Below are 131,310 nucleotides of genomic sequence, written 5' to 3'. Positions count from 1 at the left end.
TAAGAACTCTTTATGAGCAACTATACATCAGCAAATCTGGAAGAAATGGATGCATTCCTAGAGACATATAAATTACCAAAATTGAACCAGGAAGAAATAGAAAACTTAAACAGACCCATAACCAGTAAGGAGATTGAAGCAGTCATCAAAACTCTCCCAACAAACAAGAGCCCAGGGCCAGATGGCTTCCCAGGGGAATTGTACCAAAAATTTAAAGAAGAATTAATACCTATTCTTCTGAAACTCTTCTAAAAGATGGAAGTGGAAGGAAACTTCCAAACTCATTTTATGAGGCCAGAATTACCTTGATCCTATCACCAGACAAAGATCCCATCAAAAAGGAGAATTACAGACCAATATCCCTAATGAACATGGATGCAAAAATTCTCACCAAAATACTAGCCAATAGGATCCAACACTACGTTAAAAGGATTATTCACCATGACCAAGTGGGACTTATTCCTGAGCTGCAAGGTTGGTTCAACATCCACAAATCAATCATGTGATACAATACATTCATAAAAGAAAGAACAAGAACCATATGCTGAAAAAGCATTTGACAAAGTACAGCATCCTTTCTTGATCAAAACTCTTCATAGTGTAGGGATAGAGGGCACATACCTCAATATCATCAAAGCCATCTATGAAAAACCCACAGCAAATATCATTCTTAATGGGGAAAAACTGAGAGCTTTTCCCCCAAGGTCAGGAACATGGCAGGTATGTCCACTATCACCATTGCTATTCAACATAGTACTAGAAGTCCTAGCCTCAGCAATCAGACAACAAAAAGAAATTAAAGGCATCCAAATTGTTAAAGAAGTCAAACTCTCACTCTTTGCAGATAATATGATACTATATGTGGAAAACCTAAAACACTCCACTCCAAATCTGTTAGAACTTGTACAGGAATTCAGGAAAGCATCAGGATATAAAATCAATACACAAAATCAGTTGCATTTCTATACATCAACAGCAAGACAGAAGAAAGAGGAATTGAGGAGTTGATCCCATTTACAATTGTACCCCAAACCATAAGAAACCTAGGAATAAACCTAACTAAAGAGGAAAGATCTGTACTCAGAAAACTATAGAATACTCATGAAAGAAATTGAGGAAGACACAAAGAAATGGAAAATAGTTCCATGCTTATGGATTGGAAGAACAAATATTGTGAAAATGTCTAAGCTCCTTAAAGCAATCTACACATTTAACCCAATCCGTATCAAAATACCATCCATTTTTTTTTCAAAGAAATGAAACAAACAATCCTAAAATTTATATGGAACCAGAAAAGACCCCGAATCGCCTGAAGAATGTTGAGAAGAAAAAAAAATTGGTGGCATAACAGTTCCAGATTTCAGGCTCTATTACAAAGCTCTAATCATCAAAATAGTATGGTATTGGCACAAAATCAGACACATAGATCAATGGAACAGAACAGAGAGAAATGGAACCTCAACTCTGTTGTCAACTTATCTTTTACAAAGCAAGAAAGAATGTCCAAGGGTTTTAAAAAAGACAGTGTCTTCACTTCAAATGGTGCTGGGAAAATTAGACAGCCACATGCAGAAGAATGAAAATGGACCATTTCCTCACACCACACACAAAAATAGATTTAAAATGGACAAAAGACCTCAATGTGAGACAGAAATCCATTAAAATCCTACAGGAAAAGAACCTCTTTAACCTCTGCCACAAGAACTTCTTCCTAGAAACATCACCAAAGGCAAGGAAAGCAAGAGCAAAAATGAACTATGGGGACTTCCTCAAGATCAAAAGCTTTTGCACAGCAAAGGAAACAGTCAACAAAAACAAAAGACAATCAACATAACAGAAGATATTTGCAAATGACATATTAGTTAAAGGGCTAGTATCCAAAATCTATAAAGAATCTAAAAAGAATTCATCGAACTCAACACCCAAAGAACAAATGATCCAATCAAGAAATGGACAGAAGACATGAACAGACATTTCTACAAAGAACACACCCAAATGATGAACAGACACATGAAAAAGTGTTCAACCTCACTTGGCATCAGGAACTACAAATCAAAATCACAATGAGATACCACTTCACACCAGTTAGAATGGCTAAAATTAACAAGTCAGGAAATGACAGATGTTGACAAGGATGTGGGGAAAGGGGAACCTTCCTACATTGTTGGTGGGAATGCAAGCTGGTGCAGCTGCTCTGGGAAACAGTATGGGAGTTCCTCAAACAGTTCAAAATAGAGCTACCCTATGACCCAGAAATTGCACTACTGGGTATTTATCCCAAAGATACAAATGTAATGATCCAAAGGGACATGTGCCCCTGAACATTTATAGCAGCAATGTCCACAATAGCCAAACTATGGAAAGAGCCTAGATGTCCATCAACAGATGAATGAATAAAGAAGATGTGAGTAGATAGATAGATAGATAGATAGATAATGGAAAACTATGCAGCCATCAAAACCCCCAAAATCTTGACATTTGCAATGACATGGGTGAAACTAGAGGGTATTTTGCTTAAGCAAAATACATCAATCAGAGAAAGACAGTTATCATATGATCTCACTGATCTGAGGAATTTGAGAAACAAGACAGAGGGAGGGAAAAGTGAAAAAAGATGAGACCAGAGAGGGAGACAAACCGTAAGAAACTCTTAATCTCAAGAAAAGAATTGAGGGTTGCTGTAGGGGAGGGGGATGGGAGGGTTGGGGTGGCTGGGTGATGGATATTAGAGAGGGTATGTGCTATGGTGAGTACTGTGAGTTGTTTAGCACTGATGAATCACAGGTCTGTACCCGTGGAACAAATAACACATTATATGTTAATTTAAAAAAAGAAGAAGAAGAAGAAGAAAGAAAGAAAGTAGAAGCCTTGCTGCCCAACCCCAAGGTGAGAATAGGGTTGAAGCTGTGCTGTCTTTTCTGCATGCATATCCATCGAAGTTTCTCAGCAGCCAGAGATGCCCCATTGTTTTTTTAATCTGCTTCACTGAGTGCAAGTTTGGTTTGGAGATAGACCAAGGCTAACTGGCAAGTGACAGGGGCTTCAGTTTTCCTTTCTTCCCAGCAAAACAAAATCCACCACCTGGGTTCTGCCTATCCATGTGGAATTTCCAGTAACAAAGGCACTTTGTTACTTCAAAAGTTCGCTCCAAAAGCATGAGCTTATGCTGACTCTACAGATTCTAAAATTGGGAGGTAGAAGGAATCTCTGCACTTATCCCATAAGTAAATGTGCTTTTATCTCAGAAATGGACAAGGAACATAACTTCCCTTACTCATCCAAGGAGCTCATCTGGGCTCTGCCACTCACTGCTGGTTGTCAGTCCTACGTCCCGCCTTACAGTGAAGAGGTTGGACCTGCAGTCTACCACCTCAGAAGCCCCAAAGTCAGGCAGTCTGTTTGTAATAAAAGAAACACATGCAGATACCTATTTGAGGAGAGTTCAACATGCAGAAAATCAAATTTGGATCCTGCCGTTACCTTCCTTCGTGTCTTGGGCATTCACTGAGCTTCTGCTCTGCACTGGACACAGGCATTGTGTCTTGATACACCCTGCCAAGGTCAGGATGTCCACAATAGTGTTCCTATTTAACAGAGGAGGAAATTGCATCTCAAAGACAATAAGGACCTTTCTTAGTAATACACTTATTAGTCCCACAAACAGTGCATGTCAGCAGTAGGGTTTGAACTGAGGCCAGCTCCGAAATCCATACTCTTTAAGCAATAGATCCTGGAGGTCTTTGCTTAGTCAGGAACAGTAGAGAAACTGTCTATGCTTTTCCTGGCAGCGTGCGGCTGTGGTGTCTACACACGGTGCCCCTGCTGGATGTGCGCACTTCCCAGCACGCCAGCTTCTTTCTCATTGTCCCTGCTTTGAAAACTTAACTGGGGAAATGGGAGATTGAGGAGTGTCTGAGCGGCAGATGGAGGGCGAGAAAATGCTGTTTTGTTTACTTTGTTTTATGTTCTCCGAAAAAAGAAGGGAACCAACTTGAATTGCCCTGGAACAAACACTTCCTTGGCAGGGAGAGTTCCCAACTAGACATTGGTGTGATGTTTCCAAGCTTCCATGAACTAAACGCCAGGCGGTCTAAAAATGTGCAAGGAATCCAAGGCAATGTGATTCATCATTTTTGAAAGACTCGTCTTGAGGAAAATTGGACCTTTTCATAGAGCAGCACAAGTATTTTCTCACTGATTCTAAGGAACTAGTTTATAGAATGCCTACATGGTCTGTTCCCAAATGTTACGAAGCCATAAGCCATAAGAGGTCCCCAGTGGTAGGTCCAGCATAATATAAAATGAGATTCTCTTCCTATCAATGGGGAAGAAGTACAAGCGGAAAGAAAGGAAAGAATGTATAGAAGTCTAAGTGGAAAGTGAATCTGAAGTTGGGGAAAGCAAATGTATCCGTCTTACAGGACACCTCCAAGTCTAGTCAAAAGTGATCTCCACGTTATGATAAAACCAGAAATGAGAAAAATAAAATGCAGTAGCTGCCTCCACCTGCTTGCCCCCACCCCCCACCTGCCCTGTCTGACCCACAAAAGAGTTGCAGAGCGTGGCAGGAGAGGCAGACACCGCAGAGGCCTTGGGCCAAATGTCTCCCCGGGACAGCACTAAGCCATTGGCTTACAGGGCGGTGCTAGACCAAAATCCCGGCGTTCCAGCAGGGATTCTGGAACAAGGCTGAGTTTCATTAGCTGCTTTTCTGAAGGCAGAAGTGTCTCCATGAGGTGACAGGAGAGCCAGGTGGCTCTGTCAGCCTTAGCGCTTGTGTCTAACTGGACTCCGGCCAACACAGTGCCAGCAGGGCCTGAAGAGCAGCGAAGGCCTCCAGCTGCCAGACTGAGACCTGGCGAGGGCTGCCAGGCCATGCGGGAGACACGCCGAGCTGCTCTGCAGCCGTGCCCCTGTGTTTGTGAGTGAAGAAACGTGTCTGCGCTCAGAGGAGGGATAGAACTTGCAAGTTTTTGCACCCACCTGGGCTCCATGATTTGAATCTTCATTCTGTCCGCCGCGCCTGCACAAGCCTCTGTCCTTCCACTCCTCTTTCCAGTCTTTCTTTCCTTTAAAAAACACCTTCTCGGGGCACCTGGGTGGCTCAGTGGGTTAAAGCCTCTGCCTTCAGCTCAGGTCATGATTCCAGGGTGCTGAGATCGAGCCCCGCATCAGGCTCTCTGCTCAATGGGGAGCCTGTTTACCCCTCTCTCTCTCCTCCTGCCTCTCTTTCTGTCAAATAAATAAATAAAATGTGATCTCTGTCTGTCAAATAAATAAATAAAATCTAAAAAAATAAAATAAAATAAAAAACACCTCTGGTGATAGAAGAGGAACATGGCTATAGACATGTCTGGGCTAGAATCCCGACCCAACCGCTCGGTGGCCCTGGGATGGCGGTCAATTACTTTGACCACGCTCCGCCTCACTCTGTCCTTCAGTGGAAGACAATAACGTCCCGGAGGCATGTGACAGAACTGTGGGCTATTCTGGGAGAAGGCGGCCTACTGCAGGAGTGGAAGTCCAGACCCGTGCCTCCCACCCCATCACTGATGGGACAGTCGCCAGGTGTCTTTCTGAAGAACGGCAGCCCGCTGTGCCCCCACTCGTCTTCCTGGGACCTGCCCTTGAGCACGTGGAGAGCCCAGCGCCTTGGCAGCAGGTTGCCCAATTCAGAGACATACGGGCTTGTTGCCTCTGCTCAGCCTCTGCTCATGCACCCATAAAAGCAAAGGGTTTTCCACCTCATGACTCAGCCCGTCATGCTTCCTGTCACCATGCACGGAACCGGCCCGGTGCCAGCCAGCTCTGCAGGCACCGCGTCCTTGCCAAGGCTCATCTCGGGAGCTGCTGCAAATGCAAGCTTTCACCAGTGCTGTTTCGGTTCTTATTCATGGGAGGAAAGATCGTACAAACAGGGTTGAGACTCCATGCATTCTACTCTAAGTGAGGAGCACGGGTCCATGCCTCACAGGATGGCCGAGACGTCGCTCGAAATCATGTATGTGAAGAGCCCCGTGCAGGACCTCATGCTAGTAAGTGCCAGGAGATGTCACTTTCCCTTTCCTATTTCATCATTACTTCTTTATGCTTGTCCGTGTTCAGATGTCAGTGGAGAATAAATAATGAAGAGAAATAAAAAGATGAAGGAGCACAAAATGCATTAACCAAAAGCTTCCCTCTTTTGCAACTGCAACTCCGTGAAGACAGGGACGGTTTCATTTGGTTTAGCAAGTACATTAGGAATGCCAGGTCCAAGGCCAGTATCAGGGAGAGTTTAGAAACAGCATCTCTGCAAAGGAAACCCTTCTAGGTACGCAACCTGATCTTTTGTTGAGCTAGCAATCCGTGAACACAAACTTTTCAGGGGTACACGGGCTGAAATTCTGGAATATTATTAATATTGATGAATCTCCTGACATGAAGAGACTGCATGACAGACTGATTCTACTCTAGGCAATGAGTGAATGAAGCAGAAGTTTGAAAAATGCTGTTACAAACACAGATCCCATGTCTGGGCTCTGAGGGGGGCTCTAACCTGAGCTGTTTTTCTTTTTCATCAGAAGGACACATACATGTTTTCTAAAAATCAAATAGTGTAGAGACACTGAGAAGGAAAAGCAATTGTCTCCTGCCTGCCCCCCACCTTCCAGCCTGCTCTCCAGAAGCAATCACATTTCATAATTTCTGATCTAGATTTCCTGTGCCTCCCTCTGAAGTTCTCAATAACAAGATCATGGAGCTTTTTCTGGATTTATCAGCTTTACATATTATCTTTAAACTTTCTGTTATGCCGAGTGTTGGTTTCGTTTGCTTACACCTCCAATATCTTCCTCTATAACACACTCACTATATACATGTATATGTACATGAAGTATATGTTTATGATACTTTTACAATTGATCTATTTTTTATCTCTATAACTTTGAATTATATCCTTACCTATTTCTTTCTCCATTAATATTGACGGGATGTAGTTCCCTCTTTTAAAAATATTATCACCAATGTTCATTTGTTAATCAAAATCAAATGGGAAATAAAAATAAATATCAAACTACTGGACAAATCCCTTTCCTGCTGTGACTTGTAATTTAGGATTCCTAGCTGTTGGAGATCGTAAGCAGTCAGCTGACCATCAAGTCTACCAAAAAATGTAGATTATCTCAGCGGTGTGAGCTCTGATGATCCATATACACAGATTATCCTTTATGGCTGAGCTCCTTGATGGGATCTTTTGGGCATCTTCCAAATATCCAAGGCCTGCAGTCCTGGAGCCCTGCTCATCCCATATCAGTGAGAACATGCTGCTCTCTCAGACTGGGAATCATTGCTTTCCGTCAACCTTCTTCAGAGCTCTCTTGAATGGGACTATTTCCAGGATCCCACAGCTTTTTCTTTTTTATTTGATCCTAATTTTTGCTAGAGTACAGTTTCCCAGGACAGACACAGAGACATTAAGTTCAGATTTACAGTGATGTTAGTGAAGCATAAAAGCTTTAACGCCCCTGCCCCCTCCCCCTCCTACCCTCCCCCAGCCCCACCCCGAGCAACTAGCATAAGCTTCTTCTAAGGCCCTGGGTAGGAAGGGTCTTTGCTTTAGGATCATGATTGTGTGCTTTTATAAAATCTGGGGTGGGGGGCGGGGGAAGATAGCTTAACAGCTATTGTCTAAGACAACATCTCTCTCCTGCTTCCCCTCTGTCACACACATCTTGATGTTGCAGGAGCCCAGAAGCATGTTGAAATTTAGCAAAGGGGAAGCTGAGTCAAGGAGACACTGAGTTTGCGTATAATAGTCATGGTACCTCTATGTATAGTTGAGTACTTGCCAAATCAGAGAAATACTGGCTTTCAGAAAATTCTTCTCTCTGTGTCTCCTTCCTCCCTGTCAGGCTCCCCAGCAAGGGCCCGAGGTCATATTCCAATATGAATGCATTAATTTCCTGGACTACCAATAAGAAATAATAAATCTTCGCCAACCATAGTACAGAAGAGACTGAATATTTCTATCCTCTCTATAAAAATATAAAATTGTCATAGGAAGAGGTAACCAAGAAGTATGTGGAAAATGTAGAATGAAGCATGATAGAAATCAGACAGTGAATGGATTTTTTTTTTTTTTTGGACTTTATAACACTTATAACATTTAAAGCTCATAGTTTTGTTTAATTGCAATTTCTTCAGGATTCTAAATACTCACTTTGTACCTAAACGTGGAGTAGTGATTTTTAATGTTTTTCTTAAAGAGAGCGACCCCTCCCAAATTGCATAGGCTCTAGGTCCCACCAAGACTGAACCCATCACTTCACTGGAGGTGCATTTCCTGAGGGCTTGCAAGTCTGAAGATGACTTATATTGATAGCTAATGTGGCTAAGGAGAGAATTCTAGTTTGGCTTTTTTTTTTTTTTTTTTTTTTTTTTTTTTTTTTTTTTATTTTTATATTTTTTTTTTTTTTTATTTTTTATAAACATATATTTTTTATATACATATATTTTTATCCCCAGGTCTGTGAATCACCAGGTTTACACACTTCACAGCACTCACCAAATCACATACCCTCCCCAATGTCCATAATCCCACCCCCTTCTCCCCAACCCCCTCCCCCCGGCAACCCTCAGTTTGTTTTGCAGCCACTCTGGAAAATAGTTTGGCTTTTTGTTTCCCAGATACCCGAAGGTATTGAACCAGTGCCAAGAATACCGTTTTGATTCACTTGCCTCCTTTAGTAGAGTAGGGTAAAGAGCAGGCAGGTGGATAGTCCAGGGTTTCACAACAAAAAAGAGCTACACCCATTACTAAAATAGAGAAATTATTTTGTAGCAGTTAGTACATGCCCTGTGTGCTCTGACCACCCCCTGCCAAAGTTTCCCAGGGTGTCTCGACCACTGCAGACTCTCCTCTTGAACCACCTAGACCTTTCCACAACCCAAACAAGGAAGGGGCTAATGCCCAGGACAGCAAGACCCCCCTTACTTTGATGCGACTTCTGGGAGCATCCATTCTGATGGGTCAGTGCCCAGGCCATACAAAGTGTGAAATATTTTGACTGCTGCCACTGGATAGTGGGACTTGGTTGTTATTATTACTTGTTTATTATACTCTGGATGCCATTTGTATTTTCTTTTGTCCTTTGAGTTCTGAAATTTCACCATAACACGGTTCATATGAGACTCTTTCCTCTCACTGGGCTGCGTCCTCCACCCTGGACATCTCTCCCCCACCCCCATCGGGCCACCTCATACCCCCCTTCACAGGTCTGGTGTCCCCTGTGCATCCCCCACCAGCTTTCCACCCTCTCTTCTTGCATCCAACCCTTTCCTTCCTCCCATGACTCCTTCTCTCTTTTTTTTTCCTCAAATTTTTATTTAAATTCTAGTTAGTGAACATTGAGTGTAATATTGGTTTCAAGAGTAGAATTCAGTGATTCATCACTTACCTACAACACCCAGTGCTCATCACAACAAGCGCCCTCCTAAGTGCCCATCACCTTGTAGCCCATCCCCCCCCCCTTCCAGCAACTCTCTGTTCTCTATCATTAGGAGTCCCTTATATCTTGCCTCCCTCTCTCTTTTTTTTTCTCTTCTCCTATGATGATCTGTTTTATTTCTTAAATACCACCTATGAGAAAAATCATATGGTATTTGTCTTTCTCAGGCTGACTAATTTCACTTAGCATAATGTAATCTAACTCTATCCATGTCACTGTAAATGGCAAGATTTCAGTCTTTTTAATGGCTGAGTTATATATTTGTTTATATCGCCTCTTTTTTTAGCCATTCACCACTCAATGGACATTTAGGTTCTTTCCATATTTTGGTACAAAAATTCAGACTTGAAGGTATACATTATCTGCTTCTATAAACATAGGGGTGCATGTATACCTTCAAGTCTGAATTTTTGTACCTTTTGAGTTAATATCTAGTAGTGCAAGTACTGGGTCCTAGGATGGTTCTATTTTTCAGTTTTTGAGGAACCCCCATATTGTTCCAGAATGACTGCACCAGCTTGCATTCCCACCAACAGTGTAGGAGGGTTTCCCTTTCTACATATCCTTGCCAACATTTGTTGTTTCCTGACTTGTTAATCTTAGCCATTCCGACAGGTGTGAGGTGGTATCTCATGGAAGTTTTGATTTGCATTTCCCTAATGGCAAGTGATATAGAGCAATTGTTCATGTGCCTGGCCATCTGGATGTCTTTGGAAAAAATGTCCATCCATATCTTCTGCCCATCTCTTACCTGGACTGTTTGTTTTTTAGGTGTTGAGTTTGATAAGTTCTTTACAGATATCGGATACTAGTCCTTTATCAGATATGGCATTTGTAAATATCTTCTCCCAGTCTGTAGACTGCCTTTTAGTTTTGTTGATTTTTTCCTTTGCTGTGCAGAAGCTTTTATCTTAATGAATTCCCAATCATCCATTTCTACTTTTGTTTCCCCTGCCTCTGGAGATGTGTCTAGCAAGAAGTTGCTGTCACTGAGGTGAGAGGTTCCACCTGTGTTCTCCTCTCAGATTTTGATGGTTTCCTGTCTCACATTTAGGTCTTATCCATTTTGAATTTATTTTTGTGTATGGTGTAAGAAAGTGGTCCAGTTTCATTCTTCTAAATGTTGTCCAGATTCCCAACACCATTTGTTGAAGAGACTGTCTTTTTCCCATTGGATCTTCTTTCCTTCTTGAAGTTTAGTTGACCATAGAGTTGAGGGTCCATTTCTGGGTATAACCTATGTGTCTGCTTTTGCGCTAGTACCATACCAACTTGATGACTACAGCTTTGTAGTATGGCTTGAAGTCCAGAATCTCGACCTCCAGCTTTGGTTTTCATTTTCTACATTCCTTTGGCTATTTGGAATCTCTTCTGGTTCCATATAAATTTTAGGATTGTTTGTTCTAGTTCTGTGAAAAGTGCTGGGAGTATTTTGATAGGGATTGCATTAAATGTATAGATTGTTTTCAGTAGTATAGATGTTTTAACAATGTTTGTTCTTCCAACCCATGAGCATGGAACATTTTTCCATTTCTTTGTGTCTTCTTCAATTTCTTTCATAAATACTGTATAACTTTCAGAGGACAGATCCTTTACCTCTTTGGTTAGGTTCACTCCTAGGTGTTTCATGGTTTTTGGTGTTATTGTAAATGAAATAAGTTCTTTGGTTTCTTTTTCTGCTGTGTCATTATTGGTATTTGAAATACAATAGCTTTCTATATGTTGGGTTTTTTCTATATGTTGATTTTATATCCTATGAGTTTACTGAATTCATGTATTAGTTCTAGAAATTTTTTGGTGAAGTCTTTTGGGTTTTGTACATATAGTATCATGTCATCTGCAAATAGTGAATGTTTGACTTCTTACTTGTTGATCTAGATAACTTTTATTTTTGTTGTTGTTGTTGTTGTTGTCAGATTGCTGAGATTAAGACTTCTACCACTATGAGAGTAAACATAACTGTCTTTTTCCTGATAGTAGAGAAAAGCTCTCAGTTTTACCCATTGAGGATGAAATTAGCTATGGGTATTTTTCATATGTGGCCTTTATGAGATTGAGGTGTTCCATCTGTCCAGTTTTTTTGAGGGCTCTTATCAATAAAGGATGCTGTATTTTGTCAAGTGCTTTTTCTAAATCTACTGAGAAAGTTCTTGTCCTTTCTTTCATTAATGTGGTATATCATGTTAATTGATCTGTGAATGTTGAACCACCCTTGCAAACCAGGAATAAATCCCATTTTGTCGTGGTGAATAACCCTTTTGATATACTGTTCGAACATGTTGGCTAGGATCTTGGTAAGAATTTTGGTATCCATGTTCATCAGATATTGGTCTGCACTTCTTTTTGGTGGGGTCTTTGGTTTTGGGATCAAAGTAATGCTGGCCTCATAGAAGGAATTTGGAAATTTTCCTTCCATTTGTATTTTTTAGAACAGTTTGAGAAGAATAGGTATTAACTCTTCTTTAAATTTTTGGTAGCAGGGCACCTGGGTGGCTCAGCGGGTTAAGCCTTTTCCTTCAGCTCAGGTCATGATCTCAGGGTCCTGGGATTAAGCCCCACATCAGGCTCTCTGCTCAGCAGGGAGCCTGTTTCCCCCTCTGTCTCTGCTTGTTTCTCTACCTACTTATGATCTCTCTCTCTCTGTGTCAAATAAATAAAAAATAAAATATTTAAAATAAATAAATATTTCGTAGCATTTCCCTGGGAAGCTATCTGACCTTGCACTTTGGCTTGTTTGGAGATTTTTGATTCCTGATTAAATTTATTTGCTGATTGTAAGTCAGTTCAGATTTTCTATTTCTTCCTGTTTTAGTTTTGATATTTTGTATGTTTCCAGGAATTTGTCCATTATTCCAGCTTGCCCAGTTTATTGACATATAATTTTTCATAACATTCTCATACTTGTTTGTATTTTTATGGCATTGGTTGTGATCACTCCTCTTTCATTCATGAACTTATCTGTTTGGGCCCTATCTCTTTTCTTTTTGATAAGTCTGGCCAGGGGTTTGTTGATTTTATGACTTGTTTCAAAGAACCAGCTCTTAGTTTCACTTACCTGTTTACTGGATTTTGCTTGTTTGTTTCTATATCATTTATTTCTGCTTTAATCTTTATTATTTCCCTTCTTCTCCTGGCTTTAGCCTTTATTTGCTGTTCTTTTTCTAGCTCCTTCAGATATAAGGTTAGGTTGTGCATTTGATACTTTTCTTTTTTCTTGAGGTAGGCCTGTACTGCTATACACGTCCCTCTTAGAACCATTTTTGCTGTATCCCAAAGTTTTTGGACCATTGTGCTTTCATTTTCATTGACTTCCTTTTATTTCTTTATTTCTTCTTTAATCTCCTGGTTAACCCATTCATTCCTTAGTATGATGTTCTTTAACCTCCACGTATTTGTGGTCTTTCCAAATTTTTTCTTGTGGTTGACTTCCAGTTTCATAACATTGTGGTCTGAAAATATGCATGGTATGATCTCAATCTTTTTGTACTTGTTGAGGGCTGATTTGTGACCCAGTATGTGATCTCTTCTGGAGAATGCTTTATGTGTACTCAAAAAGAATGTATATTCTCTGCTTTAGGATGAAATGTTCTGAATATATCTATTAAATCTGTCTGGTTCAATTTGTCATTCAAAGTCTTTGTTTCCTTGCTGATCTTCTGCTTAGATGATCTGTCCATTGTTGTGAGTGGGGTATTAAAGTCCCCTATTATTATTGTATTATTATCAATGAGTTTCTTTATACTTATTATTGATTGATTGATTTGGGTACTCCCAACTTGGGGGCATAAATATTTACAATTGTTAGATCTTCTTGATGGATGGACCCCTTTATTTTGATATAGCACCCTTCCTCATCTTTTAGTACAGTCCTTGGTTTAAAATCTAGTTTGTCTGATAGAAGTATGACATCCCCTCACATTCCATCTGCAAGTATCTTTAAGTCTAAAAGGAGTCTCTTGTAGGCAGTATATAGATGGGTCTTGTTTTTTGTGTTTTTTTGGGGTGGTTTTGGTTTTTTTTTTTAGTCCATTCTGATACCTATGTCTTTTGATTGGAACATTTAGTCCATTTACATTCATAATGATTATTGATATGAATTTAGTGACATTGTGTTACTTATGAAGTTGGTGTTTCTGGTGATGCTCTCCTGTCCTTTCTGGTCTTTGTTGCTTTTGGTCTTTTCTCCATGCCCCACTCCTCAGAGCCCCCTTTAATATTTGTTGCAGGGCTAGTTTACTGGTCATGAACTCCTTTAGCTTTTGTATGAGAATCTCTCTCCTTCTATTCCGAATGACATCCTTGCTGGATAAAGTATTCTTGGTATGTTTTGCCCCTTCGGCAAGTTGAATATATCATGCCACTGTCTTTTGGCCTGCTAGTCTTCTGTGGACAGACCTGTTACAATCCTGATCTGTCTTTCCTTATAGGTTAAGGATGTTTTCTCTAGCTCCTTTCAGGATTCTTTCCTTGCCCATGTATTTTGTGAATTTAACTACGATATGTCTTGGTCATGGCTGGCTTTTGTTGGATTTAATGGAAATTCTCTGTGTTTCTTGGATTTCATGTCTGTGTCCTTACCCTGATTAGGAAAATATTTAGCTATAATTTGCTCAAATAAACCTTCATTCACCTTTTCTCTCTCTTCTTCTTCTTCTGGGACTGCCATGATATGAATTTTATTACACTTTCATGTTGTTGAGATCCCTAAGTCTACACTTATGTCCAGTACCTTTCTTTCCCTCTTCAGCTTCATTATTTTCTGTAATTTTATCTTCTACAACACTGATTCATTCCTCTGCTTTATCCATCCTCATTATCATGGCATTTAGTTGGTCTTGCATCTCAGTTACAACATTTTCCATTTCTGCCTGACTAGATTTTAGTTCTTTTTTCTCTGCAGTAAGGGATTCTCTAGTGTCTTCAATGATTTTCTCAAGCCCAGCTAGTATCCTTATGATAAATTCTGGATCAGGCATCTTACTCATATCATATTGATTAAATCCTTGGCCGTTACTTCTTTCTGTTCTTCCTTTTGGGGTGAATTCTTCCATCTTTTCATTTTGTCTGGGCCTATTTTGTGTGTGTGATTGTTAGGAAAGCCTGCTGTATTCTTGCTCCTGAGAGTAATAGATATATTAAGAAGAGGTCCTATAATGCCCTGGGCCTGGTGTTTCAGAAGGTGTTTCAGAGTGTGCACTCAGCTGTTGTGTTCTGGTTGCTACTTCCCTCGGGTCAGTCCTCTGCAGAGTTTCTCTTCCCTGCAATGGGGGGTGTTTGGATCTTGTCAGCTAGGTGTGTTTTGATCTGCTTGTTAAAAGAAGTTAGATAAACAGGAGGAAGCTAGATCCTATTTCCCCTAGAGCTGAAGCTTTGCAGCACTCTGGGAGGAGCAGACTTGATGCATGAGAGGGTTTGTGCTGGTCTTCTGTGGGAGGGGCCTGCTAGGCTGTTTCTCAGGGGGACTTGCTCTAGTGGGAATGCACCCGCAGGGTGTTGGGGGGCTGAGCTTGGTGGAAGTGATTCTTGCCTCCACTAGGTGGCGCTGTGTGCAGGGGGATAGGAGGGAGGTAAAAGGCATCTCCCTGCTTTGTTCTTGTAGTGGTGATTTCCTGCCTGACACTCTTCAGGAAGCCCCCAAAGAAGAGCAAACAATCACCCCTCCTGTATCCCCAGCTTCTGTCAGATCCCTGCCTTCACCCTGTGTCCGAGCTGTCTGCCTGCCAGGCAGCAAAGTGCTCTTGTGTTTTATCTCAGGCGTTCCGCTGGGCTTCCAAATTCCAGATTTGATGGACCTGCACAGTGCAGACCCGCGCTGATCCTCTGGGGGAGGGTCTGGTCACACTGTGGCTGTTGCCACTTTGTCCCCCCCCCCCCCAAAAAAAAAAAAAACCAGTCACACAACTGTGCACCCGTTTGGAGTTCATGGTAAAGCACAGCAAAAAGCCGGACCAAGATTTGCTGCCCTCAGCCAGGGTCTCAGCTTCTGCGCAAGGGAACCTGACGGCACATTGGTGCTGCCCGCTGTCTTCACCCTGGAGAAGCCATGCTGCCACCCCCAAACACACTGAAGACCTTACAATTGTTTCTCCCTGGGTGACCCAGGGATCCTGTATCCACAGGGTCTTCCCCTTGGCCTTCCCCTTGGCCCTCCTTCGGCACAAGAGCACCCTAAGCCATGGCAGGCATCCGTGGGTCATACACCTGAAACCCTGGCAGTGGTGTGGACCTCCAAACCTTCAGACTTTGAGCTCCACTGCTTATAAAGACCTGAGAGAGCCAGCCCCTCTCCTTCTCCTAGTCAGTGATTTTGGGAAGAGCTTTCCTCATGGAATACCCTGGGTGGGTTCTTACTCATTCTTTCTCTCTCCCTCTCTCCCACTCCCTTCTCCGTGAGAGGACTCCCTCAATTCCATAGTACGTGCAGCTCTTTCCTCCTCCATATCAGATACCTCCACAGCTCCTACCTTCGACGATACAGCAATTATCCTACCTCTGGTTGTGTAGCTTCTCAGATCAATTCCTTGGGTGTTCAAAATAATTTGATATTTTCTAGCTGTGTTTGAAGGAAAAGGCAAGCTTCGGGTTCCCCTAAACCCCCATCATCTTAACTCCTCCCTCCCATGTGTCTTTCGCTTGCGTTCTCTTCTCATATCACTGACACCATGTGGATATTTTCACTACTAAATGGTCTGTGTGTTTTGCTCTCTCTTCTGATGCACAGAGACTTACCTATCATATTTGTCTTCCAAAATTATGAAAGGACAGAACTGTCCTTTGCAACCAGAATACTGCTTACGTGTCCAAAGGTCTCTAGAAAGTACCCTCTGTATGATTTCTAGATTTAGCACAACAATGTCCACCATCACTACCCCACCCGCCTGCGGCCTCATACACCAATCCCTGCTTGGCTCACTGTCTCCAGAAGCTTTTGCTCTGCCTGGGATGACCTTTCTCCCCAACCATCCTGTAGGATTTAGCTCACGCCCCCCCTTTTCCATAAGGCTGGTACATACATCCTCCTCCCCACTGCCAAACCAATCTTTCCCATATCCATATCCCATTGACTCTTGCATGGGTAACTTTCCACCTTTAGATTCCCCATCTCGCCTTGGGTTATGAGCTTCTGCAGGCAGCTAAGTCTTTCCCTGGCCTGCTAGCACAATAGTCTGTACATTACCTAATATTTATCATTTAATTTGAGAGAATGAAAAGAGAGATGGTTTTGTGAATGGAAACTCAGTAGGGGAAAAATTTTGAGAAGATCCAGAGAACCAGAATCTTGCAGATTTTTTATAATGGAGGCTTAATTCTATTTGTTGAGACTTTGAATCTCTGAATTTCAGAATACTAGAAGAGGAAAAGTTGGCATAGTTAAGAGGATTTTCCTCTGGTTTTACCATCAAGCCTTGTTGCACAACTGCTCTCTTTATTCCTGACCTGAGTTTAAGGTTAAGAGAGGAGGAGTAGGCAAAGGGATCTACACATCCCACTAAGTAATAGGAGTTTGCAGATTGTAAAAACAGGAGGCGAGCCCACACCATCCGAAAGCCTGGCCATCACTCCCTCCAGAGGACTTCAAATGCTTCAGGCCTCAGAATTTGGAGGCGTATAGTCCCACCTCTCCGGTGTGTGCAAGGAGCCCCAACCAAGGGGCTGGGCCTGGGGTTGAGGAAGCAACGCACTTGACTTGCTCACTGTTTTCGCCTATTTTATCAGGAATGGGTAAAAGGCCCATCAACCCCCTTTGCCCTAGACAAAACATTTGATGACCTTCCCTAAATTCAGGAATATGGGAAAGAATTGACTACTTCCTCCTCTGCTAGCAACACCCTTTGCATGTGTCCTAATCATCCTTTTGTTTTTTCCTCCTGTGTCCTAGTTAAGGGAAGCCTCAGAGTTCTGAAATTTTGCAGGATAGTAGGGCAAGGCAAATGTGAGTCTCAGCTGAAGATTTGAGCATCTATAGAGAAAAAAATCAGGGGTCCATATCTGACCTCTGCTACCAGTATTCCAATATCCTTTTTTTACTTTTTTTACTGAAAGAGTGGAATATTTTAAGAATCAAATTGTCAATTATTTTATTTATTTTATCTGATATGAGAAAATAATTGAAGTCTTAAACCATAAGAGATTCTTAATGTCACAAAACAAACTGAGGGTGGCCGGGCGGAGGTGGGTAGGGAGAGGGTGGTGGGGTTATGGACATTGGGGAGGGTATGTGCTATGGTGAGTGCTGTGAGTTGTGTAAACCTGGTGATTCACAGACCTGTACCCCTGGGGCTAATAATACATTATATGTTTATAAAATTTTTTTTTGATTATTAAAAAAAATAATTGAAGTCTTAATAGAGAAAGTAAAACTATAAATAGGCCTCAAATGATGGAATTTTAGTTTGTTTCTGATTATCAATGTAATGCTTGTAGAAAAAATATAATAAAGAAAACTTAGAATTTTTAAAAATTAAATAAAATTTTATTCATCCATTAGGGCCATGCTTTTTTCTCTTTGGTTGCCCTGCCATCTTCAGCACAAAACTCCCACCTCTTAATGCAAGATGGCTATTCTAATCCCAGCCAAAATAACCACATTCCAGGCAAAAAGGAGATGAAGGCAGGAAAGGACTGTGCCTCTTGCTCTTAAGAACATGTCTCAGAAGCTGTGTCCATGCTTCACTTGCACGCCATTGGTGCCATGTTCTCACATAACTACACCTTGCTGTAATGGGGACGCTGGGGAATGGAGTCTATTCTGTGCCCAGATAAAACTCTTGAACTCACTTATTGTAGGAAAGTGGGAAAGCAGATATTGTATACTACCAACAGCCTCTAGCATGGGAGTAAATTCCAAGGAGAATCTTGTTAGATCACCAAAGGAGTGAATGTGAAGATACAAATGGGAATTTGTTCTATATTAGGGAAGAGATAGTGTGCAGGGTCTGGAAAGACAGGGCTGAAGCCAGCCTTGCCAGAAAAGCCCAGATGCACTGACTTTTAGGTGGAAAGCAAGGCTGCTGACTCCAAGAAAGAATTCATGGAAAAAGAAAAAAAATGTAAGGATTTTGTAATAGGGGTTGGCAATGCAAATCCTCTGAATATCTACAAATTCTTCCGTAGGTATCCATGCCTTGTTAATGTGGTGTGGAGTTGGGTCTGTTCAGGAGAAGGACTGGAATTTTTATGTCTTGCTTTTTCTGAGGTATGTAATCAGGGTGCCTTGAGGCATAGCTGCTTAAAATACCAGAGTTTGTCTGTTTTCTTGCAGGGGAAATTGACCTGTGAAGGGAAAGATTCATTCGTCCATCCTGGAATGGAGAGGTCTCTCTTGGCCTGGTCACACAGTATGAAAACGAGGTATGGAGGATGTCTCCAGCCCATCACACCATCCACATGTGTGTTGGGGGACGTTTTGTTTTTAGACGTGGACTTTTAACACATCAGAGGGAGTTAACTTCCTGGTGTCCTGGTGAATGCAGCCATTCTACCTAGAGCTACAGGCAGAAGACAGTGTGAGTCCCCATGTTCTCTGCCTTCCTCTCTCCTATACTGATTAAGAAAGCAGGTATGCAGAATTCAGAACTAGATTTGGTTGCCAAGGACAGTGATGTCAAAGTCTCCCCCGAAATTTGGGTATGGCTCTTTTGCTGTCCTTCTACAGAGCTGTTTTTGTCTTTCATGGATACTCACTAGTTTTCTACTGGAAGAAAAGGAAGCATGACTTTGTGATTCTCATCTGGCATCAAAACAACCTTGAGTCTGAATAGATGAGGTCTTGGCTTGAGGAATTGTTACGCGGTGGGGAGACCATCCTAGGCAGAAATAACAAGATGAGAAAAGATACAGAGTTAGGGGGGTGAAGCCCCAAATCAATTAATAGCAAAGTAAGAACACAGGATGTTGTAAGTGCCAGGCTAGAAAGATCTGAGCCTCAGCAGGTAAATCTGCTCAGTTCAAGTCCAGTTTCCATCAGCTGGAAGCAACTGCCTACCAGGGGTCTGAGGCACCGTGGAAAGAATACCTTGATTAGCTAATGATGTTTACCCCAAGTGTGTAGGGAGAGAAGTGTCAGGAGAGGAGCCATGGAAACCTCACAATGAATCTGAACGAGAGTGGAGAGTCTTGGAGCTGCTGAAGGACTGAAGTCTATCTGAGGGGACCTGTTAGTTTACATGTACCAACATACATCTAGCAATTTCAGAATTCTGGGGGCTGCTTTTGGCTGAAAATTAGACTGAAATACCCTTCTCCTAAGAGTTGGCCAGAGAGGTGGTGGAGTGGTATGTGATCCCTGGGATTGTATTTGCTTTGAGAATAGTAAAGAAGGTCAGGGGCAGGTATAGGAGAAACCACAAGGACACATGGGCTGGGCGGGACGTCTTTCAGCTGCTTACCTGATAATGATAATAGTGAAGAAGCAAGGTTGCTCTGAGAAGCTGGTGGGAATGAGACGAAGGAGACTCAGAGAAGGATCCATAGTTTGGGGATTCCTCCCAACTCCCTCTCCATTCCACTTCTGTAGTTACCAGGAGAGGTTTCCAACCCCAGCTTCAAATCTCCAAGTGACCTCATGCATTTGAAAAGGTGACTTTGCTCTCCAATTTGCAGTCCTTCCTGTATATCTCACTGCAGTCGGACTAATGGCATGTTAGGGTCACCACATTCCCTAAGCGTTCTTTTCAAAAGCTGGTGTTCCTGGATGAGTGCCATGTTCTCCTAGTAAGGACAATGGAGACTCCTTAAATTTTTTAAAAGACTATTTATTTATTTATTTATTTGAGGAGAAGGGAGGGAAAGAGGGAGGGATAAAGGGTGAAGAAAGAGAAACACAATCCCAAGCAGACTCTGCCCTGAGTGTGGAGACCAAAGTGGGGCTCCATCTCACGACCCTGAGATCATGACCTGAGCCAAAATCAAGAGTCAGATGCTTAACCAACTGAGCCACTCAGGTGCCCCAAAACTAAATTTTTTCAAATGAAAAGATGGATGGAATTTCTCATTTATCAGTGGAAGCCACGCCGCCTTTGCTAACAATGCCCTTTGGTACCCATTCAGTGTTGCCTGTCCTCATTACCCATCTCCACCGTGACACAGTGTCCCAACTTTGGTTCACATCCCCCGCTTTGCTGCCAGTTCGAATACTAACCTCAGAATGACCCAGCGGCTTGCTCAGATGGTTGTTGTAAATGGAGTCTACTTGCCTATTTATTGCTCAGAGCTTTTGTCTAAAGGGCACAATGCAAAGAATGATCTCCTAGCCTTTGGTATCTGATTGGCCTAAACTGAACATCAGACTTCAAGTTCTTTTACTTCCAAACATCCTACTAATTTCCTCAAGGCTAATTTTCTTCTGACTCTACATTTTCCCAGTCGCTTTTTGCCTAAGCTCCTTTTGGACATTGCTTGTTCGCTTCTCACAGACCCTACTCCCCACGTTCCTCACTACCCCTCACTTCGACCACATATCTCTATAGCACCTTCCTGAACCTCACAGGAGCTGGGCATGCCAAGATCTTACATTCAGTGGCTGTTCTCATTTACATTCCCTCCCTGACCCCCAAAGTCTTTAGTCTGTGTTTCCCGGAGTAAAGTTAAAGAAGATATCCAAGAACATAACCCTGGAGAGCACTAGCGATTAAAGGGGTAGACAGTGAAAAAGAAGTTGGGGAAAGGTAATGCAAAGAAATAGTTGAGTGGTTTTGCAGAAATTGAGGGAGAGGAGTTTCAAGGACACAGTCCGGGTCAGATACCAGCTGGATGTCATGGAAGATAAGGACTGAAAACCGTCTATTGAATAACTGTGTTAAGTGGGCAGCTGGGGACGGCCACAGAGAAACTGGCTCATTGAACAACGGACAGTCCACTGCAGGGGGCATGCAGTGTTTGGAAGGCAGCTGGGCCCTGCCAAAGGAATTTCAATTTTGGAGTCATTCAACTCAGCTAGAAACTGGTTCTACCATTTCTAGTTCTGCGATCTGGGACACATATAGCTCAGTCTCCTCTACAAAATGGATTTAATTGTAACTTCCTCAGAGTGACTGAGGCTGCAAGGGAAATGGCACTCAGCGAAAGCAGGCAGGTCCCTCTGCCCTTCCGTCTCATTGCTTTAGTCACATTGGTTCAGCGATTAGTTCAGCTCATCCGCACTCCACCTCACTTGTCCTCAGTGTTGACACGTGGTGACTTGTCAGTAATTTCAGCAGAGAAGAGGCTGCTTTTGCCCCCACCTTCAGCCTCCAAAGCCCTGTACCTGGTAAGGATGGCAGCTCATCAGCACTGGGCACCTGAGCTCCAAAGGGTGGGAACTGCCCCCGCCAAATCCCAGACAGTCTCCTTCCCCACTGCCTAGTGCATCCCACACGGGTCTCCCTGGCCTCTTTGCTGCCTTCTCCTCGGGCTTCTCAGTCTCCTCTTGGGCCCTCAAGGGAACTTATCTCAATTTTCAATCCAAGCCCCCTCTCGGCTTCTGCTTTTTTTTTTTTTTTTTTAACACCTCGGAGATTTGATCCACACTTAATTTATAACTTCCATATGGAAAACATCCACATGTGTCTCTCCAGTCACTTCCCCTTTCCTGAGGTTCACATGCACATCTACTGCGTATAGAAATGACACATTATAACTTCCTCCTACCTCTGCTCCCCCTAAAAAAATCAATAAAAAACCAGCAGCCAGCTCTGCAAGTCGCTGGATTTGCAATGACCACCCCCGCCACTCAGCCTCATTCCATCGCCATTCTTCCACCCGGTTCTGCCTACAGCGCCTGCCGCTTCTGCCATCGACGCTTCCACAGGGACCCCCTGTTAGAGCTGAAATGTCGCTGACACCATCTCTAACCCACGGAGGCATGAAGGAAAGGCGAGTGGGCAGAGGGGAGAGGCAGGGGACGGGCAGGAGGGAGGAAGAGAAGGAAGAGGGAAAGCGCAGGCAGAGGACGATGGGGAGAGAAGGGAAGGGGGTTCATTTGAACAGAACCTACGCTGGGGCAGGAGTCTCCAGAGGCAACTTCTAATACCCATTTGGAATTAGAAGCGTTGGCTTGACTGCCTGCACCACCTGCGAGTCCAAGACCCAGGGTGAACACGGAGCGCTCAGCCGTGAAAATCGCCTTTCCCACCGCAACCCCTTGGCACAATCGCACATGGTGCAGAGCTTGGCAGCGCGCACGCGCACGCACGCGCACATACACGCACAGGCACGCGCGCGCACTGACGCAGAGTCTAGGAGGCTCGGCCACAGCCGGTGGAGCCACGCCTCTGACCACCGAATTCCCGCCTTATTCATGGTGCGGTTCTAGTCCCTCTTCTGATAAAGGCCCTCCTGAGTCCAAGGACAAAGCCACGCTCACCACTTTCCCACGTTCCAAGCACCGGGTCTCCGCTTTCATCCTGACTCCGAAGCCCATTGCCCTACTGGGGTTCCTGGTGGTCAAACATCGCAGACCACCGGCTGCCTCCAGTCCAGCCTGACGCCGCAGGCCCTCACCTGGGAACAGGTGCTCTCCCTTCCTGCGTACTGCGCATCGGGTACCGCGCCTGATGGCTTTCCTACAGGGCCTCGTTTCATTCCCCGGACAGTCTTGGGAGGAGGCCTTACTGCCACCAGGTCGGACAGCTGGCATGTGCCGGGCAGAGTGGTGCCCCATCCGCCTGCTGGGCAGCCCGGAAAACCCTGCACCGTGAAGAGTTATTTGTTTGAACGTGGGGATGGCGGAGGGATGAGTTCGTCTGAAAGAGGGAACAAATCCAATTTTCCCACCTGTTGTATCTCAGTGCACATGGCAGTGCCTGGATGACATCGGGACAGACATGCTCAGTGGTTTCTGAGTTGCTCCGCCAATGCGGATACTTCCCTAAATCCAGCGTTTCAGTGAACGTCCACGTGTCATAGAGGGGTCTATCTCCAGGTTTAGGGCAAATTGTGATGTTTTGTATCCTTTTATAAAATCCTATGCCTTCAAACACTCGGTGTCTATACTTAAAAATCTATGAATGCAATATCCCCATATTATATTTTATCAAGTATTCGTGCATTCCTTATAATGTCTACACTAGATACCAAAATTCTTGGAAACACCCGCAGGTTAATGGTGCCCTCTGCTGGTGACGTGTGGCACGGACACCGTAGCAGGCCGAGGCCCGTGCTCCGTGGCTGTTGAGATTCAGAAATGCCGGTGCGGTGTTTTCAGAGTGCTAACTCGGAAATGAAGCAGCTAAATTCCAGCCCCAGCCCTTCTGCCAATTGACTTCCTGACGTTACACGAATGACTTCCCGCTCCTGGGCCTCAGTGGTCTGTTCCAGAGCAGAGTCCCAGCCGGGTCCGTGGTCTCTCAGTGCTCCCGGGTTCCTGCGTTCTGGACAGCGTGGCATCAGTTGCACGCTCTTGCCAAGACCAGGGACCCAGACCCTTCCACAGCCTGCTAAAGAGGCAATAAGACTCCCCGAGCCACTATACCCTTCAGGTCAATAGCATGTCACAAACTTTACTATGGCTTTTCAACTTTATACGAGACTGGAGAGCAGCGTGGGACGAAGGAGACGGAAGGAGGTGAATTCCTGAGCACCTGTGACGGGCATGCTCACAGGCTTCCCTGCGGTCCGACTCCTGGGAAGTAAGGAGCCCTGAGACCCAGTGTCCCCTCCCCAAAGGCATGGCTGTTCCGTTGAGGCGCTCTTTAATTTTTTCGCTGGCAGGTGTGCAGACTATGTTAACCAAAACGTGAGACTCTTACTGCTGGTGAAGGTCATCAACAAGCTTTTTGCTTACTCCTCATTAGGGAAAGTCAGTCATATTCCCTTATCTGAGCTGTGCTTTGGTGGGTTTCCATAATCCTTCAACAGGAGGAGAAGGAAATATTTAAAGCAACAGTTTGTCACAGGTACATGGGATGAAGATATCTCATTGTTAGAAGTACACGCTGTCTCTTAGAATGTATTCTATTTGAAAATATTGCAAACAGGAGAGGCTATCTAAAAGGAAAGAAATATTTCTAATATTTAACCCAAGTAAAGGATGTGTTTATTACACAAGGATGAGTAATAAATTATTTTTTAAACCTACAGTTATTTTTTTTACCTGTTTCTAAAGAATCAGAGTAAATAGTCCTGCTTAACACAACAGTCACCTATAAGATAACTAGACAGAACTTTATGAAAATAAGAATCCCTTTTAATGAAATGACTTAGTAGGATGATTCAGACAGAAGGTGACTCTGAACAGGCTAATTTTTTTCTTTTTTGTCTTAGTATTCCAGCTGCCCTCTCAGGACAATAAAATGCTCTGTTTGTCCCACTCAAACACTGAGGTACTGAGTGTTGCCCAGTAACAAGAGAAAATATGCAGATGTTGACTTTTTTCCAGTGTAAGGGCATTAAACCATGAGGAAATCTTTAAGGACCCAGGGAATAACTGTATCTTGAAGGCCGAGTACCCTTCAGGTGCTGGGAAGCCACGATCAGTTTTGCCCCCTCAGTTCCCACAGGCCAGGCACAGATTCATACCAAGTACGCCCAGCTCTAGGCGTTTCTGTATAAGCCATTTCCAGACTGGAATTATTTTTTCTCATTTCAAATATACTGGAAAGGACAGGAAAGGGCATGCCAAATTGTCCTTACAAAACACATACAGATTATTCCTAAGAGAATATGAGGAAAGCAAGTAAAAGTGATGACCTTTCAATAGTCACATAAACAAAGATCCCCAAATTCAAATTCTTTTCACTTACTCTAAAGGAGTATCCTGGTAGGGAAAGTGTGGTTACACAGTGGCAAAGGAATCTGCCTTGAATCAGAATTTTTTAAAATGGAGGCAAGTAACTGAAGAAAACTTGTTTTTACCTGATAGATTTTCACCATGACTTTCAGTTTCATGTGAGCTAGCTGTGTGACCCTGGGAAGATCATTCTACCTCTGTAGACCTTACTTTCTTTATCGAGGAAGGTAGGCAGCTGAACACAATGGGACAGGTCAGAGCAGTGCTTTCCAGGCCCAATCCTGCCATTGATCACATGCTCGTGGGCACATACCTGTGCCTTCCCGAATGGGACCATCATTGTCAGAGTCCTCCAAACACCAGCAACCTCACAGGCTTGCATCAAATGAGAAAATGAACATGAAAGTCTTTCAGAAATTACAAAGTAATGTACAAATGCTAAGTCAGCTTCATCTCATTCTCCAAAGTCCCTTCCATCTGGAATTGACTAGTTAATCCCATTATTTAATTAATTTATTAATTAATATGTTCAGGGCCTACTATGTGCCATACACAGTGCTAGGTCGTCATGCAGTGATAGTCAACCCAAACACAACCACTGCCCTCATGCTGCTGTGACCTCATGGAAGAGAAACACATGAGATAATTGCAGCACTGTTTCTGTGATACTGTTACACAATTTCTTTTCTTCCACATTCTCTCTTCCCAGTCACCTCTAACACCATGTGGCCACAATGGTGAGTGCTGGGGGAGGGAGGAAGCCTCACCCTCAGCCCCACCCCTCCCTCCACAGCAAGGGGGCAGGAGTCTATCACCAAGAGTGGGTAGGATTTCTACAATTATTTCTACAATTATGACAATTATAAAAAGCCCATGTATTTAGTCGACTTCGTGATGGTTTGTAAATGCCTTTGAGACTATAGAGTCCTTATGGCCTGCACCCCGGAGGCCCATGTCCATACGCCACGGGAACATCCGGCAGTGACCTCTCTACCACTGTCTGTAGTTGGATCTGGTTTCTCATCTCTGTCAGGAGAGCTTCTCTTTGGTGTAGACAGACTATCAGTGTTCCAAATCCTAATACAGCTCCAGTCTGCTCTTGCCAAAAAATTGCCTACTGGCTCCCAACTATCTTCAGAAGAGGTCCATGTCACGTTTCAAATTCAGAGCCTTTCAAATAGTAAGAGGCTTACAGAAATATCTCAGCTCATGCAAACACGTCAGTGCATGTAGGCCTCTGATCTCTTATGCCTCACAAGTATAAGGAGAAGTATTACTGCTCCCAAAATACACGAAAGTTAGACCAACTTTAGACCATCACTCCTGTGGTCAACAGAATAATATCCCCCAAGATGTTGTATTAGTTTGCTAGGGTTGCCATAACACAGACTATGACACAGAAATTGCAAAAGACTGGCTAGGTTCAACAGACACTTATTTTCTCATGATTCTCCAGGCTGAAAGTCTCCAATCAAGGTGTTGGCGGCTTGGTTTCTCCTGGGACCTCTCTCCTTGGCTGCGGACAGCTGTCTTCTTCCTGTACCCTTATATCACCTTCCTTCTGGGTATGTCTGTGTCCAAGTTTGCTCTTCTGATAAGGATATCAGTTATCTTGAATTAGGCCCCACCCTAGTGACCTTATGTTAACTTAATCATCTCTTTAAAGATACCGTCCCCAGTCACAGTCACAGTCTGAGGTACTGAGGGTTAGGACTTCAACATGTGAATTCTGGAAGAATACAATCCAGCCTATAACAGATTCTATGCCCTAATCCCCAGAACCAGTGATTATGTTACCTAACACAGCAAAAGGACTTCACAGATGTGATTAAATTGATTTAAGGATATTAAGGTGGGGAGATTACTCTGGATTATCTAGGTGGCCTCAACGTACTTGTCCTCAGAAGGAGGCTTAAGTATCGGAATCAGAGAAGAAGGTATGACAACAGAAACAGAAGTCAGAGAAAGACAGAGACAGATTGAAGGGAAGGACTGCTGGCTTTGAAGACAGAGGAAGGGGCTGTGAGGCCAGGAACACAAGTGGCCTCTAGAGAGTGGAAAATGCAAGGAAAGGATTCTCCCCTAGAGCCTCCAGAAGAAACACAATGACACTTTGATATCCTTGATATCTGCTCGGTGAAACATCTGACCTCCAGGACTGCGAGATAATAAATTTGTGTTGTTTTAAGCCACTAAGTTTATAGGAATTTGTTACAGCAGCAATAAGAAAACTAATATAATTTTCTAGTCTGGAAACATTTTGGAAGCTCTGAGACTGAGGAAATAGAAGAACCAGAAAATAATAAAAAACTGGAGTTCAAGTGAAAGTACCAAAGGAAATGAGGAAGGAAGAGAAAAGGAGATAAAGAAATTGAGAAATGCAGGGGGCGAGATGAGTAAGGAATTCAGAAGGAAGCAGGCCTTACAGAAGACATGCTGGCCTAGAGAAGTTTATAATATTAGAGAATTTGAACACAAAGGACAGAACATGATAAAAATCATTTGTGGAACCTGGAAAGGAAAGGAGCTCTTCTAGGAAAGGAGCCCTATTCAACTGTTCGCACCCATGGCTCTGACCACACTGATGTGCCAAAGCTTGGGCCAAGCTCCCTCCACAAGGACAGGCCACAAAGCCAGTTAGCCAGATACGAAAATGGCCCTAGGGCATGCATGCTTTAGAGAAGCCACTGACCGAAACAAAACCGAGCTCTGAAACCATCTAGGTGAACCATGTGGACATCCTCAGTGTAGACGACAATAACAGTATAGCTACTCTTTAGAAGTCTATTACGATATCCAAGCACTTGAGAGAATGAATACACGAACAGACAGCGGCCAGACCACATGTGAAAATAAAGCTCTAGCCCACAACCTGCAGCAACCCCATACCTACAGTAACCAGCTCAGGAAGCCCGGCTGCTGGAAGTCGGACCTGGAAGCACTCAAGCTGCACTCTGTAGCAACAATCCAGGAAACCAAACAAGAACTTCTGTAACAACTGGCCCCAGATGGCCAGAACTCGATTAATAACGGACAGCTTCATTAGTTTTTGTTCCTATTTCCAACTCAGGACCAACGCAAAGAAAGTCAAATAACTACTCCTAACCAATCAAGTAGGCCGTCCTCCTTCTACATCCGTCTCCAGCTTTGTCATGACAACAGTCTCCAGTCGGGGCGCACCTGAGCCTTCTGTTTCTTTCCACCACAAAGCTTTCCCAGTCCTCTTCTGAGTTCATGCCAAAAGCAAGTGATGGTCGCCAACAGCCTTGCTGTAGCCGATGGCCACTGCTTATTTTCATTTGTGTGGTCTTCATGCAAACGCTTAGGAAACACTTGCTCTCAGCGGCGCGGTGATAACTTCTATGACGGACAGATGGCAGCACCCAAAGCGTCCCTCTCTGATTGGCACCTGAGATTCTGTGTTCGCTCGCTGGCACCTGAATACCCACAGAAGTTTGACTAAATACTTTCTCTAGAGCAGCCTACTAACCACGTTTGAGAAAGACTGAACTAGAGTTTAGGAAGAAAAGTCACAGTTTGGGTGCCAGAAAATAAATGGTCGAATGCCAGAGTGGAAGGAGTCAACAGGGAAAACCAGGGAATGGTCAACATGAGACGGTCGGATGTGTCCGGCCTACATCACAGGGGTATTTCCTTTTAGATATTAATGTGCTTTAAAATGTGCCCAAGTGTTCCTGAAGGTTCCCCCAGGTCTTGTCTCATTGTCAAGCCCAGTCCAGACCTCCATGCCAGCTCTGTGCTGGCCTTGACCCTCCTAAGACCCTTGTGCTGCTGAGCCTACTAGATGCCACTCCTCTCTCTCTCTCTAGAAGCTGAACAATCAACACAGGGACCTGCATTCATCCCCATATTGTCACATATCTCAGTCCCACAATCAGGATAATCCAGGCTCCCAAACATTAGCTCCTGGACTAAACACCCCCATCTCTGGCAGATTAGGACTGTCCCCTGACTCTGTCTCAGGCTGACCTCCATGAACCCTATGCATTGTCCTGCATCACTGTCATTGCATCACTGATTGACCACAAAACGTCTGCTCCTTTCCCACCATGATTCTGAGAAAGTCACTTAGTAATCTGATTTTGAGACATTCCCATGATTGCCTTGGAGCAAATAGTCTTCAAATTAATTCTACAAATACTACTCATATATTACGCTATCCCTCTTTTGGAGGATAATGAATACTGGGGGAGAGGGGTGGGTTTTCATCTAATGAGCAAAATATATTTAAAGTTCAAAAACCTTTCCTCAAGTTCATGAAACCAGGGACAAGATTTCAAAGAAAACAAGCTATCATCGCTGCCATCCATGCCCACTCCCAACCCCAAGCCCTTACCTGGCCTCCCTTTGCTGGGTGGGGCAGAATCTGAGAAGGGGATGGGGGAACATGCTGGAAAATAGGTAACTATGAAAAGAAAAGGACAAATCAAGGGAGACTTGCCCAAAAAATGAGAAATGTGTTGGCAAAAGGCCACTTTGTGCTGAGCCAAAACACTATTAGCACTGTAAGATTATGGTCAACAAGTAGCCCATATAGAGAGGGACTAACATGTGGGAAGTCAGGTTTCCTGTGTGTCCATCATTCAAGATAATGCCCCTCACAACCCAAAGGCAGCATAAGTGCTAGAAGTATGATGTACAAAGGATGAAAACCAAGTTGCAGTGTTTTCTAAATGGAGGCATCAGGAGGGTATCTATACATGAACTTTGCAGTGGGGAGCCAAGTGATCCCATTGTCCTGAGAGTAGCAGGTACAGTTCCTGCTGCCCTCTGATGTGTCATCACATCCCAGCTAAACGTCCACCTCAAGTGTGTGCAGTGGAGACATTAAACAGCAGATGTATTTACACTTTCGTTTGTCACACATGCTTTGCTCATGGAAACTTCTGCACTCAATATAGTCTCGTCAGGGCTGAAAGCTGAGGACTGCAGCCTCCTTCATCACAAGGCTGGCCTACTGGTGTGTCCCATCCCTCTAGACTCTGATGGGTTAAGGGGTAAGATATGACCCAACAAAACCAACCAGAGTATTCACGGAGAGGGGTGAGGACATTAGGAGGAAAAAATGTTCTCTTTCTTTATCAGATTGTTAGTTGTAGGAATCATGAAAGCCTGGGTCATCTGGAAGTTGTCTTTCCCCGAGATGACTCCCAGAGCAAAGCAGAGCTGAGTGATAGAGAGAAACTGACTCCTGACAGCAAGGGCTGAGAACCAGAATCCTGTTACTGGGAAGAAACATGCTTAATTCTTAGTTCTAAGAGTCAGTAAAGTCCCTTGTTCTTTCTAAGCAGACTCCACTTGGACTTCTCTAACTAGCCCCAGCTTCAACAGAGGGAAATCCACTGAGCCTGGACCTGAAATTGGGATGTACATTAGCAACAGATCTCCTGCCCCTTCCCCAGTGCTCATGTCACAGTGACTCCGGGAAAGTAGCAGGCAGCTGTACCTTTGAGAAACACGACTCCCTGCCAGATCTGAGCCGAGCCCAGTAAGAGGTGGCCGCCTTACCTTGGGCACATCAGATGTCTGAAATCGTGCCATGGTTTCAGGAGAGCCAGAAAAGCACAAATAAAGTGGCAAGACAGCTGCTCCCCTCCAAAAGGGCATAAGCTCGGGACGAAGAACCCCAACCCGTGGTTCCCAGGCATGGAACTTAATAGCAGAACATGCCCACACTGATGTGTGACCCAGAAATCCAGAGAACCAAAGCAAGGAGGGCTGGGGGGGCACCTAGGGGCTCGGTTGGTTAAGCATCTACGTTCGGCTCAGGTCAGGATCCCAGGTTCCTGGGATCGAGCACCTGAGCAGGGAGCCTGCTTCTCCCCGTCCCTCTGCCTGCTCTTCCCCTTGCATTGTGCTCTCTCTCTCTCTCTCTAAAATGAATAAACAAAAATATTTTAAATATATACATATTTTTTAATGAGCAGGGTTGGCCCCATGGAGCCCAGAGTCAGAAACTCATACTTTGATGTGTACAAACACCTATCAACTACTTCTACTGCCCATTTTTGTTTCCAGCGTCACTGGGTTATCTGGTAGAGCCACCAGACGTTCTGGACACAGTCTGTTTGGGACTCTGAAAGGGACTCATCATGTCCAGGCAAGGTTATAACTGAATTGTGCCCCCTTCAAATTCATATGTTAAAACCCAAACCTCATGTAGCTGATTAGGAATAGAGCCTTAAGGAACTAATTAGGGTTACATTAACGTTAAGGGTAAAACCCTGGTCTGTTAGAACTAGTGTCCTTGTAAAAGAGGAGGAAACAGAAGAGATCTCTGTTTCTCTCTTCTCTTTCTCTCTTCCATGTGAGACACAATGAGAAGACAGCTCTCTGTAAGGCAGGAAAAGAGTTCTTACCAGAAACTAAATTCTGTTCCACCTTGAGCTTGAACTTGCCAGCCTCCAGAACCGTGAGAAATAAATTTCTGTTGTCTAAGCCCTGAGCCTTCCTTCCGGCCTCTGTGGCATTTTTTCATGGTGTCCTGAGCTGACTAAGACAGAGACTGTGAAACTCCCTGGATAGCTATGTCCCAAGATCTCTGGTACACACGACACCCATCTGACCCTGTGGTTTTCTGGACAAAACTTGAGATGACACCTCAGTTCATCTTGAACTCCACATGCTAAAAGGACGGGGCCTATGTCTCGGCTACTGGCTGGCAACGAGAGGCAGCAGCTGCTGGAAGCGCCTATGGCTGGTCAGATGCCTGCTGCATGTGGCCGGCAGACCTGAAGGGCAGACTTTATGGCCAGGAGCTCCATTTCCTCCTTGAGGAAGTCAAGTCTGCTGGCACAACCTTGAGGAAAATTAAGTGTTGGGCAAAGTCCTGCCTCACGGCCCATCTAGTCAACTAGCCTTAAAGTCTGGAATATGTCAAGACGGTAGAGAGTGAAATTGGCCTTCCTATTCCAAATGCCTTAGTTGTGTCAGAGGCTAGACCGCCATTAAGATCTTTCTGCAGAAATAATTGTTTAGCATAGCAGCTACACTGGACAAGTGTGTGGAAAATGGCCTTAGTGAAGGCACAGCCCTATTGGCCGTACTTACTGTTTCCTTCCCAGTGCTTAGTGTGGAAAGAGGCACGTGGCTGAGTAGCTGTTTTCCTGATGAAGGGAAATGCTGCAGCCCTTGGAAAATTCCTGGCTGCTTTTCTGCCTGCTTCCAAACAGCAGTGACAGAAATGCCCCCATTTGTTCTGACACCATGGGGGCCATCTGTCCTGGATATTCAGCCTGGGTTTCCCATCCTATTGCTTTCTTCCTAGGTTCTTAGAATACAGGCAGGTTTTCTGCCTCAGTGGGACTATTGCTTCCTGTCAGGGAGAGGGGCTGAGCAGCAAAGGTTAGTGTTACAGCCTTTCTTCTCTTTTATAACCATAAATCCCAAAAGGGCTTAGTCATCCTACCACACTTCTAGAATCCCTTTGCCCTCGCCCTTCCCCTGAAAGTTATTTCATGACTTGGTGCTCAAACCAAGAGTGTCCAGCACACATAAGGAACTTCCCAGAGACATGAATATACTTTTAGAGAAGACATCCCAATGGCTAACAGATACATGAAAAGATGCTCAACTCATCATCAGGGTAACACATATCAAAACCACAAGGAGATACCATCTCATACCTGCCAAAATGGATGCAAAGAAAATAAGAAACAACAGGTGTTGGCAAGGACGTGGAGAAACGGGAACCTTCTTGCACTGTTGGTGGGAATGGAAACTAGTGTGGCTGCTCCGGGGAACAGTATGGAGGTTCCTCAAAAAGCTAAAAATAGAACTGCCCTAGGATCCAGCACTTCTACTACCAGGTATTTACACAAAAGATAGAAAAATACAGATGCAAAGGGGTACATGCTCCCCAGTGCTTGTAGCAGCATTATCAACAATAGCCAAACTATGGAGAGAGCCCAATGTCCATCGGCTGATCAGTGGATAAAGGAGATGTTGTGTGTATACACACAATGGAATGTTACTTGGCCACCTAAAAGAATGAAATCTTGCCATTTGCAATGATGGAGATGGAGCTAGAATGTATTATGTTAAGTGAAATAAGTCAGAGAAAGACAAATGCCGTATGATTTCACTCGTGTGTGGAATTTAAGGGAAAAAAACCAGGTGAATATATGGGAAGAGAGGGAAACAAACTCTAAGAGACTCAATGGTAAAGAACAAACTGAGGGCTGGTGGATGGAGGTGGGTGGGGACAGGCTAGTGGGGGATGGGCAGTAAGGAGGCACTCATGATGAGTCTTGGGTGTTGTATGTAAGTGGAGAATAATTGAATTCTACTCCTGAAACCAACATTGCACTGTATGTTCACTAACTAAAAGTTAAATGAAATTTAAAAACAAACAAAAATAAGGAACTGCCCAGATGACCAGTGAAACTTTTATTTTTGAGATGAAAAAAGTTAGGCTTACTCAAAATCCCTCCCACTTCCCCACCCACTCACTCCCATGTTCAATGGCCATACACAGTTGTGGGAGGTCATAAGGCTATTTTTCAGTCTTGGAAACATCCTCTTCCAAGGACAAGGGGCTAAGTTAAAGATCTGAATCCATCAACATGGCCAGGTGGACAACTGGTCTGGTGGGGATAAGAATGAGGGGGGCCAGGGGATGAAGGAGTAGCCAAGAAGAGGAGAAAGGTACAAAACAGCAGTTTCTGAACTAACAGGAGGGCTCCTTTATGGTATTACAGGCCCCCCCCCCACCTTATGTGAGGTGGCCCATGGGGACAAAATCTAAAAGAGTCTATCCTACCTGGACCAGGAACTAAGTGCCCAAATGGAATAAACTGTCCATTTCTATTGTGATCACCAGAATTGCTTTGGGAGACTAAAATTACAGATTCTAGGCCTGACTGAATCAAAACATCTCAGGTGGCATCTGAGAATCTTTACTTTTAGAAGTCTCTCAGATGATTTTATAGACCATCCAGATTTGAAAACTGCTGGAACAGTGTGGGAGGAAGAGGTGATTGAGGCCTGTCGTGACAGCCAGCTTCTAGACTGACCCCCAGAGATTCAAACCATCAGACAGTCATGCCCTGTGGATTCTTCTTCTACAATGAGTAGACACCTGACCCATGTGACCAATAGGATATTGCAACAATTATGATATGTGGTTCAAAGCTAGGTCATAAAAGATATCACAGCTTTTCTCCTCCCTCTCTCTGGATCACTGCTCTGACACCTCGCACCACAAGGACGCTTAAGCAACCCTATGGAGAAGTTCACACGGAAAGAAACCCAGGCCTCCTGACAACATCTAACATTGACTCCTAGCTACTCCCCAGCTACTTCTTGGAAGTGAACCCCCCAACCCTAGTGAAATCTTCAAGTGTTAGTCCTTCCTGACATACCAACTATTCATGAGAGGCTCCAAGTCAGAGCACCCAGCTAAGCCACCTCTCAGCTACTGACCCACAAAATGATAAGAAATAATAAATGTTCATTGTGGTTTTAACCTGCTGAGTTTGGGGGTGATTTATTCAGCAGAAAATGAAAATCCATATGCCTGGAATGACTGGAAACACTTCAAGAAGGAACTCAGACTCTGAGCCCTGCTATGAGAAGGGACAAGAAGGATGAAGAGACAAGAAGGGAAAGGCATTAGGTAAGACAAAATAATCCAGGCCAGGAATGTTATATGTCACTGAAAGTGAAATAGAGAAGGGTACATTTATCCCTATTTTCCCAGAGAGAGTAACATCGCTCCCCCAGGGCACAGAAGGACCGGTGTCATTACGCTCCATGATGACGCATGCTGGCACTGCCCACCCTGCTCCAAGTTGGCCTAGGTGCTCACTGCCTCTGTCCATGGCTACACATTAAGATCACCTGGGAAACTTAAGCAGATATTGATTCCTGGACTACTTCTCCCAAAGATTCTGGTTTAATTGGTCTGGGCAATAGCCTGGGTGTAAGGAAGTCATAAAAATCTCCCCAGGTGATTCTAATATGCAGCTCTTGGCTGAGAATCACTTCTGTAGGCAAAAGCTTCAGTATCTGTCTACGTGGCTGGGCTAAATGTGTGTATGGTGAGGGTAGGCACCAAACTGTGGCCCTTTGTTCTAATGTAGCCTAGTGGACAGGGGCTCCAGGACTGTGCACACTGAAGTCAGCTTTCTTCTGAAGAGCAACAATGTTCAAATAGCCAATGAAATGCTGTTCTGGTTATTCATGGCTGTGTGGCGTAAACCACAGTACCCATCTAATTGCCACTCTTGGTTCCGGGGGTTGACAGGCCTCAGCTAGATGCTCCTTACTTGGATGCTTTCATGTGGTTACGGAAAGACAGTGACTGGGGCCAGAGTCCTCTAAGGCCTCCTCATGTATTGTCTGGTGGTTGGTGCTGGCTGTCAACCTGGATCTGTGTGTGCTGTTGGTGGAACATCTACATGAAGATGTGGCTTCCATCCACATTTCCATGTGGCTTCCTCACAGCCCAGTGGCTGGGTTCCAAAAGTAAGCATCCCAGAGAAACCATCACAAGTTGTAGAACCTTTTAGACATCAGCCTTGGATGTGATGCCACATTGTCACATTTTGTTATCAAGGCAGTCACAAAGGCCCAAGCTCATGGTGTTGTAGACTGACTTGTGTCACCCTAAAAATTCATATGTTAAAGCCCAACTCCCTACTGTGATGATATTTGGAGATGGAGTCTTTGAAAGATAATCCCAGTTGATGAGGTCTGAGGGTGGGACCCTTATAGAGACACAGAGAGCTTGCTCCCTCTCTCTCTTTGCCAAGTGAAGACACAGCAAGAATCTATAAGCCAGGAAGAAGACACTCACCAGAACCTAACTACATCGGCACCTTTAACTCAGACTCAGTCTCCAGAACTATGAAAAATAAGCATTGTTTAAGCCCCAGTTGATGGTATTTTGTTATAGCAGTCTGAGCTGGTGAAGATACAAGAGGAGTCATTGACTCCACCTCAAAATTGAGACTTATTGATTTATTTATTTATCTAGAGAGCAAATGCATGGGGAAGGGGTAGAAGGAGAGGGAGAGAGAGTCTTCCAGCAGACTCCCTGCTGAACATGGTGCCCAGTGCAGGGCTTGATCCCATGACCCTGAGATCATGATGTGAGCCAAAATCAAGAGTCAGACACTTAACCGACCAAGCCACCTAGGTGCACCAGACTCTACCTCTTGATATGACAAGTTTCAAGAAATTTGCAGACATATTTAAAAAACCACTTAAGATAAAATGGATATGAACAATACCTCTTGGGTACGTCAAGAAGTTTCTGGTATTTTACAGAAGATCAGGCGTAGAATTATCTTGTAATCTGTAGAGTTCCTGCAATTGCAGCTCCTGGACCTTTTTGTGCAGAAATGGGATGGGTGGAGGTTGACTTGGTTGTCTTACCACGAAAGCAGCAGAAGAAAGCCTCACTTATTTTAAAATTCCATATACAGCACTCTGCCTAGTACATGGGTAGTGCAGAATAAATGTTTGGTGAACTGATGAGTTTGGTTATCAATTAACCATTTCAGACACCCTTGATACTGATCCTTGATAACCTGAAGGAAAGGCTCTGGGCTTGAATCACCTCTATCCTATCCTATGTGGCTTGGCTCCGCCTGTTGGGAAGCAGAAGACACGAAGTGGACAAGGGGTCCACCTGCTGCCCAGTGCCAGAGACGGGAGCTGGCTGCAGAGGCCGAGACTATTTAGAAGTAGTTATTGCAACTGGGTTTTGCTCTGAGGGAACAAGCGTGGGAATCTGTGAGGGGGATTAAGCTGTGGCTGAAATGTTGTGATTCGTTTCAGATGTGGTTGACAAGACACAGTGGGAATGGAATGCAGAAGAACTCTCAAGATTGCCCTAGCCCTTCAGCTGCTGTGAGGTGGCTCTGGGACAGGACATCAGGCCCTCGCTAAAGGTGCCTGGCCCTCTCAGGGGCCTCTCCAGCCTCACAAGCAAAAGTATAATACAGTGGCCATTGACCACACTACGCTTGTGTCCAGCAAACTGGTGCCACTTGAGAAGGTAGCTAGGAAGGCCAAGCAGATAGGAAGAAGTCATGAAGGAGCACGGAGAAAGCAACAAAGGGGTCCCCACAGCGCCCTACTGCTGCCATGGAGGGTGTTGGCTTGGAGGGTTTGCTAATGGGGTGAAGAACAAAAAGGAAGGTGATCTGAAATGAGATGGAAGAGCTTCCAAAGGATCAGGAGGCTGTCAATCATGAAATCCCTGAAAAGCAAAGAATCTGCTCAAGTGAAAACTTAACATTTTAAGGGCTTGCTATATGCCTGGCAAAAAGGAGGCATACCACTCTGGCTGTCAGAGTGACTGCACAGCCATTCATAAAACACTGTATTATTTAATTCACAGCACCCCCTGAGGTGATATTATCCCTGTTTTGCATGTGAGGAAGTTGAGTGTATTAGTTTCCTAGGCTGCTGTAACAAATTACCACAAACTGAATGAGTTAAAACAACAGAAATTTATTTTCTTATAGTTTGGGAGCCAAAAGTCCAAAATCAGGGTGTCAGCAGGGTCATGCTCCCTCTAAAGGCTGTAGGAAAAAGTCCTTCTTGCCTCTTTCTCTCTCTGGGTGGTTTCTACCAACCCCTGGCAATCTTTGGCTTTTGGACATGACTCCAGTCTCTGCCTCGGTCTTCACAGGGCCCTCTTTTCAGTGTGCCAGTCCCCCTGTGACCTCTCCTCTTCTTATAAGGACATCAGTCATTGGATTGACTTAGGACGCACCCAAATTCAGTACAAACTTGTCTTAACTCATGAAATCTGCAAAGACCTTATTTCCAAATAAGGTCACATTCTCAGGTTCCAGGTGAACATGAGTTTCAACCTAGCACAGTATGTCTCAGAGAGGTTTAAGGAATTGCCTGAGTTTCCCACCACCAGTAAGGAGGTAGTTGAAATGGGATTTGAACCCATAGAGCAAAGCTGCTGCATTTGTCCCAGCAGCTCAAGGTCGTGTCAAGAGAATGGTTTGACCCATTATGTGAAGCCCCTAAGAAACATCACCACTATTGCCCTCACTTCTTAGCCACGGGAACAGAATTTGAGGACAAGTACTGTACTATCAGTATGAACCCCTGGACAAATGTTAAAAAAAAAAAAAAAAGTAAGCAAGGTTTGAAGAAAATGAGCTCTCAAAGGCCAAAACACACTATTGTCCTACCCGTTATGAGCTGACAGGATCCACAGGGAAGGAATGGAGGGAAATTTTGCCCTGTAACATGAGAACATGAGAATGGCCTCAGCCAGCCTGACACACCCCCATCCCACCCCCCTACCCCGCCCCGCCCCCCCACTACACCCCACCCCCCGCCCGACCCTACCCCCCACCGGGATTACTTTTTTTTTTTTTTAAGGTTTTATTTATTTATTTGACAGAGAGACATCACAAGTAGGCACAGAGGCAGGCAGAGAGAGAGAGAGAGGAGGAAGCAGGCTCCCTGCTAAGCAGAGAGCCCGATGGGGGACTCGATCCCAAGACCTTGAGGTCATGACCCGAGCCTAAAGCAGCGGCTTAACCCACTGAGCCACCCAGGCACCCCTCACTGGGATTACTGAGTGTAATCCCAAACTCTGCCTAAGGCACCTGGGCAGCCCCAACCTGAAGAATTCTATGTGGACTATGGTGACCCCTGGTGGCCTGAAAGAGAAGTGCTGGAGGGAGGTTCCAAGGTTCAAACCGAAGGCAGGAGCGTTCATGGGGTGTTTACAACTCCAGGAAGAACCCCAGAATTCCAAGGAGAGGGAGCCTGAGGGAAGGCACACAGCTGGAGGGCCTTAGAATTACCGAGCTGGGACCGTGGCTCATGGGTGATGAGTAGGCAGGCCTTGAACAGTGAATAACCCTTCCTTGGCCCAAAGCTTACATACTACCTCCTGCACATTTTTTAAAACGGCACAAGATCAAGGAGTAAAGTCCTGCCCGCTTTGTGTACTCGATGCTGTTGGCCTTCATAAGTGAGAGATTGGGATGAAGCCCCTTTGCTGACCAAACCCTTTACTCGGCCTCTTGCTGGGTGTCAGACCATTCCAAGGGTCCCAGATGGCAGATGGCACAAAAACTAACCCTCTGGCCCCCATCTTAATTGTCTCACCATTTAGCTGCTACCTCAGCCAAGTTGCTAGCCTGTTCTGGGCCTCAGTCCATTCAGTTAAATAAGGAAAATAATGATACTTGTCCTGTCAACCTGATAAAATTGTAGCTGGGAACAAATGAGACAGTAACAAAGCGTAACCAGCAGCTCCTCTTCCCAAAAAAAGAGGAAAATATAATGGATTTTTAAAAAATCTTCCAGATAGTCCCCAAGCCAGGAAGACAGGCTGGAGCTCAAATCTGATTCCTCATCCTGTGGCCCAGGGAGTTGTCCTTGGCTGGAGCCTAGAACAGCTATCAGGGGCAGGGTCTCTGAGTCCGCTGACCTGCCTGTGTCCCCGTGTGGCAGCTGTGTGGCCTGGGCAGGCCCATCTAACTCTCCATGCTTCAGGGCTGATTTGAGTCTCAAAGGAGCTCACACAGAGCTTCTGGGCACTCCTAGGTGTGTTTCAGAAGTCTGCAAATGTTCTCCAGATGATTATCTTTCCCTTAATTCTATATTCTGCTGTCACTTTTCTGTTTCATATAATTTATCTTTTCAAGGATGTTTCTCAAGTCATCCTTCTAGATTCCTCACCTTCTCTCTGGCTGTACCTCATTGTTCTCATACTCCTTCCCCAAATGCTGAATTCTCCTAATTAGTAGGAACACTTTGCAGCTCAACCCTGCACTGTCCAGCAGAGCTCTAGGAGCCCTCTGCAGGAAAACTCACAGGGAAGGCACTCTTTGGGGCTGGGAGCTGGGTTTTGATTAGGATTTAAATTCTCACAGCACTGCAAACAGTAGAGGGCAATGGTTCCTAGTTATCCCAGATTTGCAGACAGGTCATCTCAGTTTGTTAGACTCCGGTTGAAATGGGGAAAGGGACCTGGGATTCTGGGATTCCCACCTGCCATTCCCATGCTTCAGACCCAGGCTGGGAAGGGAACGGAAGGAAAGAATTAGGGAAAGTTGAGAGAGGAAATGAAAGTAGAACAAGTTTTTATTTCTCCGTCCATGTGCCTCAAAGAAATCTACCCCTGAGGAGCACTTACAGACCAACCCCAACCCCAGAGCAAGTTGTACCTCTAGGGGAAGTGTAGAACCCTGTGGTGATTGCCTGGCAAGATTTCAGGACACTGCCTGTTCCCTTTGCCCTCCCACACTCCACCCCGCCCTCAGCAAAGGAAGTGTCCAGGAAAGGTAATTAATCAGAAGTTGTATGGATTCAATATGTATAACTTTCTGTATATCAACTATAGGCAATGAATTTTTTTTTTTTCTAAACAGGCCCAAAGCATGTGCATATCATGAATTTCAATCATCAGTTCACCAGAACTTTATTCTAAGAAAATAAATGAATACGTCAACAGGAATTATTGCTAAAATCTGGTAATAAATGATACAATGAATTCAGTAATAAATTATACAGTGAAATACTATGTAGCCATTAAATCTTAAAGGAGAATATGTACAACATATATGGGCAGGTCAAAAGAAGATCATAAGAATATGTATACTATAATTATAGTTTGCATTATTTAAAGGGGAAGGAATGAGAGAAAGAAAAGAAAGAAAGAAAGGAAGGAAGGAAGAAAGGAAAGGAGGGAAAAAACAATAATTCTATTTAAAAAATGTCAACACTAATTAGTTCTAGTTTTCAGTATTATGAGTAATATTTAGTTTTTATCATTAACATATATAATCATAAAACTTATGTGTTCACAAAAAGGAAAAAGAAAATTATCTAAGCAAATTTATATATAACAATCTCATGCCTCACATGTATTTTATAAAGGAAGAAAATAAAACAAATATTGAATCAAAACTTTCAATTTCATAAGTCAGTCAGAGAAAGACAAATATATGATTTTATTCAAATGTGGGATTTAAGAAACAAAACAGATGAACATAGGGGAAGGGAAGGAAAATAAGATAGAGAGAGGGAGGAAAATCATAACAGACTCTTAACTATAGAGAACAAACTGAAGGGTGTTTGAGGGGCAGTGGGTGGGGGATGGGCTAAATGGGTGATGGGTATTAAGGAGGCACCTGCTGGGATGAGCACTGGGTGTTGTATGTAGGTGATGAATCATTAAATTCTACTCCTGAAACAAATACTACACTAAATTAACTTGAATTTAATTTAAAAAAAAAAGATGTAATCTATCTTCCCTCAAAGAACTCATAATTTACTTGGGGAGACAAGAATTCCACACATTCAGACTAGCAAATAAAATAGTATAGAATTTTTAAAAACTTTAAATTTCAAATCTAATCACACGAAAAGAGAAGGTGTTTGTGAGAAGTTTTCTGGCCTCCACAATTGTCTGCATTTCTTTTTTGGAATGTTAAGTTATTAGGAATTGAGAGGAGAGTTTATGGCTCATCTATAATGTTGCTATTTCATAAGTCTCCCATATACATTCAGGAATTGTGCTACTTACAGAAATTCTACTTATCACATTTAAAAATTATCGACAAAGCTACTCACAAAAACTCCAGCACAAAGCCTCTTCTCACCACCCGCAAGTAGCAATCAAGGTGTTGAGGATCTACAGAGAGAAGACAAGGGTGGTAGCTGTCCAGGAGAACAGGAACGTCCACAGTCAATAGCAGAAGTTCTCCAACTTTGATGTTCAGCTGTCCTTGACATTTGTCCTTCAGACATTTATCTGAATGCAGCAGGCATTAGCTCTTCTTTCCTCCAACAACTACTTCCTCTTATTAACCCCAGAAGTGCCAGGAACCCAGGCACCAAGCCCTCTCAAGCTTTCTGCAATTCCCTATTGAGGCTGCACTGACAACTACATAATGATTTCAAAATCTTACTGGGTAAAAAACCATCCTCCCTATGCTGAGTGTTGAGTTAGCTAACTTGAGTTTACTGTTAATTCAGTGACAAAAATTTTAAAGTGTAAATGTCTGTTTAAATGAGCAAAAGCTAATCAAGTCTTTTCCTATGTCTGTGGAGGAACAGATAGATTCTGGGCAACAGGTGAGGAAGATAAAGCAGGAAAGGAGAATTTACAGAGGATGCAGAAAGCTTCAGAAAGGCAGTACTGAGAATTTTAGAAGCGAACCTCTACTATCTCAATTTTGTCTGGGATTGAAGCCAACTGCAACTGTGTTCAGGGTGTTTTGTCAAATGAGTTTCTTGCAGCTCAGCGGGGACTCTCTTGGTTTAAACTAAATGACACATTCTGATAATGCATGATGATGAAGCTGTGTGCTTCTTATCCTAGCATACTCAACTTTGTTCCAAAGGAGCATGCAGACAACTCCTTGGTTAATTATCACTAAGCTTTTAAAAGGCCTGAAACTCAAATTTTATGGTGCAAACAAATTTCAGTTTTATTATCTAAGACCTATTATAAAAAGAATCCTCTTATTAAGTTATTATGATAAGGAAATAATAGTGATATCAAGAAACATTTATTTCATATTAGTTGTGCCTTGACCAAAGTATTCAGGGTCTAGATTATATACTTTGATATATAATCTGATATATACTCTGATATGTAATCAGAATATATATCAAATTTTGGTGGAGTCAAATGAAAACTACAGATGGTATCTGATTCATGGAGTTGCATTTGTAGATTAGAGCTATGAGTGTAAAGTGGTTGAAACGCAAATAGAGCAGATGGCCACACCAGACCTTAAAATCTGCCCTTCCAGCAGAGATCTGATCCGGCATCTTAGAATCATCAGAGGAGATCATTCAAACTGCAAATGAACACCAGAAATTCTTATATGTACCCCCCCAGTGCCCAGTCAAGCCCCCTCTTTCAGTCTCCCACTGCTGCTACTGAAGAGAGCACGACACTCGTCAGAGGGATGGAGTGAAAAATTGTTTAATAACTGCTATCTTCAAACAACTAAAGAGAGATATTAAGACTTTTCTGTAGTTTATATATTTATTTGCCCAAGTCCATGGAAAGACATGCTTCTGCATGGGCCAGAATGCTTCATAAGTCTCCCATATATGGGAGAGACTTCATAAGTCTCCCATATATGTGTTTCAATATGAAACACAGAAGTGCACCAGAAAATAACATCAAATAAACAAGAGCAGCTAAACTAGGAGGAGCAAGATGGTGGAGGAGTGGGAGACTGAAATATCATCAGGTTCCAGGGTCCAGGTAGATAGTTATCAAACCATCTTGGACCGCTACAAACTCAACAGGAGAGAGAAGAGAAGAAAAGCAGCAATTCTAGGAACAGATAATCAACCACTTTCCAGAAGGTAAGATGTGCAGAGAAGTGAATCCAAGGCAACATTTGGGAAGATAGACTCTAGGGGGAGGGGCTGGGTCCCAGCAAGTGGCAGAGCAGCAGAGCACAAAATTAGAACTTTTAGAAGTCTGCTCCACTGAGGGCCGTCACTCCAGAGTCTTAGCAGGGGATGGAGCCCTTGCAGGGACAGTGTGGTCTCAGGACCCATGGTGTCACAGAAAGACCAGGAGTGTCTGAGTGCGGCAGAGCTTCCAGGTATCAGAGTGGAAAGGCCAGCTGCAGAGATGGAGCCGACCAGTGGGCTCTCAGGTCTGGGTTACCTTAAGTCATGGTCCAAGGCACAGTTGGACCACTACTGTTTGAGCAGGGACCCCACAAGTGGCAGATCTGGGGAAACTCACTTCACTCCTCTGGGAGGAGTGCTGCAGGAGCACAGCAGGAATCTGCTGGGTGTGGAGACTCCAAACAGGGTCATGCACCAGAGATTGAAACGCTCAGTCAGAGGCCAGTTGAGCTTTGAGTGCGGCTGGAGACCAGGGAGATGGGAGGGATTGACTACTTTTCTCTGAGTGCACACTGAGGAGTCTGGCCCTGAGCTCTCACCTCCTCCTGACTGGAGATTGGGAGGCTGTCATCCTCATTCTACTCCTCAAAAGCGATATGGAAAGTATTCAGGGAAAAAAAGGTCCTGAGAGCAAACCCCAGCGGACTACTTAGCTCAGCCCCTGGCAAGGGCAGTGCAATTCCACCTCAGGCAAAGACATTTGAGAATCACTGCAACAGGCCTCTCCCCCACAAGGTCAGCAAGAACATCCAGCCAAGACTGAGTTCACGGATCAATGAGAACTGCAGAACTCCAGAGCTAGGGGAAAGCAACACATAGAATTCATGGCTTTTTTTCCCATGATCCTTTAGTCTTTCAAAGTTAAATTTAAAAAAATTTTTTTCTTAATCTATTTTTTAAAATGTTTCCTCTTTCCTCTTTTAACGTTTTTTAACTATTTTATCTTATCAATACCTTTTTAAAAATCTTTTTAAATTTTTATTGTTATAGGCATATTTTATCCCTTCATTGTATTTAACCTTATTTTGTGTGTGTATATATATATAGGAGTTTTTTCCCTATAAAGTTTTGGGATATAATTTCTTTTAATAGATCAAAATATACCCTAAATCATGTGCATGGTTTTGTTTTAGTCTCCAGCCTAATCACATTCTTTCCCTTTTTTTTTTCTTTTCTTTTTTCAGCCAACTTCTTACCTTATCAATTTCATTTTTAGAATCTTTTTAAATTTTCATCCTTCCACTCCTTTCCATCCCTTCATCGTGTGTGTGTGTGTGTGTGTGTGTGTATTTCATTCTTTAAAATTTTGGGAGGTAGTTTCTTCTAACAGACAAAAATACAACAAAATACAACAAAAATCTAACAAAAATACACCCAAAATCAAGTAATCAAGTGTGTGATTTGTTCTATTCACCAGTCATATATATATATATATATATATATATATATATATATATACACATATATGTGTGTGTGTGTATATATATATACATATACATATATGTGTGTGTGTATGTGTGTGTGTGTGTATATATATATATATAATTTCTTTATATTTCTTTTTCTTCCCTCTTTCTTCTCCCCCCAGTTTCAAGTCTCTTCTGATTTGGTTAAGGTCTATTTTTCTGGGGTAGTTGCTACCCTGTTAGTATTTTGTTCTCTCATTCATCTATTCTTATCTGGATAAAATGATAAGGTGGAAAAACTCACCTCAAAAAAAAAGAACAAGAGGCAGAAAAAACTGCTAGAAACATAACAATATAAATATTAGTAAGATGTCAGAACTAGAGTTCAGAATGATGATTATAAAGATGCTATCTGGGCTTGAAAAAAGCATAGAAGATACTAGAGAATCCCTTTCTAGAGAAACAAAATCCTTTTCTGGAGAAATAAAAGAACTAAAATCTAACCAAGTTGAAATAAAAAATAACTATTAATGAGGTGCAATCAAAAATGGAGCCTCTTACTGCTAGGATAAATGAGGCAAAAGAGAGAATTAGTGATATAGAAGACCAAATGATGGGAATAAAGAAGCTGAGCAAAAGAGAGACAAACAACTACAGGATCACGAGGGGAAAATTCAAGATATAAGTGGTACCATAAGATGAAACAATATTAGAATAATTGGGATACCAGAAGAAGAAAGAAAGAGGGGGGCAGAAGGTATATTGGAGCAAATTATAGCAGAGATTTTCCCAGATTTGGTGAAGGGAATAAGCATCAAAATCCAGGATGCACAGAGAACCCCCCCTCAAAATCAATAAAAATAGGTCCACATCCTGTCATCTAATAGTAAAACTTACAAGTCTCTGTGATAAAGAGAAAATCCTAAAAGCAGCTCAGAACAAGAGGTCTGTAACACACAACAATGGAAATATTAGATTGGCAGCAGACCTATCCACAGAGACCTAGCAGGTCAGAAAGGACTGGCATGATATATTCAGAGCACTAAACCAGAAAAACATGCAGCCAAGAACACTGTATCCAACTAGGCTGTCATTGAAAATAGAAGGAGAAATAAAAAGCTTCCAGGACACACAAAAACTAAAAGATTTTGCAAAGATCAAACCAGCCTTGCAAGAAAAATTGAAAGCAGTCCTCTAAGCAAAGAGAGAGCCTAAAAGTAACAGACCAGAAACAGATCAGAGACAATATACAGTAGCAGTCACTTTATATGCAATACAATGGCACTAAATTCATATCTTTCAGTAGTTAACCCTGAATGTAAATGGGCTAAATGCCCCAATCAAAAGACACAGAGTATCAGAACAGATTAAAAAAAAAAAAAACCATCAATATGCTGTCTACAAGAACCTCATTTTAGACCCAAAGACACCACCAGATTTAAAGTGAGGGAGTGGGAAACAATTTACCATGCTAATGGACATCAAAAGAAAGATGGAGTGGCAATCCTTATATCAGATAAATTAGATTTTAAGCCAAAGACTATAATAAGAGATGAAGAAGGACACTATATCATACTTAAAGGATCTGTCCAACAAGAACCTCTAACAATTTTAAATATCTATGCCCCTAACATGGGAGCAACCAACTACATAAACCAATTAATAACAAAATCAAAGAAACACATCAACAACAATACAATAATAGTAGGGACTTAAACACCCTCTCAGTAAAATGGACAGTTCATCTAGGCAAAAGATTAACATGGAAATAAAGGCTTTAACTGACACAGTGGGCCATATGGGCATCACAGATATATTTAGAACATTCCATCCCAAAGAAACAGAATACACATTCTTCTCTAGTGCACATGGAACAATCTCCAGAATAGATTACATCCTGGGTCACAAATCAGGTCCCAACCAGAACCAAAATATTGGAATCATTCCCTGCATATTTTCAGACCACAGTGCTTTGAAAGTAGAACTCAATCACAAGAGGAAAGTTAGAAAGAACTCAAATACATGGAAGCTAAAGAGCATCTTACTAAAGAATAAATGGATCAACCAGGAAATTAAAGAAGAATTTTAAAAATTCATGGAAACATATGAAAATGAAAACGCACTCTTTGGGACAAAATAAAGGTAGTCCTGAGAGGAAAGTACATAGCAATGCAAGCCTTTCTCAAGAAACAAGAAAGGTCTCAAGTACATAACTTAACCCTACACCTAAAGGAGCTGGAGAAAGAACAGCAAAGAAAGCCTAAACCCAGCAGAAGAAGAGAAATCATAAAGATCAGAGCAGAAATCAATGAAATAGAAACCAAAGAACAGTAGAACAAATCAACAAAACTAGGAGCTGGTTCTTGGAAAAAATAAAGAACATTGATAAATCCCTGGCCAGACTTCTCCAAAAGGAAAGAGAAAGGACCCAAATTAATAAAATCATGAATGAAGGAGGAGAAATCACAGCCAATACCAAAGAAATATGAACAATTGTAAGAACCCTTTATGAGCAACTATACATCAGCAAATTTGACAATCTGGAAGAAATTGATGCATTCCTAGAGATGTATAAATTACCAAAACTGAACCAGGAAGAAATAGAAAATGTGACCGAACCCATAACCAGTAAGGAGATTGAAGCAGTCATCAAAAATCTCCCAACAAACAGGAGCTCAGGGCCAGACGACTTCCCAGGGGGATTCTACCAGATAATACCTATTCTCCTGAAACTGTTTCAAAAGACAGAAATGGAAGGAAATCTTCCAAACTCATTTTATGAGGCCAGCATTACCTTCAACCCAAAATGACACAAGGACCCCATCAAAAAGGAGAATTGCAGACCAATATCCTTGATAAACACAGATGCAAAAATTCTCACCAACATACTAGCCAATAGGATCCAACAGTACGTTAAAAGGATTATTCACCAGGACCAAGTGAGATTTATTCCTGGACTGCAAGGTTGGTTCAACATCCTCAAATCAATCAATGTGATACAAATAATTAATAAAAGAAAAAACAAGAACCATATGATACTCTCGATAGAGGCTGAAAAAAACATTTGACAAAGTACAGCATCATTTCTTGATCAAAACTCTTCACAGTGTAGGAATAGAGGGTACATACCTCAATATCATCAAAGCCATCTATGAAAAACCCACCGCAAATATCCTTCTCAATGGGGAAAAACTGAGAGCTTTTCCCCTAAGGTCAGGAACATGACAAGGATGTCTACTATCACCACTGCTATTCAACATAGTACTAGAAGTCCTAGCCTCAGCAATCAGATAACAAAAAGAAATAAAAGGCATCCGAATCAGCAAAGAAGAAGTCAAACTCTCACTCTTTGCAGATGATATGATACTTTATGTGGAAAACCCAAAAAATTCCACCCCAAAATTGCTAGAACTCATATAGGAATTCAATAAAGTGTCAGGATATAAAATAAATGCACAGGATATAAAATAAAACCCAAAATTGCTAGAACTCATATAGGAATTCAATAAAGTGTCAGGATATAAAATAAATGCACAGAAATCAGTTGCATTTCTATACACCAACAGCAAGACAGAAGAAAGAGAAATTGCGGAGTTGATCTCATTTATAATTGCACCCCAAACCATAAGATACCTAGGAATAAATTTAACCAAAGAGGCAAAGAATCTGTACTCAGAAAACTATAAAGAACTCATGAAAGAAATTGAGGAAGACACAAAGAAATGGGGAAAATTTCCATGCTCATGGATTGCAAGATCAAATATTGTGAAAATGTCTATGTTACCTAGAGCAATTTACACATTTAATGCAATCCCTATCAAAATACCATCCCTTTTTTTTTCAAAGAAATAGAACGAATAATCCTAAAATTTACATGGAACCAGAAAAAAACCAAAGTATCCAGAGGAATGTTGAGAAAAAAAAAATTGGTGGCATCACAATTCCAGATTTCAAACTCTGTTACAAAGCTGTAATCATCAAGACAGTATGGCACTGGCACAAAAACAGACACGTAGATCAATAGAGCAGAATAAAGAGCCTAGAAATGGACCCTTAACTCTATAGTCAACTTATCTTTGACAAAGCAGGAAAGAATGTCCAATGGAAAAAAGACAGTTTCTTCAACAAATGGTGTTGGGAAAACTGGACAGCCACATGCAGAAGAATGAAACTGGACCATTTCCTTACACCACACACAAAAATAGACTCACAATGGATGAAAAACCTCAATGTGAGACAGGAATCCAACAATATCCTTGAGGAGAACACAGGAAGCAACCTCTTCAACCTCAGCCCCAGCAACTTCTTCCTAGAAACATCACAAAGGCAAGGGAAGCAAGGGCAAAAATGAATTATTGGGACTTCATCAAGATATTTCCAAATGATATATCAGATAAAGGGCTAGTATCCAAAAGCTACAAAGAACTTATCAAACTCAACACCCAAAGAACAAATAATCCAATCAAGAAAGGGGCAGAGGATATGAACAGACATTTCTGCAAAGAAGACATCCAGATGGCCAACGGACACATGAAAAAGTGCTCCACATCACTCGGCATCAGGTGAAATACAAATCAAAACCACAATGATATACCACCTCACGCCAGTCAGAAAGGCTAAAATTAATAAGTCAGGAAACGACAGATGCTGGTGAGGATGTGATGCAAGGTAGTGTAGCCACTCTGGAAAGTGTGGAGGTCCTCAAAAAGTTGAAAATAGAGCTACCCTATGACCCAACAGTTGTACTACTGGGTATTTACCCTAAAGATACAAATGTAGTGATCAGAAGGGGCATGTGCACCTGAATGTTTATAGTAGCAATGTCCACAATAGCTAAACTATGAAAAGAACCTAGATGTCCATCAACAGATGAATGTATAAAGAAGACGTGGTATATATGTACACCATGGAATACTATTCAGCCATCAAAAAACCCAAAATCTTGCCATTTGCAATGATGTGGGTGAAACTAAGTCATTTTGCTTATGCTAAGCAAAATAAATCAATCAGAGAAAGACAGTTATCAGATGATCTCCGTGATATGAAGAATTTGAGAAACAAGACAGAGGGTCATAGGGGAAGGGAGGGAAAAATGAAACAAGATGAAACCAGAGAGGGAGACAAACCATAAGAGACTCCTAATCTCAAGAAACAAACTGACTGTTACTGGAGGGGAGTGGGAGGGATGGGGTGGCTGGGTGTTGGACATTGGGGAGGGTATGAGCTGTGGTGGGTGCTGAGTTGTGTAAGACTGATGAATCACAGACCTGTACCCCTGGAGCAAATAATACATTATATGTTAAAAACAAAAACAAAAACTAAAGCTGTGCACCATTTTTACATTTTATATGGATTTGACCTTTAGTTCATAATCCAGTAAGAAACCCTCATGTCAAATCACTGGTCATTGAATAATCCAAGGTTAAATTAATAAATCCTGGGGCACCTCGGTGGCTCAGCTGGTTAAGCATCCAACTCTTGATTTTGGCTCAGGTCATGATCTCAGAGTCATAGATCAGGTCCCGAGTTGAGCTCTGCACTGAGCATAGAGCTTGTATAGGATAGTCTTGCTCCCTCTCTCACATGTGTGTGCACGTGGGTGTACTCTCTCCTTCCCTCTCAAAAAAATAAATAAGTAAATAAAACTTTTTTAAAAAATTAATAAATCCAGGGACGCCTGGATGACTCAGTCAGTTAAGTGTCTGTCTTTAGCTCAGGTCATGATGGGATTGAGCCCTGCATCAGGAAGCCTGCTTTTCCCTCTGCCTGCTGTTCCCCCTGCTTCTGCTCTTTCTTTCTGATAAATAAATAAATAAATAAAATCTTTTTAAAATATTAATAAATCCAGTACCTGTTGTCATTGATGGTGATGGTGGATTTTTGTTTGTGGCCATTTTGACCACATCAAGATCCCTACATAAAGAGGCATTCAGTAGTGCAGATGGTGTGTAAATTTCATTGAGGTGCTTAGTTGTTCTTTCTTTTCCTGAAATCACATTTGCTTTCTTAAAGAAACAGTTAACGGAATTTCTTTTTCAACATGCTTTATATAGATTGGAATGTTTTCTAATAAAAAGTTTCTCCCTGTTTTTTACTTAGTTCTTTACATAGAAATACTGAATTTATTTTAGGTGTCAAATTGTATGTGCTAGGTACAGTATAGAAAGAATAAATGCCCCATTTAAAATTTGGGGACACCTGGGTGGCTCGGTCTTTAGGTGTCTGCCTTTGGTTCAGATTGTTATCCTAGGGTCCTGGGATTAAGCCCCACATTGGGCTCCCTATGCATCAGGAAACCTGCTTATCATTCTCCCACTTATATGGCCTCTCTCACTGCTCACTCTCTGTCAAATAAATAAATTAAAAATATCTTTAAAAAATTAAAAAACAATTCTTTTGATTGTGGTAAAATACACATAGCATAAAATTTACCATCTAAAGCATTTCAAGTGGACGGTTAATGGTATGGTAGCCAGAGCTACAGGTATTGATAGATTAGATAGGTAGATAGGTTAGATAGGTAGATGATAGATAGATAAATAGATAGATAGATAGATAAAATGATGGCATACAAAAAAGAAAAGTAAAATTATCTATGTTTATAGATACTGTGATCTTATATGTAAGAAAACATAAAGTTTCTACCAAAAAATGTTAGAAATAATAAATTAAGCAATTAATAGTATACAAAGTCAACATGCAAAAAATTGGTTGCATTTCATCCTTTCTGATGGGGGCATAATACTCCATAGTATATATGGACCACATCTTCTTTAGCCATTCATCTGTTGAAGGGCATCTTGGTTCTTTCCACAGTTTAGCTATTGTGGCCATTGCTGCTATGAACATTGGCCCTTCTTTTCACTACATCTTTATCTTCAGAGTAAATACCCAGTAGTGTGATTTCAGGGTCATAGGGTAGCTCTATTTTTAATTTCTTAAGGAATCTCCACACTGGTTTCCAGAGTGGCTGCACCAACTTGCATTCCCACCAACAGTGTAAGAGGGTTCCCCTTTCTCTGCATTCTCTCCAACACACATTGTTTACTGTCTTATTAATTTTGGCCTTTCTAACGAGTGTAAGATGGAATCTCAGTGTGATTTTGATTTGAATCTCCCTGATGACTAATGATGATGAACACTTTTTCAGGTGTCTATTCACCATTTGTATGTCTTCTTTGGAGAATTCATAGCATTTTTAAGTTTGACTTGACTAGGGCACCTGGGTGGCTCAGTGGGTTAAGCTGCTGCCTTCGGCTCAGGTCATGATCTCACGGTCCTGGGATCGAGTTCCGCATCGGGCTCTCTGCTCAGCAGGGAGCCTGCTTCCTCCTCTCTCTCTCTCTCTCTCTCTCTCTGCCTGCCTCTCTGCCTACTTGTGATCTCTCTGTGTCAAATAAATAATAAAATCTTTAAAAAAAAAAAAAGTTTGACTTGACTAGATCTCATTTCTGCCCTTAGAGATTTATATTGTCACCAATGCTTTTTTCGAGCCTAGCTATTGACTTCATGATTGCTACCCTGAAGTCTATATCTGACATCTTGTTTATATCCATATCCATTAGATCTGTGGGGAGGACATTGTCTCTGGTTCTTTTCTTTGTTGAGAGTTCCTCCTCCTAGTCATTCTGTTGAGGAATGGTTGAGGGAATGGACAGAGTCCAAAATGTCAACCACAATCCAAGCAAAATATGCCTTAGAAAAAGTGGTCAAAAGCCACAGACATGCCACAAAAGCCAAGATGATCCAAAACAATGAAAAAGATAGAAGAAAGTAAAGAAAGAAGAAATGTGGGGGGTGGAGTGAGATTTTAATCTCTCAAGGTGTACAAAGCAGGGTGATTTGGCTGTTACTGCTTGACTTTTGGTCTATGTGTTAGAAGACACTATATCCCAAAATGGCAAAGAAATCAGAACTTACATATCAAGATAAAGTTGAATAGAGTGAAAAAAAGGCTAGTATGGGGCATAAATATATATGTATGAAAAGATAAAAGTTAAGAAGTGACTTAAAAACATAGGTTGGTAAATAAGAATCTAATTGAAATGGGAGCCGGGTTAAAAAAAAAAAAAAAAAAAAAAGAATACGAAAAGAAACTAAAAAAGGAATGTAAGATTTTAGCCTGGAGTGTAAACGAGTTGTGTGGAGCTCCCTATATTATTTTTCCCTGGCACTCGAGTTTTACAGTCCTGTGGGAAATAAGCTTCTTGGCATCTTTTTAGAGGGTCAGAGCGAATTTGGTCATGCAGGAATCTCTAGCCCAGAGCCACAATGTTGCAGTCCAGGTCAATCCGTCAATACCTCTGTGCCTAAACCAAACTGCACAGATTCAGGCATCTTCTGGGGGAGGGGTCTGTTGCACTGATTCTCAAATGTCCTTGCCCCAGGCGGAATTGCTCCATGCTCGACAGGGGCCAGGCTAAGTAACCAGCTCTGGTTTGCTCTATGTGACTTTTGTTCCCTGAGGGCTTTCCACGCAGCTTTATAGGATGAGAATGAAAATGGCTGCCTCCAGTTCTGGCTCTGGAGCCGAAATCTCCAGGCCCCACTCCTCTATGAGCCCTCAGAGAAAAACATCAATCATTCCTATCTCCCTGGTCTTCTGCTGCACTTGGTGCTCACCTGGCCTGTGACCAGAGGTTTCTATCTCTGGTTCACAACCCCATTTGGAGTCTCCAAGCCCAGAAGACTCCTATGGTATGCTCCCAGGCTGCTCCTTCCAGGGAAGGAATGGGTGTCTCCCCGGTTCTGCTACTTGTTGGGCCCCTGCTTAAACAGCAGTGGCCCAACTGTGCCACAGATCACAGTTTATGCCAACCCCAAGCTGAGAGCCCACTCCTGGGCTCACTCTTGGCAGCTGGGTTCCCCATTCCAATACCTGGGAGCTCTGCCGCACTCAGGCACCCCTGGTCTTCCTGGAACCCTGAGGATGTTGACACCACTCTGTCCCAGCGAGGGTTTCACACATACCCCTTCCCCATCCCTCCTCCACCTCTGCTTAGCCACCTAAGCTATGTCCCTCACCAGAGCAGACTTCTAAAAATTCTGATTTTGTGTTCCACTGCTTTGTCACTTGCCGGTAGCCGGCTGATGGAGGCTCCCTCCCCGCCACGGACTATTTTCCCATGTATTGCCCAGGATTCACTCCTCCATACCTCCTACCTTGAAGAAAATGGTCACTTTTCTATGCGTAGGGTTGCAGCCATTCTTTTCTTCAATCTCTGGTTGAGTTCACAGGTGTTCAGAATGGTTTGATAACTGTCTAACTGAATTCCTGGGAATCAGACAAAATTCAAGTCTCCTATTTTTCTGCCATCATGGACTCCTCTCTATTTGGAACTCTTTATCAGGTAAATTACTTATCTCCATTTTATTAAAGTTGTCTTTGTCTGCTGTTTCACCTTGTTCTTTGGTTTGAAACATATTGCTTTGCTTTTTTGTTTTGCTTGACTCTCTGTGTTGGCTTCTAAGCAATACATAAAAACTGCCTCCTCTTCCAGGCTTTTTATTTTAAGGTTTTGTTTTTTGTGTGTTTTTTGTTTGTTTGTTTTTTGTTTTTTTAAAGATTTTATTTATTTATTTGACAGAGATCACAAGTAGGCAGAGAGGCAGGCAGAGAGAGAGGAAGGGAAGCAGACTCCCTGCTGAGCAGAGAGCCCGATGTGTGGCTCGATCCCAGGACTCTGAGATCATGACCTGAGCGGAAAACAGAGGCTTAAACCACTGAGCCACCCAGGTGCCCCTTTTTGTTTGTTTGTTTTTAGATTTTATGTACTTATTTGACAGAGAGAGAGACACAGAGAGAAAGGGAACACAAGCAGAAAGAGAGGGAGAAGCAGGCTTCCCACCAAGCAGGAAGCCCACTCTGGGCCTCGATCCCAGAACCCTGGGATCATGACCTGAGCCAAAGGCAGCCGCTTAAGAACTGAGCCACCCAGGCACCCTCCTCTTCCAGTCTTAAAGCAGTGACCTTGTTTAGGAGATGAGCCATACTGCTCAACCCTACCCTAATTTATGGTTGTCTCTTAAACCTTTGTGATTGTCCAAACAGCCTACTTTATTTTTAGTGGCCCCTAGTAGGTACAAGATCTATGAGTGTCTTAAAGCAGACGATTTCAGTCAGCATCTAGACACAAGCTGATTAGAAGTTAGAGTCTCACACAGTGGTTTTTAAAGTATGCAAATGCAGTGTCTTATGGGACAACAAGCATAAGTTCAACTGGCCACCAGAGCCGGGGGATCTAGGGGTGTTCCCCTGACAGCAGCACAAAGATCAGGGTGACAGGTGAGTGTACAGACTGCTTCCTGATAGATACCATCAACTTGGGGTGAGGCAGAGGACAAACACAAAAATGGCCTGCACTGGACCCTATCCTCAGAGAGCCCATCTAGACTCCTAGATGCGAGCTAAACCAGAAGCCTGACCCTCAGACCAAAGATTCAGGACAAGCAAATAGCCTCTTTTTCACAGAATGACTAAGGTTATTTTTTGGTCTGTTTGCACTTCCCTGAGGTCAATGGCTGGCCAAGAGCTCTCTCCTCAACTGGTACAGCCCCATGAGACTGAGAAATGCAGGGACTGTTGGCCACCCATGGCCGCTAATCAGAGAGTAAAAACTAGAGCCCCAGATGCATGTAAAACTCCCTCTTGAAGAGACAGATGCTCTGGAGTCCAGCAGAGGGAGGGTCCGAGGAGAGTATCCATGCCCCAGGGTCTCTGGAGAGGATTCTAGTTAGTCCCTAGATGTGTGTTTAATGAAAAGCCTGCTTCTAAACCCCATAGCTGTGAAGATGAGCTAAGAGGCCCCTTTCACAAGAGGACTGGGCTCCTTAGTCTGTTGCCTCCTGTGTGCCCTGAGGCTTGGTGGAACTCTTTCTCCATGTGTTACAGCTTTGCTGGACACTAGAGCCAGGTGATCCAGGGGTGTCTGCTCAGTGGCAGCTGCACAAATCAGGGTGCCAGAGAAGGGCATGTGTTCCTTTGGGGGCAATACCAGCAAGTTGGAGTGAGGCAAAGAGAGAACACAAAAGATGGAAACGACCAGTCTCCTCCCCTAAGTGTGTGTGAGATTAAGTGCCTCCCCTCAGATTGGTGCCTTGATAAATAAGCCTCTTTCACAAGAACTGGGTCCTTTTTAGTCAGTTGCCTCTGCCTTGGACCCTGAGGTGAGGGAGTCCATATGCAAAAACCCTGTGAGAACTGTTTCTTGTTTTTCGGTAGCCTTGTGGGTCTCATGGACATGAACCCTTCGAATTTCAAAGCTAGCAGTTTTGGAGCCTGTCTTTCTGTTGCAGATATTAGAATTTGGAATGTTCAGTGTGGGGTTTGAACCCTTCAGTTCTCAGGTAGAAGCTTGGAATTTTAAAATTCCCTGCCAGTTGTGGGCTGCTGCACCAGGAGTGGGGTTTATGACGAGATTTTGTCTCAGTTTCTCCTACCCACTCGGATCTGCATTTTTCCTCATTTGCCTGCTGTGTAGGAGCTGCTCAGGTAGTTTTTGTTGTTGTTGCTGTCGTTGTTGTTTTTCACAGAAGTTACAGGGTTTTGGTTTTTTGTTTTTATGTGGCTGATAGATTCGGTATGTCTGTGGCATGAAGTGAATTCAGGATCCTCTTACATTTCCATCTTGTTTCAGACCATTGCTGATTCTTTTTTTTTTTTTTTTAAGATTTTATTTATTTATTTATTTATTTATTTATTCACAAGTAGACGGAGAGGCAGGCAGAGAGAGAGAGAGGGAAGCAGGCTCCCTGCTGAGCAGAGAGCCCAATGCGGGACTCGATCCCAGGACCCTGAGATCATGACCTGAGCTGAAGGCAGTGGCTTAACCCACTGAGCCACCCAGGTGCTCCCCATTGCTGATTCTTAATCTAAGTCTTTATAGCTATAAGTGTCCCCCTTAGCCCTGCTTTTACAGAGTCCCTAGATATCAATGTATTGTGTTTCTGTGTTCATTCATCTCTAATTCCCTTGTGATTTCTTTGATCCATTGGTGGTTTAAAACCATGTTGTTAAATTTCCACAATTTTGTGAATTTTTTAGTTCTTACTTTATTGTTAATTTCTATGTTGATATTGCTGTGATCAGAGCATACACCTTGTGTGATACCAATTTTTAAAAAATATATTAAGACTTCACTTGTGACCTGACATATGGCAGATCCTGGAAAATGTCCTATGCGTCCCCTGAGAAGAATGTTTATGTAGTTGTTGTTAGGTCTGTGTTCTACGAAAGACATTGGCTTATTGTGTTGGTCAAGTCCTCCATTTCCTTATTTATGTCTCTCTGGTTGTTCTATTCATTATTATAAGTGACATATTAAATCTTTCACCATTATTGTAGAGCTACTAATTTTTCCTTTTGATTCTGTCAGTTCTTGCTTCATATATATTCATGGTCTCTCACTGGGTGCATAACTGTTTATAATTGTTGTATCTTCCTGCTGTATTAAACCTTTCATTAATACATAATGTCTTTCTTTGTCTCTTAAATTTTTTTATTTAATTTCTTTTCAATGTAACAGAATTAATTGTTTATGCACCACACCCAGTGCTCCATGCCCTCCATAATACCCACCATGAGGCTCACCCAACCTCCCACTCCCTGCTTCAAAAACCGTCAGGTTGTTTTTCAGAGTCCATAGTCTCTCATGGTTCATCTCCCTTTAAATTTCCTTCAACTCCCTTCTCCTCTCCATCTACCTATGTCCTCCGTGTTATTTGTTATGCTCCACAAATAAGTGAAACCATATGATAATTGACTCTCTCTGCTTGACTTATTTCACTCAGCATACTCTTTTCCAGTCCCGTCCATGTTGATACAAGAGTTGGGTTTCATTCTTTCTGATGGAGGCATAATAAATACTCCATAGTGTACATGGACCACATCTTCCTTATCCATTCATCTGTCGAAGGACATCTTGGTTCTTTCCACAGTTTGGCGACTGTGGCCATTGCTGCTATGAACATTGGGGTGCAGATGGCCCTTCTTTTCATTACATCTGTATCTTTGGGGTAAATACCCAGTAGAGCAATTGCAGGGCCATAGTGAAGCTCTATTTTTAATTTCTTAAGGAATCTCCACACTCTTAAATGTTTTTGATTTAAATTTTATTTTGTCTGATATCAGCAGAGCTACCCCTGCCCTCCTCTGGTTACTATTTATGTGGAATATGTCTGCTCATTCTTTCATTTTCAACCTCTTTGTGCCTTTGGACATAAAACGAATCTCTTATAGACAACTTGTAGTTGAATCACGTTTTTACCTATTCTGCTAATTTCAGTCTTTTAGTTAGAAAGTGTAGTCCATTTACATGTAAAGAATTACTTATAGAGAGGTACTTATTTCTGTCATTTTGCTACTTGTTTTCCATGTGCCTTACAGCTTTTTGTCCCTCACTTCCTACATTACTATCACCTTTAAAGGACAGTTTTGTCACATACAGACTCTTGGTTGACAGTGTTTATCTTTCAGCAGTTTGAATGTATTGGCCCACTAAGCTCTGGCCTCCGAAGCTTCTGATGAGAAATCTGCTTTTGATCTTACTGAGAATCCCTCACAAGTGATGATTCTTTTTTCTCATCTGTTTTTAAGATTCATCCCAAAAAACTTTTAGGCCTGGTTCACTTTTTTTTTTTTTAATCTTTTTTCTTTCTGTTCCTAAGACTAAAGAGTTCCATTGTTTTACCTTCAAGTTCGCTTTTCTCAGAATGTTCAAACCCACCTTTGAATCCATGTGCTGGGTTTTCATTTCAGTTACCAAAGCTTTCAGCTCCAGAATTCTTTGGTTTCTTTTAAAGTTTTCTATTTCTTTATAGATATTTCTGTTTTATTCACACACTGTTTCTTAAGTGGACTTTTTTTAGGGAGTGTGCTAGAGTTTCATAAGATTTGGATATTAACCCTTTATCAGCTATGTCATTTGTAAATATCTTCTCCCATTTTGTAGGTTGCTTTTCAGATTTTTCGATTGTTTTTTTATCTTGATGAAGTCCCAATAGTTCATTTTTGCTTTTGTTTCCCTTCCTTCCAGAGACGTGTCTAGTGAGAAGTTGCCACAGCTGAGGTCAGGTTCCTGCCTGTTCTCCTTTAGGATTTTGATGGTTTCCTGTCTCATATTTATGTTTTACATCCATTTTGAATTTATTTTTGTGTATGGTGTAAGACAGTGATCTACTTTCATTCTTCTGAAGCATGGGGCTGTCCAGTTTTCCCAACACTACTTGTTGAAGAGACTTTTTTTCCCCTTTGGATCTTCTTTCCTGCTTTGTTGAAGACTGGTTAACCATATCATTGTGGATCCATTTCTGGGGGTTTCTATTCTGTTCCATTGATCTATGTGTCTTTTTTTGTGCCAGTACTAAACTGTTTCAATGACCTCAGCTCTGTGATATATCTTGAAGTGCAGAATTGTGATACCTCCAGCTTTGCTTTTCTTTTTCAAGATTGCTTTGGCTATTTGGTGTCTTTTGAAGTTTTATACAAAGTTTAAAAGTTTAAGATTGTTTGTTTAAGATTGTTTGTTCTAGCTCTGTGGAAAAAATGGTGGTGGTATTTTGATAGGTATTTCTTTAAATCTGTAGATTGCTTTGGGAAAAAAAAGTTATTGGATTTTATATATTGTAGACATTTAGACATACTGATGCTGAACCTGAAGAGGACGTGTAGGATGCAACTATATCAGGAGCCCCCAGCTCCATCTGGATACATCTCAGTGTCACATATTAAAAGACACTGAAAGATAACAAAAATATCATAAGTGTGGGATGCCTGAGTGGCTCAGTTGGTTAAGCATCTGCCTTCAGCTCAGGTCATGATCCTGGGGTCCTGGGATCAAGAACTGCATCAGGATCCTTGTTCAGGGGGAAGCCTGCTTCTCCCTCTGCCTGTTCTGCCTGCTGCTCCCCCTGTTTGTTCTCCCTCTCTCTCTGACAAATAAATAATTTTTTTAAAATATCATAAGTGTATGGGCTGAAAATTCTAAAGATAAGTATCTCAGAAATCAAGTAAAAAAATCATACTAGTAGGGTCAATATTCCCATCTTCCTAATCCTTTTACCATGAAGTTAATTGTGAGTTGTTATATTGATGGGAAAAGATTTTCTTAGACTTAAGGGAAAACGTTTTTTAGATTTAAATAACCCCTCCCAGAATGTACAATTTTCACCTAACCATGGGTTTTTCACTGCCTGCTTTGATTATATCAATGGGTTATCATGTCATTATCCACCAGTAAAATATCTGAAGAATCTATGAACCCAAGAAAACCATAGATACCCATATACTGGTAGTGATAAATGATAAATTTTATATTAATTAGATCCATGATACCCAATCTATAATTTTTTCTTTGTTGGGTTACCTTTAAGTCAGTTGAGTTATAGCAGGCTCTCTGTCTTTGTTAACCAAGTACTAGGAGGAAGATGAATCCCACACTCAACAGGACAAGTACAGATGGAACCAGTCTTAGTTAATCTTCATTTTCTTTTAAGAACTGAAACCTCCAGTGGTTATATGAATTCTGGGTATATAGAGTTTACTAAAAATAATAACAAAAAGCATAGAGAGACCTTCTGCTCAAGCACATAGAATGCCCATGGTGTTCATATGGCCAGGGAAATAATACAAGTCTAGAAGAAGTTAACATCATGTGAGTCAGCCCTACCCTTGCCAATTCTTTCCCTGACAGATGGAGAGATGAATGATCTTAAACTGTGTCTATAGCAGGATTAACATTCTAAAATTTAGTCACTTGTAGGACTACAATATTAACACTCATTTGAAAAGATTTGGCTTAGGGGACCCCAACTGACTTCACCCAGAAGGAGCTTAGTCACTTAAGACACCCACACAAGGTACTTTCTTCTCCTTTCATTCCTTCCCTCCATCCTTCTTTTTTTCTTCTTCTTCAAGTTTTTATTTAAATTTCAGTTAATTAACATACAGTGTAATACCAGTTTCAGGTGTAGAATTCAGTGATTCATCACCTACACATAATATGCAGTGTTCATCATTTCCCTACATCCTTCTTTTGTCTTTTTCCCTTCTTCTTTCCCCTTACTCCCTCATTCATCCTCCCCTTCTTTCTTTCTTTCCTTCCTTCCTTCCTTTTTTCTTCCTTTGCAATACATAATATTTTAGTATCTTAGTTGTGTAGCCTTATATATAAATTGTCAGTCAAGATGTTATATTCCTAGAACGGAATATAAAGGAAAGTAAATGCAATGTTTAAAGTCTTATTATATCCAAAGTCCTCTCAATCAAAATAAGAATCTTTAAAATATCCAGGTCAGGAAAAAAACTATAGTTATGTCTTTTTGTGTATGTGTCTGTGTGTGAAGATGCTTTCTCTTCTAAGCCAAGCGCTACCCAGCAAGAGAGTTCCTAAATGTAAATCAGCAATAAAGAATGTTCTCTTCTTCCCTAGGCAAGTCTTCAAAAATGTCCTGTTATCAAGGTGCCACTCTCTACTTTATACAGACAGAGCCACGCTAATTCCTGGAGCTGAGTATGGGAACAATGGAGAAGGAATGGGCTCAAGGTCAGACAAGGTGAAAGAGATTCAGAAAGACCAAAGGTAAGTGTAAAAGAAGAAAGGACCCAATGATTTTGAGACCATATGTAATCCATACTTTCCACAGCAGCATGAGACATAGACAACCCCATAAAGGGCATGACTTGTAATTTTAGGGTTAACAACAAAGCTATTATTCAGTTCCAAGTCCTTAACTCATAATTTCACTGGGATCCCCAAGAGCTTCATATCCCCCTTTCCCCAGAAAGGGCCCCAGGGATTCCCAGATATGACCACAGCAAAGCACACCTCCACAGTGTGCTAACCACATCCTAAGTTGTGCTCCAGGGATGCTTCAGGTATAACACAGTATGAGCGGCCTCACCCAAAGCTGTACAACACAGGGGTACTGCCACATGATCACTTTGGTGGCCATCTGGTGGCCACTAATATCTTCTTATTATCACTTATTAAACAAATAGACACAACTAAATGTCTAATAATAGTAGACTGGTAAGATAAGATCTGGCAGATCATACAGTGGCATCTCATGCAGACAGTAAAATCATGCTATTGAAGAATATTTAACAGAAAGGAGTTCTGGAGGCTATACTGGAATGATTTTGCCAAACTGTAACTCTTTACTTATTATAAAATCTGAATTAAAAAATCTTAAAATGTCTTTTTAAATGTGTCCAGGTACTGGAGTATGACCCAAAGCAGGAAGAAACAGGAGTGCAGTCATTCTTTGAAAATCAGGAAGCCCCGTAGGCAAGAGATAGGCAGTTATGCAGCTTCTGCCCAGAAGGTTCTCCTCAGTCCACAGGTAGCTCAAGGCAGCCTCAGCCTCAGACTGACTGGCTTGAGATGTCCCATGACAGAATGTGGGGCTGGCAAAGCAGATGGAAAGTTAGGGAATAAATCCTGGATGACAGGAAGACAAAAGGAATAAATGCTAAAATCTGATTGTAAAATCTGCCCAAATTCTTGGCTGATTTGATAAACGACACATGCCTGGGAGACTCCAGTGAGCCCAGCTACATAGTAACAGCTGAAAATTGAAATAACAGAGATTTCAGCTGCTGCTCACTGCAGGGGACACAGAGTTTGAATTTTTAAGATTCTATTAATTTATTTTAAATATTAATTCATTCATTATATTAATTTACGTTTAAAGTTTAACAGTGTATTGTGATGTTTATAACATATGTAGATGATATAAACAACAGCACAAATTATAGGGAAGATGTAGCTGAACATACCTCTTCTTTGTTGTTATTTTATTTTGGAAAAAAACACTTAGCAAGATCTACCCTCTTGACAGATATTTAAGTGTACAATATATTACTGTTGATTGTATGTGCAAAGTGGTATAGCAGATCTCCAGGGCTTTTTCATTTCATTTGCCTAAAATTTTATGCCTGTTCTTTAGTAACTCCCTATTTCCCTTTTCCCTTGGTTCCTGGCAACCACCATTTCATTTATTTATTCTACAAATTTGACTATTTTATTCAAGTTCATAGTCCATTTTTTATTTTATTTTTTAAAATATTTTTTACTTATTTATTTGACAGATAGAGATCACAAATAGGCAGAGAGGCAGGAGGGGGGGGGCGGGGAAGCAGGCTCCCTGTTGAGCAGAGAGCCTGACAAGGGCTTGATCCCAGGACCCTGGGATCATGACCTGAGCTGAAGGCAGAGGCTTTAAACCACTGAGACACCCAGGTGTCCCATTAGTCCATTTTTTAAATCCATTTATTAGTTTTTCACTGTTGAGTTGTAGGAGTTTCTTGTATATTTTGGAGATTAACCCCTTCTCAGATATATGGTTTGCAAATATTTTCTCCCTTTCCACAGATTGCCTTTTACCCTGGTGATTGTTTCTTTTGCTGTATGGAAGCTTTTAAGTGTGATACAGCCCTAGTTGATTATTTTTGCTCTCATTACTTGTGTTTTTGGTGTCACAAAATCATTGGTGAAATCATTGCCTAGATCAGTGCCATAAAGCTTCTTCTCTGTTTTAGGAATTTTATAGTTTGGGGCCTTATGTTTAAGTCTTTAAGCATTTTGAGCTGATTTTTGTGTATGGCATAAGATAAATGGTCTAAGATATCTTTTGTGTATGGTATAAGATATCTTTTGCATGTGGATATCATTTTCCAATATCATTTCTAGAAGAAATAGTGTATTCTTGTGTATCCCTTGTTAACCACGTATACTGTCTGTGAGAGAGTCACATGACATTCCTTCTTCTCCACTAACCTTATTTCTGAGGTTGGGGAAGTCATCCTTTAGGCTGTGTAGGGCCCATGGCAGGTGTTTTACAGGACCACTATTTACATAAACAATTTGAATCAGTGTATCAGCCTCATTCTTATGGCCTAATCACTCTCTAGGCCACTCTCTTTGAATCTGGGTCAGGCATGGGGACCCCAGGAAGACCTCAGAGCTACTACTCCTGGAGCTCCTGGTTTGTACCCTATAGGGGTGAGTGCTATGAAGAAAACAAATGGGAGTGGGCCCTTGTATGTTTTGTCAGGGCTTGGGACTCCCCACCCAGACTGCACTGCCAGACTGCGCCAATCCTAGGATGGAAGAGGAACTTAGGGAATTCTGAGGAAAGGCCTAGGGAGGCATTTTGTTATCTCTATCCCCCTGCTAAGTCTCAAGGGGCCCACATTAGAGCACATTCAAACAGTGTCATGCAATGCCCACTCCCACAACCCTCTTTTTCAACAATAATCAATAATGATTTGTGTTCCAACATGGAACCCAGGTATCTTGAGTCTCTTTCTACCTCACATAGTGCAAGTTAGAACAGTCCTTTCTTTCACCTATATTTTTGGAGAGTAGGATCATAGCACTCTGCTGTCTAGGAATTGGCTACCAGTCCCTCCAGTATAATGCTTTATTGAGATGTAATTCATACATAATTCACTCATTGAAAGTGTACGATTCATTAGGTTTTCGTACGTAACAAAGTTTTGCAACTATCACCAACACCAATTTTAGAAGATTCTCATCACCACAAAAAGTCACCTCATACCTCCTAACCATCACTCCAACCCAACCTCTACTTCCCTAAATCCCACACAACCACTAATCTATCTTCTGTTTTCATAGATTATTCTGAGTAGTTCTTAGAAATGGAATGCAATGTGTTGGATAGGAGGTGGACCTCTCCATGTCATTATCTGCTTCGGGAGTCAGGGAGTTAACTAGCTAGTCAACTCTTTCTTCATAAATGAAGGGGTAGGGAGGGCTGTCCCAAATGAGGTTCAGCTTGCATCAGGAGAGGCCTATTTCTTGCATGGAGAAGAGTGAAGGAGATAATTAGCTAGATGGAGGCAGAGCAGTCAACCAAGTAGAGAAGTTATCTTACAATACTCATTACCAAAAAATACTGTATTTTTGTCTCAGAAAGACTTTACCTCTGCAATTGCTCTGTGTGCCAGGTAGGGCAGAGCCCCCTAGCTTATGAGTAGGATCACATGAACAGTAATTACATTTCACTGTCTCATTACCTGCAAACCGACCCCCTCCCAAATACATGGGAGTCTTCATAGTACGTCTCCTATGTTCATGAATAAGTCTGCTCCCTTGGGTGCTGGTTCTCCTTTGCAGGGCACCACACTGTGTCTGGCACCTGGTTGTGCCTGGTCTGTAGTAAGAAGGAAGAAATGCACAGCCGGAAATACACAAGATTGCTAAAGCCCATCTTTCCTTCAATGTGACTTTCTCTTTTCCTACCACCCGTGGCAGGTTGAGCTGAGGACAAGCCCCAATTCCACCCACATTGTTCTCCGAATCACACCATGCCTGCAAACAACTGAGGCTTTGTTGCTGCGCCAGATGGTTATATCTGACTCTCGGAGGGTGACGAGAAGACTAACTCTTGCAAAATGCCTGGTGTTGGGCCTGCCTGAAAAGTCCCCAGACCTTCTCAGAGATATCTGAACCCCAGCAGTGAGATCCCTGCTGTACCTTTAATTTCCTATCTGAGTAAATCCTTATGTCTCTTACATTCTGGGACTCTCTAGATGAGCTTCTCTCCAGAGTTTTCTGTTCTCAGTGTGGCCTTTCTCCTCAGGTCAGGTTCCAGAAGGACAGCTGAGGAATGGTGCCCCACGGACACATGCCTTGATAAGAAAGTGGGGTGGAGATGGTAATGTTAGCACAACCCTTGGCCCGAGTCTCCCACATGAAGCCCAGTTACCAGCATCGCATAAGCACAGTGTTTTAAGTTCGGCTCCTCTTTCCACCTCAGGTCCTGACCTCGTGTTCCAGAGAAGCCTTCTTCATGAGGTGGGGTGTCCAGACTGAGTCGTGCAGAAATTGTGCTTGTACCTCGGTGACACCTCTTGCTTCTCCATCACCTTTCCTGGGATCTCACCAGCTTCTGGCTTCCTTTCTGCCTCATTGTCTGTCCCTCAGTCTGAAAAAGTTAGATCCTCACAAATTCCTACCAAAAGCTAGAAATCGAATTCGATATTTTGGATGATCATGACAGATTTTGATCCTAGGTAGAAAGAGAGCATGGAAGAAAATGAAATTGTCTGTTTTGACTCAGAGACTTTAAGGATGACCACGCCCTCCTCTGCTAAGAACCTCTTCAGCAGTCCCCACCAAGCCCTATGAGAGCAGAGGCCCTGTGGTCAGCAGCCACGTGCAGTGCCACAGAGAACCCACGTGACAGCTGCCACATGGACAAAAGCAGAAAAAGATGTTCTCCAATGTGCCATCACGTCTTCCTGGGAAAACTTACAGAAACCCAGCTTGGTTAAAAGCTAAAATGCTTTGGGGTTCTACAAGTATAGTATAAGCACTAGCGTCCAACTTACCTTCTGAATTTCAGCACAGGCTTCAAATCTGTTGAAACTTCCATCACTAGACACAAAATTTGGGTCAGTAACTTCTTACTCTCCTTTGACATGTTTGAAGAAACACTTAGCTTTTCTTTGATCATCACCTTTCAGTCATGAATTGAGTCCCACAAAATAAGAAATTATATAAACGACATCAAAATACATGAGTTGTCACAGGGAGACATAGTAAAAAAAGAAAACAGGAGGCAGGAAACAGCAGGAGATAAGTGTTCTTTGCCATGTACACTTTGCAATATTCGTCCACACATTGGACTGCTTTGTATTTTCCATATCCCTGAAATAAAATATGCCCAATGGAACAGCTTGCTGAAGGCAGCAATTCCCTTTTTGTGTTTTTTTGTTTTTAGTGTTTTATTAGTTTCAGGGGTAGAATTTAGTGATTTCCTCAGTTGTATTTAATACCCAGTGCTCATTCCATCAAGGGCCCTCCTTAATACCCCTCACCTAGTCACCCCGTCCCCCCACTCACCTCTCCTCCAGCACACCTCAGTTTTTTCCCTACAGTTAAGAGTCTCTTGTGCTTTGCCTCCTTTTCTCCCCCTCTTTTTATCTTATTTTATTTTTCCTTTTCTTCCCCTCCTCTGTTCATCCCCATCCTCTGTTTTATCTCTTAAATTCCACATAGGAGTGAAATCATGGTATTTGTCTTTCTCTGACTGATTTATTTTGCTCAGCATAATACCCTCTAGTTCCATTTATGTCGTTGCAAATGACAAGATTTCACTCTTTTTGATGGCTGCATAATATTCATATATATATATATATATATATATATATATATATATACATATCTATATGTATATATATCACACCTTCTTTATCCATTCATCTGTTGATGGACCTCTAGGCTTTTTCCACAGTTTGGCTATTGTGGACACTGTTGTTATGAACATTGTGGTGCATGTGCCCTTTGCATAACCATTTTATGTGCATTCTTTGGATAAGTACCCAGTAGTGCAATTGCTGGGTCATAAGTTAGCTCTACTTTTCACTTTTTGAACAACATCCATATTGTTTTCCAGAGTGGCTGAATCAATTTACATCCCCATCAACAGTGCAAGAGGTTTCCCCTTTCTCCTCATCCTTGTCAATATCTGTTGTCGCCTGTGTTATTAATTTTAGCCATTCTGACAGGTATGAGGTGGTATCTCATTGTGGTTTTGATTTGTATTTCCTTGCTGCTGACTGATATTGAACATTTTTTCAAGTGTCTTGTTGCCATTTGTATGTCTTCTCTGGAGAATGACTGTTTATGACTTTTGCCCATTTCTTCACTGGCTTATTTGTTTTTGGGTGTTACGTTTGAGAAGTTCTTGATAGATCTTGGATGCCAGCCCTTTATCTTTATGTCATTTGCAAATATCTTCCATTCCATAGGTTTGAAGGCATCAATTCTTAAATTTTTTATCTTAGAATCCCTTTACACTTAAAATTTACTGAGAATCCCAAAGAAATTTTGTGTGGACAACATCTATTAATAGGTACCAATTTAGAAATTAATACTAAAAAATTTTAACTATTAATTTGGTAACATAATGTAAATTACATGCAATAGGTTAACGTAAACAACCTATTTTTATGAAAGGTAACTATTTTCAAAACCGAAATAATACACATGAGGAAAGTGGCATTGTTTTACATTTTTACAAAATTTCTTTACACCTGGCTAAGAGAAGATAGCTCAACTCTCATATTTGCTTCTCTATTAAATCTGCGATGACATCTTATACCATGTTGCCTCTAGAAAACCCCACTGTACGCTCATGGGAGAATGGTAGTGAGAAAAGCAAATAATGTGTTGAGAACTCCTCTCACACCTTGACGGCACTGTCTACACAAGTCCATTTGTGCTCAGTGTCCTGGGCACATGCCTTGTAAGCAAAGAGTGACTTCCTGAGCTCCAGCTGAGTGGATTCCAGCAGTCACCAGTGGTACTAGAACAGCTGCAATTGCTTATCTAGTTTACAGAGACTTTATGTTGAAGATCATTGCGGTAAATCTACAGTAAACATCCACATCCAGAAACGTGAACCCCAGCGTGTGCTGCCGTTGGTGGTGGTCCAAAAATTCCCACTCTATGATGGATTTCACACAAAACACAATGAAGAAACTGGAGACGATAGGAGACCTCTGATGGTTAAGAGGAAAGAAATCTAAGTGGACAGTTTGATACTGCAAACCAGTTTTTCATGATGTTACCTAATTGATGTGTTGTTATTGTTGTTTTAGTTTTTATTATTTAGGTATAGTAGACACACAATGCTATAGTTGAGTTTCAGGTGCACAAAATACTGATTTGACAATTGTATATATTGTGTAATACTTAGCATGGTAAGTACAGTCACCATCTGTCACCATACAGTTATTACAATATTATCGACTCTATTCTTTATGCTATCCTGATGACTACCACTTCCGTCTACTGCACCTGCCCTGGGTTCTAGATGGGTATAGTGCAAACTGCTGCTTTCCTTCATGGCGTTTACTTTATTTGTTATATCATGGTACAAATTTGTTTAAATTTAAAGAAAAGGACAAGGGAAAAAACAACCTCGTGGCCGATGAGTTATTTTAGTTCTGTGAGCATCAGTTTCTTTATATTTCAAATAATGACATTAGAATATAGTTGTATGTTTACATTAACATACTAAATTACTCTCAAAATTAAAAAAAAAAAAAGAAAAGAAAGAAAGAGGTAGGAAGGAAGGAAAAGAAAAAAAGAAAAACATTTTTAGCTTTACAGCTGCTCCCCAAAAGTCCCTGATGATACTTTGAGAACCAGTCATGAGCTTAAGGGATCAAATTTGTCAGTTCGAGCTGTATGGCATATATGGCTTGAAGCTGGAAGGAACCATCCTCCAAATCAACAGAGAATGGGGGTAAAGCAAATCTCCCCTCCGTATCCCTGCACCAGCCTGTTTTCCCCCAGCAAGCCAACAACCTGGACCCTGCTGGAGGGACAGAGTGTAGGGCAATCTCAAAAGCGAATTGCTGTGTAAGAAGAAGGGAATTTATTGGTCTGCCTGTTGGGGCTTCCCCTTGCACTATGCAAAGGAAAAGTCTTCATTGGGGGGTCTTGGGCAGCTCTGGAAAACACAGAAAGGACTGGAGGACTCACTCAGTGGCTTAGGAACGCAGAAAAATTTAAAAGCTTGTCATATGACACACATCTGGAGAATAAATAAAAAGATATTTACTAATCAAAATACAAGCAAACAAACAAAACCTCAGGCCTTCACATGGACTCAAGAGGTGCTCCTTCACCTGACCCTTCTGCCAGCATTCATGCTACCTAGAAGATTCTGCCATGCAGCCCTGCTCACCTTCTCAGGAAAACCTGTCTCCTACAGGAGGAAGATTCACTCCCCGTGATGTGGTTTTGGAATACAGGTGAGGTTTGTTCGGGTGAGGTCTGGAGCCGACAAGCAAGAATTCCCGATGCATCTTTGGTGCAAAATAGTGGTTTATTAAAGCATGGGGACAGGACCCAGGGGCAGAAGAGCTGCTGTCCCAGCATTGTGAGGGGTGGTTGATTAGATATTATGGGATGGGGGAATTAAGGGAAAAGGGAGGTTTCAAAAGAATTTTCCTCAAAACGCTGCTAAGGGTTTTGTAAATTGAGGTAGACTCAAGTCTTCTAGGATTTTGGTCTCTATAGGTTAACTATTTGTTTTTCATTTAGGGCAGCCGGGAGTACATGAGGAGTGTCACATATCCCATGGTGTGTGCGTGTGTGTGTGTGTGGGGGGGGATTGTGCTTCTGCTTTGTCCTTAGCTTGTCTTCTTTCCCCTCATCACCTGGACCCTCTGAGTTCCCAGTCTTGAGTGATGTCCTAGTTCCAGCCAGGTCAACACAGGTGTTCCCCTCTCCCAGTTAGATTCCTTTGTTAGGAATTGCCAGTTGTCCTCACCAAGCCCAGGTATTGGTTTTTTACATCAATCCTTATAACTGTCCCCCCCTTACTTGCATAGACGAGTAGGAAAGGACACCCTAAGAATCTGGTCTGGCCTTAAGTGAATAGAAAGTTGTAACTTCAAGGCACTGACCTAAGTCTTTGCTACTAAAGAGTGGCTACTGGAGGAAGATGGTCCTTCAGCTTGACAGGGCAGCAGAAGGGATCCCCACATCTTCTGTATTAAAAAGCCTCCACGGAACAGGAGTGTGAAGAAAGAACTGTTTACTCCCCTGCAAACTGGTGTAAGTAAAATTTCCACTAACAGCAGACCTGACAGTATTTAGCAAAATATGCCAATTCCTTAAATTGATTTTAAATTTTCCAGCCTTCGAAAATATTGGCTGTCCTTCTTTCGTGTACTTGCCATCAGTTGTCTGCAGGTAGCCACCAAATTTTAAGAATGAGAAAAAAAATGATCTTCCCTTCACAGCGAGGGCAAATGGTCACCAGACTTCCATAGCAAAGCCAGCTGTGGCTGTCTCTGCCACACCTGCCTGTGGTGTCCTATATAACACAGGCTTGCGTGAACATCTGCTGTGTAATTTTGTCTAGTGAAGTCCCTGGAAGGGGGCGAGGGCTGGTTTCTGAGGCAGCTGAACATCAGTAGTCAGGGAATTCAATATCCTTCAGGTGAACGCATGAAAACTGGGAGCAATAAGAAAATTTTCGAAAATTTCCTTTACTGAGGGTTGGAAATGAAGCAGAAAGTGGAGCCGGCCCTCAAGGGACACAGCTATACAGGCACACTGTTGTACAGCTGTTTCCTTGAACTCTGAGGATACTTGTGCTGAGTAATCCCTTTAAAATTATTTCCTCCTACATGGTTATCACGGGTGGCCATCCCATCAGCAGGGGCTGTTTCACATGCACAGCCCTGTGCACCTGGGGGAGACAACCCTACAGGCAGTCCTGGGAGGCAGACCACAGGCAAGATTTATCCCTTCCTGTCTGATACCTGTTTTCCTCTGTCATGTCAATTTTGTTATACTAATGCATCCTGCTTGGTTCCAGGGGGGTAAAAAATCTTTCTCTCCCTATGCCATAATCCTTACCTTTTTCATCCATTAACTTTAGGAACCTGAAGGGCAAAAACTATCTTTTTAATGTCAATTTTTCATCACCTAGCATCACCTGGCATTCAGTCAATACTTAAATGGGGGAGGGGAAGAGAAGATATTTTCCTCAAGGAAAAATCATTATGTGTTTGGTGCCAAATAATTAAGGTAACAAGAACAAAGAGAACCAATAAAGACTGTTGTTAACCATATTGTGATTACATAAATGGCAAGATTTATTTGCTTGTCCTTTAACTATGCATGTTACTTTCCCTGGCAATTAAGTTAATCCTGGAGAAATCTTTCAGGTCAATTAAATAGTTGGATGATTAAGTATGCTTAACATTACCTCTTGTTACCAAAGATATGTTTATTCAAACAAAGGGTCTGAAATAAAACGTGAAGAGGAAAAAAAAAAAAAAAAAAAAAAAGGCCTGTGGCTCCTCCTCCAGACACCCCCCTCCCAACTGTGATGAATAGGAGGGACTGTTTCCCCCTGCCCCTGGGAGACATTATCCTTGCAGTGTTGTAGGCTGTTTTGAAATTCTTTTCTTTAGAAATTTTTTTCCTTAATATCAAGGAGCCGCTGCTGCTCGCGTGGCTGGCGCACCGGGGGCCGAGCGGCGGAACCTCCCGGCTGGTGAAAATGCAGATTGATGATGGCGCGTCTAGGGACGCGCTTTCCCTGGTCTGCAAATCGCACACACCTTGAATGACAGCGATTATTCTCTACAGGCTTCTCCTGCGGGAAGAGCCACGCGCGGTCCTCCGGCTTTCTCTAGAAAATCCCGAGAGGGTCTCGGACGCAGAAGAGGAGCCGGGCGCGGCGACCCCGGGAGCGATTCCAGAGCCCGGGGACTCCGGCACCTGCCGTGCGCGTCGCCGCGGACGAGCTGTGCCAGCCGCGGGTCCCTGTCCCCGCGAGGCCGCTGCCCGAGAGCCGGCGGCGGCAGCGAAGGGGCGACGCGGAGAGGCGTGAGCGGACTCTGACCTGCCCCGCGCAGCGGAGGGTCCGGCCTGAGCGCTCCCCGCGGAACCTGCTCGCTCCCGGCTGGGCAGCTTGACCCGAGCCGGCGCCACCGGGGATCGACGGCCCAGTCGGCGTCCGGGCGGGGCCGGGGCACCACGTGGAGCACAGCAGCTGCCGCCAGATGTGCCAGGCACCCGCCGCGAGGCAGGCCCCCCGGAGAGGCTCCCACCAGCTCCGAAGCCCCGCTCGTCCTCGCAGCTGGCGGCCTTCGTAAAGGGAGCCCTCGGCCCCCGCCGGGCAGGGTCCCGGAGAGAGGCGGCGGCGCGACACCCTCGGGCTCGCAGAGCGTTGCTCGAATCGGGGCGCCTCGGCAGGAGGTTTGTCCCCGCCCGCCCGCCGTGCTGCGCGGCCCCCGTGAAAGGGAAAGAGCGCGCGGCTGAGATGGGCGAGACCATGTCAAAGAGACTGAAGTTCCATCTGGGCGGGGAAGCAGAGATGGAGGAGCGGGCGTTCGCCAATCCCTTCCCGGACTACGAGGCCGCTGCCTCCGCGGTGTTCGCCGCCGGAGCGGCCGAGGAGACGGGCTGTACTCGCCCCCCGCCCACCACCGACGAGCTTGGCCTCCCTTTCCACAACGACGGAAAGGTGAGTCGGCTGTGGGCGCTAGCCGGGCCTTGGGCCGCGCCAGGTGAGGGGGGGTGGTGGCGATGGTAGCGTCCACCCGTCCCGCCCCGCCCCTAAGGCGCGCTGACGTCACCTCTCCGCGCCCGGTGTCGAGAGCGGGTCCCACCCTGGGAGCTGGAGGGAATCGGAGAGAGAGGGATGGCTTCTGGGCGCGCTTTCTCCGTTAGCAAGCTGCCCGCTTCCGGGAGGAAGGGTTATGGATTTCTGTTTTGTTAACAACGTGCGTTTTGATAGGCGCCTCCTGGCCTCTTGTGCCTTTGAAACACATTGATGAAGCTTCTGTTTCTTGGCACGTGGAGTGAATATCAGGGCTGTGGTGGCGGTCGACGTGCAGGTGTATTTTCTGTCACGGGCCCTTGCACGCCCTCCAGCCTCTGGAGCTGCACACGTGCCCCCTGACGATCTGTTCCTAGTCTCCCTGAGGCCGAGTTTAATCGGGTCTGGCCCCTGGTCCCTGCCCTTGGTATTTACAGCAGAGGAACACCAACCAAAATATTGTTCATAAACAGTAGCGTCATTTGAATGGGTCTTGTCTGAGTGCCCAGGACTTGCTTATTTGAACAAATGTTCACTTCGCAGGGGAAAGTAGAAATAAAGGAAGATGTGAATATCAGCATAGCTGCTCACGTTTGCTAAACCCAGACGCTTACCAGTTAACCCCTCCTCCCCCAACTGATCTAAGCCTTCCAAGCCCCACTTCACCTCCCTGGTTCCCCATGTATTTTGTATTCTTATTGCCTGTCACAAATAGCTTAAGAGTGGAGAGAAGAGGTTTTCTTATATCTGGAGGAAAAATTAAGGGTCCACTGATGTTTCAAAGAAAAAGTTCTAATTCTCATCAGCTCAATAAGTCCCATGTTGTTATTTCTTGTTCTGCTCCAATCCAGTTTTTTTATTAGTTCTGGAAATTATTACATAGTTCAGTTTTATGATCCTAAAGCTAGGTGAAATCTGTATTCTAGACTATTTGTCAGAATTTTTAGCGTTGTGTATCTCTCTGAAGATGAAGCACATTTGCAAAAGCATCAGAGTAAGACAATGACTATAAATGAGCAAAGACTTAAAACAATGGCCATGGTTAAAGATGCGATGAAAGTTCATTTGATAAGGAAATGTAGTAATTTCTGTGGTGTGAAACAGTTTAAGATAATTGGACATATTGGAACAGACATCTGTACACATACACCTGTTGGGGTGGAAGACCTTGCTTTGCCCTATGGTCCTTCTAGCTGGACTTAGAATCAGATCGACATAAGAGAGGTGGGGGGACCTCTGAGGACAGAAAGGGGGAGAAAGACCTTTAGCAAGGAGGTGAAAGGGGATGTTCGGAAAAAACAAGGTTACCATATTACACAGATGAGTTCCTTAAGTAAAGGGGAGTCTCTTTTACTAGCTCTCCTATTGCAGTCTGTCCTTTCCAATGTAAATTTAGGCAGTTGTGGGGGAGACAGAGAGCTCTTTCTGCATCTGCTGGGTTTTGATTACTTTTTTTTTTTTTTTTTTTAAGATTTATTTTAGAGCAGGGGGGAGGGGAGGCAGAGGGAGAAGGAGAAGCAGATTCCTTGCTGAGCAGGAAGCCCAATGTGGGGTTCCATCCCAGGGCCCTGAGATGGTGATCTGAGCCACCCAGCCACCCCTGGATTTTGGTTACTTTTAATTCAAAATAGTGTTCATGCAAAAGTGGCCCATCTTGACTTGGGGCTGCCTCCTCTTGACCCCTACCTACCCTGGGAAAGTTTATCATCACTTATTTGTCAATGATCCCCATGTAATTTAACATACCAAATAAACGTATTTCGTTTTTTATCTCTGCTTTACAAGGTTAAGAGACAAATCCTTTGAGATCTTCCAGGGACCCTCAGAAGAATCAGGTTGTTTTAATGTCAAACATACAATTTAGAATTTGATTTTTGGCAAGTTGCCAAAATGCCAACTCTTTGGAGCATTTGACTAAATAGGATCATAGATCATGATGAAATAATACTTAGCCATTCACATAACCACAGTGGCCACACAAGGTTTTAAAGGCAAATTCACAAGGTTGCGGATTTGAGAACAAAACTCAACTCTTATAATATTGAAGACTCAGTGCTCCGAAGTAATCAAAATCTTGATAGAGACAACATTAAGCACAGAAAATTACTTTAATAAGATATACAATCTTTGCTTTCTGGGCTGATTACTTAAAAAGTAAAGACAAACCTTTCACAGCCTCTTCATAGACCAATAGTCCAAGAAAAGTTCCTTTTAGCAGGGAGAAAACCAAATTCTAATCTTGCGCATGTCCATTTGATATTCAAACTCATTCTTTAAAAACTTGAATTCATTCCAATCTTAGCTTGCTTGCTGACACAGAAAATTCCTTTCCCAAGACTCCTTTTCCACAACCTTCCCATCCATTCAGGTTTTATCTCTTTCTTATCCTGGAACAACCAGTCATTTTACTAGGACACAGTTCCACTTCTTTTCTTTAACAAAAAAACATATCTTTCCTTATCCAAAATATTGTACTTTTTCTTAGCCTACTTTTAATACAGTTGTTTCCTTTTAGTCTTGTTATTTCTTTTAGTTTTAATTTTAGTCTTGGTATTTCTTTTAGTTTTAATGATGTGTATTGATTAGGATTCTTAACCCTTAGGGACCTTAATTTCTAATGAAGACTAAGAAGTAAACAATTATGGATTGTCTGTTCCACAAGCATTCTGTGAATTGGCTACTTAATGAATACATTTTACAATTTCTAGAAGTATATTCTTCCACATGGTAGCTTTTTCAATGGGGCAGACCTGTTTACCAGTGGCTCCACATGTCTTTCGTTCCTTTGTAATAAGCCAAAAGTAGATGAACTTAATTAATTAACTTCATTAATCATGTGTCAGTATTCCAGCACTTTGAATAAGCCATCCTAGTCTCTCTTAGCCTGTAAGATTTCTGCTGAGAAATTCCATTGGACGTTCCTTTGTAGGTTTTAATCTTTTCTCTTACTATCTTTAGGTTTCTCTCTTTATGTTGTTTTAGAAGGTAGGAGAGGGACAGTAAAGTATCCCCTGATGAGGGAAACAGAGACAGAAGAAAAGAAAATAAATTATTAAATATCATTATTACTTACAGCCCACTGACAAGTCCTTGAAACAGGCAGAGTGACATTCCTCTAGGGACTCAACTGCCCCAATGCCAACACCTTGCTAAGGGCAAAAGGCCCACTTAGCCCAACCCCCCTCCCCATCCTGTAAGTCTGCTTTAACATATAAAAATTTCTTCAGAAATTTTCCTTTATCTCTAAATCCCATAAGATATGTGTTGGCAATCATCCCCTAAATGTATGGCCCCCTGATATGCATTTGAAGGATCTCATGACTAAGGTTTTATTAAACGGTAATAAATGACCTTTTCCCAACAATGGCTAAGTGCCTTTAAGGTCCTGAAAACCTTGTTTTCTTTTTTTTGTTTTGTTTTGTTTTCTTTTTTGAAAACTTTGTTTTCAAAATTCCTTAGAGACTTATGCTATCCCTAAGCCCCCTCCCAACTTGTAGGTATATAATCACCACCCCTCATGATCTCATTGCAACTTTTTCCACCCACGGGTCCTGTCCCCACAAAACCACCTCTCTGCACCTGTGATGTCTCAAGAATCCTTTTTTGGCCCTTGGCTTCGAACCCTACCATCTTTCCTACATCATCCCCCAAATGGAGAAGGACTTTGAGACTGGGAAACAAAGCAGGCAACTTCATACAGTTTACAAGAGTTTTATTCAGGGGAACTTACTGATAGGGAATCAGGTAGAGGATGATCCAGTCACTTTGTAGTCATTCTCTGCAAAGTCCAAACATTAGTTCAGAGATTTTATAGAGGGTGGGGACACAGAAGGGCCCTGTAGAGAGACCAAAGGGTTCACATGCATTTCACAGGACCTGCATGTATCTGATTGGCAGTTAATCTTTAATTACCTCTTATGGCATCACCTGAGCCTCAGGAAGGGGTGAGACTATGGTATCTCTATTAGATTCATGGGAAGCCAGAGCAAGCCTCCCCCCATCCTGGCCCTGATGGGCATTTCTAAGGTGTGTGTATTGATCTCCAAGGGGCCCAGAGCATGTAGCCTCGAGAGGTCATCAGGTGAACAGGAAGAACAAGATGGAGGGCCAGAGATGGAGTCAGTGTTGTCAGCACTCCTCCAGCCTGATCTTTGATAGTTTTATTATAATGTGTCTTAGACAAGGACATTTCAGATTAAATTAATGTGGTGATCTCTTTATTATGTCCCAATGTTTTCCCAGGTTTGGGAAGTTCTCTGCTATCATTTCTTTAAATAAGGTTTCTGCCCCCTTCTCTTTGTGGAACTGATTCAGATATTGTTGTTTTGTTTTGAAGATGTCCTAGAGATCACATAGGCTTTCTTCACTCTTTTTGATTTTTTTTTTCTCTTTTGTCTTCAGACTGTGTTGTTTCAAATTTCCTATCCTCTCACTGATTTTATCTTATATTTGGTCTACTATGTTTTGATTCTCTGTGCTGTGTCTTCTATTTCATTAAGTTCTTTAGCTCTAGAATTTATCTTTGATTCTTTTCTATGATTTCCATCTCCTTGTTAAATTTCTTATATTGTTCATGTATTTCATTTTCTGATTTCATTGAGTTTTCTTTCTGCATTTTCTTGTAGTTCATTGAGTTTCCTTAAAACAGCTATTTTGAATTCTTTATTGGGTGAATCATACATTTTCATGTCTTTGGGTTTGGTTAGTGGAAGATTATTGTGACTTTTGGGTATGTCATGTTTCCTTAACTTTTCATTAACCTATGTCTGAGTCAGAACACATCTGCAGGAACTTTGTCCCTTTCATGCACTCTGCTCTGAGAATCTTACATGCTACTGCCTGATTTTCTTCTCCCCACTTGTAGAGCTCTGTCAGCAATGCTCTGGATGCCATGAGAGAGTGAGTCTTTTCAGCAGAGTCCCACACAGATTTGAAAACTAGGCACTTGAGGGCTCTCCCTTTCCCTTTGGGAGAAAACATGGGCATCTATTTCGCCCTATGCTGTTCCACCTTTGGGAAGGAGTGATGCTGATAAAGAAAAGCTCTTACCCGATTTAATGCACACGAACTCATTTTATTTTCCTCTATTGGACTGTTGGAACTTTTGCTCTGAAACCCTGGACTTCTGCAGAGGTTTTCAGATCTGATCTGATTGTTCAGTTCGGGTTCTGCATGTGCTTTTGATCACAGCTTGGGGGCAGGGGCGACAACTAGTTCCCAGTCTCCTGTAGGTTCCACAGCCAGTATCAAAGCCTCTGCTTATTACCTGATAGACTGGTGGGCTGGACTGCCCATGGGTCCTTGGTGTAAGGTGCTGGGTTCCACAACTCACACAAAAGCACTTCTGTTTGTGGATGGATGCCTAATTTTTATTGTTCAAGGGAGGACAAAACAAGGGATGCCTAATCTTAATGCTGCAGTGATGCTGACATCACCCTGGTTGAGGCCTTTAATGTTTATCTATTAATTTTTTCCTGAATTTACACAAGAGGTTTCTGGATCACAGATTTATTATTTATCAGACAGACTATAACCTGTGAGTGATTCCATCTGTTTCAAGTCTTCCCTGTGGGGCAACACAGTGAAACCTAGGTCAGATGTCTTCCATGTGCAAAGTCTATGTATTGTAGGCAAATAAGGAAGAAGCTGAACCTTTCTCTGCTTTTTACAAATGGAAAGGAGGCAACTGTCTTCCCTTCTCCTTCTGGGAGAGTTTCATTGGAAATACCATACTCTAAGTCTTTGGAATGTAAATAGATTTCTTTATGAAAGTGAGAAGCCCAGTTCTCTATAGTAGTACAACTCAGAAGTATATCCCTGTGTCACGGCCTCATCCCCCTGAAATATAAACACATACCTCCAGGGTCAAGTAAACCTCTCTGGATGCCTTACAATATATACAGTTGTAACTTGATTCCTAAGGTTTACTTTTAGTCTAGAATCCCAAATTTCAGGAAATTTGCCTTGAAAGCCCGAACGGTGTAGTAACACAAAAACATTTCCTCCTGAGTCTCACAGAGGAACATTTCATTATAACAAGTCAATCTGTCAGTGGATGCACAGTCATACATTTGTGTCTAATAACAGAACTACAAAATACATGAAAGCAGAAAATAATCATTAAAGGGTTAAATAGGAAATGGTCATGGATTTTAATATACCTCAGCAGTTTCTCTGGCAGCTAGATTTTACAAATCATAAAAGACATAAAAAATCTGAATACTCTCAACTACTTATCTGAGAATACTCAGTATCTCTTGAGAAAGGCTCTCAGTGACTAAGAAAACTTGTTTCCTTAGCTCTTAGCAGCCTTGGGACTTAATATTTTGAATTTTTTTCATTATTCTGATAAGGCAAAGTCTGGTACTCATATATATTTGAACTTCATTAATTGCTAAGGGAATATTTTATATGTTTGTCATTTGATATTTTTCTTTTTATAAGGTACATCAGTAATTTTAGGTCTATTTCTGTATTGCTGTAGTCTTTTTTTACTTAGTGTTTTATATTGCAGCTCTTTCCCCCTTGTCAGTAATTTTTAAGCCATCATTCTTACTTTCTTTAACTTACAGAAGTTAACACGTTTGTGTACTCAATCCATCTTTTAAATTTTTTTTTTTCTTTGGTTCCTACAACTTATTTTTTGTAATCCTACCAATGCCTTGTAGTCCACACAGGGCATTACCTCATTTAAGAACTTAACCTACAAAATTAAGGGAGATATCCTCTCACCAGTGAAACATTGACATGGGCCAAGTAATATAACTTCTACCTCTTCTGTTCTGTAAACTTAGATTATTAGAGTATTTATTGTAATATTGGCCTATTCTTGTGCAATTTAAGTTTCTGTATTCTTTTGGTTCTCAGATCATACATAATTTCACGAGGCGAATCCAGACCAAAATCAAAGATCTTCTGCAGCAAATGGAAGAAGGGCTGAAGACAGCCGATCCCCATGACTGCTCGGCCTATACTGGTTGGACAGGTACAAATGTGGGATACAAGTAATTGGGATGTTCTATTTTGGGTTTATAAGACTTCGATAAAAATTTTTCTTCTTTGAAAATGGTGACTTTTTACCTTTTATTTTATTTTTTAAAAGATTTTATTTATTTATTTGTCAGAGAGAGAGCACAAGTAGGCAGAGAGAGAGAGGAAGGGTAGCAAGCTCCCTGCTGAGCAGAGAGCACGATGTGGGGCTCAGTCCCAGGACCCTGAGATCATGACCTGAGCTGAAGGCAGAGGCTTAACCCACTGAACCACTCAGGCGCCCTAGATTTTACCCTTTAAGTGAAAACGTGAACTTAATCAGTGATGAGATGTTTTGGAGTTTTATTTCTAAAGAAATCTTCTCCACTTGAAATTTGATATGTAGTATGTCCTATTTTTATAGCATTATTTATTTGACCGAATATATGGGTATCTGTGAAAATGCATAATAAGAGAAAATTTGCCCTCAGGTCAGTTTTTTGTTTGCCTTTATTCCTTTGATCTTTGGGACAAGTTGTAGTATGTGATTTCTCCATTATGCATAAACCGTTTAACCTCTTGCTTGTAGTCATTTGACTCATTTGTACACCTAAAGATTTTGATTTTGAATTTGGTGATAACAATTGAATAAGCAACGTGTAATAGACACACCATACCTCAAATAACTCGATTTCAAAATTAGCTTGCTTTATCTAATCTTTACATTCTTATTATTTTATTATATAGCCAGAACATTGTAATAACTCTTTAGGGAGTGTAAAAGAAATAAAAGAGCCTCTCCTGAGAGATGAGACTACAGTATTATTACTGCTAATAACAATTTACGTATCAATTTGTAGCCCTTGTTAAGTTATTACAGTTTAGCCAATGAACAGCACAGACTTAAGTATTCATGTTAGAATCGCTGAGAACTGATACCTGCTTTTGCAGTGTACAAGCAAACATGATGGCTCTGATCTTTTTTTGTGTGTTCATTTTTATAATTTTTTCTGTGCTGCTTTATTTGTATTTGCCTGTTCATGTTAATATAACATTTACGTAATGACATGAAAATTAAATTCTTCAAACTGTTATACTCAGGAAGACATGGAGGTAGTTCAGCTTACAGAACCAAAGAAATTCACCTTTAAATGTAAATTTAGATCATTTTCACTAACTTAAATGCAAAGTAGGATTTTTTGAAAATATTTTATTTATTTATTTTTGAGAGAGAGCCTTTAAGTGGGGGGAGGGGCAGAGGAAGGGAAGAGAGAGAGAGAGAGAGAATCTCAAGCAGGCTCCCCGCTGAGTGCAGAGCTCCACACAAGGCTCAATCTCATGACCCTGAGATCACGACCTGAGCCGAAATCAAGAATCAGATTCTCAGCTGACTGAGCCACCCAGGAGCCTCAAGATAATTTTAGCTAACTTGAAGTTAAAAAAGCAAAGAAGGATATTTTTATTTATTTGTTTAAGATTTTTTTTTATTTGAGAGAGAAAGAGAATGAGCTGGGAGGGAGGGGCAGAAGGAGAAGGAAAAACAGACTTACCACTGAGCAGGGTACCCAATACAGAACCGGAACCCAATGCAGGACTTGATCCCAGGACCCAGAGATCATGACCTGAGCTGAAGGCAGAGACTCAACCTGACTGAACCACCCAGGCGCCCCAAGAAGAATATTTTTAAAGGAAAAATAACATAGTGATTATTAGCACAGTTCCCCTAAGAAATTTTTTACTTAAAACATTTCTTGTTGAAATAGGGGTTTTAAGTCCATGATTATTAGGTTCTAAGTTAGCTATGTATCAGAAACACTCAGAGAGCTTTATAATAAACAACATATTATAAGCCTCTCTCTCAGAATGATTACATAGTAGAGGAGTCCAAGAATCAGTATTTCTTAAAAATCCCCATTTGTTGTTATCTTTTGGATTCAGTGTTAGAGCCATCATGGAGGTATTTGGTGTGAATGGTTAAAAGTATTATTTAGGGCTTTGGGATCCGGGTAGCACCATGGAATCTACTTACACCCATACCTCCTCTCTCTTTTCTCCTAAAATTGTACAATACAAGAAGAAGGAATGAAGCACCCGTACCTTTTTTTTTTTTTTAAGCAAAGTTGTGAGATAGAGAATACACAGAATAATAATGTATGAAAAACAAATAGAATCCAAACAACTGAGAAAGCCACAGTGTTGTCCACGGGAGGAAGCCAGATGACCCACAGGTGGCAAAATGTATTCTGCAATTCCCCCTCTCCCAAATCAATAAATAGTTATTCTCAGAAGGATGAGACACACCCTCAGGGGGAATTTTTGAGGTCATATCTGAACATGAAATGGGTGAGGAAGAGAGGCAGAGAAAAATGGTGTGGAGAGCATACAGGGAACAGAGGTTATAAAATTCTTTTAAACCGCATTATTCTAAAAAAGGATTGTTGTGAATTATGTAAGATAAAATAAATAAAGGGGTTTGTTTTATGAGGCAGGAACTTCATCCCTGGTGGCGCTGGCTAATAGTGTAGTCAGAAAGGAAACGTCAGTGGGGGAACCCTTGTGCAACAAAGAAGGATCTGAGAATCAAAGGAAATCCAGTCACCACAAGTCATCATATACAAATAACCTGTTTGTCACTTGGTAAGAAGAGGATGCCCTTGAGATTAAAAAAAAACTGGGAAAGCTGTCCTAATACTTTCCCTCTTTTAGAGGGTCTTGATTCAGAAAAATTCATCTAATTCAAACTTAAGAAAAAATTCAGTTGTGTACGTAATATTAGGAAAAAAGGAATATAAATTTCATCAATGGAAGAAGAAGAAACACCAGGAAAATGCCATTATGACGTGGAGAAAAATTGTCCCGTTTTCAACATGAATTTTGGAACTTAATTAAGCAAATGGATCGCAAAGCTGAAATAAAGGAACCCAGGGAAGAGATGGCCAGACAGTAAGATGATGTGAAATAAGAATTGAAAGAACTAAGAAAAGAAATTGAAGGACAAGGGAAAGTCCCTTCAGAAACAAGGTCCAAATGACAAGGGGCTGAAGGAGGAACTGATGCTCCAGAAAGCACAGCGATACCATAAAAATGGAAAAAACACAAGATCTGGTCTGGGGTGTAATGAGTTTAGAAGTTGTCACTGCATCCTATCAAGTCAAAAGCTGAACAAACTGAAAGATTAACACTTCTTAGATCCGTTACCAAAGTGAGGTCATAGGGCAAATGTCTACACCAAAAATGAGAGAGAGAGACACACACAGAAAATCACAATTTACTGGAGCAGAGATCCACAAGAAGGAACATCCATGGAAACTGGTGTGGGGATAATAACTTTAAACTTCATTTGATGAGAAGAAAATGCCTCTAGATGGACCCAGTTACAAGGACCCTTCTTCACTTTTTCAAGTTTAACTCCAGGAGTCCTCCCAGGTTCTCACCGTAGATACTAGAGAAAAATCCCTTTGTGCTTCCGGAAAGGGGAGGAAAGTGGAACCATTTTGAAATATGCCAGAGCATTCTGTTTTTCTTCACAAGACCCGCCCTCCGGAGAAACTTTTACTAGAACCTGACCTACCAGAGTTTTACTGAAGCTAGACTTCCCTAACTCTACCTTCTCTGTCTGGGCCTTTCACATGGGAGAAGGGAAGTACCCAGCTCCAGCCCCCTGTACCTATCCTGTCCAACCTACAGGAAAGAAACACTGAGAAGCACTAATAAAGGTCATAGTCCAAGGGTACAGCTTCACCAAAAGACCAGTTCCTAATCATAGGACCATAGAATACTGCTACTCCCCTGTTCCTTACCACCACATTATTGAAGGACTGGTTATTGCAGTTTCTTTTACCCAATACATTAAGTCCACCTTGCAAATTTACAAGGCATACTAAAAAGTAAAATAGAATTTGAGATGACTAAGTAGACGTCAGACCCAGAATCAGATACAGTAGTAATGTTGATATTATCAAACCAGGAGTTTTCAAATACTATGATTAATAATGCTAAGGATTTTAGTGAAAAGTAAATATGCAAGATGATCCAACATTTCCATTCAACACGCAGTGCTCATCAAAACCAATGCACCCCTTAATCCCCATCACCTATTTAACCAGCATCCCCCACTGACATCCCTACTGGTAATCATCACTTTGTTCTCTATAGTTAAAAGGCTGTTTCTTTGTTAGCTTTGCTCCTTTGTTTTTGCTAAATTGCACATATGAGTGAAATAACATGGTATTTGTCTTTCTTGGACTTGCTTTGCTTAGCGTAATACTGTTTAGCTCCATCCATGTCAATGCAAGTGGTAAGATTTCATTCCTTTTTATGGCTGAGTAATATTCCACTGTATATATGTATACCACATCTTCTTTAGCTATTCCCAGTTGATGGACACTTGGGCTATGTCCATATTTTGGCTCTTATAGATAATACTGCTATAAACATTGGGGTGTGTGTATCCCTTCAAATTAGTATTTCTGTCTTTTAGGTAAATACCTAATAGAGCAATTGCTGGGTCATAGGGTAGCTCTATTTTTAACTTCTTGAGGAACCTACATATTGTTCTCCAGATTGGGTGTTCCCACCAACAGCGTAAGAAGTTTCCCCTTCCTCCGCATCCTGACCAATATCTGTTGTCTCTTGTGTTGTTGACTTTATCCATTCTGACAAGTGTGAGGTGATAACTCATTTTAGTTTTGATATGCATTTGCCTGATGATGAGTGATGTTGAACATCTTCTCATGTGTCCATTGGCTATCTGGATGTCTTCTTTGGAGAAATATCTGTCCATGTTTCTGCTGGATCTCTGCCCCCTCCCCTCCACTGTTATCAAAATCTGCTCATATTTTGATTGGATTGCTTGTATTTTTGGTGTTGAGTTTTATAAATTCTTTATATATTTTGGATAACTAGTCCTTTATCAGATATATCATCTGGGCCAGTTTAGTTTTGTTGATTGATTCCTTTGCTATGCATAAGCTTTTTATTTTGATGTAGTCCCAGTAGTTAATTTTTGCTTTTGTCCTTGCTTCAGGAGACATAACTAGAAAGAAGTTGCTATGATTGATGTCACACAGCCTACTGCGTATGGGATTCTTATGGTTTCAGCTCTCACATTTAGGTCTTTAATACATTTTTAGTTTATTTTTGTGTATGGTGTAACAAAATGGTCCTGATCCATTCTTTTGCATGTTGCTATCCAGTTTTCCAACCACCTTTTTGTTGAAGTCTTTTTCCCATTGGATATTCTTCCCTGCTTTGTCAAGGATAAATGGACCATATAGCTGTGGGTTCATTTCTGGGTTTTCCATCCTGTTCCATTGATTTATGTCTGTTTTCATGTCAGTATTCTGTTTTGGTTACTACAGCTTTGTAATAGAAGTTTAAGTCCAGATTGTAATTCCTCCAGTTTTGCTTTTCTTTCTTGGGGTTACTTGGGCTATTCAGGGTCTTTTGTGATTCCATACAAATTTTAGGATTGTTTGTTCTAGGTATGTGAAAAGTACTGTTGGTATTTTGTTAGGACTTGCATTAAATGTGTAGATTTCTTCAGGTACTATAGACATTTTAACACTATTTGTTCTTCCAGTCTATGAACATGAAATGTCTTTCCATTTCTTTGTGTCATATTCACTTTCTTTCATCAGTGTTTTACAGTTTTCAGAGTACAGGCCTTTAATCTCTTTGATTAGGTATTCATAGGTATCTTATTATGTTTAGTGTAAACTGTAAATGGTATTTATTGCTTAATTTTTCTTTCTGCTGTGCCATTATTGGTGTGTAGAAACAGTACAGATTTCTATACATTGATTATATATCCTGCAACTTTACTGAATTCATGTATCAGTTCGAGCAATTTTTTGGTGGAGTCTTTGGGTTTTCTATATGGAGTATCATGTCATCTGGAAATAGTGAAAGTTTGATGTCTTCCTTGTCATTTTGGGTCCCTTTTATTTCTTTGTGTTGTCCAGTTGCTGTGGCTCGGACTTCCAATACTGTTAAATAACTAACAGTGGTGAGAGTGGACACCCTTACCTTGTTCCTGATCATTAGGGAAAAGCTCTCAATTTTTCGCCATTGTGGATGGTAGAGGCCATAGATGGCTTTGATTATCATGAGGTATGTTGCCTCTAAAACTGATTTTTTTCATCTTGATGAATCCCAATAATTTATTTTTGTTTGCCTCTGACAACATGTCTAATAGGCAGTTGCTATGGCTGAGTTCAAAGAGGTTTCTGCCTTTGTTTCCCTCTAGGATTTTGATGATTTCCTGTCTCACATTTAGGTCTTCCATCCATTTTGAATTTATTGTTGTGTATGGTGTAAGACAGTGGTCCAGTTTCATTCCTCTGACTGTGGCTGTCCAGTTTCCCAACACCATTTGTTGAAGACCCTTTTTCCCATTGGATCTTCTTTCCTGCTTTGGCAAGGGCTAATTGACCAGACAGCTGTGGGTTCATTTCTGGCCTCTCTTTTCTGTCCCATTGATCTGTGTGTCTGATTTTGCTTCAGTACCATACTGTCTTCATGATTGCAGCTTTGTAAAATAGCTTGAAATCTGGAATATGTGATACCTCCAGTTTTGTTTTTCTTTATCAGAATTGCTTTTGGCTATTTGGGGTCTTTTCTGGTTCCATACACATTTTAATATTGTTATTCTAGCTCTGTGAAAAATGCTGGTGGTATTTTGATAGGGATTGCATTTAATGTGAGATTGCTTTGGGTAGCACAGACATTTTAAAAATGTTTGTTCTTCCACTCCACGACCATGGAAATCTTTCCATTTCTTTGTGACCTCTTCAATTTATTTCACAAGTGATCTGTAGTTTTCAGAATACAAATCTTTTATCACTTTAGTTACCTATTCCTAGGTATCTTATTTTGGGGGCACAACTACACAGGGACCGATTCCTTGATTTCTTTTTCTGCTGCTTTGATATTGATGTATAGAAATGCTATAGATTTCTGCACATCAATTTTATATTCAGCAATATTGATGAATGCACATATTCTAGCAATTTTTTGGTGCAGTCTTTTGGATTTTCTACATAGAACGTCATGTCATCTGCAGAGAGTGAAAGTTTGACTTCTTCCTTGCCAATTTGGATGCCTTTTATTTCTTTTTGCTGCCTGATTGCTGAGGCCAAGACTGCCAGTCCTATGTTAAATAGTAATGGGGACAGTGGAAATCCCTCTCTTGTTCATGACCGTAGGAGAAAGGCTCCCAATCTTTCCCCATTGAGGATGGTATTAGCTGTAAGTCTTTCATATGTGACCTTTACGATGTTGAGGTATGTTCCAGCTGACCCTACTTTGTTGAGGGTCTTTATCCAGAAAGGATGCTGTACTTTGTCAAAAGCTTCTTCTGCATCATCAACAGGATCATATGGTTCTCATCCTTTTATTGATGTGGTGTATCACATTGACAGATTTTAGAATATTGAACCACCTCTGCAGCCCAGGCATAAATCCCACTTGATCATGGTGAATAATTCTTTTAATGTACTGTGGATTTGATTTGCTAGTATCTTGTTGAAAATCTTCGTATCCATATTCATTAAGAATATTGTTCTGTAATTCTCCTTTTTAGTAGAGTCTGGTTTTGGAATCAAGGTAGTACTGGCTTCATAGAATGAGTTTGGGACTTTTCCTTCCATTTCTGTTTTTTGGAACAGTTTAAGTATTAATTAGTGTTTAAATGTTTGGTAGAATTCCCCTGAAAATCCACCTGGCCCAAGATCTTTGTGTGGGGGGAGATATTTGATGACTGAATCTATTTCTTTGCTGTTTATTGGTCTGTTCAAATTTTCTATTTCTTCCTGTTTCAGATTTGGTAGTTTGTAGATTTCTAGGACTTTGTCCATTTCTTCCAGGTTGCCCAGTTTATTGGGATATAATTTTTCATAGTATTCTCTTATAATTATTTGTGTTTCTTTGTTGGTTATGATCTCTCCTCTTTCATTCATGATTTTATGTATTTGGGCCCTTTCTCTTTTCTTTCTGTTAAGTCTGGCTAGGGGTTTATCAATTTTATTAACTCTTTTGAAGAACCAGCTCTTAGTTTTGTTGAATTGTTCTATTGATTTTTTTTTTTTTGCTTTTATAACATTTATTTCTGCAGTAATCTTTATTATTTCCCTCCTTCTGCTGGTGTTAGGCTTTATTTGCTATTCCTTTCCTAGCTCCATTAAGTGTGAGGTTGGATTGCTCATTGAGACTTCTTGTTTTTTGGGATATGACTGTATTGTAATATACTTCCCTCTTACGACTGTCTCTGCTGCATCCCAAAGGTTTTTGAATGTTGTCTTTTCATATTCATTTGCTTCCATGTATTTTTTACATTTCTTTAATATCTTAATTAAGCCATTCATTCCTTACCAGGATGTTCTTTAACCTCCATATATTTGTGGTCTTTCCAAATTTTTTCTTGTGGGTAACTTCCAGTTTCATAGCATTGTGGTCTGAAAATATGCATGATAAAATGATCTCAGGTTTTTTGTACTTGTTGAGGGTTGATTTGTGACCTAGTATGTGATCTATTCTGGAGAATGTTCCATGTACACTTGATAAGAATGTGTATCCTGCCGCTTTAGGATGAAATGTCTTGAATATAACTGTTAAGTTCATCTGATTAAGTATGTTATTCAAAGCCATTGTTTCCTTGTTGATTTTCTGCTTGGGTGATCTGTCCATTGCTGTAAGTGAGGTGTTAAAGTCCCCTACTATTCTTGAATTACTATCAATGAGTTTCTTTATTATTAATTGTTTTATATATTTGGGTATTCCAAGCTGGGAACATAAATATAGAATAGAATAGATATTCTTGATGGATATAGGTCTCTTCATTTATGATATAATGCCCTTCTTCATCTCTTGTTACAGTTTTTACTTTAAAGTCAATTTTGTCAGATATAAATATGGCTACTCGCAGCTTTCTTTTGATGTCCATTAGCATGAGAGATGGTTCTCCATTTCTTACTTTCCATCTGCAGGTGTCTCTAGGTCTAAAATGAGTCTCTTGTAGGCAGCTTATAGATAGATCTTGCTTTTTATCCATTCTCATACCCCTTTGTCTTTTGACTTGAGCATTTTGTCCATTTACATTCAGAGTGATGATTGAAAGATGAATTTAGTGTGATTTTTTTCTGGTGGTATTCTGTGCTCCTTTCTAGTCTTTGTTGCTTTTGATCTCCCCCTTCCCCCCTACTCCAAGATTCCCATGTAATATTTCTTTCAGGGCTGGTTTGGTGAGCATGAACTCCTTTAGTTTACCTAGGAAAGTTTATCTCTCCTATTCAGGATGACAGTCTTGCTGGGTAAAGAATTCTTGACTCCATATTTTTCCCATTCAGCACATTGTATATTTTCTTCTACTCCTTTCTGGCCTGCCAGGTTTTAGTGGACAAATCTGCTGTGAACTTGATGTGTCTTCCCTTTTAGGTTAAGGACTTTTTTTTTTTACTCTTGCTGCTTTCTGGATTCTTTCCTTGTGTATTTTGCGCATTTGACTATGATGCACATTAGTGATTGTGAACTTCTTTTGAATTTCTTGAGCGCTTTCTGTGCTTTTTGGATTTTGATGTCTTTGCCCTTCCCCAGATTAGGGAAGTTTTCAGCTGTCATTTGTTCAAATAAACCTGCCCCTTTTCCTCTCTTCATTTTCTGTCTTCACTGTCCATTACCTATCTTTCCTTCTTTTTTTTCCAGGCTCATTGTTTTTCAGTTTTATTTTCTATATCACTAATTTGCTTTTCTGCTTCATCCATCCTTGTTCTTATGACCTCCATTTGGGATTGTATCTTAGTTATAGCATTTTTAATTTTAGCCTGATTAGATTTTAGGTTTTTTTTAAATCTATGCAGTAAGTGATTGTCTACTGTCTTCTATGCTTTTTTTTTTTAAGCCCAGCTAGTATTCTAATAATTGTTTTAAATTCTAGTTCAGACATCTTATATCTGTATTGATTAAATCTCTGGCCACGAGTTGAACTTCCTTTTTCGGGGGGAGAATTTCTCCATCTTGTCATTTTGGTCCAGAAAAGAAGAAAAAAGAGGGAAAAAAATCATAAAGGATAAAGAAAAATATAGAAAACAAAACAGAAACAAAAAAACTAGATCCTAGGTGTGTTTTGGTCTGCTTGTTAGAAGGATCTAGAGACCAATATAAAATAGATAAAATAATGTAAAAGTAAACAAAAAATAAAAAAATATAAAGTATACACATATAAATAAATTTAAAGTTAATATTAAAAAAGAGAAAGAAATAATTGAAAAAATAAAATAATTACAAAATAATAAAATGAATAAAGAATGAAAGTAAAAAAGGTCATTATATCCTTCTTACCCCTGGAGCTCAAGCTTTGCAGCCCTCTGTGATGAGGAAATTTAGTGTAAATAAGTTGTTCATGCTGGTCTGAAGGAGATGTCTGCTGTAACGGATTCTCAGGCTGACTTGTTTCAGTGGGAAGTGCACCCCTCCAGGGCGCAGGGTTGCAGGCTGGCTATAAGCTACTCTGGCCTCCACAAGGTGGTGCTCTTTTCCTCCCTGGAGGCTGCAGCACTGATGAATATGGGAGTGTCCTACTTTCTAGCCCTGGGTGAAAGTTCACCTCCACACTCTCCAGTGAGCCCTCACAGAAGAACAGTCAGCCAGTCCTGTGTCCTCTGTTTTGATCAGAATTCTGCATTCACCTTGGCTGTGTCTGAGGTTTTTTTTATCTCAGGTGCAGGACCAAGTTTCAAAACTCCGAATTGTATGGGCTTCTCCAGAGCCGACCCACACTGTTCCTCCAGGGGAGTGTATCACCATGCTTTCACCATTTGCTGGACCGTCCTGGGAGAGTGACCATACAGCCACCCAGTGTTTCTCAGTTTATGTCCAAACAGAGCAGAAAGCCAGCACCAATACTCGCTGCTCTCAGCCACCTTCTGTGCTCCAATGTCTGGGCACAGGACAGCACTCAGGTGCCACCCATTCTTGCAACCCAGGGGCTTCTCAGACCACAGGGTCACACCTGGGACTCTGCCCTACTTCACCACCAGAGCATCTTTAAGCCTGGCACGTTCCCCACTAAAGCAGACTTCTAAAAGGTCAGATTTTGCTTAAAATACATTGCAGTGGCTTCTGTAAGTAGGCTTTATCCCTGCCACTGTATCCATAGCTCTATCTCTCCCAACTCAACTCACAGCCCCTCCAAAAAATGGTCGCTTTTCTACTTGTAGACTTGTAGTTTTTGTTCTCTCAGACTTCTGATTTCTTGGGTATTCAGAATAATTTGCTATATAACACTGTGTTTGAGGTACAACACAGCTTAGGGTCCCCCTAATCCTCTGCTACCTTAACTCCTCCCCTATAGTGTCCTTCTTTGTCTTGTTACAGTCTTTGGTTAAAATCTAGTTTGTCTGATAGAAGTATTACAAACTCTGGCTTTCTTTTGTCATCTGTTTGCATGATAAATATTTCTCCATCCTTTCACTTTCAATGTGACTTTAGGTGTAAAGTGAGTCTTTTCAATTATCATATGGTTTCACTCCTATGTGTAATATAAGGAACAGCACAGAGGATCATAGGGGAAGGAAGGGAAAACTGAATGGGAAGAAATCAGAGAGGGAGACACGCCATGAGAGACTCTTAGCTATGGGAAACAAATCGAGGGTTGTAGAAAGGGAGGTGGTGGAGGTGGATGGGGGGAGGTGGATGAGGTGGATGGCCCCTTGGTGATGGGCATTAAGAAGCGCGCGTGAGGCAATGAGCATTGGGTATTATATGCAACTGATGAATCACTGAACACTACATCAAAAACTAATGGTGTACTGTATGTACTGGTTGAATTTAAAATACAGTGAGTTTTGTAGGCAACATGATGAGTCTTGTTTTTTTAATGAATTCTGTTATTCTGTGTGGGTTGGAGCATTTATCCATTTAATTATTGATATGTATTTAGTGCGATTTTATTACTTGTGTTGTCATTCTTTCTAGAGATTTTTTTTCTGATCTTTTCTTGTCTTTGTCAATTTTGATCTCTCCTTTCCACTCAAAGAGTCCCCTCTAATGTTTCTTGCAGGACTGATTTAGTAGTCATGAACTCCTTTAGTTTTTGTTTGTCTGGAAAACTCTCTCCTTCTAGTTTGAATTATAGCCTTGCTTGGTAAAGTATTCCTGGCTACATAATTTTCCCATTCAGCATGTTGAATATATCATTCCACTCTCATCTGGCTTGCCATGTTTCTGTTGAAAAAAATCTCATGCTAGCCTTATGGGTTTTCCCTTGTAAGTTAAAGACTTTTTTTTTTTTTTTTTTTTTGTCTTGCTGCTTTTAAGATTTTTTTTATCACTATATTTTGCAAATTTAATTGCAGTATGTCTTGGTATTAGCCTTCTTTTATTGATTTTGTTGAGAGTTCTCTGCATCCTGTATCTGGCTTTCTGTTTTCTATCCCAACTTAGGGATATTTTCAGCTATTATTTCTCCAGATAAATTTTCTTTCCCCTTTTCTCTCTCTTCTTCCTTTGAGACTCCTATAAGAAAGATATTTCTACATTTGATGGAGTTCCCTAAGTCTATTCTCATGATGCATAGTTCTCTTTTTCTCTTTCATTCTACCTCATTTCTTTCCATTACTTTGTCTTCCAGGTCATTAGTTTGTTCCCCTACTTCTTCCAGCCTGCTGTTTATTTCATTAATTGTGTGTCTAATTTCTTTTTATTGAACTCTTCATCTCTGATTGATTCTTTTTTAACTTTTATCTCTGTGGTAAGGATCTCACTGTTGTCTCCTATGTTTTGCCCCAAGCCCAGTGAGTATCCTTATGACCATTGCTTTAAATGCTCCATCAGGCATGTTACTTATATCTGTTTTACTTAGATCTCTTGCCGTGGCCTTATCTTGTTCATTTGTGACAAATTCTTCTGTTTTCACATTTTTCTAAATTTCTGCCTTCTTCTCTGTGTTAGAAAAACCAGTTCTGTGTCATGCTTCTGAATGTAATGGCTTTATGAAATGTGTTCGTATAGTGCCCAAGACCTGGCACTTCAGGGAGTGTCTCTGGTGGGTGCTGCATGGACTTTACTGCTGTTTTTGGCTTCTCCATCCTTCAAACCAGTAGTTTGCTGTGGGCATGTTTGTTGCCTGGCCTGAATGTGGCAAGTTTTAACTAGGTGTACTCTTCTGCTTTTGAAATGAGACCTGTCACCACCTCCACTGGAACTGAGGCCCTGCAGAACTCATTGTTTTGGAGATGTGTGGGCATGAGTTTGTGCTGGTCTTTGGAGCGAGGGCCCTCTACACTGGGACTGAAGGAAGTGTGACTGGAAGGGCAGTCTCCCCAGAGCACAGGGTTGTGGGGCTTCTTGGTGCAAAAAGTTAGGCAGACAGTGTTTACACCTTGCTGCTTCCTGCAAGTGACTCTCTTTATGCTTCGGGTCAGGAGAGGGAAATGGTGCCAGCTAGCTCCTTTGAGAGGCATCTCCCTGAATACAGCTTTTCAGGGACATGTTCCAAGAAGAGCAAATAATCTCTACTGTGTGCCTCAGACATTCTTCTGATCGCTTTTTCTACACTATCTGCCCCTCGGGTTGTTTGCTTCCCTTCCTTCCATGATTTGCACAGCGCCCTCTAGGCTCTATTGCATCTATGTCAGCTGACCTTTAAAACAACAGGTTTTAAGCCCCTCTGGCTGCAAGAACTCACGAAATTAAGCCCCTCTCATTTTCCAAGTCAGCGGCTTTGGAGAAATGTTCTTGTGCATCCCCCTGTGTGCTTCTCTCTCTTGCCCTTCTCCACCACCTGTGCTCCCTCCTTCCCACAACACTCGTGATCCATTTCTCTCATGGTTCAGAAACCGTCTCTCTGCACTTCCTACCTCTTTCCTTCCTTTAGTTTTGGAGTTTGTTCCTTCAGTATTTGGGTTGATTTCTGAGGTATTTAGGATGATTCAATAGTTACCTAGTTGTATTTTTCAGATGAGGAAAGTCTAGGGTCTTCCTACTCCACCGCCATCTTTGAAACCCTAGGACAGATGGAAATTCTAAGAAAAAATGAAACAGATATGCTTAGAAATCATATGTACTATAAGAGAAATGAAGAATTCCTTTGATACGTTTATTATTAGGTGAGGTATAGTTAAGGAAAGAAATAGTGACCTTGAAAATGACATAGAAACTTAGAAAACTGAAAAGGAAATTGAAAAAAAGTATAAAAAAAATACCCAGTAGAGAATATTCAAGTACAGTGGGACAATGACAAAAAGTACAACATATATGAAATGGGAATATCAGGAGAAGGAACAGAAGGAAAAACAGAGGCGATATTTAAAGCAATAGTGACTGAAAATTTCTAGAGATTAACATCATACACGAAACCATAAATCCAGGAAGCTCAGAGAACACCAAATAGCAGAGATGCTTTCCACTAAAAAAAACCTCCACAGATAGATCAAAACCAAAAACTTGACATAGGCATATTATATTCAAACTTCATAAAACCATAAAAAAAAATCTTGAAAGATAGAAGGGGGAAAAAAATCCTACTTACAGCAGAGCAAAAAAAGAATTATACCAGACTTCTTTTCATCAACCATATGAGCAAGATGAGGGTGGAGTGAAGTATTTAAAGTACTGAGAGGAAAGAATCAGGGTCCTGGTAATCTGTAACCTGCTCAATTAGCCTTGAAAAGGTAGTGAGAAATTACAACCTCAAATAAAAATTAAGGGAATTTGTTGCCAGTAGACCTACTAGCAAGAAATGTTGAAACAAGTTATTCTGAGAAGGAAAATGATATAAGTTAGAATCTTGGATCTACATGAAGAAAAGAACAACATCAGAGAATGAATAAGTAAAAGTGAAATAATAATTATTTTTTTCTTAATTGCTCTAACAAGTCAAAATATACAAAATAACATTTGTGTGAAATATTTGTTCAAAACAATAACACTGTTCAGTCATGTATATATATATATATATATATTTATATTGATACTTCTGAATGCTTAAATTCATGTAATATATATAAGTAAATTGAATGACCTCAAGATATGAGGGATGAGAGGAAGGAATTAGGAATATTTTGTTATTATGAAGTGCTGGCTCTATCCTTGAAATGATACAGTGTGATTTGAGAATGGAATAGAATTAAATAAGAAAAACCACATTATCATATCAATAAATGCAGAGAAACATTTGACAAAATCTATTCTTGATAGACTATCTCTGGAAACTTAGGAATAGTTCTTCTATTTAGTGAAGAACATCTACAAAGAGCCTAAAACTAACATCATATTTAATGATAAGACACTTGAAACTTTGCTGCTGAGCTCAGCAACTAGACAAGAATGTTCTCTCACAGAATAGCTTTCAACATTATACCAGAAGTCCTAACTAATGCAATAAGATTATAAAAGGAAATAAAAAGGTATACAAATTGGAAAGGAAGAAATAAAACTTTCTTTGTAGATGACATGATAATTCTATGTAGAAAATCAGAATAATGAAAAAATCCATGAGTAAGTTATTGCACGATTACAGGTTATGAGGTTAATATACAAAAGTGAATCACTTTCCTATGTAACAATGAGTAAGTGGAACTTGAAATGAAAAAACAATACCATATGTGCTCATTTTGACACCACATACTCTGACGTTGGAAAGATACAGAGAAGGTTAGCATGACCCCTGGGCAAGGATGACACAAACTCATGAAGAAGTCCATTAAAAAAATAATAATAATACCATTCATCTTAGCACTCCCCCAAATGAAATAGGTTTAAATTACAAAAAGTCTACAAAGTCTGTGTGAGGTAAACTACAAAAGTCTTCTGAAAGATGTCAAAGGAGAGCTAAATAGATATTCCGTGTGCAGGGATGAGAAGACTTGCGTCTTGCCAGTTCTTTCCATCTTGATCTATAGATTCAGTGCAATGCCGACTAAAATTGCAGCAAGTTATTTTGTAGATATTGACAAACCGATTCTAAAGTTTATATGGAAAGGGAAAAGATCCAGAATAGCCAACTCTGTATTGAAGGAAAAGAACAAAGTTAGAGGACTGATTTTACCCAACTTCCAAGATTTATTATAAAGCTATGACAATCAAAGCAGTGTGAGTGTGATGCAAGAAGTGACAAAAAATGGATGGCTAGAAAAGAACAGAGAGCTCAGAAGTAGACTCACTTAAATGCAGTCTACTATATACAGTTCACTGGTCTTTGACCATGGAGCAAAAGCAAAATGGGGGAAGACAGTCATTTTAACAAATGACGCTGGAGCAACTGGGCATATACGTGCAACAAAGTTAATTTAGACATCTTTCAAAAGTATTAGCTCAAAGTGGATCATAGGCCTAGATGTAAAATAGAAAACTGGAAAACTAGAAAATAACTAAAAGAAAACCTAGATGACCTTGGGTATGGCAATGACTTTCTGTATATGACACCAAAGACATTATTAGTTAAATAAATCAGAATCTGGTCTTTGCTAAAATTAAACACTGCTCTGTGAAAGATAATGTCAAGAAAATGGGAAGACAATTCACAGACTAGATGAAAATTTTTGTGGGGCACCTTGGTGCCTCAGTCAGTTTAAGCATCTGCCTTTGCCCCAGGTCATGATCCCGGGATCCTGGGATTGAGTCCCAAGTTGGGCTTCCTGCTCAGTGGGGAGTCTGCTTCTCCCTCTCTTTCTGCCCCTCCCCCTGCTCATGCTCTCTCTCTCTCTCTCTCACTCTCTTATTCTGTCTCTCTCAAATAAACACAACTTTTAAAAAAAGAGAAAATATTTGCAGAAGACATATTTGATAAAGGGTTTTTTTTTTGGAATATATACAAAGGACTCTTAAAACTCAATAAGAGGGGAGCCTGGGTGACTCAGTTGGTTAAGTATCTGCCTTAGGCTCAGCTCATGATCCCAGTGCCCTGGGATTGAGTCCCGCATCAGGCTCCCTGCTCAGTGGGGAGCCCGTTTCTTCCTCTCCAGCTCCCCCTGCTTGTGCATGCTCTCTCTCTGTCAGGGAAAAAAAAAGACTCTTTTACAAATGCACAACATAACTAAAAGGCCCTCACCAAAAAATAATACACATGTGAAGTAAGTATATGAAAAGATGTTCAACATCGTATGTTATTAGGGAAATGATAAAATCCAAAACATTGACAATACCAATTCCTGATGAATGTGGAACAGCCAGAGCTTTCACCTATTGCTAATATATATTTATATATTTTTTTCTTTTTAATTCTTAAGAATTTTGAAATAGAAGAGTATGCAATGAGACCGAATGGGGACTTTAAAGGGTAACATAAAAGTTGCTGTCTGGCCCTTTACAAAAAAGGAGAAGGGGTGGGAGAAAGTAGCCATCCTATGGTAGAGGACCATAATGAAGATACGATTAAGGGAACACAGGCATGAGCTTATAATGACATTCATTACTTTTAATTATATAATTAATATCAGAAGTTTGCAGATATATAAACAGAAGTTTGCAGATAGGGGAAGAAGGCACAGAAACATTATAAATAAGGTGGAGAAACCACTGTAACAGGAAATTTTAGAAGCCACACTCCTTTTCACTGTGTATAAATTTATTCACAATGTAAATGAAATGGAAATTCTGACTACATAGTCTACCAAACCTCTCCCCAGAAGAGATTTAATATCTAAGTAGACAAACTTCCAAATAAAAACTTGAAAATGGTGTTCAAGATCTACCCCAAAATTTCACTGGGAAATTTTACCAAACCTTGAAAGAACAGGAAATCCCAAGGAAAGTGGCATTAGCAAGATGGTGGAACAGGAGTTTTCTACCAACTTTCTCCCAAAGAACACTGCTTTTGGCAATCACACACAGATGAGAGAACCTTTGTGGGATCTAGGAGTCCAGTAGACAAGTTGGGCACACTCACTGGGAGAAGAGAAAAATCTGAGACTGGGAACACTGAAGAGAATAAGCAGAACAGTTTCCTGTTTCCATGTCACCCATCTCCAGGGTGGCACAGCTTAGGGCTAAAAGACGAACTTGGTCTGCACTTTCCCCCACGGGAAAGTGAGAACATGTGAGTGAGTTTGCAGCTTCCACAGCTATCAAAGACATCTTCTTTCTCACTCTCTCAGAATACAGGGGTGATCTACATGACTGAGTGGCAGGGAGACACTGGGAGCATGGCAACCAGTGTTCAGAACTCAACAAGGAACGCAGGTCTTACTAACCACGCATTCCATTAGGAAGCCTGGCCACAGGCTACTGGGGACAATTGGTCTGTGAATCCTCCCATCTGACCCACAGGCATCTCTGACATTTCATTCTCCTTACCCACGTGGTGCTCCACCCTGTAACTGAATGTGCCTCTGAAGGCAGTGAGTACAAGTCTTTGTGGACAGTTAGAATAAATACTTACTTACTTTACTTTACTTCAACCCTGTAGAAGTAAAAGAGAGCTTACAAACTTGAGCATTTAACACTGTTGTAGGGAAAACAAACAGGAGAGTCCTAGCATGTATCCTGACGTTGTGGAATTAGGAGCAGTCATACAATCATTATAATTCACTCCTAAGACAGAACAAGACATTTGGAGTAGGCATATATGTAGAGAAGGTATGATAAAAGCCTTAGAATCCCTAGCAGGGCTGACAGAGGCATCCCACCCCCACCTCCAGAGACAGTTAGTAAAGACTGGAAGAGGTGGTTAGTTCTTCAAATGCTAATACAACAATGTAAGACCTAAAGGAACATGAAAAATCAAAGAATACCAGCAAAAGGACAAAATAATTTTCAAGTACCTACAAAAGAAATGGAGAGCTACAATTTGCTTGAGAAAAAGCTTAAATTAATGGTTTTGAAGAAGTTCATTGAGCTTCCAGAAAACACAGGAAGACCTCTCAATGAAATCAGGAAAACTATATATAAAAGAAGAAGTTTAACAAGAGATAGAAATCATAAAAACAAAAAAAGAACTGAAGAGGAATTGGAGAGCTGAAGAATACAGTGAATGAAATGAAAAAATGCAATAGAAAGCGTCACCAGGAGACTGAAACAGAACAAAAGACTCTGAATTTGAAGACATGTAATTAATAATTGTAAAGTCAGAGGAGAAAAAAGTTACGAAGAATGAAAAAAGAGTGAAGAAAGCCTATGTGAATTATGGGATATCATCAAGTGAAACAATGCATGTGCATTAGAGGAGTCACAGAAGGACAAAGAAGGAGAAAAGGACAGAAAGCGTATTTAAAGAAATAATGGCTGGCAACTTTCCAAATCTCAAGAGAGAAATGAACATCAAAGTTCATGAAGCCTGTAATTCCCAGTATATATTCAACCCAAAGAGTCCTTCAGTGAGACACGTTGTAATAAAATGTCTAAAACCAAAGACACAGATAATTTTGTAATTTTGAAAGCAGTAAGAGACAAAAAAACTCCTTATGTCACAGGAGCACCCATCAACCTATCAGTGGATTTCTCAGCAAAAACCTCGTAGGGTGGGAGGAGAGTCCTTAAAGGAGAAAAACGCCAAGCAAAAATACTATACCCAGCAAAGCCATCCTTTCAAAATGAAGGAGAGACAAAGGCTTACACAGACAAAAGCTGAGGGAGTCCATTACCATAAGACCTGCCTTACAGGACATGCTGAAATAGTTCTTTTTTTTTTTTTTTTAAAGATTTTATTTATTTATTTGACAGAGAGATCACAAGTAGGCAGAGGCAGGTGGGGGTGGTGGTGGGGGGGGAGGAGGCTCCCTGCTAAGCAGAGAGCCAGATGTGGGGCTCAATCCCAGGACCCTGAGATCATGACCTGAGCTAAAGGCAGAGGCTTAACCCACTGAGCCACCCTGGTGCCCCCTGAAATAGTTCTTTACGCTGCAATGAAAGGATGCAAATATGAACAAATAAAACACTGATAAAGGGAAGTGTATTAGTCAAATTCAGACCCTGTAGTGTAGATCACTTTACCACAAAAGTCGAAGGACAAAAAATATTAAAAAGAACTATAGCTATGACATTTTTAAATGGATATATGATATAGAATATGTAAATGTGACATTAGAAACAAAATGTTGGAGGGAGTAGAGTTTTTGTCAGAGTTAACTTATCAGCTTAAAATAGAATGTTATATGTTATATAAGCCACAAAGGAAAAATGTATAGTATTAGTCAAGCAATTTTTAAAAAGGAACCAAAGTGTACCAATGCAGAAAATCATCAGACTAGGAGAAAGAAAGAGGAAGGAAGAAAATATAAAACAGCCAGAATATGAGTAATAATAGGAATAAGATGGCATATGTAAGTCCTTACATATCATAAGTACCTTAAATTCAAATGGATTATCAAACCAAAAGAAACAGAGTGATTGAATGGATAAAAAACAAGATGTAACAATATGCTGCTTACAAGAGACTCATGTCAGCTCTAGTGGACTGCAGAAAGTGGAAGAGCTGGAAGTGAAGAGACGGAAAAAATAACATTTGATGCAAATGAAAACCAAAATAGAGCTGGGTTGGATATACTTATGACAGAGAAAATATACTTCAACTTCAAAAACTTCTAACAAGAGACAAAGATAGTTGCTATGTAATGATAAAGGAGTTAGTTCATCAAGAGGAAATGAATATATACGTGTACCCAGAGCGGTTAGGCAAGAAAAAGGAATAAAAGCTGTCCAAGTCAGAAAAAGTGAAATTGTTTCTGTTTGCAGGTAGCATGATCTTGGAGGGAGAAAACCCTAAGGGTCCTGCCAAAAAATTGTTAAAACTGATGAACAAATTCAGTACAAAATTAATATACAAAAATTAGTTGTGTTTTTAAAGACTAGCAGGAAACTTGGAGAATGAAACTAAGAAAACAATTCCATTTATCATAGCATCAAAGAAAAATCCTTAGGAATAAATTTAATCAAGGAGGTTGAAAGACCTCTGTGCTGTAAATTGTAAGACATTGATAAAAGAATGAAGAAGATATAGATAAAATATCCCATTGTCATGGATCAGAAGTATTAATATTGTTAAAATATTCATATCACCCAAAGAAATCTATAGATAATATAATTTCTATTAAGTTTTATGGTATTTTTCACAGAAATCGGAAAACAAAAATCCTAAAATTTGCATGGAACTACAAAACAACCAAAATAGCAGTAACAGTCTTGAGAAAGAACAGAACTGGAGGCATCACACTTCTGAATTTGGAATATATTGCAGAGGTATAGTAATCAGAACAATATGGTACTGGCATGAAAACAGACACATTGCTGAGTGGGACAAAATAGAGAGCCCAGAAATAAACCCAGCATAAATGGTTAATATCCTTAACAAAGGCAACAAGGGGACACACAGTGGAGAAAAAAAAAACTATCTCTTCAATAAATCATATTGGGGAAACTGGAAAGTCATGTGCAAAACAGTGAACCTGGACTGCTATCTCATACCACTCTCAAAAATTAACTCAGAATGGATTAGGGACTTTAAATGTAATGCCTGAAACCATGAAACTCTTAGGAGAATTCATAGGGGCTCCTTGACTCAAATCTTGGCAATGATTATTTTTATATGATACCCAAAGCTTAGGCAACAAAAGAAAAAATAAACAAGAGGAACCATGTCAAACTAAAAAGTTCTGCACAGCAAGGGAAGCAATTAACAGAAAAAATAATTTTCTTTTGGGAGAATGGGAGAAAATATTTGCAAACCATATTTATGCTAAAGGGTCAGTATCCAAAATGTATAAGAAACTTACACAGCTCAATAGTAAAAATGATAATAATAATAACAATAATCCAGTTTTAAAAAATGGGCCAAGGACCTAAGTGGATATTTTCCAAAGAACGCATGCAAATGGCTGACACATTCCTGAAAAAGTGTTCACTAATTATCAAGAAATGCAAATCAAGACCATAATGAGATATCACCTCATACCTGTTAAGATGGCTTTTGTTAAAAATAGAGGAGATGAAAAATGATGACAAGGATGTGGAGAAAGGGGAGCCATAGTATACTTTTGGTGGGAAAGTAAATGTAAAGAATTAAAAATAGTACTACCAGGTGATCCAAGCAATTCTACTTCTGGGTATTTTTCCATAGGGAGAAAATTTAATTTGAAAAGATACATGCACCCCTATGTTTATTGCACATTGGACCCTGTGCTGGATGTGGAGCCTGCTTAAGATTCTCTCTCTCCCTCGGCCCCTCCCTATCTCTAAAATTAATTATTTAATTAATTACAATATTTAAGTGTTGAATACATCTATAACTATAGGTTTTAATGTTCACAGGCTGACCACATTATCATTCTCTTTTTTAAGGATTTCTGGGTCAATCGTGAAGTACTTATTTGTAAACCTTTTATAATAAATATGTTTGAAATTTGTAGGTACTTCACTTTCAGCTTGCTTTCTATATGTTTATAATTTCAATTTCTTGAATACAGAAACAGCTTAAATACAGGACACTTTTTTTTTTTACGATTTTATTTATTTATTTGACAGACAGAGATCACAAGTAGGCAGAGAGGCAGGCAGAGAGAGGGGGAAGCAGATTCCCTACCGAGAGCAGAGAGCCCGATGCGGGGCTCGATCCCAGGACCCCGGGACCATGACCCAAGCAGAAAGCAGAGGCTTTAACCCACTGAACCACCCACGCGCCCCTATAGGACACTTTTTAAGGCTTACAAATAGGGTACTTTTATATCTAACTTAACAACTTTCAAGAAATAGATAATGAGAAAAGGACTTTTCAGATACATGTAGAGAGAGAGCTGTTAAGCATTTGAAAGTGAAATAGGATGCTCCGAAATGGAGAATTAAAGAAAAAGAAACTACCTATTTAGAGAAATTTAAAAAGCAAAACACACAGCAGAACACAGCTGGTAAAGCACGCCGTGTGGTGCACTGGAGACTGCTGGAACGTCACGTGCCAGTTACACTCAAGTGAAACATCACAACAAAATAAAAAGCAAAATGAAAACTAACAGAAGTGAGCGTAGGATGTTAGACAAAGAACATAATATGAGAGAATCCCCATCTAACATGAATAAATGTTCTCTTTGTCCTTTTCACCATCCTATCGCTTCTCGGCCTTTTGGCTAAGATCAAGTGTCCTTTTCACCATCCTATCATTTCCTTCAGTACTTTCTCCATAACATTTTATTAAGCATATATTTATACAGATCCTTTTTTTTTTTTTACTTAGCCATCATAGTGACTGGAGGCCAGGAATAATAGCAGGCTTCTTCCAGAAGCTATATAGGTCATCCTCTGGAGATTTCCAGAAGATGACCCCTCTCTGGTTCACCTAAGTGTCTGGATTTGTCCTTTAAAATAGGAAGGTGACGGGGCACCTAGGGGCTCAGGCGGTTAAGCATCCGACTCTTGGTTTCAGCTCAGGTCGTGATCTCAGGGTTGTGAGATGGAGCCCCCACAGGGGGCTCACACTCAGCTCATGGTCTGCTCTCTCCCTAAATAATAAATAAATAAAAATTTTGAGATAGGAAAGTTGCATAGGTGATAAACTCTGTCTTCTGTGTTTGTTACCTTACTCTGCGTCATATGGCTTATTCCATAAACTGTGAGTTGTCTCACTGGTCGGTTGGCCATTTGGATAGTTTGGTCACTAAAGACAATTGAAAAATTGTGAGAAATAGAAAAATTTTCTAATTTTTTAGAAAGGGTCCTGGGATTAAACCCCGCATCGGGTCCTGCTTGGTGGGGAGCCTGGTAGGTCTGTAAAATTTAGAAAGTCATGATTTAATTTGGGGTAAGATAGGAAGAAGTGATTATATGAGAAGTAGAAAGGAAAGGATCCAGTTAGCTTAAAATACAGAGAAGGAGTAAAATCTTGAAATGAATGTACGGAAAATGGGAATGTGTGGGCAGTCTTAGGTTTTTACCTTGTCTAGGAGGTACTGAGTCACTCTAAAAGAGCAATTAGCAAAAGAAGGGATTTAAACTCAGTTCAGGTTTTTCTACCCTGAGAGGTTTTTTCTTTCTGTTTTTAAAAGATGTGCCAGGTGTAATTAGTTTGCTGATGTTCCTTCAGAAACAGAGGGTTTGTGTAAGTTTTTCAGGTGATCGCAAAATAATGTCTGGAAGGTAATAATGCTTTTCTTTGGGGCCGGGGGACTTTTCCAGGCATAGCCCTTTTGTACCTGCAGTTGTACCGGGTCACCTGTGACCAGACCTACCTGCTCCGATCCCTGGACTACGTAAAGAGAACCCTTCGCAACCTGAATGGCCGCAGGGTCACCTTCCTCTGTGGGGATGCTGGACCCCTTGCTGTAGGAGCTGTGGTGTATCATAAACTCAAAAGTGATTGCGAGTCCCAGGAATGCATCACAAAGTGAGTCTTTAAAACTGGAAGTATTTACTCTAACTTCTCAGATCAAGGTCTTCCTGTAGGAAGTCATTCAAAAAGAAAATTCTTTTTTAATTCATCTGCTATTGCCAGCAGGTCTTTCCAAGAAGTAAAGAGGTTTGCATATTAACCTTGAGCCGTGATGATAAGATCACGTGCCTCCTTTCTATCAAGCTTGCGTCTGCCTTAATTTTGGGAGAAACAAACATGTTTCTTCATGTTACTTTGATCCTTTTCGTAATTAATTTTTGGTTGCCTTCATTGCACAAAAATTAGCTTATATGCCTTAGATCTGTTATCATAACTAAGTTATTTTTAGGTTCAGTTGTTTTGGAACAGCCAGTGTAAACCTTTTATTGCCCCTCTGGTTTATATTCTGTTTTGGAAGAGATAGAAGTCAGACTCCACTCCCCTGGTGCCTGGTGGAGTATCTGTTGATGTTTCTTTTGTTTTTTTAAGATTTTATTTATTTATTTGACAGAGAGAAATTACAAGTACACTGAGAGGCAGGCAGAGAGAGAGAGAGAGAAGGAAGCAGACTCCCTGCTGAGCAGAGAGCCCGACTCGGGACTCGATCCCAGGACCTGAGATCATGACCTGAGCCGAAGGCAGCGGCTTAACCCACTGAGCCACCCAGGCGCCCCTCTGTTGATGTTTCTTGACTGATAGACTGAGTTAAGCTAATTCCCAAGCATTGACAACATTTTAGTACTATTTTCTTTTTTTTTCCTTTTATTTATTTATTTAGTACTATTTTCTCTTAAATTTTAAATCACCTTCTTCTAATTCTGATTTCAAAATTGATTATCATCTCTCACATAGGTTAGGCTAGTATCAAGGTAGATATTTTGAACAGAAAGGTGTGTTGTCGTTACTGTGATATCTGAGAGGGAGATGATTGTAGTGGAGAAGTTTTTGTTGTTTGGGTTCCATTTGTTTGCATTCCTTAAAATCAGTTTTAAATGAAAAATAAATAACAGGAAACTTCTACAGCGATAGGGTTACTAACAGTTTCCTGAAGAGGTGTTTCCAACATTCTCTGGGAAAACGGAATTGTTTTTGTTGGATAGACTTTTGCAGCTTCAGAGGACCATTGTGTGCCGGGATTCAGACCTCCCTGACGAGCTGCTCTACGGACGGGCAGGTTACCTGTACGCCTTGCTCTACCTGAACACGGAGATCGGTCCAGGCACCGTGTGTGAGTCAGCTATTAAAGAGGTACTGTGGGGTTGGCATCAACCATGGGCACCCCGTCATCTCTACCATCCCAACCTACCATTACGGGCTGGACACTGCTTCTTGGTAGGAGTCATTTCTTAAGGGATCTCATATAGGCAATATGTAGCTCCTTTTTTCTCCTTTCTTGGAATTTTTTTTTTTTTTTTAAATCTGTCCCCCTCTTGGGCCTGTTAATTCACCTGTCTTTACTAGAACCAAACAGCAGCAGCTTCAGAAAGATAGGATATTTATTTCTCTTTCCTAATGCATCTGAACTGGTAGGCAGTCCCAGCACATACAGCTCCAGATCTGGGTTCTTCTCTTGTATCCTACCATATCCTAGGGCCATGCCCTTGCCTGCCTGCCCACCCAAAGCTAATTGAGTACCCATCAGCTCAAGACAGGGGAGGAAGTAGAAGATAAGCAGCTTCTTTTTTAAGGCCACGATCCAGAAGTTGTCTGCTACACTTCTGCTCACTTCCTACTTCCAGAAATAGTCAAAGGACTGTGTCTGTCTATGGCCAACAGGCCAGACACCCAGCTAGAACCTGGAGCACTGTTACCGAAAGTATGAAGGGAGAAAGGAGAGGAGGGAACATTTTGTGCCTTTGCTACATAGTCACTACAGACAGGCTCTTCTTTTGATTTAACTAAACTCTGCAGGCCACAAGAGACCTCATTTCATTAGCCTTTCCATAAATAAGGCTAATCCCTCCAGCCTTTCCTAGAAGATATAGTGCCAGTCCTTTGGGGAAACGTTGCAGATACGAGGCAACTAAGTAAGAGTTTTTATAGGAAGTTTTACTAGATTCTAGTAAACTGTTCTTCCCAAGAACTTTCAGTCTCATTGTTTGACTTCCTCATTTCTTTTTCTGTCCTGAGATTGTCTTCTGATTTTTCTCTGCTTGTATTTATTATGAACTAAAGGTAACAGTCGTGGCTGCTGACTGCTTGTAGATTTTTAGATTAAGTGATCAATAGAGAGTTGTTAGTGTCAAGGAGATGAAAGCAGGGTCCATGTAAGTTTTCTAGACTAACGCTGTCGCCTTATCTCCTAGGTGGTCAGTGCTATCATTGACTCCGGCAAGACTCTGTCAAGGGAAGAAAGGAAGGCCGAGCGCTGCCCGCTGCTGTATCAGTGGCACCGGAAGCAGTACGTGGGGGCGGCCCACGGCATGACAGGGATCTACTACATGTTAATGCAGGTGGGTGAGAGCACTCGGAAATGCTAAGACAGGGGCCACGGTATAAAGTATCTGGCCATGGGGTGCCTGGGTAGCTCAGTCGGTTGGGTGTCAGCCTTCTGCTCAGGTCATGATCCCAGGGTCCTAGGATCGAGCCCCACATCGGGCTCCCTGCTCAGTAAGGAGCCTGCTTCTCCTCCTCACACCCCCCCCCATCAGCCCATGCTGTCTTCTCTCTATCTCTGTCTGATTCTCAAATAAATAAATCTTAAAAAAAAAAAAAGAAAGAAAGAAAGAAAAGAAACTATTTGGCCAAAGAGTAAATGGGGATGGAAATTTTAGTGTAAGTCAAGCAGGCTGATATAAAAGAAGGATCCTCCCTTGAATCATGAAAACCTAAGCTCTGCCTCATGGCCCCCCGACAGTGAGGTGCCGAGAGCACCTTCTCCACTCGGTTTTGTGCCGAGTCGGGTCTGTTGCCCGCATTCCTCCTCTGTCGGCGTCCTTCTGCGCACTGCAGTAGTGACTCTGAACAGAGGGGACCCACGGAGCAGAAAGGGTCTCCAGAATCCCAACGGAGACAGGGGCTTTTTCATGTTCACACATCCCAACTTGCTACCAGCTGTGTTCTAAACCTGTTCTAAACCTATAACTGGTTTGTCGTGGTTATGATCTTGTCTCTCAGTCGTGCCTGCCATCTGGAGTGGTCACTGCTGGATCAGGCAGGCAGAGAACCCCCCCCCCCCCCCCGCCACCCGCCAACACCGCTTCACCCTGCTTCAGCCTCCCGGCCTCTGGTTCCCCTCCCTGCTTTTTACACAGCCTTTTCTTTTTATCTTTTTCTTTTTTTTTTTTTTTTAATTAAGCCTTTCTTTACCACACCCATAACAGAGTAGTTAATTAATGCTAAAAAATCACACAGCTAGTAAGTCAAGGAACATGGATTAGCATTTGGATTAAAACTTTTTAACTAAAAGCGAGAAATTTTTTACTTCAAATTCCTTTTTTTGAACCTACTCTACCACTAAAAGAAATCCATATCTACATGGGACGAAAATCCCTTTTCTGGTAATTAGTTCTCTTTGTTTATTGTTGTAGGAAGCAAAGTGTACATATCCCAGTTTATGAATTTTCTTTATGGTGCAGACACGTTTTCAAAGTAACTGGGTTTCCAGAGCTCATTTTAAAATAGCGCTATTAGTTTGGAACACTGGTAGTTTGTGTATATTTTCTATTTCTGCAAAAAATGTGTTAACACTAGCCTTTCAAACTTTTTTTTAAGATTTTATTTTATTTATTTGAGAGACAGAGATCACAAGTAGGCAAAGAGAGAGGGGGAAGCAGGCTCCCCTCTGAGCAGAGAGCCCGATGCGGGGCTTGATCCAAGGACCCTGAGATCATGACCTGAGCTGAAGGCAAAGGCTTAACCCACTGAGCCACCCAGGTGCCCCTGAAACTTTCTTTTTAAATGATGCCCTTAGGGGAATGGAACCCTATGAAAACCACACCAGTAAGACATAACCTAAAAGTTTAGATGTAGATATTTAGGTTCATTTTTTTGGATATCAGGGGCTTCCTTGAGAGAAACACAAGTCACAAAGTTGTCCCCTTTATCTGTTTTAAAGTGAAGAATGTGAGAATACACTTTAGGCTGTAATTCAGGCAGGATTCTGTATAGAAATCGATGTCAGTTTTCTTGTAGCAATCACAGGCCACAGTGTGCTACACCAGCTCCCAAGCCAGAGCCAGGTCTCACCTGTCCGCTCAGCCAGGCACTTAACGCCGCTCCTCAGAGCAGCGGGGAACTGCGTGGTGCTGTAGGTTCTGCTGTGCGGTTTCATTGGGGAGGCTCTCAGAAGAGGCCGCACGAAAACTGAAAATGTGACTTAAACTCGCTTTCAGGATGGCAGAATAAAGACATTTCTCCTCTTGAAAAAGAGCTCAAAACAGACAAAAAACAAAAAAACCCAGAAACCCAACTTCCTTGATGAGACTAGGAGACACTCTGGGGCCCCAGAATACACGTACATAGACTGAGAGTAGAGGAAAGAGCAGCGGGGGACCAGATGGGACAGAGGTGGATCATGCATGGGGTCAGAGAAAGATGCCCTGGAAGCCAGCGCGTCCGCGAGGCAGCACCCGGGCCCCGGGGACCAGAAGTGCTGTTGCTGGGGGAGGCAGAGCTGAACGCCTGTGCATACAGGGGAGGTGTGGGTGCAGGAGGGCGGCTTTGAAAATCTTCACATGGAGCCACTGAATCTCCATCAGCGAGATGGCCCGCGAACTGACTGTTCCTCCCCTGACTCCTGCTGGAGGTGGAAGGGTCTGGAGCAACTGAACCAGATCCTGCAGCTTCAGAAAGGCCAGTGTAGAGACAGTTGAAATGAAGCATAGAACCGAACACAGGGGCAGGCCTGTGTGTCCACCAGGTTCTGGGCGGCCCTCCCTGCCCCCACGGGGATTGAAGTTGGGCTGTTGTTGTTATATTTTGTTATTGGAGGAACTGCTCGGTTGAAAGGTTGCCTAATGTAGGAGTTTCAGAGCCCCCATTATAAATGTTAGCTGGCTGTCTAAGATGGCTCTTAGTCTCTACTAATTTGGCCGAGCCACAGTGACCAGGTAAGTGGTCAGACATTTTTCTGGATATTTCTGTGAGGACATTTTGGGTGAGATTTACATTTAAATGGCATTAGAAGGTGAGGAGGGACAGTAAAGTATCCCTCGACTGAGAAGACACTTGGAGACCAGAAAATGAAGCAGAGACTACAGAGTTTTATTCAGGGTGACTTTCTGACCGGGGGAGGGCAGCAGAGGACGATCTACAGCAGCTGCCTAGTTATTCTCTGTGAAGACCAGACCTTAGACCATAGATTGTGTAGATGGAGGGAATGTGCAGAGGGCACTGTAGTGAGGTCAGAGGGATTGCACACCCTCAAAGGGTTTGTAGGCACCTAACTGACAACTGCCCCTTACGGAGATCTTGGGGCCCCCGTCTGTGCATCAGGAAAGGGCAAGACTGTGTTACCTTGGACAAATTCATGAGAGGCCAAAATAAGCCTCCCCCAGTCCCTGCCCTGGTCACCATTTCTAAGGTACATGTATCAGTCTCCCAGGGGCCCAGAGCACGTAGCCACAGCAGAGGTCACCGAGCGAACAGGAACAAGATGGGGGGCCGGAGATGGAGTCATAATTGTCAGCACTCCCATAGATGCTTACACTTTTAGTAAAGCCGTTTCCATAATGTGGGTGGGCCTCATTCAGTCAGTCAAAGGCCTGCCCTGAGCAAGAGAGAATTCTCCAGCCTTCAAACTTCGGCTTCGACCTCAAAACAAATTGAACTAAAGAAAGGTCCCCCCCAAGTCTTAAATAACCAGATAATTGAATTAATTTGAGCTTTATATGCTTCTCGGTATTCCAGGTAATTGAGGCCTTGAGGCTTTGCTATAGTAGCTACAGTACAAACCCTTTAAAAAAAAGTAAGGAAAAATAAATGTTTTGCTTTCCTCTGTTTAAAGCCAGCAGCAAAAGTGGACCAAGAAACCCTGACAGAAATGGTGAAACCTAGTATCGATTATGTGCGCCACAAAAGATTCCGCTCTGGAAACTACCCGTCATCACTGAGCAATGAAACAGATCGCTTGGTCCACTGGTGCCACGGCGCCCCTGGGGTCATCCACATGCTCATGCAGGCCTACAAGGTCAGTGTCGCCGTTCGTGTCACACGCATTGGATATTTGGAGATCCACTTTCCTCTACCAGGCTCTCAGTCTGGTTTTGGCCAGCCCATTTGATTGCAAACAAAAAACCCTTCACAATCGATGTTTTTACAAAATTAAGTCTCCCTATTTCACTTTATCTTGCCCCGGCAGTTGGAGCTGTGAGTGCATGTGTGTGTGTTTTTTTTTGTTTTGTTTTTAATTTTTAAATTTCTTTAATAACATATAATGTATTATTAGCCCCAGGAGTACAGGTCTGTGAATCGCCAGGTTTACAGACTTCACAGCACTCACCATAGCACATACCCTCCCCAATGCGTGTGTGTTTTAACAGGGATTATATTCATGTGTAAAAGAAAGCCTGGGTGGCAGCAGAGTAAGGATTTACATTCTGCATGTGAATATCCGAGAAGGCAGTAGGCACTATTATAACCAAATGCTTTTTTGTTGTACTTCACATCATTTTATTTTCTTGCTTGAATAAGCTTCATTCCTGGATGACGATGCTTATTTGGGGCCCTTTAAATTTGACCTTCAAATTGTTATAAAATCATTCATAAGGGAGGAGTGTGATGTTCAAAGTTTTACACATATGGGGTATTACAAAAAAAAATAGGCAGTACCTTTACTGATTAATTCTGGTAGTCTCAAGATAATATTTGGGTATAATATTAGGAATATATTTGATTTCTCTCCTAGACTAAGAATTAACCTTATAAGTTGAAAGCAAACAATGCTGCTTTTTTTTTTCGTTGTCTTTAAGTATGTTTTCATAGTATTTTATTACATAGAAGTTGAAATTACAAACAGCTTACTGTATCCTGCAATATTTAAGTAGTTTAGCATTTTTTGGAAAAATAATACACATTTAAAGAAAAAAAAAGTTTTCAAGCAAGTTTTTTAGAAGACTATACCACGTTTTATTTTATTTTTTAAATTTCTAATTTGAGAGCACTTGGGTGGCTCAGTCGGTTAAGCATCAGCCTTTGGCTCAGGTCATGATCCCGAAGTCCTGGGATCGAGTCCCACATCAGGCTCCCTCAGCGGCGAGTCTGCTTCCCCCTTTCCCTCTGCCCCACTGTCCCTCGGACTCTCTCTCTAAAATAAATAAATAAAATCTTAATTTTTTTTTTCTTTGAATGTAGTTGACACACAGACTTGTAGTACTTCGTACAACATAGTGATGTCACAATTTCTACATTATGCTCTGGTCACCACAAGTGTAGCTGCCGTCTGTCACCACGCGATGCTACTACAGTCTCATTGACTCTATTCCCTATGCTGCGCCTTTGATTCGTATGACGTATGCATTCCACCATTGGAAGCCTGTTAGCTTCCACTCCCCTTCCCCCATTTTGTCAATCCTCCCACAACCACAAGTTTGTTCTCTGTATTTACAGGTGTGAGTCTGCTTTTTGTTTGTTTATTCACTTTTCTTTTTTAGATTCCACATGAGTGAAATCTGATGGCATTTGCCTTTCTCAGTTCGACTTATTTCACTTCACATAATACCCTCTTGGTCCATCCATGTTGTACCAAATGGCTATGATCTCCTTTTTTATGGCTGAGTAATAGACACACACACACACACACACACACACACACACTTCTTATCCATTTGTCTATCAGTGCACATCCAGGTTGCTTCCATATCTTAGCTATTATAAATAATGCTGCAGTAAACAGAGGTGCATAATCTTTTTGAATTAGTGTTTTTGTTCTCTTTGGTCAAATACCCAGTAGTAGAATTAATGGATCATATGTTATCTCTAGTTTTAAATGTTTGAGGGACCTCCATAGTGTTTTCCACAGTGGCTGAACCAATTTACATTGCCATCAATAGTGCACCAGGGTTTCTTTTTCTCCCTATCTTCTCTAACACTTGTGATTTCTTGTCTTTTTGATTTTAGCCATTCTGACAGTGTGAGATGATACCTCATTATGATTTTGATTTGTACTTCCCTGTTGATAAGTGACATTGAATATCCTTTCATTGTCTGTTGGCCATCTGCATGTCTTCTTTGCAAAAATGTCTAGTCAGGTCCTCTGCCCATTTTGTAATTGCATTGTAAGCAGTACTTCTTCTGTAATTTTATCTTTTTAATGCATCTTTATTTGTAATATTTGGTGTTGGAGATTGTTCATATATCAAGGTATATAATAGTAACCATAATAATTGATTAGGGTTTTGGCATAAACTCTTTTTTTTTTTAAGATTTTTATTTATTTATTTGACAGATCGCAAGTAGTCAGAGAGGCAGGCAGAGAGAGAGAGAGGAGGAAGCAGGTTCCCCACTGAGCAGAGCCCGATGTGGGACTCAATCCCAGGACTCTGAGACCATGACCTGAGCTGAAGGCAGAGGCTTAACCCACTGAGCCACCCAGGTGCCCCTAAACTCTTTAGTTTTAATAGAATCAGTGAAGCAAAATTCATATTTCTACCTAGAAATAACAAAAGAATTAGTCCCCGAATCAATTTTATTTTCCCTTGGTGGCTAACCATAATAATTCAGAAAAATTGTGGGAATTGTTCATGATATTGGCTAATTTTTCTGAATTTTTTAGTCCTCCTACAACAGTAATACCTAAAATATTCAAATATAAAAGTCAGGTATGAGCATTTAAGAAAATAACTCAGAAAGTTATGATTTTAGAAAGTGCAGTGAAGTATACTCTTTGGAAATAAGAACTTAATGATTCATCTTAACACAACCTCAGTCTTTAAATTAAAACAAAATTCTGTTCAAATCGTTGCCTCCCTTTTTTTAGAGCTTTAGAGAGACTGTTGCAACTTCGATGACACAGAGATAGATCTGCCGTTTTAGAATTATCCAACCCTAATGAGTGTATTGTGAACAAACAAGGACTCTTTGATATTCAAAACAGATGTATGACTTTGATGAAAGTGGAACCTTTTGCTTCTGGGGATCTCCCCTGTCCCCACCCGAGTCAGTGGTAAGCAGGTAATTAGGAGCTCCGACATCCAGCGGGGCCATCATCCTGAGAAGGCCCATTTCTCCTGGTGCTGTTGCCTGTCCCTGCCGTCTGCTTCTAGCATTGCTGGTCAGATGGGGAGCAATGCCACAGATGTCCCAGAGCCCCTGCTTCCTGTCTGACTTCGGCTCAGAGTATCATTTGAATGTCTGGCCCTGCCTTGCTTACTCTGAAACAGAAAGTTCTCTCTTCTCTTAAGCGTAGAGCAGAGACATGAATATCCCATACTCAGTCACTAAAACTTGATTTTGTCCATTTCCATCAAGACTCTCAAACCCGAGGTAGGCGAGAAGAAAATCAGCTCGAGGCTCCCTTTTCTCTCGCGTTATTGTTAACTCAGATTCAGAGCATCTGCATTCACTAAAGCAGTCTCAGAATTAGGAAGTGCTTACATTTTATATAAGTTTTCACTATTTTCTCTTGCTGGCATGTGAACCCATAAGTTCTTCAAGAATGCTTACCGAATCACAAGGTTTTCAAGTATTTGAAAAAAATATTAATATCCTTCACAGATAAAACTATAAACTGAATCTAGTTTCACTTAATTTGTTTTCCCTTCCCAGAAATGCTGATCATGTGCATAGTTGGGTGTCCTCTACTTTGTATGAACACATATTGTTAATTTGAAATTATGGAGTATTCTAGATGATCCTTGAAAAATGTCAGGGTTTTAATAATATTCTATGCTATATTAGGAATTATAGGAATTGCAGATGATTTTCTAGCAGCTTACATTTCTGGACCCTATAGCTAGAAGCTGCTTTGCTGAGCAGTTCTTGATTATCTGACAATAGATTACAGGTGTTGGTAACAAATTCTACCTTCAAACTACACAGATGGGCCCTCCGGTGTTAGCATTTGTGTGGATTCAGCCACTATCAACAAATGCTAACATTGGTCCAATGAAAATTGTACTTGGAAAGGTATTTACGAATATGCTGCCCAGGAAAACCATGTAAGTCATACCACAGTGAGATAATATACTCTTGATTCTGTGAAGTATGAAACCATCCTGCCTTCCCCACTCCTACCTACGTCCCTCTGCTGGAAACCCCACATCAGAGCCGTATTAGAAGTGCTCTCTGATGGCCGGCTGTTGAGCTTACATCAAACATGCTTTCATGTAAACAGTGTTCCAGAAGCTCATTTGCAAGTTGATTATTTTGAAACATGGACTATCTTGGGATGCCCGTCAGAATCAGCTGGAGATCCCTTCAAATTGCACTTTCTTTCCTTCTTCCTCAAGATTGGGAGACCTTCCTAAGTTTAAGCATCACTTACATCAATCTACCACACTTCATCCGTTTGTTTTCCAGTTGTTTCTAGTTTTTTACTCTTTTACGCATAAGCTGCTATGAACATCACTTGTACGGGCCTTTTTGTAGATGCGCGTTTTCATTCCTTTGGGGCCAATACTAGGAGTTGAATCGCTGGATCAGAGTAACTGTAAGAAACTGCTAGACCTTTTCACAAAGGGTGTTGTTCCTTTTACGTTCCATCGACAACGTAAGAGAGTTCACATATTTGGCAACACTTGGTATTGAAAGGCTTTTTATTTACATTCTGGCGGATATTTCATTGTAGTTTTTGGGTTTTTTTTAAAGATTTTATTTATTTATTTGACAGAGAGAGAGAGACAGAGAGAGAAGGAACACAAGCAGGAGAGTCGGAGAGGGGGAAGCAGGCTCCCCACTAAGCTGGGAACCAGATGCAGGGCTTGATCCCAGGACCCTGAGATCATGACCTGAGCTGAAGGCAGACGCTTAACCCACTGAGCCACCCAGGTGCCCCCACTGTAGTTTTTAATAGATAGCAATTTTGCCTGTGTTCCTGGCTCATTTATATATCTTCCTTTGTTGAATGTCTGTTCATTCCTTTTATCCACGTTGTTTTATTCTTTCTTTTATCTTGTTATTGAGTTGTAAGGATTCTTCATATGTTCTGGTTACAAGTCCTTGTCAGATAGATGTTTTAGAAATAATTTTGTAGTTTCCTGATCATAATGTTTGTGGTATCTTTTGATGAATAGAGTTTTTAATTTTTATAAAGTCTTATGTGTTTTCAAGTTTTTTATGATAATTTCTTTCTGTATCTTGTCTAAGAAATTGTTAACCTAAAAAATAAAAGTCAGTTATTTTACCAGCAAAATGAGCCTATTCAAGAATAGTGGATAATCCCACCCCCTTCTACATTTTGGGACATGCAAGCTATAACAGAACCATAGGCAAGTCCAACAAACAAAGGAGATGAACATTATTTTATGGAGAAGGAGGAGGAAGGGGGGGAGAGATTGTTTTGAATGTAAGTCCACTGGACAAAAGCAGGAGTTCAGGGTCATGGCGGTTTCTCATTGGCTGAGTTGCAGGGCTAGCCGATTCCTTGTAGGAGACACCGTGATCTCCTGATGGGGCCTAAAATTGATGATTCTTTCCTCTTTCCTGTTTCCTTTTCTGCTGGGATCTGTAACTGACAAGTCTTCCTGGAATTGAGCAGGTTTTCCTTCTAACCTCCTGAGCCCACTTCAGTGAGTTTTCGCCCTTTTTTTTTTTTTAATATTTTATTTATTTATTTGACAGAGATCACAGGTAGGCAGAGAGGCAGGCAGAGAGGGAGAAAGGGAAGCAGGCTTCCTGCTGAGCAGAGACCCCCCACCCCAATGCGGGGTTCGATCCCAGGACTCTGGGATCATGACCTGAGCCGAAGGCAGAGGCTTTAACCCACTGAGCCACCCAGGCGCCCCAGTTTTCGCTTTTTTAATGGTCACCGATTTTACTTAGCCACAGATTATACAGATAGCATTCTTCCCTGCCTGCACGGATTAAGATTTGGAACTATGAGCTATCTTGAGTTTTATATATTACATGTATGTTTCACATATTAGGTTTGTATATGTGACAGAAGAAGAGAGTCTTTTTTTTTTTTTTTTAAGCATCAGGATGTCTGAATGTCCCTACATTGTTTATTGAAAAGACTTTTCTTTTCCCCCATTTGATTGATTTGGTGTCATTAATACTCATAACAAGCCACTGAGATGAAGACCTTGTATCCTTGCATAGCTGGGAAAACTGAGACATAAGAGGCTGAGCGACTTGTCCAGGGCCGGGCCACACAGTTAAAAAGGTGACAGAGCTGAGATTCTGACGCAGGGCAGTGTGACCCCAGAGCTCACACTCAGCTGCTCTCAGGAGTCAGAGTCTCACTTCTGACCCTGGTAAATAGATCCCACATGAAGAAAGTAAGTGAAATGCAAATGTCTCTCTCCTTCCCCTTTGACCCTCGCAGACAGGGATTCCCGTTGTTCATCTTGTTTTTTTTTGAGGTCGCTGCTAATCAGTCACAGGTAGATGAATCCTGTTTGCTCCCCCCAAGGAGAGCGTCTCTGATGACGCTTTTGCCTCTAATTCATTTACACGCACATGGACTGAGCTAAGGAGGGGGAGATGCGGACAGGTTCTGAGGGCAGGACTGGAGAAACAAAATAAATGAAATGTGGGGAGAAAGAGAAGAAAATATAAAAGGGAATTGGAGGAGGCACAAACAGCTTCCTCTCACCGGGCTTTTGTCCTCGCTGAGCTCATTTGTCTCTTTCCGTCCAAACCACTCATTTTACTTCTGCAAAACCATGAACCAGGAGGACAAGGGGAGGAGACTTTGGGTGGATTAAGATGGTGAGGCTCGGTACACGGCGTTGCTGGTGGCGTTTGCTCTACCCCCAGAGCCGTGTCACGTTTCCTAACGTGTCATCGACTAAGCAGAACGGGAAACTAGAAACATCTTTTCAACACCGCTTTGCCTTTTCATGGCCCAGGTCTTTAAGGAGGAGAAGTACTTGAAGGACGCCATGGAGTGCAGTGACGTCATCTGGCAGCGAGGTTTGCTTCGGAAGGGCTATGGGATCTGCCATGGGACCGCCGGCAATGGCTACTCGTTCCTGTCCCTGTACCATGTCACACAGGATAAAAAGTACCTTTATCGAGCTTGCAAAGTAAGGAACCTTTACTCAGACAGCTTTTGAATACTCCGGAGCCTGCGCAGAATCAAAAAATACGGCTTCTCCCCTTCTCTTAGCCCATTTCTTGCAACTCTGTGGTCTCCCCTGTTTCTCCTGCCCCCCCCCCCACCGTACCCCTGGCCAAGCTGGGCCATGTTGACTGCTCTCTGTTGCCCGAGAATCTTCTTCCTTGAGTTCTTGGTGAATTCATGCGGTGTCTTTCATGCCTTTTCACTGAGTGAAATCTCTGCTCTTAAATATGTTTCCTCGTAGTTTGCCGAGTGGTGTCTAGACTATGGAGCACACGGGTGTCGCATTCCCGACCGGCCCTATTCTCTCTTCGAAGGTAAGAGCGAGCAGGAAACGCCAGGTTTAAATACGTGGGTGAGTGAGTTTGGTGCTTCTGCCTCTCTCTGCACTGGCTCTATTACATTGGCTCCTAACTCGAGTAATAACTCCACAGCCATGAAATAACTGTGAACAATGTAGTTTATTGCTGAAAGTTGTATGGATTCTCTCTGCCTTACCTAATTCATGTACCCGTGAGTGTCCTTCAGATATTTCTCAGTGGTGGAAAATATGTGCACACAAGATGGAATGTTTGCTGCTCAGTAATAGAAGAAATAAGTTTACTCCTCTACATATTGTCTGTAACAGTGTATATATAAAACCGATCTATTCACAGGAAACTGGTTACTTAAATGTGTTTAATTATTTCAGGTATATAAAAAAGTATAAATAATTGATCTTAGTAATTTGAAAGTATTAGTAGTTGGAAAAATGATAGCATAGAGAAGAAAGTTCTGAAAAACAAGCAAAGACAGGAAATGAACAAACACAGTAAGTCTGTTGCAAAGCACCATGTGTAGAATATAATTCAGGAAAACAAAATAGAAACCCTACAGAGAGGACTCATACATTTTTTGTATTTGTATTCTATGTGTGTATGTGTGTGTGTGTGTGTGTGTGTGTGTGAGGGAGAGAAAGAGAGAATTAGGTAATTTGTAATGCCAGCCACAGAAATCAAAGGGCAAAGGCTAAATGGTATTAGGATAAATTGTTGATGAATTTTAATTACTTTAGGGCTACATTTTATACTAACTCTGAAGTAAACTTCAGAAGGAATAAATGATTGAATATTTTTTTAAAAACCAAACGATGGTGTTGCATTTTGTCAAATGCTTTTTTCTGCATCAGTTAACATAATGTTTTTTTTTTCTTTTAAATTTATTAATATATTGTGGATTACATTGGTTGATTTTCGAATTTTAAACCAGCCTTGCATCTCTGGGGTAAACCTCACTTGGTCTTAACATATTGCTGAAGTGTATTTGCTAATATTTTGCTGAGGACTTTTGCATCTGTATTCATAAGGAATTTGGCCTAGAGTTTTCCCTTGTTTTACTATCTTTGTCTGCTTTTGGTATCGAAGTAATATCGACCCAATAAACAGTATCCTTTGCTCTTCTGTTTTCTGGGACAGATAATATATTAATTGGTGTTAAGTGTTTGGTAGAATTCTCCAGTGAAACCTTGGAGTAGAGATTTGGGCAGGGGATAGTTTTAAAACTATAAGTTCAGTTTGTTTAATAGTTTATCAATTTATCAACAGTGTCAATAGTATCAAGTTATCAGTTTCATATCTGGTAAGTTTCAGTAGTTTGTGTTTCTGTTTCACCTGCTCTGTGAAGCTGGTGTGTGTCACGTTGATGTGTGTAAAGCTAGTGCCCCTCTGTTTCCCTTCTGGTGTCTGAATTGTCTGTGGTGGTTGGCCCTATTCTGTTTCTGCTTAATCATATATTAGAAAAAAAAAAAAAAGCAGAAAACAGAGCACTTGCTATTGTCTTATGCAGAATAATATCCTTTTAATATTCAAAGCCATCATAATGAAAAAAATAATTCTCAGAAAAAATTTTCAGTCTTTTGTATCATAAAAATGCAGCATTTTTGCATCAGCTTTAACAGAGTTAATACCCAAACTCTCAGTGGAGTTCATTCAAGTTTATTAACAGGAGCTCCAAAGCCCGACTAGGTCAAATGTACCACTTCCCAAAGGCTGGGAAGTTAGACTCATCTGCTCCTGGTGCCTCACAAGTGCCGGCAGTCGGGTCAAAGTAGATCCTTGTGGGGTGTGTGGAGAGTAGTTCTAGTGTCTTCGTGGAGGTGACTAGGCCGAAAGAGTCACTGACACCTGTAACCCCTTCTGGAGCTTTCCCCGGCCCAGGTGCTGTGACTCGGTGAGTCTGCTGCCCCACCACACCAAACAAGAAAACAAAGGTCATTCCAGCATGGACCACTCTAGGGAGTCATCGGTCATCATCTTTTCCTATTGGGTTCTAATAAGTCAGTGAGTTTCAGATTTCTTGGGCTACTGGAACCCTTTCTTCAAACAAAACCTTACAGGTTTAGTCTGAGAACAACGAAAATGTAGGAAAACAGCAAATGACACACACAAAATATGAATGAATTGCAAAATCATCGAGGAAAGAAGCCACACAGAATAGGCTGTATGCTTTGGGATTCCTTTCAAAGGACATTCTGAAACAGGCCAAGCTAATCCGTGCTGGCGATGGCGGCCTCTAGGGCAAGAGAGGGACAGACTGGAACTTCCAGGGCAGGTGATGGAAGGGTGCCCTATCTCTTGATAGGAGTTTGGTTTACACAGGTGTATGCATTTGTTGGAACTCAGAGGAGTCCACTGAGGACTTGTGTGTTTTGTTGCTATGAATTTTACATCAAAAGGAAAGCTATAAACAAAGATCCAGTAAGGGAGGAAATATTCTGATTGAAGAGTTGCATTTGCTAATATTTTGCTGAGGACTTTTGCATCTATATTCATGAGGAATTTGGCCTAGAGTTTTCCCTTGTTTACTGTCTTTGTCTGCTTTGGTATCAAAGTAATACCAACCTAATAAATGGTATTGAGAACTATCCTTTGCTCTTCTGTTTTCTGGGACAGATAAAATATATTAATTGGTGTTAAATGTTTGGTAGAATTCTCCAGTAAAACCTTGGAGTAGAGATTTGGGCAGGGGTAGTTTTAAAACTTAAGTTCAGTTTGCTTAATAGTTTATTTTTTTAAAAGATTTTATTTATTTATTTGACAGACAGAGATCACAATTAGGCAGAGAGAGAGGAGGAAGCAGGCTCCCCGATAAGCAGAGAGCCTCATGCGGGGCTCAATCCCAGGGCTTTGGGATCATGACCTGAGCTGAAGGCAGAGGCTTTAACCCACTAAGCCACCCAGGTGCCCCTGTTTAATAGTTAAAAAGGGGCCTAGAGGCTGGGGCCAGCCAGCTAGCAGGCTACCTTGCCCACCTTCCTGTAGATCAATTTAAAACTCAATCTTGGTGCAGACCACAATGATTTGCAGTGATTTTGATGAAAACAAAGTTCGTTTTATATATATATTTTTAAAGATTTTATTTATTTGAAAGAGCAGGAGGAGGAGGGGCAGAGACAAGAAGACTCTCCCCTGAGCACAGAGCTTGACATGGGGCTCCATCCCAGGACCCTGAGATTATGACCTGAACTGAAGTCAGATGATTAACCCACTGAGCCACCCAAGCGCCCGAAAACAAAGTTCATTTTAAAGTGGCATTTGTGTGTGTGTGTGTGTGTTTGAGAGAGAGAGAGAGAGAGAGAGAGAGAGAATATAATGGAATATTTTTAACCACAAAAAAAAAAGGAAATTGGGGCACCTGGGTGGCTCAGTGGGTTAAACCTCTGCCTTCAGGTCAGGACATGGTCTCAGGGTCCTGGGATCAAGTCCCATGTCCGGCTCCCTGCTCAGCAGGAAGCCTACTTCTCCCTCTTTCTCTTCCTGCCTCTCTGCCTACTTGTGACCTCTGTGTGTGTGTGTCAAATAAATAAAATTTTTTTAAAAAATGAAATCTTGCCATAATGCCATAGATGGAGAAGGTCAAATGTCCCACTTCCCAAAGCAAACCAAATCCATCAGAGAAAGATACCGTATGATTTACTCATATGTGGAATTTAAGACACAAAACAAAGGGAAAAAAAGACAAACCAAGAAACACTCTTAACTACAGAGAAGAAACTGAAGGTTACCAGAGGGGAGGTGGGCGGGGCGGGGGCTGGACAGGGGAAGGGGATGAAGAGGACCCAGGATGAGTGCAGAATCATGTATAGAAGTATTGACTCCCTCAGTGGTACACCTGAAGCTAATGTTAAAATTTAAAGTTTTAAAAATTAAAGTGTCATTCCTAAAACTTAAAGGAGATTAAAAAAAAAAAATGCAACCTTTTGTTTGGAAGAATAAAGCTCTGAGAGAGGAAGTTTTATAGTTGAAATAGCACAACAGCAGCATCGTAGCTTTGTAGGAAGCCATTCCGTGAGATCATCTTAAAGTTTCAAGATATGAGATTAAAGCCCAGAACCCAAATTAAAAAAAAAAAAGAAGAAGAAGAAGAAGAAGAAGAAAACTGGTGTTATCTGCTGGGTGCTAATGTAAGGATTTCTTTGTTTGTTTGTTTTGTATTTTTTTTTTTATTAAGTCATTGATAAAGTCCTCGGCACCTTTTCCATCATCCCGATAGCACCTGGTAAAGGAAATGATTAAAGTTCACTTGGTTTCAGACACTCCCTAATGGCCTCTAATAAAGGGACCCACATTGTACTTTGCAGGCATGGCCGGCGCGATTCACTTCCTCTCCGACATCCTGGCACCAGAGACCTCCCGGTTTCCGGCATTTGAACTTGCCCCTTCACAGAGGAACACAAAGATGTAGAGAGACTACTAAGACACCTGTTTGGACCAAAAGCCAGATTGCTTAGTGCCTGCCACGGAACCAACTATGAATCCTGAAGAAGGCAAGAAAAGGAGAGAGAGAGAGAAGCAAACACCTTCACAGGCCCCCTTTGTTGCAGAGACCCTCAAGTTAGAGCATGAATGACAGAAACCATCCCATCAGCGTTTTGTAACAGTGTTCCCCTCCCCGTGTAAAATACGAATTCTTCACATCCGGCCTTCTGTAGCACTTGCATGTTTCTTGGTGTGTGTTGTGTGTAGGTTAAGTTGCTCCAGCAGGAAGCCCTGCTCTTTCCGCGAGCCCGGAGCCGACCACGCACGAGAGGATGGTGGCAGCCACTTCTCTGTACATAGTATTTCAAGGGAGGTGTCCTCTGTGTTGACAAGCAGGAATGGTCAGGTGGTGTCCCTCTTACAGATCAGGAAGTTTCTCTGAGGTGATATCCTAGTGATACTTTGTCAGCACTTTCTGTGAGTACCTTTCAGACAAGCATGAGGGGAGACTGGTCCGAAGACTGAAATTAACAGGACAGATGGAGGGGTGGGGGTTGCACCTTTGCACAAGCTAGCTGAATGCTCCCCCTTTGTGTTCTGTGTTCACCCTTAGTGTTTTTAAGAAGCCAGAGGGCATGCATGGCAGCTCTACTGGGGCTCCCTGTTCTCAGTAGAAGCTCCGGGCACCTGTGTGGCGTTCCAGAGGCTCCTTTCAACCCCATCCAAAACGGCCTGTGCCCTGGCCAGTGGACGTCGTGATCCCACAAAACAGTCAAGGGAAGCCTTTTCATGAGCATAATGTAAATCAAGTAGGAGTGACTAAGCACTGGCAGTTGTAGATTTGGTTTACATTATTAAAACAGACGACACCTCAATTTTATCAACATCGTAACCTATTATAAGTTCAGTGGATACAGTTCCAGGTGGTGATAAGCAGATACTCATCTGTTCCCTTGTCCTTGCAATTAAGCTTACTTCAAAATTTGATAAGTTACTGCAGTATAAATTTGGGAGGAATACAGTCATTTTTTGGCCTACTTTTGGGTGATTGAAATCTCACATTTGATGAAATATATTAAGTGAAAAAGGACTAGTCTGCATTTATACATATGGGAAACATAATCTAACCAAGAAAATTATGGTATTATCTGTCTGACCTGTTTTATCTAAAAAAAAAGGGGGCATTAATTTTGATTAGCATATTCTCAATAATTCTTTTGGATTTCAGTTTTTAGAAGAGTTTTGTCATCACCATACCAGTGGCCTAGGACTTTCCATGTACTTGTCCTCTTGGGAGCTAGGGCACGGGTCATAAAAGCCTAGACAGGCTTCTTCGCTGGTCTGCTCCTTGCCTGTAAGGGTCTGTCTAATCACTCATCAGCCCTGGTTCCCTCTCCTTTCATAAAGGAGCAAGAATATCAACGTGGAAGACAAATCTTCAGGCATATCCAGTTAGTAGGATGTTGCTGACCCTTTATTTGCGGGGCTGTGGCCTCCTAGCTTGTGACCTTCATTTTCTAAATGAAGCCTCATGGATCCCTTCATTGCAGACATTGTTCCTAAGTCGTGACCATCCTCTCTCAAGCGAGGTTGATGGCTTCCCGGGGTATAAATTCTCATGGTTATAGTGTAACCAACTTCCCCGGCCCGCCCAGTGCTTCTCCGGTGGCCAAGCGCCCCATTCCTAGTCAGACTCTGCAGTCCTGAACCCGTTGAGGGAGACGGTTTGGCAGGAGAGCTCCCCTGATGACACAGCGGAGCCCAGCAGCCCTGCTCGCTCCCTCCCCACCCACCTCCTCCAAACCACACATGGGAGCTCAGGAGGTCTTGCCTGCCTCGAGGCTTCGGCTAGAAGCTTTTGCCCAAACTTAATTCTTCAGGGGAAGCCAGTGGGACTGCAATTGGGATGCCCCCAGACACCTGCAGCCCGTCCTGCCTCAGCGAGGGGGAACACGTGGAAGCCCTGATTCGGGGCACGTGTCTCCAGACCGGAAACAGCAAGGGGGACTCACTTCCCCGGGCATCTCCCCACGTATGAGAAGTCAGTGTTAGGCTTCTTTCCAACTGATGTACTGAGGGAAAGACAAAATATTTATGGAATAAATGGAGCTTTTATTTATGGGTTTTCCTTCTTTAATCAGCTGGTTTGACACCTTCCTGCTTACCCACCGGGTGGTAACAGCTGTGCGGTTCTCGGACTGCATCGTCCCCCTTCCTGGCATCTGTCATGTAGCTGCTGCCGAAGGGACAGAGGCCGGATCAGTCCCTGAAGGCAGAGGCAGAAGCGCACCCACTTTGAGGAACAGAGGACTTCTGGAAGTCAGTTCAGCGGTTCTACGTGTTTGAATTCAGATCTCAGAACATTTCCCAGTGATCTCTTGATTTGTTTGTGATCTCCAAGATGTGTCTAAATTTAAAAACTATGTGTATGCACAATACCATTTTAAAATTTGAAAGAAAAAAAGGTGATGGCCACAAAACGTGTGTGGGGTTCTTTGGTTTTGTTAGTAAAGACAGTTTTACGATGACAACTTGTGGGCTCTTCGTTTGTTCCAACCTCTGTCTGCATGTGACAGTGGGGTTGGCTAGGAGTATTGGTCACCGTTCTGAAGATTTCACTCTTCAACTTACACATGTGGCAATGGCCCACATCACAATTTACTGAATAATTCAGTTGAACAGTAACGGACAGTGTCTACACATGCATTCTGTTTTTTTATCTCAAGGCTCCGTGAAAGCTGGACAATGATGGTAAGAGCATCTCACTGCACTCACTGTCCTTAATGGTGACAAATGGTGACAAGGCTGCTGGAGGCAGGCACTGTTACACCTGTTTTACAAGTGAGAAAGCTGACAACCTTGCCCAGGATTAGCACTAGAATGGAGGACAGGTAGGTTTCCAACAGACCCACACCATTTTGCATACTCTGACTTGCACCCAATGCCCCTTCCCCTAGGTGCCCCCTACAGAAAGTACAAATTAAAACCTGGGGGAGACTGGCTTTTCAAACCATTTCTTGAAGTTATCAAATGCTATATCAGCTGTTGGGAACTAAAAGGGGGATAAAGAACAGGTCCTGCTTTTCTGGCTTCAAGGAGCCCTGAGTCTCTCCAGTAGTGGGAAGGAGGACCCCACTCCCTCTTGGCACCTGCACTAAATGTTCTGAGACCGTGCGTGCCTGAAAGATGCCTTGGTTCTTCTCTGGCACAGAAGTCACAGATGGTTTATAGAATTCTGGACTGGAAATCACTGGTGAAATTTCAAGGCATTGCTGCACTGTCTTCTAGCTTCCAATGCAGCCTCTGAGAAATTCATAGCCATTGTGATCCTTGTTTCTTTATGTGTGATTTTTGCATGTAATTATTTTGCAAGCTACAGATTTCTTCTCTATATGACAATGAGCCAGTCCTGGACTCTTGGTAAGTCCTTCCAGCTTCGCTGGAAACTTGTGTCTTTCAACTCCAGGACTTTTCTTAACTTCTTAATGTTTTTTCCCCTTTGATTTCCTTGTCTTTTTCTTGAACACCTGTTATTTGGGTGTTAAATCCCCATGATGGACCTTGTTTTTTCCCTTTTCACATCCCCTTGTCTTTTTGCTTTACTTTCCAAGAGATTTCAACTCTATTATACAGTCCTTCCTTTGTGCTCGCTTCGGCAGCACATATACAGTCCTTCCTTCTATTGAGTATTTCCTTTCCTTATGTCCAGGGGTTTGTATTGTTCTTAGGGACCTTTTATGTCTATTGTCTTCTCTTTTCTTGGCTGCAGTATCTTATCTCCCGGAGGATGTTAACTTACTCAACAAGTAGTCAATACGAGCTCATTCAAGACCAGTCACACTATTCTAATAATATGGAGAAAATATGGAGAAATAATATGGAGAAAAGATAAAGCAGAATAAAAGGGACTGATGGTGGTGGAGAGACGAGAGACTGTGACATCTGAGCCAAGACATGAAGAAAGTGGAGAGATTGGCCAGATGAATGCGGAAGAGCACCCAGACAGAAGGCAGACCAGTGAAAAGGCCGTGGGGTGGAAGCATGCCACTTACGTTCATGGAAAAGAAAGAAACCCTGGTTGGAGCAGAGTGAATGAGGAGGAGAGTGATAGAGGACAGAGGAAGACTAGGCCTGGAAGGCCGTTCTCAGGAACTTGTCTCTCACTCTCGGGGATGTAGAGAGCCACTGGAAAGTCTTAAGCAAAGGAAGGATATTATCTGTTCTATGTTTTAAAGGGATCATGTGGGAGAATGCAGGGGATTAGCAGGGAAATCAGAAAGCTAGTCCAAGAAAGAAATGATGGTGGTAGCTTACCCTGTTTTAGTTGGAAGCAGCAGAGTTGGTGAGAAGTGGTCAGAATCTAGATGTATCTTGAAGCTAGGGTCTATAGAATTCCCTATAATCTGGTCCAGAGTAGAAAACAGTAGACGAAGACCACTCCAAAGTGTTTGTCCCCAGTAACCAGAGGCTGAGATATGAAGGCAGGAAGATGAGGACTCAATTTTGAGCATATTGAGTTTGAGATGCCAAACACGAAAAGTCTGGAGTTTTTAAGACCGAAATCTGGGATGCACCTGTCACTTTGGAATCATATCAGTGTTATTGAAAGCCATAGGCTTGGATGAGCTCACCCAGAAAGTGAGGATAAAGAGAACAGGGAAGAGAATAAGAGGTCAAAGAGCCTTGGGCCACACCAGTATTAAGAAGTTAGGAGAAGAGGGGCACCTGGGGGGCTCAGTCGGTTAGGAGTCTGCCTTCGGCTCAGGTCATGATCCCAGAGCCCTGGGATCAATCGGAGTCCTGCCTTGGGCTCCCTGCTCAGTGGGGAGTCTGCTACTCCCTTTCCATCTGCTCCTCCCCACTAATTGTGCACTCTCTCTCTCTCTCTCTCTCAAAGTTTAAATACATAAAGTTTTGTTGTAAAAGCAAAGAAATGGGACTATAGCTGGTCAAAGAAATAAGATCAAGAAAAGACTTTTTCAATTCAGAAAAATAATAACATGCTTGAAAATTAATGGGTGTGAACCAATGGGCCGGTTAAAAAAGAAAAAGTGACATTGTACAAGGGGCAGTGCTGGAGTGATGTCCTTCAGAAAGAGAGGAGGTGGAAGCCAGTGCCTGAGTGCAGGTAAGCTGTGGACAGGAGCCTGGCCACTGTGCTGTGGTCAGCAGATGGCACAGATGCTGGTGGGTGGGTGGGAGGTGGTGGGAGCTGTGGGAGTTCTCTTCTGATTTCTTTGGTCTTCTCAGTTGAAGTAGGAAACTTCACTTCTGAGTGAAGATGAAGGAGACATCAGTGTTGGGATTTGAAGAGAGAAGAGCAAGTGAGTATTGCCTAGGTGAGTGGAAGGAGTGGTTCCCAAATCTCGACACACTCAGAAAACACTTGAAGGATTGGTTAAAACACAGATCACTGGGCTAGTGTCGAATTCCCTAGGTCTGGGGTTGGGCTGGAGAATTTTTTTTCTGGTAAGTCCCAGATTGACAGCAATGCTGCTGATCTAGTGACCCCATTTTCCAAAAAACGCACTGCTGCTCCTCCCCCTGGCTACTGGGGTCCAGATTCAGTGGACCTGCAAGTACAAGCTCATGAGCACAGGTGAGAACAGTCACTGGGCTGGGAGTTTTTCTTCAGCCATGTTCAGTTTGCTTTTTTAGTTTATCTGAGTTGCTTTTTTCCATTTGTTGGCTTCAGTTTTCACCTTTCATATTTTAGGGTTCACTGACTATATGCTGCAAAAAACTTCCCAAGGTTTTGTTGGGAGATTTTCTAAAGATTTTATTTATTTATTTGTTAGAGAGCGAGCAGGAGCACAGGCAGACAGAGTGGTAGGCAGAGGCAGAGGGAGAAGCAGGCTCCCCGCCGAGCAAGGAGCCTGATGTGGGACTCGATCCCAGGACGCTGGGATCATGACCTGAGCCGAAGGCAGCCGCTTAACCAACTGAGCCACCCAGGCGTCCCTTGTTGGGAGATTTTGATTACTGATTCAATTTCTTTGTTGGTTATGTTTGTTAAAATTTTCTATTTCTTTCTGTTTCAGTTTTGATAGTTTATATGTACTAGGAATTTATCCATTTCTTCCAGATTGCCCAGTCGCTTGGCATATAATTTTTCATAATATTCTCTTACAACTGTTTGTATTTCTGTGGTGTTGGGTGTGATCTCTCCTCTTTCATTTCTGATTTTAAGAATTTGGGTCCTTTCTCTTTTCTTTTTGTTAAGGCTGGCTCAGGGTTTGTCAATTGTATTAATTCTTTCAAAGTACCAGCTCCCAGTTTCATTGATCTGTTCTCTTTTTTATTTCTATGTTTATTTCTGCTCTAATCTTTATTATTTCCCTTCTTCTGCTGGCTTTAGGCTTCATCTGCTGTTCCTCTTCTAGTTCCTTTAGGTGTAAGGTTAGACTGTGTATTTGAAACTTCTCTTGCTTTTTGAGGTAAGCCTGTACTGCTATATACTTCCCTCTTAGGACTGCTTTTGCTACCTCCCAAAGGTTTTAGACATTTGTGTTTATGTTTTCATTTGCATTCATGTATTTTTTTTTTATTTCTTCTTTATTTCCTGGTTAACCCGATCATTCTTTAGTAGGATGTTCTTTAACCTCCATGTATTTGTGGTCTTTCCAAATTTTTTCTTTTCATTGACTTCAAGTTTCATAGCACTGTGATTCAAAAATACGCATGGTTTGATCTCAGTCTTTTCGTACTTGTTGAGGGCTGACTTGTGACCCAGTGTGTGATCTTTTCTAGAGATTGTCCCATGTGTGCTGAAAAAGAATGTATGTTCTGCTGCTTTAGGATGAAATGCTCTGAATGTATCTGTTAAGTCCATCTGGGTCAGTGGGTCATTCAAAGCCCTTGTTTTCTTGTTGGTTTTTTTTTCCTCCCCCCGCCTTTTTTTTGTTGTTGCTGTTGTTTTTGTTTTTTAGGCTGACAACTGACATTTTTTTAGTGAGGAGACTTGGTTTGGGGAGGGGATTTGCTGGGATGGACAAGAAGCTGCCATCTCAAGGGATTTTCTGGGAAATCAGGTGTTCCTCCATGCAGATTTCGGGAAAACACCCATCATGGATGAAATCCCCAGAGGGCAGTGCTATGACAGCCAAGCAGCAGGAATAGGGTTGCCTAGAAGAGATGGGCCCCTGGGACAGCAGGTCTATGATATCAGTATAGATGGCTATGACATCAATATAGATGGTTGGAAAGCAGCAGCTGTACCTGCTCACCGGCACCATCTGGGCCCACCAGGAACTTCTCAAAGTTCTAGGCATTGTTGCTGCAGCAGATAGAAGGGTCTCTCTCTTTTCTTTTTTTAATCCATTCTGACACCCTGTATCTTTTGATTAGAGCATTTAGCCCGTTCAGAGTGATTATTGACATATTTGAATTTAGTGCCATTGTATTACCTGTAAAGTCATTGTTTCTGTAGATTATTTCTTTCTTTCTAGTCTTTATCTGCACTTGTGTTTTATCTCAGGCACACAGGCTGAGTTTCTAAACTCCAGATTTTAGGGACCCAGGGCAGCATAAACCCATGCTGATCCCCTGGGGGAGGGTCTCACTGTGCTGGGGCTGGTGCCGGTTTGTCCCAGAAGGATAGTCCTACCAACACAGGAGGTTGGAGTTTAGAGTAAAGCACAGCAAAACACAGGCTTCCAGGTTAGCTGCCCTCAGCAGGGGTCTCTGCCCCTGTGCTAATGAATGCAATGGCACCCACTGGTTCTGTTGTCCCTTGAGAAACAGTGCCACACCTCCCAAATGCACTCCAAGAAGGGGAACTATCTCTTCCAGTGTGACCTTGGGGATCCACAGACTGTGCTGTCTGCTCCCAGGCCTCTGCCCTCCTCCACAGGAACACGGACGGCTGCACATGCCAGGCTCCACACTGGCCATGGCAGGGACTTCTAAAACTCCAGTCTTTGAGCTCCACTGGTTGTAAAACCTCATGATAATCAGCCCCTCTTGTTTTCCCAGTTGGTGGTTCTGGAAAAGTACTTTCCTTGTGCAATTCCCTGTGGTGCTGTGTTTTTTTTTTTCTCTCTCTCTCCTTTTTTTTCTCTCTCTCTTTTTTGTCTCCATGATCCAAGGCTCCCTTTCTGCTGCAGCACCCATGATCCTTTTCTTCCCCAAATCATGAGTCTCTAGATCTTCTCCTTCCACAATGTGGCCTCTTTTCTCCCTCTAATTGTGCAGTTTGTTCTCTTGTCTTCAAATTGATTTCTTGGGTGCTCCTAATGATTTGATATTTATCTAGCTATGTTTGAGGGATGAGGCCAGCACAGGGTCCCCCTAATACTGTGCCATCTTAACTCCCTCAACTCAAAAACTGCCAAGTTAAGAAAAGAGATTGAAGCTGATGGAAAATCTGGCCCATGTGGTATGATCTCATCGCCCTCTCAGTTGGGGAACTGCTGGGGCCAGTCCCTACTAAGACTAGCCTCCTGCCCTCAGGTGGCCGGAGGAAGTACGGACAGTGAGCTGGGTGGCCACCTTCAACAGATGGTCGTCTGACCATCAATTAGATCAAGTGTCCTCTGGGCCAAAGACGAGAACTCTTTCCAGAAAAGAAGCTTTCAAAATTCAGTTTTGCTAGGGTTGGGAACAGGGCTGTGATGCCTTTGGGTAGGTGGAGCAAGCATCTGGAGAACTGACTGGGGGTTTAAACCAACTAGACTCAATCTTCTCACTGCCACCCAGAGGCCCTGGAGCTCTCAGTCCCACAACCTTGTGCAGGGCCTGGGTAACTGGCCAGGTGGCTCTTGTTCTCCTTGCTGGGGGTTCTGGACTCACTTTGCTCCTCCTCCTTCCACAGCCTTTCTCTGCTCAGTCATTTATCACTCATCCATCCACTCTTTGGCTTCCCCAAAGGCATGGCTTTTTCCTCCTTCTTGATCTCATACTCTTTGTCGAGAGACACTGGGGGCTGGGGGGGGGGGGCATGCTGTACTCCAGCAGACCTTGGGAGGGAGCCCAAGGGTGTCCCTCAGCCATGCCACTTCACTCTCCTGAGGTTCCCTGGCTGGCCTGAAAGGCCAGGAGTGGCCCAATATTTTTGATCCCTCA

General features: G+C 41.7%; 1 protein-coding gene and 1 non-coding gene across 2 annotated transcripts; both read left to right on the top strand.

The window, feature by feature from the left end:
* Nucleotides 1-71,895: 71,895 nt before the first annotated feature.
* Nucleotides 71,896-124,727, top strand: LANCL2 (LanC like glutathione S-transferase 2). Its single transcript, XM_059170602.1, has 9 exons — nucleotides 71,896-73,022; nucleotides 79,965-80,082; nucleotides 104,157-104,364; nucleotides 105,450-105,597; nucleotides 106,656-106,802; nucleotides 110,297-110,479; nucleotides 117,300-117,476; nucleotides 117,756-117,828; nucleotides 122,130-124,727. The coding sequence occupies exons 1-9, from the start codon at nucleotides 72,819-72,821 to the stop codon at nucleotides 122,231-122,233; spliced, it is 1,362 nt and encodes a 453-aa protein (XP_059026585.1). The 5' UTR covers nucleotides 71,896-72,818; the 3' UTR covers nucleotides 122,234-124,727.
* LOC131830977 (U6 spliceosomal RNA) lies at nucleotides 95,666-95,773 on the top strand. The gene has a single exon (XR_009353502.1). It is a non-coding gene; the product is annotated as a U6 spliceosomal RNA (small nuclear RNA).
* Nucleotides 124,728-131,310: the final 6,583 nt, after the last annotated feature.

Source organism: Mustela lutreola, chromosome 4 (genome assembly GCF_030435805.1).
Source record: "Mustela lutreola isolate mMusLut2 chromosome 4, mMusLut2.pri, whole genome shotgun sequence".
NCBI classification, from domain to species: domain Eukaryota; kingdom Metazoa; phylum Chordata; class Mammalia; order Carnivora; family Mustelidae; genus Mustela; species Mustela lutreola.
The sequence above is the reverse complement of the archived record's forward strand: the minus strand, read 5'-3'. Positions and strand labels throughout refer to the sequence as shown.

Bases quoted from the DNA above. Each gene is read 5' to 3' on its own strand.
- LANCL2 (XM_059170602.1), top strand. From the start codon at position 72,819: ATGGGCGAGACCATGTCAAAGAGACTGAAGTTCCATCTGGGCGGGGAA. The intron at 106,803-110,296 runs GTGGGTGAGAGC...CTCTGTTTAAAG, and splicing joins TCTACTACATGTTAATGCAG to CCAGCAGCAAAAGTGGACCA. The intron at 117,477-117,755 runs GTAAGGAACCTT...GTTTCCTCGTAG, and splicing joins ACCTTTATCGAGCTTGCAAA to TTTGCCGAGTGGTGTCTAGA.